Raw genomic sequence first — 144179 nt, forward strand, 5'->3', positions numbered from 1 at the left:
GGGTATGTTTTTCCGTCATTTCACTCATCACTCACCTGCTAAAAAGATCCGAAAAGAAAGAGCAGAAGTTACAGAAATTGTTCCATTCTTGCCTTGTTGTCCATGGTTTCCTGTAGCCTGGGAGGGAACAGTCATGGCCTCTGCCTCATTGGTCAGATCTACTGTGCCAAAACCTAGTTTTTCATCCAAATCCAATGAATCTAGCTTTGATAACCTAGAGATTGAGTGGAAGCAGCTCAGAAAAAATGGAGTCTCAGAACACGTAATCCATACACTGTTGCAGGCAAGGATTGGAAGAAATTTATCACATGGTATGACTCTAAATTTTATCCAGCAACAACAACTATTCCACAGATCCTTAACTTTCTCCAGTATTGTTTCAGCAAAGGTCTTGCTTTATCTACACTCAGGGTACAGGTATCTGCTCTAAGTGTGTTCTTAGACACCAAGTTAGACTCAGAAGATTTGATTATTCACTTCTTCCAAGCAGTGAGAGGATTCATCCCTCCATCTGATCCTTTGTGGCTCAGTGGGAACTTTATTTAGTTTTAAACACTGATGTGTGACCAGGAATACTACTGCAAGAAGATTCATTGAGATAGATAACACTGAAGGTGATTTTCCTGGTGGGAATTACGTCTACCTGCAGAGTTGAAGAATTACAAGCACTATGGTGCAAGAAGCCATTTCTCAAAACATTCCATAATAATCAGGAGTTTGTACTGATATCTTTCTGTCCACAGCCAAAAGAGCAAAAAGGAACATGAAAGAAACTGCATTCTCTGGACTTGATGAGAGCAGATTCCATATATCTGTCCAGAACATGATTCAGAAACACCGAACAACTTCCCTGGTTCCTGCTGATCCTCGGAAGGGTTGGGTCCCTTTAAACAAGCCCTTTCTAGATGGATCAGTGAAGTATAGGGGTACAAGAGTAAGGTGCCAGAGATCCTGAGCGCCCACTCAACATGAGTGTTAGCAACATCTTGGGCAAGCAAGGCTCAGGCTTCTGCAGTAGAGCTTTGCAGAACCTTAGTCATTATCATCTGTATATCTTATCTGCCTTTGAGTCTCCATTTGGGAGCGATGGTCTCCACTCAGTCATTAAATAAATTCTTGAATTAGCAGTATATGTGGCTAGTTTTGCTTTTTTGTGTGTCCCTCTGTACCGTATTCCTTTGAAACATCGCACTGTAATGGCTTCCATTGAGGATGGAAGAATAAAAATGAGAATTATACTTATCTTTAATCCATTTCCTCTGAATATTTTTATTTGTTTCACTCCGCTTCCTTTATCAGTTGGAGTACCACAAGGCCCAGTCCTAGGTCCTCTGCTATTCTCTATCTACACCACTTCTCTACGAAAACTAATAATCTCCTTTTGGATTCCAGTATCGTCTCTATGTGAATGATACACAAATTTATCTATCCTCTCCTGATCTCTCACCATCTGTGTTGTTTCGCGTTACTGACTGTCTTTCTGCCGTTTTATCTTGGATGTCCTCTCGCCAATTCAAACTCATGAAACAGAATTAATAATATTCCTACCAAACAATAGAAGCTTACTGCCTGACATTTCTATTTCTGTTGACAACATGACCATAAATCCCACCCTGCAAGCTCAATGCCTAGGTGTAATCCTTGACTCGCAACTATCCTTTGTTCCCCACATCAACTCTATATTTACATCATGCTGCATACATCTAAAAAACATTTCCAGAGTACGTACATATCTCACAAGACACTGCAAAAACTTTAATTCATGCACTCATCATCTCCCGCATCGACTATTGTATTTCCCTCCTTACTGGTCTTCCCAAAATTAAACTCAAGCCCCTACAATCTGTTTTGCACGCAGTGGCTAGATTGATTTTCCTTGCAAATCGATTTACATCTGCTGAGTCACTCTGTCAGTCTCTACATTGGTTGACTGATTAACAACAAATCCAATATAAAATTCTTCTACTGACATACAAGGCCATCAACAACATTGCACTAACATACATCGCCTCACTTGTCTCAAAATATCTTCCAACTCGACACCTCTGTTCTGCATAAGATCTGCGTCTCTCTTCCACTCTCATCACTTCCTCCCATTCTCATTTACAGGACTTTTTTCGGGCGGCACCCACTTTATGGAATTCCCTCCCTCACACAATAAGACTTTCCTCTAGTCTTCAAAACCTTCAAGCTTTCTCTGAAAACCCACCTCTTCAGACAAGCTTATAATATTTCTCTACCACCCTCTTAATTTTCCTAGGCTACCCTATTACCACCCTCTACACAGCTAACACAAGACAACAACCCTCTGACCAACATAGTTGTGTGACTGAGCATACAGCCCACTAAATACTTTGTAACCTTTGCATTCTAGCTGGACAAATATTCATATGATGTAGCACTTACTCTTGTGTATAAAACCATTGTCCCATAGTTTGTAAGGTTGTGAGCAGGGCCCTCTTACCTCTCTGTCTGTATGTATTACCCAGTATTGTTTTATTACTGTTTGTTCCCAATTGTAAAGCGCTACAGAATCTGCTGGTGCTATATAAATAAATGATGATGATGATGTTTTTCTGAAGAAATCTTGGGAAGTCACTCAAAGATATAGGAGCAGAGTAAGAACTACCTTATAAAGCATCTGGAGGGGTGGTTTATATCTGTCTCTACCTAAACTGTAAAGGGAACCCCCAAATTCCAATGGCTGCCTTGGAGTATTAAGAGGAAAAGGAATCAATGGTAAGCATAGTTCACATTTTTTGTTTAAGAAAAAAATAATTAAATGTTTTAAGAATACAAACTGGTATTTAGTGAGATGGGGAATTGTCCTCCTGTGATCTTAAACTAGCAGCAGAAGACAGACCAAAAGGACGAAATATTGGCAAATGGTTTGTTCTATGATAATTGCAGATACCTGAAAAATCACATAAGAATTGAGAATAGGATCTCGGTGGGTTATCATCAGCAGGGTATTTTTATAGCAGCATAAATTTTCTGGTGAGAAATGTAGTGTGTAGAGGGGGTGGTTCTTTGTCTAATTTTACGTATATTTATGTTACTTGTATCCTTTGTGACCACTGGAAGAGAATGTTTAATGTTATAATTGGTTGATATTGAAAATGTGGGATATGTCTTGTGTCAGAGTCTTTGCTGTCACATCAAACATAGGCAACCGCCACTTTTCCCATTCTGTGTATGAGCGATGTTTTCACATATGTCTAAAAGAGAGGCATCCAACTTATAATAGATGGTGGCTATTTATTGCACTCCTGTTCCCTAAACCAATATTTCTGACTATTCCAGTTGGATCACTCATTTATGACCTTGGCTTCATTTGACTATCTTTCTGACTCTCAGCCCATGGCATAGTCTGACTATCTTTCTGGCTCTCAATGGCCGGCTACATTCCTCACTATTCTTCTGCCTGAACCTCAAACTACCTAGCTTGGAATCTAGCGTTGCTTGCACAGGACTATTTCTTTTGTTTATGATTGTATTTCAATAAATTTTACCTTATGTGACAACTCGTGATTTCATTCTATTTACCATATACATATTTAGATAGCTAGACCAGTAGCGCTGCAAACGTTTTCTTTGGTTCAGGACTATTTCTTTTGTTTTCATTAAATAAAGCTCTAATTTAAAAAATGAATGTACAACATATATTCTTGATTATAGGACTTTAGCTAGTTTTTAATGTTAGCAAGTCTACTTGAAGAGCTCACTATTCAGTAGAAAGGCTTGTGTCTCTTCAATATAAACCCTTTTTCTTGTGGTTGCATATTCTCCCTCCCTGAGACAGCTGTTAATACTCCCGGGGAGCGGTGACATGCCACAAGGGGGCAGGTAAGGAATAAAAGAACAAAGTAGTAGCAGATCCAACCACCTGAGTGTGTTCACAGCCTGCACAGAGGAGGACATAAAACTATGTCTACACTCTGTAAGCCCTGCATCCAGGGCTCACCTGTCCATGAAGGCCAAGTTTCAGGAGTATCCTAAAATGTCAAACAAATGGGGGCGCTTCCATAGTGCATTAACCAGATAAAAAGATTTATTTAAAAACAGAATATATACGTACCAGAAGTATAATTTAGTCAGTCATTAAACGGACAATCAAATGACTCCTACATCGACAGAGCTCCGTAGGCAGCCTGGATCCGAACCACCTCTACCCGTTTCATCTATGCAGACTTCATCAGGAGGGGTAGATCCACACCCAAATAGAATACCTTTTATAGGCTCATACCAAATTAGTCACAGCTGAGTATCCAAAATCACTGAGACATGCCAATGCATAATATAAACATTTAAAAGATGGATAATAGTGCACAAATACAAAATAGTATATCAGTTACATTGAAAACATGATTATTAAGCGGGCTAACAGTATATACCAACAATTTTTACATATCAGCATTTAGAGAATATCGGGCGAACCATAAGTATACAAACTAAAGAAAAGGAGTGATTTCGCAACCCTCATTTAACCCATTCGGGGCAAAGGTATTTAAAGTGTAAATCCAAAATGTCTCTCGTTGAGACAATTTCAGTAATCGATCACCTCCCCTAATGTTCATTTCTATGTGTTCAATTGCTTTAAATCTCAACAATTCAGGGTTAGAGTTTTGACATTTCAAAAAATATTTAGGAACACTATGATTATCACATTTATTACGGATATTCACACATCTTTTAGTTTCACCGATGTATTTCTTCCCACACCCGCATTCTAATAGATAGACAACAAACGTAGTGTTGCAATTCATAAAAGATTGGATGTTCCTTGTTTTTGTTAAAGCTGTGTCTGTGAACGTCTTATTGTCCCTATGTACATATTAGCACACCTTACAATGACTACAAGGAAAAAATCCTTTTACTGGAGACAGCCAATTATTAGATTTAACCACTACCTCCTCCAAATGCGAGGGAGCTAATAATGTTTGCAGTGTTGTAGGCTTTTTAAAAATAACTTGAGGTTTGTCAGAAAGCACTCCTGATAATAAAGGGTCCAATTTCAAAATTGACCAATGCTTTTCCAAGATTCTAACGATCTTATAGCTAGCTGCATTGAAGGTGGTAACAAATGAGCTGTCACTCACCGGACTGTGAGTGCTACTTCTCGTGTGTTTAGGAACCGTGGCCGTCCACCATCCTGAGGGTCTGCGCATGTGCAGCCCTTTCAAACCTTCAGTTCATGTTCCTTTTAGTTAATTGGCTGATCAGGCAACACTCCCTATTTAAAGCACCTGAGGTCAATACCTCGGGGCCTGATCTTGGAGTCTCATTCCCCATGAGCCTCTGAAGGTGTTCCTGTGTTTCCTCGTGTGTTCAGCTCCTGCTGATTCCTGTTGTTCGTTTGTGGTTTCCAGACCACTTCAACTCTCCTGTGTTTCATCGTGACTGTGCCAGCTGATTCCTATCCGCTGCCTCTGTGCTACTACAGTTTCCAGTCCACTTCAACTCTCCCCAGTGTTTCATCGTGACTGTGCCAGCTGATTCCTATCCGCTGCCTCTGTGCTACTACAGTTTCCAGTCCACTTCAACTCTCCCCAGTGTTTCATTGTGACTGCACCAGCTGATTCTTATCCGCTGCCTCCGTGTATCTACAGTATCCTGCTCACCTCAACTCTCCCGTGTTTCATCGTGACTGCACCAGCTGATTCCTATCCGCTGCCTCCGTGTATCTACAGTATCCTGCTCACCTCAACTCTCCCGTGTTTCATCGTGACTGCTCCAGCTGATTCCTATCCGCTGCCTCCGTGTTTCTGCAGTACCCTGCTCATCGCAACCCTCCAGTACTCCTCGTGTCTGCAGCCAGCTGATCCGCTCTCCGTGCTTCTACAGTGTCTCCGCTTGTGTCAACTCGCCTGTCTGCATTGGATCAACGCTCCGCTGCTTCCATCTCGTCTAGTCCATCTCTACTCTTCTGCGCTCTCCAGGTGTCCAGTTCGATATACTACTGCTTCCTGAGTATTGTTTCCATCTCTGCTGGTCTACCTACTTGTGCGCTGCACCTACTTGATTACCGCTTCTACCCTCCTGGGACTTCGTATCCTGCCTACTTCCAGCCGTTCAGGTATCCCTGCACTTCTGTCTGACAGCCTGCTCTCCTGAACCACGGTATGCATACTTCTCATTGACTGTGCTGGTGTATTGCATATCTTGCTGGACTGAGTTGTTCTCCTCTGGAGTTGCCTATCCGCTGAGACTATTACCATCATTTGACTGTGTTACCTTTTTGCCTGGATAGCTCTTGTGACTTTGTATTATTGTGCAGTGCTGTTCAGTTATTACTATTTGTGCATATCATCGTGGGATCAAGTTCAGTGTGCCCGTGTATACTCTGCATTGCATTTATCTCCCCGTGCTCTTCCTCACATATATATATTCAGTGGTACAACTTGCTAGAGGCAGACCACTGTTCCCTGTTTCCTGAGACACCCGTTTCCAGTATCCTTTCACATAGCAGTGGTACAACTTGCTAACGCAGACCACTGACTTCCCGGATACCTTCACCTGGATTCCATTCCCTCACCTAGACAGCGGTACCACTTGCTATACGCAGACCGCTGACTCTCATCACCTCCTCGTTATTTCTGGACATTCCTCCTCACTATAGCAGTGGTACAACTTGCTACCCGCAGACCACTGACTACCCTCACATTTCCTTGTCAATCCAGTTCCTCGTGTCAATTATCTACATATTACCAGTGCTGCTAGTCATAGACTTTCCACGAGCATTCTCTTACCATCTGCTGTCTCCTGTTCCGTGATCACCCCGCTACCAGAGTATCATATTACCATCTATACTGCTCTGGTAAGTCCATCATCTGGTGATACCTGGGTAAAGACTCCTAGTGCCCGTGACATGAACACTTAAAGGAATTTGGTAATTCTTTATCTTTTTTCTTATATGTCAATAAATTAGTCCTATCACAATTTCTAACTTTCTCCAAACAAGTTGACAGTAAACATTCTGGATACCCGTGTTCACGGAACTGGTCATTTAGAGCCGCCGCTTGGATTTCAAAGGTGACTAGATCTTCACAATTGCTTCTAACTCTCATTAATTGAGACATAGGAATGTTATCCTTCCATTTCCTATAATGGCAACTCGTATATTCAATGTAGTTATTACTATCAACTTTCTTAGTATAAGTATAGGTGTTAATAACTTGTTTATCGGAGTAGTGTTCAGCATCCAAAGTCAGATCCAATTTTTTCTTTATCATTCTTGGAAGTGAATTTAAGTTCATATTCATTAGAATTGATTTCTATCATAAATTGATCAAATTCAGATACAGTCCCTTGCCAAATAATTAGTATATCATCTATATACCGCTTAAAAAGGACTATGTTCTCCATATAGCCACTCTTAGAATATATAACTTGATTTTCCCATTGACCCATATATATATTTGCGTAGCTGGATGCGAATGGACTACCCATCGCGGTACCCCGTACCTGATGGTAGTATTGATTGAGGAATACAAAAAAATTATGTTCCAGAATATATTGGGTACATTTTATCACAAATTCTTGAAGTGATATATCAAGTGTTTTGTCACCAGCTAAACACTCTCTAACAGCCTCAACTCCTCTATCATGGGGGATTGCTGTGTAAAGGGACTGTACATCAATCGTACACCAAATGTACTCCACTTCCCATTTAATAGTCTTCACAATTTGAAGTACATGCGTGAAATCTTTCACATGAGATTCCAGGTCTAGAACATATTTTTTCAGGAAATAGTCTGTAAACTCAGAGAGATGAGAGGTTAGAGACTTTATTCCTGACACTATCGGGCGCCCAGGGGGATTTGATAGCTGTTTATGTATTTTTGGCAGATAATAAAATGTTGCCGTTTTAGGATATTGATTAAACACATACTCAAACTCCTTTCTAGTAAGACAACCCGATTCTAGACCATGTAATAACAATTTCTCCAACTCAATAAGATAATCCCTAGTAGGATCCACAGTCAACTCATAAAAAAGAGTGTCATTTACCAGCCTCAATGCTTCTCTAACGTAGTCTTTTCTATTAAGCACTACCAAACCACCACCCTTATCAGCGGGTTTAAAAATCAATTCCTCATCCTTCATTAGTTGTTCTAGAGCTTTTTTCTCATTCCGAGATAAATTAGACTTAATCTGTTGTTTAGTATTAGCGAATATATTCAAATCTCTTTTCACTAAATCTCCGAACATATCCACATACGTGCCCTTCGATTCAATTGGATAAAAGCTAGGTTTCTTTAATCCTGTTTTATTAATATTTGTCTCCTCATTGCTCACTAATTCATTCATGGAGGATTTGTTCTCTTGTCTTAAAAAATGTCTTTTTAAAGTGATATTTCTAATAAATTTATTTAAATCAATAAAAAGTTCAAACCCATTGGGCATACATGTAGGAGCAAATGATAAACCTTTTGAAAGTAATTTTAATTACTGGATCTGACTTTGGATGCTGAACACTACTCTGATAAACAAGTTATTAACACCTATACTTATACTAAGAAAGTTGATAGTAATAACTACATTGAATATACGAGTTGCCATCATAGGAAATGGAAGAATAACATTCCTATGTCTCAATTAATGAGAGTTAGACGCAATTGTAAAGATCTAGTCACCTTTGAAATCCAAGCGGCGGCTCTAAATGACCGGTTCCGTGAACGCGGGTATCCAGAATGTTTACTGTCAACTTGTTTGGAGAAAGTTAGAAATTGTGATAGGACTGATTTATTGACATATAAGAAAAAAGATAAAGAATTAACAAATTCCTTTAAGTGTTCATTTGTTACCACCTTCAATGCAGCTAGCTATAAGATCGTTAGAATCTTGGAAAAGCATTGGTCAATTTTGAAATTGAACCCTTTATTATCAGGAGTGCTTTCTGACTGTCACGGGCACTAGGAGTTCTGCCCAGGATTCACCAGTTGATAATGCTTACCAGAGGGACGGGGTTTACACAGCGGTCCTCTGGGCAGTAGGGTGAATAGTAGAAACGTATATACCAGCAGATGGAGAGAGAATGCCAATGGAATAGATGAGTCAGTGGCTTGCAGCTATACTGGTAGGAGAGTCAGCGACTTGCAGCTGTACTGGTAGGAGAGTAGAGTGGACGTGAACAGGTGAAGGAAGGTAACGGGAGAGTCAGTGGTCTGCGTATAGCAAGTTGTACCACTGCTGTGAAGGGAAGACTTGTCCAGGTTTAGGTAGGTGGAGGAGTGATAAAAGTCTATAACTGTATAAATACAATTGGAGAGCAGAGGAGCTAGTCCGAAACAGATATGCAGCGTCACAGCTAATAGTCTATAGCGGGTAGCGGGTATGGATACCGCTGCTGAGTAGAGAAGCTTGTCCAAAGCCGATATGCAGGATAACAACTGATAGTCAATAACAAGTATGCATTTAGCTGCTGAGTAGAGAAGCTTGTCCAAAGCGGATATGCAGGATAACAGCTGATAGTCAATAACAAGTATGCATACCGCTGCTGAGTAGAGAAGCTTGTCCAACGAGGATATGCAGGCACAGCAGGAGAGCTGAGAGACTGTAGCGGGTATGGGAACCGCAGGAGAGCAGAGCAGGTAATCCAGCAGACAGCTGAAGACACGAGCAGGACACAGGAGTCAGTAGCGGGTATGGGAAGCGCCGATGAGCAGAGCAGGTAATCCAGCAGGAAACTGAAGATACGAGCAGGACACAGGAGACACCTTCAGAGACTCACAGGGAATGAGACTCAAGATCAGGCCACGATACCATGGCCACAGGTGCCTTAAATACGGAGAGGTGATTGATCCACCAATTAGGTATAAAGCAAGGTCATAAGAGTTCATGGATGCTGCGCATGCGCAGTCCATCGAGATGGCGGACGGCCGCGACTCAGGACAGGCGCCGGCAGGAAGGATAGAGAACCACGCACCAGCGCAGAGGCACTCACGGTGCGATGAGTGACAGTACCCCCCCTTTTAAAGGTGGGCACAGAACACTTGGAGCCGGGTTTGCCCGGAAACTTGGAGTAAATTTTTTTTAGAAGAGCTGGAGCGTTGAGATCATCTGCACGGTTCCAAGAACGCTCCTCTGGACCAAAGCCCTTCCAATGCACTAGGAAGCGAAGAACTCCTCGCGAAATTTTGGCATCCAGAATATGAGTAATTTCAAACTCCTCCTCTTGATAAACTTGTACTGGCCGAGGTGCTGAAGGAGGAAGAGAGAAACGGTTGATGATAAGAGGCTTGAGTAATGACACATGGAAGGCGTTGGAGATACGAAGGATCTTAGGTAATAGTAGTTTGAAGCACACCGGATTTATCACCTGAGTGATTTTATATGGACCAATGAAACGGGGAGCGAACTTCATGGACGGAACCTTCAGGCGAATATTTTTGGTAGAAAGCCATACGCGGTCTCCAACTTTAAGTGGTGGAATAGCTCGCCTCTTTTTATCAGCAACACACTTGTATCTGGCAGATGTCTTCTTCAGGGAGGATTTAACCTGAGACCAGATAATTTTGAAACTCTGACATAAACTCTCCACTGCAGGAACTTGGGAGGGAGGGAGGGCAGGAAATTCTGGGAGAGACGGATGGTGGCCGTATACCACAAAGAATGGAGTTTTTGAAGATGACTCGTGATGCATATTGTTATGGGCAAATTCAGCCCATGGAAGCAAATCTACCCAATTGTCTTGGTTGGCTGAGGAGAACATCCTTATGAAAGTCTCAAGATCTTGGTTGACTCTCTCGGTCTGTCCATTTGATTGAGGATGGTAGGAGGATGATAGTGACAATCGGATACCCAAGGTCTTGCAAAGGGCTCGCCAGAATCTGGAGACGAACTGCACTCCTCTATCCGAAACAATCTCAGATGGACATCCATGAATCTGAAAGATCTCCTTGATAAAATGGTCAGCCAGAGTAGATGAGGAAGGTAATCGGGTCAAAGGAACAAAATGTGCCATTTTCGAAAATCTATCCACCACTACCCAGATGGTATTGCAACTTTTGCTAGGAGGAAGATCGGTGACAAAGTCCATACTAATATGGGTCCATGGTTTGGAAGGAATGGGTCGTGGTTGAAGTAATCCCGCCAGTGTTCTGCGGGGGGTTTTAAACAGGGAACAAACCTCACACGCGGCCACAAATTCTTTGACATCTCTCCTCATAGAGGGCCACCAGTAGCTTTGAGAAAGGATTTCTAATGTCTTACGTTCTCCCGAATGTCCAGAAAAACGGGAAGAATGATACCATGATAATATTTTTTTACGTAGAGATGGAGGCACGAGGGTTCTCCCAAATGGTAGCACCTTGGTGGAAGAAGTGGCCAGAGTCACACATTTGGGATCCAATATGGGATGATTAGGACTATCCTCAGTGTCAGAGGACGCCACAAACGCCCGAGATAAGGCATCTGCTTTTCTATTCTTGGAAGCTGGTTTGAAGGTTATGATAAGTTCAAAACGAGAAATGAAAAGTGACCATCTTGCTTGACGAGGATTCAAACACTGACCTGACTGCAGATATAACAGGTTTTTGTGGTCAGTAAAAATAGTTACAGGATGACGAGCCCCCTCCAGCAGATATCTCCACTCCTCTAATGCTGCTTTTATGGCCAACAACTCCTTGTCCCCGATGGTATAGTTTCTCTCCGCAGGTAGAAGACCTCGAGAGTAGAAGGCACAAGGATGGAATTTTTGTTGCTCCGATCTTTGAGATAGAATGGCCCCTAGACCAACATTAGAGGCGTCTACTTCCAGAAAGAAAGGAAGGGTCACGTCAGGCTGTCGAAGAACAGGAGCAGTAGAGAACGCCTTCTTGAGGAAGTGAAAGGCTTGAAGGGCCTCGGAGGACCATTGTTTAGTATTAACGCCCTTACGGGTCAGAGCCGCTATTGGAGAAGCAATGGAGGAAAAACCTTGAATGAAGCGTTCACCTTCTCCAGATCCATCTTTAGACCTACTCCGGACACAATATATCCCAAGAATGGAATCTGGGATAACTCAAAAGAACATTTCTCTAACTTGCAGAATAATGAGTTTCTCCGGAGTCTGGAAAGGACCTCTGCCACATGTTGATTATGAGTGGGCAGATCCTGAGAGAAAATTAATATGTCGTCCAGGTAGACGACGACACAAACATACAACAAGTCCCGGAAGATCTCATTCACGAATCCCTGGAAGACAGCTGGGGTGTTACACAACCTGAAGGGCATAACTAGATATTCATAGTGTCCATCTCTGGTGTTAAAAGCTGTCTTCCATTCGTCTCCGGACTTGATGTGGATTAAGTTATAAGCGCCTCGGAGATCAAGTTTGGTGAATATCCGGGCTCCCTTAATGCGGTCAAAGAGCTCGGTAATTAGCGGAATAGGGTACCGATTTTTAATGGTAATGGCATTGAGTCCACGATAATCTATACAGGGTCATAATGACCCATCTTTCTTCTTAACAAAAAAGAACCCTGCTCCAGCGGGAGAAGTGGAAGGTCGAATAAAACCACGATGGAGATTCTCCTTGATATAATCAGATGTTGCTTGGATCTCTGGTAGCGAGAGAGGATACACACGACCCCTAGGAGGGTTCTTGCCAGGTTGTAAATCAATCGGACAATCCCACGCCCGATGGGGCGGAAGGCGTTCAGACTGGATTTTATCGAACACATCCGCGAAGGAAGCATACTGTGGAGGAAGACCCAGCGGACGGGGTGCAATAGAAGCTTGATTTATTTTGAGTGGAACAACTTGAGACAGACATCTATGACGACAATCCGGACCCCAGGAAGTGACTTGAGGAGTGTTCCAGTCAATCTGAGGAGAATGAAGTTGAAGCCATGGAAGGCCAAGTACAATGGGACTGGTGGTAACAGGAAGGACCAGCAAAGAAATTTTCTCCTGGTGTAAGGCTCCGATTTGAAGGGACAATGGAGTCGTACATTGAGTGATGAGTCCATTAATTATACAAGAACCATCGATAGCGGTGACAGCGATAGCTGCTTTTAAAGGAATCACTGGTAGGGGCCATTGATTCACTAGAGAACTAGAGATAAAGTTTCCAGCAGCTCCAGAGTCTAGAAGCGCTTGAGACATAAATGACTTGGTAGCAAAGGAAACGGTAACATCAAAAGCACAGATTTTAGAATCCATAGAACATGGAGAGGACTCCAGGGACCCTAACCTTACCTCTCCAGAACTGGTTAGGGCCTGGCATTTCCCGACCTTCTAGGGCATGAGTTCAGCATGTGAGTAGAGTCGGTGCAATAGATGCAGAGTCTATTTTTCACTCGTCGCTCCCTCTCTTCAGATGTTAGTTTAGAACGTCCTACCTCCATGGGTTCTACTATAGGTGGAAGATGACGAACTTGAGATGCTGAGCGAACAGGCGCTTTGGAAGAAGTTACTCTTTCGGAATCTCTCTCACGAAACCTCATGTCTACACGGTGGCATAGAAAAATCAAGTCGTCCAAGGAGGAGGGTAACTCTTGTGAGGTCAGTGCGTCTTTGATCTTGTCGGCAAGACCCTGCCAGAAGGCAGCTATCAGCGCCTCAGTGTTCCATTGGAGCTCGGAGGCAAGAATCTGAAATTGGATGACGTACTGGGCTACTGACCGGGATCCTTGGCGTAGTCGGAGAATACTGGAAGCCGCAGAGATAACACGACCAGGTTCGTCAAAAATTCTTCGAAACGTAGAAATAAACATGGCACTATCTTCCAATAAAGGGTCATTTCTTTCCCACAGAGGGGAGGCCCATGCGAGAGCCTGTCCGGAAAACAAAGAGATGAGATAGGCCACTTTAGAACGATGAGTAGAAAAGTTGTGAGGTTGAAGTTCGAAATGAATGGAACATTGGTTAAGAAAACCCCTACAGGTTTTCGGGTCTCCATCATACTTAAAGGGAGTAGGCAGGTGTAGCGTGGAAACGGTAGACACCTGGGATGGCACTGGGGAAGAAGAAGAAGATACTGGAGGATCAACAGTAGCTGCTACATTTTGCGCAGGGATTCCTCGGGAGGCTAGAGCCTGAAAACATTGGAATAACTGTTGCTGTCGAACATCTTGTTGTTCAATCCGAGTAACCAGGTACTGCAGCATCTCTTTAGCTGTTGGTTCCGATCCTGGGTCTGTCATGGCCTGATCTAACTGTCACGGGCACTAGGAGTTCTGCTTAGGATTCACCAGTTGATAATGCTTACCAGAGGGATGGGGTTTACACAGCGGTCCTCTGGGCAGTAGGGTGAATAGTAGGAACGTATATAACAGCAGATGGAGAGAGAATGCTAATGGAATAGATGAGAGTCAGTGACTTGCAGCTATACTGGTAGGAGAGTCAGCGACTTGCAGCTGTACTGGTAGGAGAGTAGAGTGGACGTGAACAGGTGAAGGAAGGTAACTGGAGAGTCAGTGGTCTGCGGATAGCAAGTTGTACCACTGCTGTGAAGGGAAGACTTGTCCAGGTGCAGGTAGGTAGCGGAGGAGTCAGTGGTCTGCGTATAGCAAGTTTTACCACTGCTGTGAAGGGAAGACTTGTCCAGGTGTAGGTAGGTAGCGGGAGAGTCAGTGGTCTGCGTGTAGCAATTTGTACCACTGCTGTGAAGGGAAGACTTGTCCAGGTGTAGGTAGGTGGAGGAGTGATAAGAGTCTATAACTGTATAAGTACAATTGGAGAGCAGAGGAGCTAGTCCCAAACAGATATGCAGCATCACAGCTAATAGTCTATAGCGGGTATGTATACCGCTGCTGAGTAGAGAGGCTTGTCCAAAGCGGATATGCAGGATAACAACTGGTAGTCAATAACAAGTATGCATATCGCTGCTGAGTAGAGAAGCTTGTTCAAACAGATATGCAGCGTAACGGCTAATAGTCTATAGCGGGTATGGATACCGCTGCTGAGTAGAGAAGCTTGTCCAAAGCGGATATGCAGAATAACAGCTGATAGTCAATAACAAGTATGCATACCGCTGCTGAGTTGAGAAGCTTGTCCAACGAGAATATGCAGGCACAGCAGGAGAGCTGAGAGACTGTAGCGGGTATGGGAACCGCAGGAGAGCAGAGCAGGTAATCCAGCAGACAGCTGAAGACACGAGCAGGACACAGGAGTCAGTAGCGAGTATGGGAACCGCCGATGAGCAGAGCAGGTAATCTAGCAGACAGCTGAAGACACGAGCAGGACACAGGAGTCAGTAGCGGGTATGGGAACCGCCGATGAGCAGAGCAGGTAATCCAGCAGGAAACTGAAGATACGAGCAGGACACAGGAGACACCTTCAGAGACTCACAGGGAATGAGACTCAAGATCAGGCCACGATACCATGGCCACAGGTGCCTTAAATAGGGAGAGGTGATTGATCCACCAATTAGGTTAAAAGCAAGGTCATAAGAGTTCATGGATGCTGCGCATGCGCAGTCCATCAAGATGGCGGACGGCCGCGACTCAGGACAGGCGCCGGCAGGAAGGATAGAGAACCACGCACCAGCGCAGAGGCACTCACGGTCCGGTGAGTGACACTGACAAACCTCAAGTTATTTTTAAAAAGCCTACAACACTGCGAACATTATTAGCTTCCTCGCATTTGGAGGAGGTAGTGGTTAAATCTAATAATTGGCTGTCTCCAGTAAAAGGATTTTTTCCTTGTAGTCATTGTAAGGCGTGCAAATATGTACATAGGGACAATAAGACGTTCACAGACACAGCTTTAATAAAAATAAGGAACATCCAATCTTTTATGAATTGCAACACTACGTTTGTTGTCTATCTATTAGAATGCGGGTGTGGGAAGAAATACATAGGTGAAACTAAAAGATGTGTGAAAATACGTATATTTGAACATCTAAAGAATATCCGTAATAAATGTGATAATCATAGTGTTCCTAAATATTTTTTGAAATGTCAAAACTCTAACCCTGAATTGTTGAGATTTAAAGCAATTGAACACATAGAGATGAATATTAGGGGAGTGTCACTCACCGGACTGTGAGTGCTTCTTCCCGGACTATTAGGAACCGTGGACGTCCTCTATCCTGAGGGACTGCGCATGCGCAGCCCTTTCCAAACCTTCAGTGTATGTTCCTTTAACTTAATTGGCAGATCAGGCAACCTCCCTATATTAAGCACCTGTGGTCATCACCACGTTGCCTGATCTTGGAGTCTCATTCCCCATGAGTCTCTGAAGGTGTTCCTGTGTTTCCTCGTTTATTCAGCCCAGCTGATTCCTGTGGTTTCCAAACCACTTCTACCTCTGTGGTTTCCAAACCACTTCTGCTACTGTGGTTCCCATACCACTTCTACCATCTACTGTATCATCGTGACTGTGAGCTGATTCCTATCCGCTGCCTCCGTGCACTACAGTCTTCTAATCACTTCAACTCTACCATGTATCATTGGGACTGTTAGCTGATGCCTATCCGCTGCCTCCGTGCATTACAGGCTTCAACCACATCCACTCACCTGTTCATGATTGTGACTGCCAGCTGATTCCTATCCGCTGCCTCCGTGCACTACAGTCTTCAACCTGCAACTCGTCAGTGTTTCATCATCGTGACTGCTAGCTGATTCCTATCCGCTGCCTCCGTGCACTACAGTCTTCAACCTGCAACCCGTCTGTGTTTCATCGTGACTGTTTAACTGATTCCTATCCGCTGCCTCTGTGCGCTTCAGTCTTCAGTCCTTGTCTACTCTACCGTGTTTCCTTGAGTCTGCTGCCACTATTGCTACCCGCTACTCTCCGTGATCATCTGTTCCAGTTCAACTCTGCTCCGGTGTCCCATCGTTACTGCACCTGCTGGTTGCTATTGGTTACCTCCGTGTTCCCGCAGAGACCCGCTGCTGTTACTTCTCAGCGCTACTCATCCATCTACTGCTGATCCGCTCTCCACGCCTTCCTGTGTTCCCTGCTGGTCTACCTACCTGTGCGCTGCACCTGCTAGACCCCTGCTTCACCCATCCAGGGACTTGTATCCTGCTGGCCTCCTGCCCTTCAGGTATCTCTGCACTCCTGTCTGACTGCCTTCTCCTGAACCACGGTATGCATACTTCCCATTGACTGTGCTGTGTATTGCATACCTTGCTGGACTGTGTTGGTTCTCCTCTGGAGTGTACTATCCGCTGAGTCTATTGCCATCATTGACTGTGTTGGTTCTCCTCTGGAGTGTACTATCTGCTGACTCTACTGCCATCATTGACTGTGTTATCTCATGCCGGATTACTTCAAGAGACTTTCTATATTGGCAGTGTTGTTCAGTCATTTATACATTTATATTGTGCATATTACTGTGGATCAAAGTCAAGGTGCCCGTGTATATATTGTGTTGCAGTCTCTCCCCGTGCACCTCCTCACATATATATTCAGTAGTACAACTTGCTAGTAGCAGACCACTGACTCCTGTTTACAGTTTCACCTGTTCCAGTATCCTCTCTCATAGCAGTGGTACAACTTGCTAACGCAGACCACTGACTCCCCGGATACCTCCACTTGGATTCCATTCCTTCACTCAGACAGCGGTACAACTTGCTATCCGCAGACCGCTGACTCTCATCACCTCCTCGTTTCTGTTGGACATTCCTCCTCACTATAGCAGTGGTACAACTTGCTACCGCAGACCACTGACTACCTCCACGTGTCCTTTGTCCATACAGTTCCTCGTGTATTACTACCTCCATATTGCCAGTGCTGCTAGTCATAGACTTTCCTGAGCATCTCATCATCTGCTATTTCCTGTTCCGTGATCACCCTGCTACCAGAGTACCATATTACCACCTATACTGCTCTGGTAAGCCTATCACCTGGTGATTCCTGGGTAAAGACTCCTAGTGCCCGTGACAGTAAGATCAGGCCATGACAGACCCAGATACGGAACCTACCGCTAAAGAGATGCTGCAGCATCTGGTCAGCCGTGTGGAGCAACAGGATGCTCGCCAACAGCTGTTACTTCAATGTTACCAATCATTAACCTCCCAAGGAACATCTGGACAGACTGTTACAGCTAATATTGAAGCTCCTGTGCTTTCCTCCGTTTCCCCAGTGCCATCCCAGGTGTCTACAGCTCCTACGCTTCACCTGCCTACTCCGTCAAAATATGACGGGGACCCCAAAACTTGTAGAGGTTTCCTTAACCAATGTTCAGTCCATTTTGAACTCCAACCTCAAAATTTTTCTACCCATCGTTCCAGAGTGGCCTATCTTATCTCATTGTTTTCGGGACAAGCCCTGGCTTGGGCCTCCCCCCTGTGGGAAAGAAACGATCCAATTCTACAAGATAGTGCCAAATTCATTTCCACGTTCCGAAGTGTGTTCGATGAACCAGGTCGTGTGACCTCCGCTGCTTCCAGCATTCTTCGTTTGCGACAAGGCTCCCATACAGTAGGACAGTATGTCATTCAATTTAGGATCTTAGCCTCTGAACTTCAGTGGAACACTGAAGCATTAGTTGCCGCCTTCTGGCAGGGGCTCTCTGATAAAATTAAAGATGCACTGACTACCCAAGAGCTTCCTTCGTCACTAGAAGATTTGATCTCTCTTTGCCATCGTGTAGATATGAGATTTCGTGAAAGAGAGTCTGAGAAAACAACAGCTGTCAAAGCACCTCTTCGTTTAAACCCTCAATTTCGTCCAGCTCCATCCTCTGTGATTCCCATGGAGATAGGACGTTCCAAATTATCTTCAGAGGAAAGGAAACGAAGAGTAAAGAATAGACTCTGTATCTATTGTGCTGATTCCACGCATATGCTCAGCTCTTGCCCTAAGAGATCGGGAAATGCCAGGCCCTAACTAGTTCTGGAGAGGTGAAGTTAGGGTCCCTGGAGTCCTCTCCATTGTCTATGAAATCTAAAGTCTGCGCTTTTGATGTTACGATTTCCTTTGCTACCAAATCCTTTGAGTCACAGGCATTGATTGATTCCGGAGCAGCAGGAAATTTCATTTCTAAATCACTAGTGAATCAATGGTCCCTACCAGTGATCACTTTAAAAACACCCATTACTGTGACGGCTATAGATGGATCACGCCTCATCAATGGTCTCATCACCCAGAGTACGTCTCCAGTAACCCTTCAGATTGGTGTACTACACCATGAAGAAATTTCGTTTTTAATTCTTCCAGTTACGACAAGTCCGATTGTCTTAGGCCTTCCATGGCTTCAGTGTCACTCTCCCCAGATTGACTGGCGCACCCCTCAAGTTACGTCTTGGGGGTCTGAATGTCACCATCGTTGTCTCTCTCAAGTTATTCCTCTTAAAGTACAGCGATCTTCCATCTCATCTTCCTCCCCGGGACTCCCTCCTCAGTATGCTTCATTTGCCGATGTGTTTGATAAAGCTCAGTCTGAACGTCTTCCTCCTCATCGTTCTTGGGATTGTCCGATCGACCTTCTACCTGGCAAGACTCCTCCCAGGGGTCGGGTCTATCCTCTCTCGTTACCTGAAACTCAAGCCACATCTGAGTACATACAGGAGAATCTCCAGCGTGGGTTCATTCGACCTTCCACCTCTCCCGCTGGAGCTGGGTTCTTCTTCGTCAAAAAGAAGGATGGATCATTACGCCCTTGTATAGATTTTCGTGGACTCAACGCCATTACTATCAAGAATCGGTATCCCATTCCGCTGATCACTGAGCTATTTGATCGAATCAAGGGAGCTCGGATATTTACTAAGTTGGATCTTCGTGGTGCTTACAATTTAATTAGAATCCGTTCCGGTGACGAATGGAAGACCGCGTTTAACACCAGAGATGGGCATTACGAATATTTAGTAATGCCCTTCGGGCTGTGTAATGCCCCCGCTGTTTTCCAGGGTTTCATCAATGAGATCTTTCGGGACTTATTATATGTATGTGTCGTTGTCTACCTAGACGACATATTGATCTTCTCACAGGACCTGCCTTCTCATCACCAACATGTGGCAGAGGTCCTCTCCAGACTACGGAAAAACTCGTTGTTCTGTAAATTGGAAAAATGTTCATTCGAGTTACCCCAGATTCCATTCTTGGGGTATATAGTTTCCGGAGTTGGCCTGAAGATGGATCCAGACAAAGTAAATGCTGTACTACATTGGCCTCAGCCAACTACTCTTCGTGCCATCCAGCGTTTCTTAGGTTTTGCCAATTACTATAGACGCTTCATTCAAGACTTTTCATCCATTGCATCTCCCATTGTGGCCCTAACTCGGAAAGGGGCTAATACTAAGCAATGGTCATCTGAGGCTCTCCAAGCCTTTCAAATCCTCAAAGAGGCCTTCTCGTCTGCTCCCATTCTGCGACAGCCTGATGTGACACTCCCCTTCTTCCTTGAAGTAGATGCCTCTAATGTGGGCTTAGGAGCTATTCTCTCCCAACGCTCGGAGCAACAAAAATTACATCCTTGTGCCTTCTACTCTCGGGGTCTTCTGCCCGCAGAGAAAAATTATACTATCGGGGACAAGGAGTTGCTGGCCATCAAAGCTGCATTAGAGGAATGGAGATACTTGTTGGAAGGAGCTCGCCATCCGGTGACGATCTTCACGGATCATAAGAACTTGTCATATTTGCAATCTGCTCAATGCTTGAACCCTCGTCAAGCAAGATGGTCTCTTTTCTTTTCCCGTTTTGAATTAATTATAACCTTCAAACCAGCCGCTAAGAACAAGAAAGCTGACGCTCTATCTCGAGCTTTTGTGACGTCCTCTGATGTAGAAGAGGTTCCCAACCATGCTATTCTAGACCCCAAATGTATTTCTCTGGCTGCTTCATCCACCAAAATGCTACCATTTGGGAAGACCCTTGTGCCTCCTACTCTGAGGAGGAAAATCCTTTCGTGGTTCCATGCCTCTCGTTTTTCTGGACACGCCGGTGAACACAAGACCTTTGAGATTCTCTCTCGTAGTTACTGGTGGCCTTCAATGAGGAGAGACGTCAAAGAGTTTATTGCTTCCTGTGATTTATGTTCTCAGTTCAAATCCTCCCGCAGAACTCCAGCAGGGTTGCTGCGACCACTACCCATTCCGTCCAAGCCTTGGACCCATATTAGTATGGATTTCGTTACTGATTTGCCACCAAGTAAGAATCACAATACTATTTGGGTAGTGGTAGACAGATTTTCGAAGATGGCCCATTTCGTCCCTCTGTCCGGTTTACCTTCCTCGTCTACTCTGGCTGAACATTTCATTAAAGAAATCTTCCGCATCCATGGATGTCCGTCTGAGATTGTGTCGGATAGAGGAGTACAATTCGTTTCCAGATTCTGGCGGGCCCTTTGTAAAACCTTGGGCATACGATTAGCACTCTCATCGTCTTACCATCCGCAATCTAACGGACAAACGGAACGAGTCAATCAAGATCTTGAGACTTTTATTAGGATGTTCTCTTCAGCCAACCAAGACAACTGGGTAGAATTGCTCCCTTGGGCTGAATTCGCCCATAACAACATGTACCATGAGTCATCATCCAAAACTCCATTCTTTGTGGTCTACGGTCACCATCCGTCTTTTCCGGAATTTCCTGCCCTCCCGCCCACCCAAGTTCCTGCTGTGGAGACTGCTTGTCAAACCTTCAAAAATATCTGGTCTCAGGTCAAAACCTGTTTAAAGAAAACATCTAATAAATATAAGTCTTTCGCAGATAAGAAGAGGCGGGCTATTCCACCACTAAAAATTGGAGATCGTGTCTGGTTATCTACCAAAAATATTCGTTTGAAGGTTCCATCTATGAAATTCGCCCCTCGTTTTATTGGTCCATATAGGATCATTCAAGTTATCAATCCAGTATGTGTTAAACTTCTTCTTCCTAAGAATCTTCGGATTTCCAATGCCTTCCATGTGTCCTTACTCAAACCTCTTATTATCAATCGTTTCTCGACTCCTCCCTCAGCACCGCAGCCAGTTCAAGTTCATCAGGAGGAGGATTTCGAGATTACTGAGGTATTGGATGCAAAAATTTCGCGAGGAGTCCTCCGTTTCCTCGTTCATTGGAAGGGCTTTGGTCCTGAAGAGCGTTCATGGATCAAAGCTGAAGATCTTAATGCTCCTGCCCTTCTGAAGAAGTTTTATTCCAAAAATCCGGACAAGCCCGGTTCCAGGCGTTCTGTGCCCACCTTTAAAAGGGGGGGTACTGTCACTCACCGGACTGTGAGTGCTTCTTCCCGGACTATTAGGAACCGTGGACGTCCTCTATCCTGAGGGACTGCGCATGCGCAGCCCTTTCCAAACCTTCAGTGTATGTTCCTTTAACTTAATTGGCAGATCAGGCAACCTCCCTATATTAAGCACCTGTGGTCATCACCACGTTGCCTGATCTTGGAGTCTCATTCCCCATGAGTCTCTGAAGGTGTTCCTGTGTTTCCTCGTTTATTCAGCCCAGCTGATTCCTGTGGTTTCCAAACCACTTCTACCTCTGTGGTTTCCAAACCACTTCTGCTACTGTGGTTCCCATACCACTTCTACCATCTACTGTATCATCGTGACTGTGAGCTGATTCCTATCCGCTGCCTCCGTGCACTACAGTCTTCTAATCACTTCAACTCTACCATGTATCATTGGGACTGTTAGCTGATGCCTATCCGCTGCCTCCGTGCATTACAGGCTTCAACCACATCCACTCACCTGTTCATGATTGTGACTGCCAGCTGATTCCTATCCGCTGCCTCCGTGCACTACAGTCTTCAACCTGCAACTCGTCAGTGTTTCATCATCGTGACTGCTAGCTGATTCCTATCCGCTGCCTCCGTGCACTACAGTCTTCAACCTGCAACCCGTCTGTGTTTCATCGTGACTGTTTAACTGATTCCTATCCGCTGCCTCTGTGCGCTTCAGTCTTCAGTCCTTGTCTACTCTACCGTGTTTCCTTGAGTCTGCTGCCACTATTGTTACCCGCTACTCTCCGTGATCATCTGTTCCAGTTCAACTCTGCTCCGGTGTCCCATCGTTACTGCACCTGCTGGTTGCTATTGGTTACCTCCGTGTTCCCGCAGAGACCCGCTGCTGTTACTTCTCAGCGCTACTCATCCATCTACTGCTGATCCGCTCTCCACGCCTTCCTGTGTTCCCTGCTGGTCTACCTACCTGTGCGCTGCACCTGCTAGACCCCTGCTTCACCCATCCAGGGACTTGTATCCTGCTGGCCTCCTGCCCTTCAGGTATCTCTGCACTCCTGTCTGACTGCCTTCTCCTGAACCACGGTATGCATACTTCCCATTGACTGTGCTGTGTATTGCATACCTTGCTGGACTGTGTTGGTTCTCCTCTGGAGTGTACTATCCGCTGAGTCTATTGCCATCATTGACTGTGTTGGTTCTCCTCTGGAGTGTACTATCTGCTGACTCTACTGCCATCATTGACTGTGTTATCTCATGCCGGATTACTTCAAGAGACTTTCTATATTGGCAGTGTTGTTCAGTCATTTATACATTTATATTGTGCATATTACTGTGGATCAAAGTCAAGGTGCCCGTGTATATATTGTGTTGCAGTCTCTCCCCGTGCACCTCCTCACATATATATTCAGTAGTACAACTTGCTAGTAGCAGACCACTGACTCCTGTTTACAGTTTCACCTGTTCCAGTATCCTCTCTCATAGCAGTGGTACAACTTGCTAACGCAGACCACTGACTCCCCGGATACCTCCACTTGGATTCCATTCCTTCACTCAGACAGCGGTACAACTTGCTATCCGCAGACCGCTGACTCTCATCACCTCCTCGTTTCTGTTGGACATTCCTCCTCACTATAGCAGTGGTACAACTTGCTACCGCAGACCACTGACTACCTCCACGTGTCCTTTGTCCATACAGTTCCTCGTGTATTACTACCTCCATATTGCCAGTGCTGCTAGTCATAGACTTTCCTGAGCATCTCATCATCTGCTATTTCCTGTTCCGTGATCACCCTGCTACCAGAGTACCATATTACCACCTATACTGCTCTGGTAAGCCTATCACCTGGTGATTCCTGGGTAAAGACTCCTAGTGCCCGTGACAGGGAGGTGATCGATTACTGAAATTGTCTCAACGAGAGACATTTTGGATTTACACTTTAAATACCTTTGCCCCGTATGGGTTAAATGAGGGTTGCGAAATCACTCCTTTTTTTTAGTTTGTATACTTATGGTTCGCCCGATGTTCTCTAAATGCTGATATGTAAAAATTGTTGATATATACTCTGTTAGCCCGCTTAATAATCATGTTTTCAATGTAACTGATATACTATTTTGTTTTTGTGCACTATTATCCATCTTTTAAATGTTTATATTATGCATTGGCATGTCTCAGTGATTTTGGATACTCAGCTGTGACTAATTTGGTATGAGCCTATAAAAGGTATTCTATTTGGGTGTGGATCTACCCCTCCTGACAAAGTCTGCATAGATGAAACGCGTAGGGGTGGTTCGGATCCAGGCTGCCTACGGAGCTCTGTCGATGTAGGAGTCATTTGATTGTCCGTTTAATGCCTGACTAAATTATACTTCTGGTACGTATATATTCTGTTTTTAAGTAAATCTTTTTATCTGGTTAATGCACTATGGAAGCGCCCCCATTTGTTTGACATTTTAGGATACTTTTTGAACCGTGGAGACCGGGCTAGTAAAGGGGAAGACGCGCAGACAAGTGACTGCTAGTGTGGATATCGTTCGTGGGAGCATCTTTGATGAGAGACTATTAAACACGGACAATATTGAGTTAATTTATGCTCTCTACACCAGTTGGGTGTTTTTAACGGAATTGTGTCTGAGCGCACTGTATATTTCTGTTTTACAAGTTTCAGGAGTGTTGAGACACGAGCGGAGGAACCGCTGGCTGGAGGCTGTCCAACGCTTCATGGGCACTGAAAACTACACATCCCAGCATTCCTGAGGAGCAGCTAGACCAGAAGTAATGTCAGAGTCTGCCACGTGTGCTAGAGATAAATGAGATGTGCAGCCATAGAGAAAGGAGGCATGGCATTGCCATGACTGCAGGCTGATTAAGAGGAGCCGATGGAGAAGGCAAAATAGTGTAGCTGAGTCCACTAAGCGTTCCAGTGAGCACAGAGGCATATGTAAGGGTGAATACTGAGGAGAGAGAAGTGCAGAAAGCCTGAATGCAATAAGGAGAGATGCCAATCCCTTAAAAAGCTGCCACTCTGACAGAGAGTTGCCACTTTTACAGAAAGAGCTGCTAGTTTATTAGAGAGCTGTCAGAAGCACAGATGAAACTGTCAGTATCAACAGAATCTCCATGATTGTGGTTTCTGCCACTTCATTACATTATTATAATGTGTACAAGTAGTGTAATGTGGCTTTCACATGTATGACTAACATTGTCAAGCCACATCTCTGTTCTCCTGATGTAAACCTGGCACATTGCTAGTGTTGTAGAGATGGACACATCGTAAAATGCTTCTGACCGAATATGTGTGTATATCAAGTTTTTCATGTGTGCGTCTTTTCCTGCTAACAATGAACCAAACTCTACATGCGCCCTTAAGTGTGAAACCATTAAATAGGTGTTAGCAAGGGAATGTACATCATAAATTATATATGCCAGTCATGTTAATAGGTTCAATTAAATGTTTTAAGACAATAGAGAGCATGGTTTAAGAAGATGGAACACAGCAGGTGTTACAGGTTACCAACACTGGCTGGATGGTCTAAAACACCATTGCAGCTAACCACTCCAATGCATGCTTTTTATGTACATTCAATTATATTAACATGGCCATCTTTTGTTTACATGTGTTTGTTAGCACAAAAAAGAGAGTATCATTCAATAATCTAAACACTAGGTCAGATAACCTAAATGTAGCTGATCTTTCTTCAAAACATTGAAGCAACATCACTCACCAAGTGGTAAATACATAATTACACATACATCAAAACTTTAAGCTGATTCTATTCTGTGGTGATGTATTATTCAATATATTATATGGAAGATATCTTGTATACATTTCACTAGTGCCAGAAAAATAAATCCAGTTTTCCTCCTGGTGCCTGCATGAGATCATGCAGAGTGAAATTGCCCTACATACCAGGAGGCCTTGCTAATGCTTACAATTGCTGCATTTGGTACGTTGTTGTCCTTAACCACATTCACATTCATTTTGCTCTTGTGGTTGTTAGTACTGAACGGGAAAGCGAAAGTAAAAGAAATGAATCACATTAATGCTGCAGAGGAGAACACTGGTGAAATGAAAGAGAAAGAAATAAATGTTACTAAGAAATAATCTGTTAAACTAGTGTATTAAATTAGGAATAAATTTTCCTTATAGATGGATGAGATATAATTTTTACAAACACATAATTCACAGCTCAGTTCGTAGCTGTGAATCTTGTTGATTGTATGAGGCTCTGGGGCCTATTTACCACAGAAGAGGTTTAAATCCTCCAAAAGCTGCAGTTTTGGGGGAATTGATGCATTTGCAAGTTTCAAGGCTATTTATTAATAGAGGATCTGCTGCAGTCCCAGCCTCTTCACTCGCAAATCCAGTTTACCCTATTTATCAAACTTGACCCCTGTAGTTAACTCCATCTGAACCTATGTGGGAGAGCATTGCGGGAGAGGGATCTTTGGATTGCCCCACCTCCCACAACAGTCCATCGCAAATTTAGCCAGGCCATTATGAAACTGTTTGTAAAGTGATTGGGATTTCTGGCATTTACATAGCCACTGCTCCTGTCTTCCATCATCTCTCCTCTCCACCTTTCACCTCTTACTTCCCATCCACTCTTGTCCTCTCCACCACTCCCCTCCACTCTCCACATGTAATTAGTTAGTTTTCAAGGATCGGTAAGAGTCAAGGTTGGGTATTAATGTTATGTGGGGGCTTGTTTTGCGTGTGGAATTAATGTGTTATGGGGATGGGTTATTAATATTATGTGGTTGCACGTTATGTGTGTGGGATGTAATGTGGGGTTAGTTAGGTTATTAATATATTGTAGGGCCTCTTAATACAATATTGGATCTTTATTAAATGTGTAGCGTTTGAATTCATGTTGGGGTTTATAAATATGGGCTATTTATTAAATGCAAATGCTATTATTTTAATATTGGGCTGGTTGGGGTGAAAGAGGCCTGTTTCTGCAATGTGAGTGCTGTTATCTTAATGTTGGAGATCATTGGGGTGGGAAATAGGCATATTTATTAACAACAACTCTGCCTGCAAGATGAGAGGAGGGGGGAACTACTATGCACGTGTCTGTGTGTGTGATCCTATGCATCTCTACGCGTTTATGTGACCATGTGCGTGTCTGTGTCTGTGACCCTGTGTGTGTACTTGCATTCATATACCTGTGGGGACATTGGCCTGTTTACACACCAACACTGTGAGGACCTTAGTCATAGTGAAGACAAAAAATTAGGTCCCCACATATCTTACCATCGCTAATCAATGCAGGCGGACCTTGTTGATATGCTTGGCATAAAAATCTTGCATGTCCCAGTGAGTCACTTTTGTCAGACCAAAAGTATCCGTGTGTCCGATGTGGAGAGGAGAGTGAATGTGCACGCCAACGCTAGAGGTCAGTCGACCATCCATATGTATGTCTCACTATGAGCAGGAAGAAGAGGAGACTGATACTTTTCTGACCTTTCTACACCAAATGGGCATAACACACGGTCGCATCCATCTGCTGCTGAAAGTAAAGTGGGGATAGTGGAGCATATCAGAGCCCATCAGTGGTTCGGACTATAGCTCAGAGAGCAGTGAAGATGAGTATGCCCATGACACTTCGGAGGAAAACGGTTCAGACACCAGTGATGATGCCCCATAGCCCAGCAGTGGAGCAAAGTGCAGGTTCCCAGAGCGGTGTTCTATGCACGACCATTCTCGAACTTGCTGGCAGCAGTGTTTTAAACACAGAAGGTCAGAAAGCATCCAAACACTTTCCAGAAATAGTGATGGTTCCAGGACATATAACAAAAAACAATACTGTCTGTACTGTGAGAAGCCTTTCTCAAAAATAGCCTGGCATATGGAGCATGTTCACCTCAGTGAGACTGAAGTAGCATGGCCCATGAAATTCCCCAAGTACTCGAAAAACACATCTTCACAATAGGGGCAACTTTGGGCACAGCGCTGAGGACAGGATGCTGTGTTCTGGTCCCTTGCAAACTTTTAGACAAAGAGATGGATGCTAGAGGCTTCATGCACCGTGCAGCCTGCCAAGGCTTGTTTGCAAGAAAATGTCTGTTACAAGCCCGCCGCGATCCTCTACTCACCTGCATCCCGGTCGTCTCCATGACGACCGGGACGTCACTTCCTGCTTTCGTCCCAAAAAAGTTCAGGGACAAACTCACTTTCTCGTGCATTGCAAGGACTATGGGCTCAAAGAACGGTCCCTGGGTTCCACGGAGACGGCTACATGCTAATAAACTCATAAAGGAATTCTTCAAAAAAATTCCTGGGAAACCTGGATTTCGGGATTCCTTGACCCCTCCTCAAGGGGGGGTGTACTGTTACGAGCCGCGGCGGTGCTCAGCCGCCGCGACTCTCTACTCACCTGTGTCCCGGCCTCCTCCATAATGACCGGGACGTCACTTCCTGTTTTCAACCCGGCCGTCGCCTAGGCAATGGCTGGGACACTGTGTAGCTAGCGCCACTTCCTGGCATTAGATGCAGCCGGGCGCGTGCGCAATTCTATTAAAATATTGATTAAGCAGCCCCTGTGGCTGATTACTCTACTTGTGTCCCCTGCTACCATTGGCCAGTGTCTGTATATTAGGCAAGGAGGGCTTAGCTTCCCTGGCGGTTATAGAACCAGTTCCTGTGTCTTAGCCTGCTCCTGTGCTTAATACCTGTGTTGCTATTTGGATTTTCCGTGTATGACCCTTGGCTTTGTTTTATTGGATTTGATTCTTGTCTGTTGCCCTGACCTGGATTCTCCTCGTTTGCTGCCAGCCCTGACACCTTGCCTGACCCTGACCACGATATCTGCTTCGGACCTAGACCTCGGTTTGTTTCCTGACCTTGCTGGACCCTACACCCCGCTACTCTGCGCTACGGTACGTTCATACACCTGTACTACTGTGGGTATAAGACCTGGGGACAGCATAGTACCTGTGAGCATAACAAGCTCTACAGGAAAGGCGGCTGCTATAGGTGAAGATCTCCCCACCTGGTTCTGCAGGTTGATGATAAGACCATTACCCGTAACACTGTGGTGACACACGAAGAGATGTAAGCTAAACCAAAGAGGCAACAGGCCCACACCTGGCAACAACAGTCCAGTCTCTGTGCGTCTTTGCTCAGCCTGTTCCACCTGACATCAGTGGTGGCGTTTTGAAGCTCTTGAGTGACATGACATCGAATGAAATCTTACTTGCAGTCAAAAATGACCATTGCATCATGCAGATGGGGCAGCATCTCTACAACCGGTTAACTTCAGTTGTTGACAGGCACGAGTACATCCGTCTAAAACTTGGAGAAATGGGCAGGCTACTGCTACAGGTTGGAAGAGCTACCCCTTTAGAGAGGATGGAAGATTTTACAATCCCATTGAACTTTCTGCATATACTAGACAATGTGAAGCTGGTAGCTGGCTATGGCAAGGAGACAGGTACATTTAAGACACCCTCGATGGCATTGAAGGTCGGGTATGGCAACAGATAGCAAGCATTGTGTGCTGAGCCATAATAAAGGGATGCACTGCTGTAGTTAAAAATACACGTAATTTCAGGAAGATCTATGAGACAAGATGGAACGAGTTGATCTCATTGGCTGCCTTGAAAACTCTTAAGGAGGCCAAGTGGAACATGCCTCAGCTCTTACCTTTCACGGAAGATGTGAAAAAGATGTACTTGTACCTCGATGAGAAGAAGCAAGCCTACCGTAGCGGTCTATCCAACAAGTCTACGCTTAACAACTGGGCACTACTTGCAAAAGTCACCCTTGCACAGGTGATCTTGTTCAATCAAAGAAAGAAAGGGAAATTTTCCAAGATGATGCTAACTACCTTTTCCTCTAGAGATACTTCAAACCTCTAAGAAGATGTGGCCCTAGCGCTTTCTGAGGTTGAGAGGAAGCTCTGTAGGCACTTCACTCGGATTGAAAAAACGAGGGAGAAAAGTCCCCATCCTGCTGACATTAGCTATGCAAGGCGCAATGGAACTTCTCGCAGAGAAGCATGAAGAATGTGGAGTAGCTACCCAAAATGTCTACATGTTTGCCACACCAGCTGCCTTATCACACTTCAGAGGCTCTGATTGCTCAAAGTGTAAGTTGTGTAAGGACCTGGCAACACGGGACAAGTGCCCAGTCAAAGCTTCCCCAGGCCAGTGTAGAACACACTTTCATTGGGCAAAAGCACTTTGACCTCTATGTATTTCGCACAGTCATAATGGTCGTAATAGACCGCTATACTTCCTTTCAGGTTGTAAAGAAGTGCAGAGAAAAATCTGGGACAGAGAGGAGAGCCAAGCTGTACATGATCAAGTTTATCCATGCTGTGTGCGTGGAAAGCCTGACTGTGTTGCATACCTCATGGCTGAACCATCAACACTCAAAGATCAGAAGTGCTCGGGGGTGAAATTCTACATAAAGAACCACGTGATGGCTTTAAAGAGGGATCAAACCTGTTGAAGCGATACGTAGTACTTGAACAGGACTGTAACCTCCATGGCTAGGTGTCAGTGTATGTGGGTGTGTGGATGTCCTCAGATGGCCAAAATACATGAAACTTCCCCACCATGCAGTCCAGGTCAATACTTTGAACAAAGTCAAATGAAATCTGTAGTGGTAACTCTGGTGAAAAACAGCTACTACACATAACCATATGATTGTTCTGGTAACAGGGCATTAGGAGAGGGGTGTCCTTATGTACCATGATCCAGATATCGGTCCTCACGATGCAGTAAAAACAAGTATGTGTGACCCTGCACGTGTGTCTTTGTGTATATGTGTGACCGTGTGTGTGTGTGTGTGTGTGTATATATATATATATATATATATATATATATATATATATATATATATATATACATACGTGTGTGTGTGTGTGTGTGGCCCTGCGCGTGTCTGTGAGCGGCCCTGCACGTCTGTGTTGTTGTGTGTTTGGGTGTGTGTGACCCTGCGCCAGGGCCAGAGTAAGGGCCACATGGTCCTGGAGATGGAGGTGTGGCCAGATGTGTGTAGGCGTGGCTACCACCGTGGAGGACATAGCTTGCACTTCCCTCCAACCTACATCTCCCTCCCATCTTCCCTTATATAAAGAGTGTACCACTAACTGGTATGTATGTAAAGTGAAGAGTGGAAATACGTCCCAGCTGTCCCTCATGCCGGGAAAAGCATTTAGCTAATCTGGATAGTCTGTTATAACCAGGACGATCCTGATGGAATCGGGACAGTTGAGAGGTAAAGGTATGTTATTTTATTGAACATTGAAGACAAAAATACATTGGTTGATTATTTTTATTTATGAAGTGCTTTAACAGAAACATACATGGAAAATGCTCATTTTCAGGTTTACAACATTGAACGCAGTACAGGGTTCTGAAAACTTAAGAAAGATAAATTAAAAAATAAAACTTGAATCTATGTGTGTATATATATATATATATATATACAAGTTAACCCGTGCATGATACTCATGCATTCTAGTCAAATCAAGCTACTTAAGGTCTTAAAAAGGTTCTTGACATGCATTTGGGCCTAGCCCAGGCCTCCTCAGGGGAAGAGCGTTACTTCCCGACACAAGCGCCCTTTTTAATGTGTGTTCATGAGGTAAAATTACCTCACGAAAATGAGTTTGAGCCCTCAACTCGTAAATTTAGCCTTTACTACCCCTCCCACGGGGAGAAGGGGGGATGATGGAAGTTAACTGACTTCACTATTCTAATTTTTTTGTCAAATAATGTCAGTATACCAAATTTCAGGTCAATTGGATGAGCCCTTTCTGAGAAAGTAGTTTTTTCCACACACACACACACACACACACACTTACAACTCCGCCCAGCAGGTGGCGCTGCAGCTTGTTTTTTTTTTCTTCACACACAGACTAACACACGCCGCCAGGCTTTTATATTATATATATATATATATATATATATATATATATATATATATATATACATACACACACACAGTCAATTGTATGTATCTATATTGATCCTAATTTATACATATTCACTGTCCACTTTATTAGGTATACCTGAACACAGAGGCGGATAGGCCATAGACCTTACTGGGACTTTTCCCGGTAGGCCGATGGTTTCCTGAGGCCGCTTGGAGGCAGTGAGACAGTGACAGCTGCAGCAGACGCAGCTCTGCAGACCTGCAGGTCTTGTAATCAATTGCAGAGCCTCCAGCCATTAATTATTGGTTATGTGCCTGAGGCTGGCTGGCTACTTGCTCCATTTCTCTGGGTTTGACTAGCTATGCCTGGCCAGTCCCTGCCGAGTGACACACAGTCTGAGAGATGAGAGGGACACAGGCTGAGGGAGACATGGGCTGAGATATGAGAGGGACACAGGCTGAGTGAGACACGGGCTGAGAGATGAGAGGGACACAGGCTGAGGGAGACATGGGCTGAGAGATGAGAGGGACACAGGCTGAGTGAGACATGGGCTGAGAGATGAGAGGGACACAGGCTGAGGGAGACATGGGCTGAGAGATGAGAGGGACACAGGCTGAGTGAGACATGGGCTGAGAGATGAGAGGGACACAGGCTGAGTGAGACATGGGCTGAGAGATGAGAGGGACACAGGCTGAGTGAGACATGGGCTGAGAGATGAGAGGGACACAGGCTGAGGGAGACATGGTCTGAGAGATGAGAGGGACACAGGCTGAGGGAGACATGGGCTGAGAGATGAGAGGGACAGAGGCTGAGTGAGACATGGGCTGAGAGATGAGAGGGACACAGGCTGAGGGAGACATGGGCTGAGAGATGAGAGGGACACAGGCTGAGGGAGACATGGGCTGAGAGATGAGAGGAACACAGGCTGAGTGAGACACTGACTGAGAGATGAGAGGGACACAGGCTGAGTGAGACATGGGCTGAGAGATGAGAGGGACACAGGCTGAGTGACACACAGTCTGAGAGATGAGAGGGACACAGGCTGAGGGAGACATGGGCTGAGAGATGAGAGGGACACAGGCTGAGTGAGACACTGACTGAGAGATGAGAGGGACACAGGCTGAGTGAGACACGGGCTGAGAGATGAGAGGGACAGAGGCTGAGGGAGACACGGGCTGAGAGATGAGAGGGACACAGGCTGAGGGAGACATGGGCTGAGAGATGAGAGGGACACAGGCTGAGGGAGACATGGGCTGAGAGATGAGAGGAACACAGGCTGAGTGAGACACTGACTGAGAGATGAGAGGGACACAGGCTGAGGGAGACATGGGCTGAGAGATGAGAGGGACACAGGCTGAGTGACACACAGTCTGAGAGATGAGAGGGACACAGGCTGAGGGAGACATGGGCTGAGAGATGAGAGGGACACAGGCTGAGTGAGACACGGACTGAGAGATGAGAGGGACAGAGGCTGAGTGAGACACGGGCTGAGATGAGAGTGGCACAGGCTGAGGGAGACACGGGCTGAGATGAGAGTGGCACAGGCTGAGTGAGACACGGGCTGAGAGATGAGAGGGACAGAGGCTGAGGGAGACATGGGCTGAGAGATGAGAGGGACACAGGCTGAGGGAGACACGGGCTGAGAGATGAGAGGGACAGAGGCTGAGGGAGACATGGGCTGAGAGATGAGAGGGACAGAGGCTGAGGGAGACATGGGCTGAGAGATGAGAGGGACACAGGCTGAGGGAGACACGGGCTGAGAGATGAGAGGGACACAGGCTGAGGGAGACATGGGCTGAGAGATGAGAGGGACACAGGCTGAGGGAGACATGGGCTGAGAGATGAGAGGGACAGAGGCTGAGGGAGACATGGGCTGAGAGATGAGAGGGACAGAGGCTGAGGGAGACACGGGCTGAGAGATGAGAGGGACAGAGGCTGAGGGAGACATGGGCTGAGAGATGAGAGGGACACAGGCTGAGGGAGACACGGGCTGAGAGATGAGAGGGACAGAGGCTGAGGGAGACATGGGCTGAGAGATGAGAGGGACACAGGCTGAGTGAGACATGGGCTGAGAGATGAGAGGGACACAGGCTGAGGGAGACATGGGCTGAGAGATGAGAGGGACACAGGCTGAGGGAGACACGGGCTGAGAGATGAGAGGGACACAGGCTGAGGGAGACACGGGCTGAGAGATGAGATGGACACAGGCTGAGGGAGACACGGGCTGAGAGATGAGAGGGACACAGGCTGAGGGAGACACGGGCTGAGAGATGAGAGGGACACAGGCTGAGGGAGACATGGGCTGAGAGATGAGAGGGACACAGGCTGAGGGAGACAAGGGCTGAGAGATGAGAGGGACACAGGCTGAGGGAGACACGGGCTGAGAGATGAGAGGGACAGAGGCTGAGTGAGACATGGGCTGAGAGATGAGAGGGACACAGGCTGAGAGACACGGGCTGAGAGATGAGAGGGACACAGGCTGAGGGAGACATGGGCTGAGAGATGAGAGGGACATAGGCTGAAAGAGCGAGGGAGGCTGATAGGCAGCTAAGAGAAAGACAGATTGAGAGCTTAGACAGACAGCTGTGAAAAACAGGTTGATAGAGATAGGATGAGAGAAGCAGCTATGAGAGAGACAGGCGGAGAGGTAAAAGAGACAGACTGAAAGAGACAAATTTAGAGCTTAGAAAGAGACAGCTATAAGAGAAGCAGGCTCAGAGAGAGAGGTTGAGAGCTTAGAGAGACAGCTGTGAAAAAGACATGTTGAGAGAGAGGGAGACCCCTGAGAGAGAAACAGGCTGAGAGACAGAAAAATACCCTACACATTGTATACATTAAAAAATGCTGACATCTTAGTCACTGACTCTTTACCTGGTGTATAAGTAAAGTGTATTTATGGAGGTCACTTGGATGCTCTCTGTATGGTATATCAGTAATTGGGATGCTCTTTGTATTGTAAGGCAATCACTTCGATTTATTAACATTTATTTTATGCTCTCTATTATACGCTGGGTGATTTCTGTATTGTATATGGGTAATTGGGATGCACTCTGTGTTGTATATCGGTCAATGAAATGCTTCCCATATTGTATATAGGTTCCTAAAATGTCTGCCGTTGTTGTGACTCTGCCTACCATTGCGTGTTGCATTGGCCTTGTCTACCACTGATGTGACTAAGGATAATGGTTTGCGAACCATGCCTAATTTTGTATGGGCCCCGCCTACCATTTATTTGGCCCCACCTACATAAAGCCACTTTCAGATTTTTTTCCGGGGCCAATTTAAATTTCCAATCCGCCCCTGCCTGAACACCTGCTGATTAATGCAAACATCTAATCAGCCAATCATGTGGCAGAAACTCAGTGCATAAAAGCATGCAGATATGGTCAAAATTGTCAATTGTAGTTCAGACCAAACCCCAGACAGGAGAAGAAATGTGACCTAAGTGTCTTTTACTGTGGAATTATTCTTGCCTCAGAAACTGCTGATCTCTTGGGATTTTTACACACAACAGTCTCTAGAGTTTACAGAAAATGGTGCTCAAAGCCAGAGCGGCAGTTCTGTGGGTGGAAACATTTTGTTAATCAGAAGAGAATGGCCAGCCTGGTTCCAGCTGACAAAAAGACGGCAGTAACTCAATTAACCATGGGTGGTATGCAGAAGAGCATCTCTGAATTCACAGCAAATCCATCCTTGAAGTGGATATGCTACAGCAGCAGAAGACTACACAGCACCGTAGTGACTGCCACACAATACACAGCACCCTTGTGATGTCAAACAACATACAGCACCCTTGAGACGTCACATAATACATAGCACCTTTGTGATCACCTTACAACACATAGCACCCTTGTCACTGCCACACAATGCAGAGGGCAACCTTGTGACCACCACACAATACAGAGAGCATTGATTTTTCATGATACAAACAAACTGTGCAGTTAATGTGTGAGAACGTAATTATCAGCTGTTGGTCATTTTCATACCCTCTAACACCTCCAATGGCCAAAGGGGAATGTATAACATTTTTTATATATAACTATTATTTCTTCAAGTGTACATACATCTAATCAGAGTTCAAAATACAAAGAGTCAAACACAGTAAACTGTCAGTGGCAACAGGGTATAATCTCCATTGAAAAAGTTGGTAATTTTGTGGTAAGAAATGGAACGAATCCCCATTCTAATACACACCGGCCATTCACACATGCATATTATATTTTCACATATCCCTTGTTGGACCTGTTGTCACATATCCTATGTTGTTACATATCCCCTATTGGGCCTATTGTCACATATCCCCGGTTGTCCCATATCCCCTGTTGTCACATATCCCTTGTTAAAAATAAATTGTTCCTACCTGCTAACCTCCGTCTGAGACTGGGTGGAAGTTCGTACAGCACGAGTCACACATAGCCTCTGTAGGTGCAGTCTCCACCCCACTCAGCAACACGCTGCCTCGCGATTTGTTGCCAGTTGCTCTCCAATGATGGGACCACCCACTGGCAACCAAGGAAGCCACCAGTGGTCCACATCACCACCCTGCACCGCTCATCACCCAACCCCCCCCCCACCCCCTCCCTGCGGCAGGTGCCCTCACAAAAAACAATAAATGTTTTCCCTCCTGGCTGACCTGGGCCTATGTTTATTTCTGTGGAGAGGCATGGGACTGCAGCCCCATCAGCCCATTATTAATCTGGCCCTGCCATGCGTGTCTTTATGTGTGTGACCCTGCGCGTGTATCTGTTTGTGTGTGACCCTGTGCGAGTGGCGGATCCAAGGACGTGCAGACTGTGGCCGTACACTATGTGTAGGTCTGTGTCAGCAGTGACAGGCAGAGAATCCTGTCCGGCTGTTCTGATCATGTTTAAATACAAATAGAGCAGCCGAGCAGACACAGAAGTGCACATAGTGTGCGGCTACTGTCAGAAGTAAAATACAATACAAAAATCTGTGTGTGTGTGTGTGTGTGTGTGTGTGAGAGCCTGAGCGTGTCTCTCTGTATGACTCTGCGTGCGTCTCTGTGTGTCCCTATCTATCTGGGTTTCCCTGTCCACCTACGTGTGTGTGTGTCTGTATATGCTTGGGCAGAAACAAATTGAATGTCCTGGAGTAGAAATGAATTGAGGGGCAGAATTGAATTGGGGCAAGGGGGTTCTGGGGAGATAATTACTTACAGTGGGCCATTAAATGACTGGAGGGGGAGAATAATTGACATCAATTAACTTTAGGACATGAAGTAGGACATTCAGTAGGCATAAATTGATCTGGACTGAGGGCCATGAATTGATGTTGGGGGGGAGGGGGGTGATTTGACTTGAATTGATCCAGTTTATTTATTGATCAAAGAAAGTGGATTTCAGTCAGAAGGGGACAAACATTCACGGGAATCCATTGCCTTACATTCAAGAGATGTTCGGTTATAGAGTGTAGTTCCACTTTAAACTTCAACAGGTTTGTTAATATAGTCCATAATAAATAACCTTTGGCCTTTGCACAATTCATACTAATAAGAGCTGATTTATTGTTGATATTTGTGTCCACACCCAACCATAGACTTCCAAAGAACAGAATTTTCTACAAACAAGTCTTTTGCTTTCACTACATTTCCTGATCACTGAAGGTGGAGTCTCCATGTATCACACACACTGATCCTTAGATACATGTACTGTTAGGGAGTGGAAGCTTTACATTCAGATTTTCTTTTTGCTTTGTTTCTCTATGAACATGTGCTAGATCATGGTTTTTTTTCCATAGTTATTCACTTTTATTACTTATGATTAGAGATGAGTGAAATTTTCAAAACTGTTTCATTGCACAAGATAAGAACTCAATGATTGTATCACCGACATGTCATACCTATGCAAAACAGCCTGTTCTGTTGCGAAATTCACATGAAATCTTATTCTAGCTACACTTATCTCTGCTTATACTGATTGCACTTTCCTTATAAATTTGTATGGTGTAACCTCTATGAAATGGTAGCTCCTGATGCGGACACCTCTTTTTGTTTTGCCTGGGTGGAAGGAAAGGGCCTTTTAAAGGCACATATTGGTCCAGACAGTCACGGATCCAGGGGGGAGTGATCAAGGCAATCTCCCCTCCCCCCCCCCCCCCCCAGCCCCTGGCAGGGAAGGGCTACCTGTGCCTGATGGCTAAGAGGTAGACAGGAAATCCTGCCCGGCCGCTCTGATTGTGTTTAAAACACAATCAAAGTGGCCAAGCAGCATCCTCTGCCACCAAAGACATGTATATAGTGTACTACTGCCAAAAGAGAAAATCGCCCCTCCCCCCTAAAAATTGTAGGTCAGCCCCTAGGTGGTCCAGGGCTGATCACAAAGTCATATTCCCACCATTGTATAGTTGTACTACTTTGTTCCTTAGCAATGCGTTCAATGGCTAGTTGTAGGAGTGCAAGGAAGGGCTGGCAAATCGTAGCACGGGGGGCCAAGACTCGACTCAGCAGCCTAGTAGAAATGTTTTAAAGAAAAAAAAAATGCAGGTGACCCAGCCCAATGTAGCCCACTATGAGACTGGCTCAGGGGGAAGATGCCCCCCTGCCCTGCAGCCTAGCCTGCTCCTGTAGGAGTGTGTTTAGGAGTGTTGTGGACATAGATGTGGGTGGGAAACTGCATCTTTTTCCCACTAAAGTGGCCTTTGGTGGGGGGGGGGGTAATACTAAGATAGTGACTTAAGGACAGTACTTTTTGATTGTATGTTAAATTCGTTAAAAGATATCCTGAAGTGTATGTATTCTGGGACAGATGGTACCCAGAAAATGTATTTAGTGTGTATTATGCAGATGATTATTTTATAAAGAGTTTTGCAACACTCAAACTTGTATATATCTGGTGAGAGCTGTGAATAAAAATGACGTTGGACCATATTAAATAATAAAAATAAAAGATAAAATAGTATACACTGTGAACCTGATTCAGCAAGGAAAGCAAAAAAACTTTGCATTTTGGCAAAACCATGGTGCATTGGAGGGGGAATCAAATTTAAAATGTGGGGACAGATTTATAGTTGGGGGAGGGCATGTCCTAGATCAACTTTAAATTTCAGTGTAAAAATAAATCTATCATCACACTGCGCCTGCCAAACTGCTTTTGCTCCCCCCTTCTCCTGGCCCCCCTTCATCACCCTGTGCCATGCTGCTTTGGCCCCCCCCTTCATGCCCCTGTGCCATGCTGCTTTGGCCCCCCTTCATCCCCCTGTGCCATGCTGCTTTGGCCCCCCTTCATCCCCCTGTGCCATGCTGCTTTGGCCCCCCTTCATCCCCCTGTGCCATGCTGCTTTGGCCCCCCTTCATCCCCCTGTGCCATGCTGCTTTGGCCCCCCTTCATCATCCTGTGACATGCTGCTTTGGACCCCTTTCACACTCTGCCATGCTGCTTTGGACCCCTTTCACACTCTGCCATGCTGCTTTGGCCCCCCCCTTCACACTCTGCCATGTTGCTTTGGCCCCCCTTCACACTCTGCCATGCTGCTTAAGCCCCCCGTCACACACTGCCATGCTGCCTTTGCTCCCCCATTACGTCCATTCCTTCACTTAACTTTTCTATTGGCTTCTTTCTTCTCTTTTCTTCTCTTCTTGTCTTCTGTCTTCTTGCCGACTCCTCTCTGCGTCGCTCCTCACTGAACGTTGGGCGTGATGATGTCTCGCCCGACATTCAGTGTGAATGGAGCAGACAGGAGGTGCCGCGATCACGTGAGGTTTTTTTTTCTTTTCTTTTTTTAAGGTACCCGCTCCCCCCACCAACGAAGATGGAAGCCATCAGGGTCGGGACAACTAGGGGATACCCCGGTGGGCCAGTCCGCTTATATTGCACATACGCTTGTGCATATACTGCAGCCTGTTTTGTCTGTCTACATATGGCAAGTACCATTTAGGCAGCTTACTTAAACTCAGATTCAAATTGAAATGTATCTTGAGTCTTCTTTAATTTGAATACAGTTGGAACTACGCTCGAGTTGCTTTTTTTTTAAAAAGCAACTTGTGTGCAAGTTGCGTTTTAAACATGAATCAGACCACGTATATCAATAAATTAATATAAACAGTGAGATATAATTACGCTCACCTAATCTACAGTGAGAAACAGCCTTAAAAGGATTTCATGCTATAATCTCAATGATGCACCACAAGAAGATAAAATAAATATTGTGCTCACTGTGTAAATGAAAAGGTATATAATTGTTATTAAAAAATAACAGTTGCCCTACATATGAATAGTAAAGTGCTTTTTGAGAGCAGTGAAGAAATGAGGGGACCTTTTTCATTAAGACAATTTTGCAGAATGAGTACAGAATGATACAGCATATGAGAGCATAATATAACATAATATAACAATTCCCATTGTAAGAAGTCAAGGCTTTTGTCAAATGCTTAAAGAATCAAAACATAAATGCATTCATTGCGCAACCATCATTACTCATAAAGACAAAACAGAAGGGGGAGGCTAGGAGGTTGGAGGTGGGGTTCGCTGAGGAATCAGATCGGTAGAGGGCCCACCGGAAACATGTTAGAGAAAACACTTTACATTTTTAGAGCCAGGACAGACTGCTGGCAAAAACAGACGCTGCTGTTTGTGTGGTAGGGAATTTAGCTTAAACTTCAACAGGTAGGAAGTGATGTGAATGATTTGAAAAAAGTTGGTATTTAGCGCTCCTGCTCCAAGATGTTTCAACTCTGCTGAGCCTTTGTCAAGGTGCAACTTTTTTCAATTTTGCGCAAGTTACACTCTACCACTTTACCATCATTGCTGTGAGGAACTTACAGTGACTTGGACTCATTCCAGGGCCAATGTGAATATATCCTTGTACATTGCTATCAACCGCTCCATTTCTGGTAGGAGTACATATGCTGCCTTGATTGTATATCTGCTTTTACTTTTTATGCCTATATGAGTCCATTTAAATGTGATTTTACTTATTTATTTCATTAAACGTTATTACGCTAGATACTCACTTTTCTTTCTTTATATATTGATCTATAGAGATCTTAACGTCAAAACCCCATGGACATGGCATCAGATATCTGAAGGAGCCCAAAGACCTGTCTTTCAAGGCACACACCCCACTTGTGTCTTATGAGTAGCTCGACTTGGGGGGCAAAGAGCTAGGATTTGCCATCTACTTTGCTGGATATTGATTACATCCTTCATTGTTGTTCTTATACAAATAGACTGTACATTGCCCTCTTTGTACATAATTACACTATGGTATATTCTCTTCTCTTTTCTATGTGAATATGATCAAACTGAGTGGCTCCTCAATCAAAGACGTATTGAGACCAGGCATATAAGAAAAATACCAAGCCACAATATAAGTATTCCCTTTCAGGAGATACCATTTGTGCTTAAAGGGGTTTCAAATTTTATTTTACATTTATGTTTTTTTGGTAAATTGGTGTATGTTTATGCTTGAGACCGATTAGGCTGCATTTAGAAGGTGAAGCGCTGTTGAAATATAGATATTTTCCTTATATCTGAGGACTTGGCTGAGCCTCACTGCCCTCCTACTTCTAACAACTCCAGATTTCAAGCGGTCCCGTCTGTCTGTGAGATCCCCCTCTGCCTGTAGCATGCTTTATGTGGCTCCCCTGTAGTGACAAGTGGACAATTGAAACAACACTAAGATTACAGCGCTGTTTACTTGCAGCAAACAGTGAGTACTATGTACCCTTAGCCTCCTGCTGTTATACCCCTTACTCTGCAACCCAGTGACATGTTGTAAGTCGTTAAACAGAGGATATCAGGGTCCAGTGGCATCTGCTTTCTATTTGGCTGGATTAAGTGTTCTCTGTACAAGTTGAGACATCTGCTTCTGTGTCTTAGTGGTGGTAATCTTCTGGGACTGTGGCTCTGATGCTGTAAGTGTGAGACACTTTCATTTGTGTACACAGCATTGGGGTCTGTGAATTGTGGACTTATGTACTTTGTGAAACAGGGGCCTGAAACACAGCAGCTGGGCCGTGGTAGAGGGAGCCCTGACCCTGTAACAGTTCGTCAGTAATTGGCTGAAATGAGCAAGTCGGGACATGAGTTAGCAGTGGAAAATCTGGAAAAATATCCCCACCAGTCTGCCTCTGGACCTGCCCCACGCCTACTTCTTCCCCATCTGTGATGCCTCCACCTACAGGTGACTCATCTGTGGTGACCCTCCCTCCCTCCAACAAGTTCTGCAGGCTATAAGATCCTCTGAACAGAGAGTCATGATTAAGATCGGTGGGGTGCAGGCCGACCTCTCTCTAATCCAGCATGATTTCCAGAAAATGAGGGAGAGAGTGGGAGAGGCTGGACACAGAATATCTACATTGGAAGATCTTGCAGCCCCCTTATGTGGCAATATTGCTGGTTTGGTGTCACAGATTTGCCAGTGTAAAGAGAGAATGACAGACTGAAGGGCAGGCTTCGGAGCAATAATCTTCAATTTGTGGGACTGCTGGAGCGGGCAGAGGGCCCCAATCGTGAAGTGTAAATGGAGGACTGGCTTATCAAAGAATTCAGCCGGGAGGCATTCATTGCTGTGAAAAGGGCTCATCGCTTGCCCCCCCCAGTCTGGTGCCCCTTTGAGATTCACACAGACTTGGTGTTCCTCAATTTTGCAATTGACATTCAGAAGACCAGGGCACAGTTCATCCAGATAAAGAATAAATTGCGGAACTTACAACTTCCGCTTCCGTACACTATGCTGTTTCCGGCCAGATTGCGGGATAGTGGGATGGCAGATCCCACTTCTTTACCACCCCACAGTAGGCGGGGGAATGCCTTGAGAGGCGACGACCGGTTGGTCCTCAGGAGCCCTAAACTCCAGTGATAACTGTGTCTACAGTGTTGGGTTATTCTTTATGGGAGAGTCTGTGCTAGAGGAGTTAGGTTGTCTCTAGTTCCGTCCCCGCCCGTTTCTTTTGTTGGTTTCATTCTTGGTCCACTAGGATTAAGGCGTTACTGATTGGAGCAAAAAAGGGGTCTTTTGTGGTTTTGTGTATTTTGGATATAAAGTGTGTTTTAGTTAGGAAAAGTATGCAGGGAGGGGTGGCAGGGAGCGTACGGGTTAGGAAAAGACATACTGTTTTATACTGTTTATTGCTGTGATGAATGTACTCCTTAGACTTATATCATGCTTTACTGATGTCTTGGCCGTGCAGGGCTGACTGCTGCTTGGGGTCTCCATGCTCCGTCCCCTGGTGCGACTTCTTATGCTCTCTTCCCATCATAGCGCTGATCCTTGATGGCTGACGTAGCTGTGAGTCTACCTGTTCAGGGGGGGAACCCATCTGCTTGCATGCAATGTTAGGGGCCTAAATGACAGAACTAAGCGAGCACTGGTGCTCACCCAGATTCACAAATATACTCCTGATGTGGTCTGCCTACTGGAGACTCATCTCACAGGTAGCAAGGTTCTTTCCCTTAAAAATCATGGGTAGGTTGGGCTTACCATGGTACTCACTCTACATACTCTAGGGGTGTATCCATTCTAGTGTGAAAGCAGCTTAACTTTGTCCTAGACCAGGTGCAGATTGATCCGGATGGTCGCTGTCTTTCTTAGGGCCACTTTTGATTCTACCCCCTAACGCTAATGACTGACTATTATCTCACCCCCCTATGCGAATGACGTCTTAAGAGAGCATGTTTTATGGCCACGTCTCTGGATACTCCGGTGGTCTGTCTTGGGGATTTTAACACAGTGGTGGATTCTGATCTGGATAGATGGCGGGAGGGTCTAGGGCCTCCTACTGCTAGGTTGACACCATTTGACAAAGTTATTAATGACATGGGTCTGGTGGATGTTTGGTTATTCAGGATTTCAGATGCCTAACACTTATCCTGTCACTACTATACCCATCAGTTTCTGTCTCACATTGATATGATTCTTGCCTCCCGTGGGCTGGTTCCTTTTGTGACCTCGGTAAACTATCTTCCCAGGGCCATTTCAGACCATTCTCCGATCATGACAGATGTTGATCTTCTCTCAGGTCGTGATGTACAATTCTGGAAGCTTCATCCCCATTGGTTGACTAGGCTTGGCAAGAGTACCAGTCTGACTTGTCTCTGGGAGGGATACTTCAGTGATAATTCCTTAGATGTCACTCCAGTGGTTTTGTGGGACTCTCAAGACCTATTTAAAAGGCACCTTTATTGAAGAGATAGCAGTGCTTAAAAACCTTTGACAATAGCCAAAAGGAGGGTGAGTTGGAGCAAAATTGCAACAAGCGCAATACCTTAGGTCCTGCTCAGTGAGGGGACTGCATGCCAAATCCAACTAGTCTAATCATTTGGCAGACAAAAAAAAAATCAAAAACTCCTCTTTTCCAGGAATAATCAATACTTCCAAGCTGACATGGAGGTAGCTACTTGGCCTGTTTGTCCGGAAATGAGCTGTCCAATAGGACTATTCCAGCTATTCTTGATACCAATAATACTAACCAATACATGGGCAATAACATTGCTAGGGTGTTTTTTTGATTATTATAAACATTTGTACGCAACTCAGGCCTCCAATACCGCTTCCCAGCTTCTGGACAATTTGGGCACAATTAGACTGCCACGCCTGTCCCTGGAGTCTTTTGAAATGTTGGACTCTGGCATTACGGAATAGGAGATAGATGCAACCATCTCGTCCTTTCCCAATAAACAAAACCCAGAAATTGACGGTATCCCCATAGAGGTGTATAAAAAATGTAGACAATGTTTTGTCCCTAAGCTCCTAGAGACTTATTCCCAACTCCTAGAAAATGGGTCCTTGCCCCCTTCTATGTCGGAGGCTCTCATTGTTCTTATCTTGAAGCCAGTTAAGGATGCTTTGCTCGCTGACTCCTTTCGCCCCTATTTTCCTGATTGCCACTGACTCAAAGATTCTAGCGAAAATCCTGTCTATTTGGCTTCACAGGGTTATCCACGAGCTTGTCCACCCAGATCAGACGTGGTTTATGCCTGGTAAGTCCACTCTTATAAATGTCAGACGGCTGTACAGGCACTTTCAGGTGACCCGAATGGGGAGAGGGAAGTGGCCGTGTCCTTTGATGCGGCCAAGGCCTTTGACTCCGTTGAATGGGAATACTTGTGGCATGTGTTGACCCGCTTTGGTATAGGTACTGGATTCCTACAATTAATTCAGTTACTTTATTCAGCACTGGCTGCCAGGATCTCTGTCAATGGCTATACGTCTGCCCCGTTTGGTCTGGAGAGGGGAACTCGTCAGGGATGCCCATTGCCCCCCGTACTTTTTGCCCTGGCCATTGAGCCATTGGCCTGTCTTAACCGCTCACATGCCGATATTACGATATTAGAGGCCTCAGGATGTGGAGGCTGGCCCATCCGAATCTCAGACTTTATTATTTAGCCTCCCAGCTCACTCAGCTACTTGCTTGGCTGGGGGACTCCCGGGGGCATCCCTTTGGCATTTCCTGGGTGAGCAGACGGACCCTTCTCTGGGGCCCTTGCAGGTTCTCCTTCTTAACACTAGATGACACAGGATGATGCTGACTTTGGGGTGTGTGGGAGTTCTGTGGTTACCCCCCCTTCTCATAATTCCCCTGCCTGCTTCAGAGACATTCTCCAGCCCTGCACAGCAAACTGCTTAGTTGACTAATTGGTATGAGCTACGAGATACCACTTTTGCCTTTTATGGCTGCTGTTCAAGATATTGGTTTGGAATTTCAATCTGATTTAAAATCAATGTACACATGGATTCCTTATTCTATGCTGAATTGGCCTAGGATATAGATACGTTGATTTTGTTTAGTTAGGTACTCTAAGTGTTTGTACGTTTTGTGTCTGTAACAAAAATCAATAAAAATATATAAAAAAAATAAAAAATATATACATGCTTTGGATACTTTTCTGCTTTACGGGAGCTCCCTTGGGCAGCTTAGGAATCTCAAGATAGTAATTTCGAAATCAAATCCTACTTCCATGTTGAAGAATGTCCTTATTTGCCATCTTGAGAAGAAAGAATGTGCATGTTGAATGTACTAAATAATAATGAGCGAAAATGGGTTTGAGTGCAAAGTCCCAAACTTATTGCCATTTATGGTTTTCAGTCCACCCATATAAAATAAGACACATGAAATATCCAGCATGTTGCATGTCTTTATTGCAGTTACTTTAAATGCTTGCAGAATGATTGTACAGTAGTGAATAGAGAAATGCAGCTTGCACCAGAAATTATTAGTGTGCTAGTATGCAGCCTCTGTATCATATCTGTCATATGTTAAAGCAGCAATCCCACATACATTTGTTTTCTTTAAATAGCAAGTACCTTTTAAGTATGGATCATTTTTCTAAGCTATCCTCCTACAAATCATTATCTCCTTTTCAAAGCTCTCTAGTTAGCAGGCAAAAAATGTCTGCTAGACATTGATGGTGCACTGTAAAGACTATTATCATTAAGTGGAGAAAATGTGGCACAGCAGGGAAATTACCAAGATCAGGACATCCCTCCAAAGTTAATAACAGGATAAGGAGAAAACTCATCAGCGAGCCTACCAAGAGGCCTACATAAACATTAAAGGAACTGCTGGAAGTTCTGGAAGGAACTTGTCACTCCCTGCATGTGAATATAATCTCCCGTATTCTGCATAAGTCTGGGCTTTGTGGTAGTACGGCAAGACGCATTCTATTTTGCACAAGATAAGCTCATCTAACAACAATTCTCATCACCCAAAGACCACCATGCCTATCGTGAAGCATGATGCTGGCACCATCATGTTCTGGGGCTGATTCTCTTCAGTTGGAACCTGGGGCACAATGAATAGCTGAAAATATCAATTTATTTTGGCATGAAACCTGCTGCCTCTGTCAGAAAGCTGAAGATGAATTTCAACTTTCAACATTCTAATGATCCAAAGCACACATCCACGTCAACCAAAGAATGGCTTCAGAAAAAGACAATTTTAGGGGGGTATTCAATTGACGGCGGGATCGCGCGCTAAAAATATTACCGTTAATACGGTAATATCTCGCTGGATTTCAGCTCGCAGCTCCCGTATTAACGGTATTTACGCGCAGGATTACCGTATTAACGGTATTTACACGCAGGATTACCGTATTAACGGTAATATTTTTAGAGCGCGGGATTTTCGGCGATCCCGCTGTCAATTGAATACCCCCCTTAGTATTGGAATGGCCCAGTCAGAGCCCAGACCTCAATCCCACTGAAAACTTGTGCAAGAACCTAAAGAGAGCTGTGCATAGATCCACTCACAATGTGATAGAACTTTAACTTTTTTGCACGTTAGAGTGGGATAGAATTGCAAAGTCGATGTGTGCAATGTTGATAGAGACTTTTATGCAAAAAGACTCACTACTATGATAAAAGCAAAAGGAGCTTCTACAAGTATTAGTGTAGGGCTGTGCACACTTATGCAACCAGGGTATTGTAGTATTTTTATATTCACTTCTTTTCCTAGAAAATTGTATATTTGTTTTTCACTTGAGTTTTATTGGTTGTAAAATCGCAATAAAGTTGGAAAAAGGTCAGAAATTATTTCTCTTGATTTCAGGCTTTATATCTCAAACAACTTAAATTTCAATAAGGTGTAGACTTTTTATTTCCACTGAACTTGGATTGTATTATAACATCTGCCACCAAGCAGCGATTAAGAATAAATCTGGAAGCTGGCACTGCCTGGAACTACCTATCCCAGAGTCTCCGGCGGCTGGAAATATTTTGCGCAATCGGACCACAACTGACATGAAAGTGTGTCAAATACAGAGGAGAGAGGAATAAAAGTTTTACTGGACACCAGCGTGAGGAAGAGCGGAAACGGAACTATGTGTGAGGAGAAAACTAATTGAGACAGATCTGTGAGAACACAGATGTAAATTAATGAGATTGATGATGAAGGGGACCCAGTGTGATGACAAGATCACAGTGTGATGGAGGGGGCACAGTGTGATGACGGGGCAGTTTGATAAAGGTAACATAAAGGGGACATAATGTGATGGAGGGAGCACAGTGTCATGGAGGGAGTAGTGTGATGGAGAGGCAAGAGTGTGATGAAAGGGGTAGATTTATAAAGATGGTACAGTGTAATAAAGGGGAAACTGTGATGGAGGAGCAAAAGTGTGATAATGAAGGGGCACATTGTGGTGATGAAGGGGACATAGTGTGATGGAGAGGCAAGAGTGTGATGCAAGGGACAGTTTGATAAAGGTGGCACAGTATAATAAAGATGTAACAGTGTGATGATGAAGGGGCAAAAGTCTGATGAAGGAGGGGGCACAGTGTAATGAAGGGGGTAGAGTGTGATGAAGGAGGGACAAAGTGTGATGATGGTGTGGCACAGTGTGATGAAGGAGGGGCACAGTGTGATGATGGAGGGACACAGTGTGATGATGAAGGAGGGGCACAGTGTGATGATGGAGGGGTACAGTGTGATGAAGGAGGGGCACAGTGTGATGATGGAGGGACACAGTGTGATGAAGGAGGGACACAGTGTGATGATGGAGGGGCACAGTGTGATGAAGGAGGGGCACGGTGTGATGAAGGAGGGACACAGTGTGATGATGAAGGGGGTACAGTGTGATGAAGGAGGGGGCACAGTGTGATGAAGGAGGGGCACAGTGTGATGAAGGAGGTACAGAGTGATGGAGGGGCACAGTGTGATGATGGAGGGGCACAGTGTGATGATGGAGGGGCACAGTGTGATGAAGGGGGCACAGTGTGATGAAGGGAGGACACAGTGTGATGAAGGAGGGGACACAGTGTGATGATGGAGGGGCACAGTGTGATGAAGGAGGGGCAGTGTGATGATGGAGGGGCACAGTGTGATGAAGGAGGGGGCACAGTGCGATGATGGAGGGGCACAGTGTGATGAAGGAGGTACAGAGTGATGGAGGGGCACAGTGTGATGATGGAGGGGCACAGTGTGATGAAGGAGGGGCACAGTGTGATGATGGAGGGGCACAGTGTGATGAAGGGAGTACAGTGTGATGAAGGAGGGACACAGTGTGATGATGAAGGGGGTACAGTGTGATGAAGGAGGGGGCACAGTGTGATGATGGAGGGGCACAGTGTGATGAAGGAGGTACAGTGTGATGAAGGAGGGGCACAGTGTGATGAAGGGGGCACAGTGTGATGAAGGGAGGACACAGTGTGATGAAGGAGGTACAGTGTGATGATGGAGGGGCACAGTGTGATGAAGGAGGGGCACAGTGTGATGAAGGAGGGGCACAGTGTGATGATGGAGGGACACAGTGTGATGAAGGAGGGGCACAGTGTGATGATGGAGGGGCACAGTGTGATGATGGAGGGACACAGTGTGATGAAGGAGGGACACAGTGTGATGAAGGAGGGGCACAGTGTGATGAAGGGGGTACAGTGTGATAAAGGAGGGGCACAGTGTGATGATGGAGGGACACAGTGTGATGAAGGAGGGACACAGTGTGATGAAGGAGGGGCACAGTGTGATGAAGGGGGTACAGTGTGATAAAGGAGGGACACAGTGTGATGATGGAGGGGCACAGTGTGATGATGGAGGGGCAGTGTGATGATGGAGGGGCACAGTGTGATGAAGGAGGGGGCACAGTGTGATGAAGGGAGGACACAGTGTGATGAAGGGGGTACAGTGTGATAAAGGAGGGATTCAGTGTGATAATGGAGGGACACAGTGTGATGATGGAGGGGCACAGTGTGATGAAGGAGGGACACAATGTGATGAAAGGGGTACAGTGTGATGATGGAGGGACACAGTGTGATGAAGGAGGGGGCACAGTGTGATGAAGGGAGGACACAGTGTGATGAAGGAGGGATTCAGTGTGATAATGGAGGGACACAGTGTGATGATGGAGGGGCACAGTGTGATGATGGAGGGGCACAGTGTGATGATGGAGGGGCACAGTGTGATGATGGAGGGGCACAGTGTGATGAAGGAGGGGGCACAGTGTGATGAAGGAGGGACACAATGTGATGAAAGGGGTACAGTGTGATGATGGAGGGAAACAGTGTGATGATGGAGGGGCACAGTGTACTGATGGAGGGGGTACAGTGTGATGATGGAGGGACACAGTGTGATGATGGAGGGGCACAGTGTGATAAAGGAAGGGCAGTTTTCTCTATACTTCTCACCAAACTAATTTGTCAAAAAGATAACATTTTATTACAAAGAATACATATTCTTTATTTATTATTCATATAGCAATAAATGTTTATTTTATGTATTCATTTGTATTAATCTCTTTATTAAATTTTATTATATGATTTGTATTAAAAGGAGAAAAGCATTATTGAATGAACAAATAATCTATAAAAGAGAAGGGGGCGCAAATTATTTTTTTGCAGGGGGGCGCCAGACATGCTAACCCCGGCTCTGATAATGACAACGCCATTCCTTCTAATGCAGGACTCCCAGACAGTCCGTCTGGTACTAATAGAGGCAGTGATCGGCAGAGCGAGCTGCACTTGGCGGCATTGGAGAGGATTGTGGAACAACTTGGTTGAAATCAACAAAAAGAGATGTATAGGAGATTAGGGGGTCAATTTTATCAGCTGCAGGTTTGAAAAAGTGGAGATGTTGCCTATAGCAACCAATCAGATTCTAGTTATCATTTAGTTAGTAAATTCTACAAAATGACAGCTAGAATGGAGAAAAATTAATTACTTTTATAGCACTGATGAATTGATAAGTCTAATAGTTGATAAGGGAGGCATTCCACCAGAGGAAGTGAACAAGAGTTTTTTGAGACAACTATTAAGTGGTGCCCTTACACAGCTGAAAAGTTAAGGTATATTCGTAAAGGTAAGCAAGAAGAACTAATTGTGGAGAACCAGGGAACCGTTGGTAAAGAAGGTGAAGGATGCTCAACCTAAACCTGAAGTTGTTTCAATGGAGGAGGAGTTCCTGAAAGTGATAGCTAAACAAATTGAGCAGATCGAAAAAAAACGTAAAATTTGAGGAAGCTGCCAAAGTCACAGAGAAGAAAGAAGAACTTCCCCTGTCCAGAAGAGAGTAGAATATTGTTCCCGGGGGGTGTTTTTTATGTGGCAAAATTGATCATTTTGCTAGACAATATCCAAACAGATAGATGCCAAAGGGATGAATTGCTCAAGTTCCATGGATATTTGGGGTTCCATGGATATTTGGGAAATGGGAGAGAGGGCCCTGGAAACCCCACCAGGATGCCCCCAAGAATGGAGAATGCAAGGCAAAATTGAAGAAGTCAAGTTCCTGAAGGTTGTCAATAAGAATTTTGCTAAATTTGAAGGCTGAGATTGTTAGCTTAGTCCAACAAGGTTCTATTGAGTCTATGCTTCAAAAGTAAGGTATGACAGATGCAAAAACAAGTAATAGATAAGGGTACAAAATTGACCAAAGATATGTCACCAACAAGTGAATCTGAAATGGAGGAGATGAAAAGAAAACCGAACCAGAATATAATTGGATGATATGTAAACAAGTGTTGGAACTCATCCTGAGATCACACACATAGTGAGTCGAGTGAGTCAATTTGCAATAAGCCCCATAAAACAGCACTGGACAGCTGTTAAGAGAATCATGAGACCCCTAAAAGGTACAAGTTCGCTAAAGTTCTCTAAATCCAAGTCTTCAGAATGGAGATTTTCTGCGATGCAGTTTGGGGAGGAGATGAGGATGATCATTGCTAATATACTGGCTACCTGTTTGGGTTGGCAGGTAAGCTAGGCAAATAGGAAGCAGCCTACAGTAGCTCTATCCAGCACCAAAACTGAGTATATGGCTTTGACAGAAAACAGCTAAAGAAGTCTTATGGATCAAAGAGACTTTGTGTGAACTACACCTTTTAAATGGAGTTGAGACTATCAGCATCAAGTGTGATCATAAAGGAGCCATTGACTTGTCAGCAAGTATGAAGTATTATGGCAGGTCTAAGCATATTGCTATTAGACACCACTCTATATGAGAACTTGTTAACAAAGTCAGTCAGCGTGAGTTACATTACAAGTGAGCTGCATACAGCAGATATGTTCACAAAAGGATTTGCTTCACAAGTTTTAATCACATGTTGTGAAAAATGTGGTCTGAACTGTTAGGACAATTGATGTCTTGTTTTTGCTGACAGTATTTGGTGTGTTAACCCCATGTTCTCAGTTACAGGAGAACTGCATTTATAAATATAGTTTTTTCTTGTAACCGGAGACATCGTTAGGCGAGGGGGAAGGGGTTGAATATAGAAGCTCTATACTCTGTTTCCTATGTCCTGGTGATATGGGGGCATATTTAAGAAAAAACGGTATTGCACTATCGTGCACTTACCGTGTAATTTGGTCCAGAAAGTGTCCAACGCAAATTTATTAAAGTCCCATCGCACTGATGACTGATGAAAATGACTGCTTTTCACTTCAGATCGTTTTTGGGAGCAGTCACCATTCAACAGAATGGTGACTGCTCCTGGCCGCAATCTAACAAACATTTTTTTCGGGAACTTGTCATGTTAATGTACGCCAGCTGCATCCGAATTGAAGAAATCTAATGCTGTCAGCTCTGCTCCGAAGAGCAGAGCTGGACAGCGCATGTGTGGAGGGATCACATGATCCCTCCCTGTCACTCAGCGCGCTCTCTCTGCAACGACAGAGAGGGGATCTGTGTGCGCATGTCCAGTTCTTGGAACTGGACATGCGCAATTGAAGAGTGAAGAGAAGACCCGGAGACAGCGCTTCCGAAGAGGGGGGTAAGTATGATTTTTTTTAATCACTGAAACAGCAGTTTTTTGGAACTGCTGTTTCTGTGCAGGGCTGTACATAAATGTGAGAAATAGTTCAATCCTTTTCACTTTATGTGAATATTGATAAATGTGCCCCCTAGTCCGGTGTAAGAGGGCCACCGCTGGATCCAGCCTCATAGCGCTTCTATGCATGCAGCCTCGATGCCAGTAATCGGCAATGTGCAGTTCCCGGGCTCCCCTAAAAGGAACAAGCAACGTGTAAGCTGCGGTGCGGTGGAGGCGATAATAGCAGAACTTGCACGGAGGTGCAGTATATAACTCCAGGTTGCCCTGCACATGGGTATATATAAATGTACTACATAGCTGTGTAGAACATAGTGCTATGAGACTGCTGGGCTTTTTTTTTTTAGTCATAGAACGCTCAGAACGGCGTTCTGGCACCTTTTTTTCCATGGGTTGTCAAAGTTTAATTTTTTAACTTTTTTTTTTCATTTCTGCGGTGCTGCTACAGTGCAGTACCGCATCTTAGTGTGTGTCTTGCTTCCGGCTCCGGCAGCGTCGTGACGCTGCCAGTGAGGAGCCGCGATCAAGCAGAGAAGCGAGAAAAGACGCATAGAAGAAAAGTACAAACTACAGAAAGCAGAGGATAGGGTGCAGAAAGAGAGGGCTACAGAAAAAATGAGGGGGCAGAAAGAGTGGGTTACAGAAAAACGAGGGGGGCAGAAAGAGAGGTCTACATAAAAATGCGGGGGCAGAATGAGGTGAGTTCCATCACCTTTATTCTTACAAAAAAAGCACTGGATATATCTATATACAAATTGTACCTGTGTTCACCAACTGCAAGTATCCTGTGAATAAACCCAGGTTCCTGGTTAAGATCAGAAACGTGTGGATTCACCTTCTTACATTCCGCTGACACCTCAATACATTTTACAGATAAAAACAGTCCTTTTTCTCCATTTTTTATGGCTGAACATCTGTTTATTAACAGACCCCCTATACAATGACATCTTTCCTCATCTCTTTATTTCACATTGTTTATAAGAACATAGATTTATGCACAGTTCTTAGCATTTTTTCCCACTAACTTCTACAATAGGATTATCTTACTAAAAATGGGAGCTCTTTGCAAATGTAACTTGACCATCTGGATGTGTTTTTTAGTTTGTTATCAACTTTTCCTATTAATAGTAGGCTGGTAACGATTCTACACTGCTAAAATGAAGCTCTTGTTCCTCTTAAGGCCTTCTGTAGCCGCCCCAAGAAGTACTGGTTTCTAGTTTCTAGTGGCTTGTCTGAGGCTGAGCTGCCAGTGACGTGCTGAGCGCATAGGGAAGTGAAAATGAAATTGCCTTTTTCCGAGAATGGTTGAGCAGGGGGGGCGGTCTCACCAATGAGATGGCTGCAGTAAAACCTGTTCCTCCCCTCCCTGTCCTTGTGCTGAGCAAACACGAAACAAACAAATCCAGGGAGGGGGCACTCTGCTGCCTGAGCTCTCTCACTTTCCTCTCCTTGTTTTGCTTTCGATCTGGAGCCGTCACTTTTAGTTTTGATCCCGCGATCATTTACTGCTGGTATGTAACTTGCATTTTAAAGCACCTCGGAACACTGATCAATTGTTGCAACTGGGAGTCCATGGAAATGATATTTTAACCTTGTCATATTTGTTTCTTCTAAAGCTGCTGCTATAGTACACATTTCATACATACACAGGAAGCAGGCAGTTGCGTAATAAATGCAAAAAGAAGAAAAGAAAGAGATAGTGGAATTGTATTAGGGAGCTTTGATTTGGGGCTGTGATAAGGTGAAGTTTTAATTTCGCTTTTGGATTTCGCAGCGCTGATCGTGCCACGGGCTGTTGTCGCTGAGCATCGCGGCAGGTTTAGGCGATATTTACATCATTCCTTCGGGATCGGTGAGGTTTTTAGGAGGACTCGGGAAATGTCATACCTTGTGGATGCAGGGCAGCATATGGAGAAAATGGCCAGGAATGCTGGGCACATTTCTCTGGCAGCAGCACCCAGCTGACAGACTGCTATTTACGGCATGAGGTAAAAGCCTCCAAAATAGCTCTGATCTCAATGTGCAATTACTATGGGAGGTTTGATAACAGAAACAAACCCCCTAATGCGGATGCATCACATGGCCCAAAATGCACCGGATTGTTATTTTGTATATAATTTGCTAGAGTGTGTTTAATGTAACAAATAGCCATTTGTATGCCAAAGGGTGAGCTGTGCTGCTGCATTGTACTGTAATTGTTTAATACATTGGATGTGCTGTCATTTCATCTGTTATGTACTATAAGCACTTCACTGGCCATGTTTTCTGTGCTGTGACAGTGCACTTAAATAAATGTTTGTGATTTCAATCCCCTATAGACTACCCAGCATGGTAGCAGCTTGCATAGTTGGAATTGAACTTGCTGCTTTTTCCTGCTGAGTGTGCTTAAACTTTAATTTGTGCTACATTATATCCTTACTTTTCTCCATCTTTGTGCATATGCGGCATGTGACAGCTCTCCATTGTGTCATTTATCTTCTAATTCCTATAATCTTGCCAAGCCTAGACATGGTTGTTTGTGCCTAATAACAAGCTATAAACATTGTCAAGTCTGTCCTTGTCTGGCTCTGCAGGCCTGTGCTATGAAAGTGCAGCTAGATATTAGCCGTCATCTCCGCATTGTGTTTCAGAACCCCCAGCTTCTTCCCTCATTTTTATTTATATAGCCCTTGTCAGTGTATGGTGCAAAGCTACAAGGTATTGAACTGGTTAAAGAGCTCTAAAGCTTCTTCTCTTTCAGTCAAGTAAGTTTTGTTGATTGATTTCTCAGACAGCCAGTGGGAAAGCTTATCTGACTGAAGATTAGCCAATGGCTGCCCTTATTAACACGTCAGTGTGGAGGAAGGACTCTATTGCTGGCAACTTGTAATGAGCAGCGGGGGAAGGGAAGTGCAGGTTTAGGCTTGTTAAATGTGGCACCATTGCTTCAGTGTGTGCAGAAGCCAGATGCTATTTTCTCAAACTTAAACATTGTTTTAATAGCCAGGAAGGGCAGTAAGCTCATGTTTTGTTTCTTTATGCAAGATTTTATTTCTAAACAAGGCATGCTTAGCAAAAGTTGGGCACCATATAATTGCTGTATTTGGCAATCTTTTATTTTTTGTAATGTTACAGTATGAAACAAGGAAGTTCTACAAGTTAGTATGTCTTGTTGCAAATATGTCAAATGTTAAGCTGGGTACACACTACAGGTTATTCACCTGATTGTCCTGCCAATCGCACAATAAACGACCGTTGGGTCCGATATGGCATTAGTATGTACGCTTCCACAATCAAGTTTTATTGTACCAAAGTACAACATATCGTTTCACTTGATTTTATAACCACACTAAAAATCTTTATAAACAGTGAAACGATGTTGTGCAAATTCTGCAGTGTGTATGCACTCACATCCAGCAGTGTAGGCAGATCTCCATAGTGTTTACAGAGTCACAATCTTTTCAGCAGATGGTCATGACAGATCTGAAGGTAGATCTTGTAATCTTGTAAAACGTGTATAGTGTGTACGGATGAATCGGCATGCTGATTGGGACTTTCAGTCGTTGGTAAAATCGTTAACTATATTGCACCGGGAGAAACTTTCTGTAGTGTGTACCCAGCATCACTTTCTGTATGTGACCCTGTCTCTCAACGAATGCAATCATCATCATCATCATCATCACCATTTATTTATATAGCGCCACTGATTCCGCAGCGCTGTACAGAGAACTCGCCCACATCAGTCCCTGCCCCATTGGAGCTTACAGTCTAAATTCCCTAATATACACACACAGACAGAGAGAGACTAGGGTCAATTTTTGATAGCAGCCAATTAACCGACCACTATGTTTTTTGAGTGTGGGAGGAAACCGGAGCACCCAGAGGAAACCCACGCAAACACAGGGAGAACATACAAACTCCACACCGATAAGGCCATGGTCGGGAATTGAACGCATGACCCCAGCCCTGCGAGGCAGAAGTGCTAACCACTAGGCCACTGTGCTGCCCAATCATAGCTGTCATTTATATCTATGCTTATATTGAATGTATAAAGCGTTATGTTTGGAGAGGGGGGAATCTATGACATCTGGACTACCCAAAGCTGTGTTTCTTTTTTGTGTCATCTCCATTCAAACCCACAGGGTTACGGTTTATGACTCATCATTTTATATATATTTATATATATATATATATATATATATATGTATGGCAATGGAATATATGATATGCTTATGAAAGACACTCTGAATCTTAATGCACTTTCTGATTTTCAAAATTAGAACATGCTCAGTTCTGAAAATTCTGTAGGCCTCATTTTGAGTCAGGAGCAAAGCAAAAAAAAAAAAGGAACATTTTTGCACCTGGACAAACCATGGTTGCAATGCAAGTGTCACAAATGTGAGAGTTAAAAATACTGGACAACTTTGTTTTTAACTGAACTGTGTTGTATGTAATAGCTAACTATAACAGCGCAACTCTGCTGCATTAATATGCTCTATCTTTGGTGATAGAATGGGTGGATATTGCCTTTTTATAGTTTGATTAATAAATGTGATGAAACTTTATGAAATTGTTTATGTCAGAGTGTTAAAGAGACTGACACACCCGTGTCAGCAAGAGCTGAAGTATGTGTGGCTGAATGGGTTACTACTTAATGTTATCTTTGTAAAACAAGTCTGACTACTAGAAACGCTTGAATCTATAATTACAGATAGTTTTTCCACAGCTTTGAAAAACTATTTGTAAAACTGCTCATTCTTTCTGAATTCCGAGGTGCTCAGATATTTGTCCTGATATCTGTCACATATCCAAGTATGCAACAAATAAAGTGAAGGTACAATCCATAGATTGTAAGCTTGCGAGCGGGGCCTTCTCACCTTTGTCTGTTTTACCCAGTTTGTCTATTAGTTTACTATGTTTGTCCCCAATTGTAAAGCGCTACGGAATATGTTGGTGCTATATAAATAAATGATGATGTTGAAGTGTATGAACAGCAATATTTTAATCATCATATTTTAATCATATATAGCACCACTAATTCCCACAGCGCTGCACAGAGAACTCATTCACATCAGTCCCTGCCCCATTGGAGCTTACAATTTAAATACCCTAACATACATACGCACACACAGACCAAGAGAGAATGGTAGTTAGTAAGTACATCCTTTTCTAAATGATAGCAATGTTGATATAGTGGAAGGCAAAACAGTCAAAGTTAACTACATTTATTGTAAGATTGTTGATGAAGCTGGTTGGCTATTATTATTATTTATTATTATTATTATTATTATTATTATTATTATTATTATTATTATTATTATTATCTTTTGTTAGAAAGCCCCACAAGGATACATCACTGCTGTACATAGGGGGTTAGAACATACAACAAGATAACATAAGTGCAGGTTGAATACCAAGTAGGTAGATTGTTCACTTAAAGGTGTTCTTACAAGTGATGCAACATACAAATTTGTTTGGAAAATACAATATAAACTTCTTGCATAGTGGGCTATAAAAATATATTACTACTATATGTGACGTATTGCAGAATTATTAAAATTGGTCCAGTCATGGTGGAGATAAGGCTTATATATTTCCTTATCTAGGCCCAGCATTTTTCCTTTTCCAGATGGCCATTAGTGATCAGCTAATTGGTGACAGAGAAGCCTGGTAATAGATGTGTAGCAATACAGAGTACCTTAGTTTTGCTTTCAACCTTTCGCTACTAGCCTTAGCAACTGTCCTGATGCTTCAATCTCTAGGCTTACGAACTGTAGGATTTTCCCTTCATGAGATTGTAGAAAAGTTTGTTACAGCAAATGTAAGTGTAATAATGACATTATACCTGTTTTGATTTTCTTTCTGTTGTGGATCACAGGCTTAATATCTTAAGAGCAGTAAGGGGCATAGAACCTCCCCATCCAATCCCAGGGGTGCAACTTGCATAGAGGGGTAGAGGGGTCTCTGTATTGTAATGATTAAGCAGTGATGCTAGTTTTGTAATTGGCTAGAAATATGTAGTGTGCTGCAAAATCTAATATGCCTGTGTTCATTCATATGTGTAAGGTAGAATTATAAATCCTATTGCACATTACAACAAGAAATAACCGTGTACAGAACAGTTATCGGGGTATTGACACTGTCCCTTCTCTTAATTCTCCTACTCCATCCATTTGTGGAGCACTGGTCAGTGTGTTAATAATAGTGCCATAGGGGCACATTTATCATTATTCACATAAAGTGAAAAGTAGTTTTCAATCCTTATCGCAATGATAAGGATTGAACTACTTCTCACATTTATGTACAGCCCTGCACAGAAACAGCAGTTCCGAAAAACTGCTGTTTCAGTGATAAAAAAAATCATACTTACCCCCCTCTTCGGAAGCGCTGTCTTCGGGTCTTCTCTTCACTCTTCAATTGCGCATGTCCAGTTCCAAGAACTGGACATGCGCACACAGATCCCCTCTCTGTCTTTGCAATGATAGTTGCAGAGAGAGAGCGCTGATTGACAGGGAGGGATCATGTGATCCCTCCACACATGCGCTGTACAGCTCTGCTCTCCGGAGCAGAGCTGACAGCATTAGATTTCCTAAGTTCGGATGATGTACGCCAGCTTCAGCTGGCGTACATTAACATGTCAAGTTCCCGAAAAAAATGTTCTTTGAATGGTGACTGCTCCCAAAAACGAAGAGGAATGCAAAGCAGCAGATATCCATAATATCTGCTGCGATGCCCTCTTAATAAATTTGCGGAGGACACTTTGGGACCTTAATGACCCGTTAAAAGCACTATTGTGCTTTATTAAATATGCCCCTAAGACTTACCTGTTTCAAACCTCTTTTTCTCTATCATGTAGTCTGCAAAAATGTGCCTCTATTTCCCTAAGAAATTACACAGCATGAATTTCTGAGATATAGAATTTATCTGTTTATCCCGTAATGCTAATGAGATCTTTGTATCTTCTGTGTGTTGGAGAAATTTGGAAATAATAAACCATGTTGATGTGCACATAACGGTGAATTGTGGCCGTTCTCGCACAAGCCCGTAGTGAAATGTAATAATTGTGGTTGATTTGTTTGTTTTTAGGATAGTGTCAGCCTGTACGTATTGGTAAGAATACCTTCATCGACTTCTTTCCTTCCCAGCTTGCAGTATGTTACAAGTACATTATTTTCATCACAGATGAACACCGTTCTATTTTTAGAATGTGAAACAGGAAGTAGAGGAAGTCAGTTGAAAAAGAAAATGTTTCTAACGTGGTTTGAGATAATAAACCTATTTATTAATTTGCCTATAACCAGGAGATACAGTAAATGTATTATTTTAACAATAGTTGACTCGCCCTACCTGAAATCTTTAGAGAATGTTTCACTGCTTTTATTTCTACTGAAATTGCTTGTTCCTAGCCATTGTAATATTGTTTAGTTATTTCTATCTGACAAATGGTGCTGTTCCTGTATAATTCAGTTGGAGCAGGTTAGAATGTCTCAGTGACTTCTAAATTCTACATATTTTATTTTTAATCTTTGGCTGTTTGAGCTGTTTAACATTTCCACCTCTGTAATTTTCCCACCTTGTGTAGCTGCATAAGTCGCATATGACCTGGATGATGATGTATTACAGTGGCTGATCAAAAGCAGGAATTATAATTAATGCAATTAGCAGCACCTATTGGGGGGGATATTGTGACAGCAATGGTTGCCATTTGTAAGTAAAAACATACACTTTTTGCAGATCGCCAAGAAATAAAAGATTGGGAAACATTATGTATGAAAATTCACATGGTTTCCACCTCACTAATGATTTAACACCCATATTTTCATTTCCTCACCCTCTCTCCCTCTAGATACTATTTTCAGTTTTTGTAATATTTTAAAACACTTCTCTCTCTCTCTCACGTAGATACACTGTATGTGCAAATATATGTATGAACCATGTATATGAACACATATGTCAACAGTGTATATATGGACACACATATATGTATTACATATCAGAGATTGTTTATTCACGCACATCAGTCCTTGCAGTAATAGAGCTTACAATCTAATCTCACTGCACAAGGTGGAGAACATACTAACTACATGCAGGAAACACACTGGTATGATTTAAACCCTAGGCCCAACTGTGGTCTTGTTTAAATATTTTTAGAGGCGGTTAATTATTTTAAGTGTTGTGTGTCCCTAATATCGTATACTGAACTGTGATATAAAATCTCAGTATGGAAGTCTTGCCTCGGGAAAAAATAAGCAAATTAAAGCTGTAACTCTATTATAAAAGGGCCACACTTAGCGTTGGGACCTCGAAGGCGCAAATGTGCAGACCGATTTAGAGTTGAGTTGTGAGGAGGCTTGTCCTAGCTCAACTCTACATCGCAGCATAAACATAAAGCTGCCTAGAATTTGTACACTACTTGTAGTATTTTTCTTGTATGCAAAAAATAAAGTAAAATAATGCAATTCCACATCAAAATGGGGTTTGTCCAGGTGACCCTTTATCTGGATTTGTTTCTAACGCTAAGTGAGGCCCTAAGTTGCTATGTTCGGACGTGTTTGAGATCTATATTTAATAATGATGGATGTGGCTGGAGTATGACCATAGTCTAGCTTGAAGGCTGTGACGTGCATCATGAATTCTGATGTTGAGACATATTGTGTTAAATCAGGACATTATATAGATGACATAATGTAGATTTTAATTTTCAACAAACATCTATTCAGTCTGCTGTCGCTTAATTAGTATACCTACCAGACACTAAATCAGCTGGAGATTTTTGGCTGTCATCCCCCTGGATGCTGGCTGTACACTTGCAGACTTTGTTGGCCAATTTGATCATTTGAGGCTTGGTGTGACTGCTTAGATATAATGTGCGGGGACATCTGGTCATCTGATCACATTTATTAGCATGTATGTGAGGTGAACAGGTGGGGCATTTTGAGATACCACAGAATGAGCAGATCTGCCCAATGAGGCCCGCTGTGTGTGATCAGTTTTATGCTAGATGCAGGCTATCGTGACAGACAACTACATTGTATATTGTGTGTGTGTGTGTGTGTGTGTGTGTGTATATATGTGTGTACATCATTGGAGCTCACTGGACTAACCCTCTTAGGCTGGGTACACACTACAGTGGTTTCAACCGATTATTGCAGTATCCATAGATCTCTATGGGGTGTGCAGTGTCACAATATTTTCGGCCAATAGTTGACAGATGAAGAGCACAGATCTGAAGATAAATGTAAAACGCGTAGGCTGACTGGGATTTTTTATATTTTTTTATTGTTGGTAAAATCGTTAACTATATCGGGAGAAGTTTTGTATAGTGTTATCCAGCCTTACTTATGTCTGCAAAGCTCTGTAAAAAGATACTGACATGACACAATCTGCTAGAAATGGTCAAGTGGTTATAATGTAACAGATACAATGTTATTTAATAAAAAGAATAAATATTATATAGCATATGAAGAACTTTTTAGGACTCAAAAATAAGTCAACTTTTTTTGACAGATGTGTGTGGATGAAAATATGCTTATTTTCATATTCAAAGCCTTTGTGAGTGAATATTTTCAGGATTGTTTCACTGACATTTGCCTCGTTCCGCACTTGTCTGCAAAAGTTCATATGTTTCGCTCATGGAATTTGTTCTTAAGTGCTGCCAGTGTTACTGCAACCACAACACACGGTAGAATGAATTGTCCATCATCATCTTGGCTCTATTAATAGACTGTAAATCCAATGAAATGAGAAATTACAATTAGAGCCTGGGATGGCGAAGCAAAAGTGCGACTTGAAGATTGTAACTCCGGGACTTCGCATCTCTGTGAAACCCCCTCTTCGCTCATCTGTACATGGGGCATGACAGGGGTTAATGTAGCAGTTTCGTGTCCTGCCCTGTTAATTTGAGTGTACAGTTAAATGTGTGCTTGCATATTTGCTTTACTGGATGACTGCAAGTCTGAACAGCATTGTGAGAGGTCTGTGTAAAATAAGAGCATTAGTGTGAAGAACTAATCTGTACAGATAGTCGATGTTAAAACAACATCTATGTGTTAAGTTTCAAAATGTTAGCAATTTTCCAGGCTGAGAATGCATTTGAGCTGTGTTGCAGTGCAGATTTTTTACATCTGTTGTTGCTATATTCATGTTATATAGTTATTAAGTTGAAAAACATGTTCAACTGTTCTTTCCCTTGCAAGCCCCAAGATCTAAAGGGTCTAAAAAAATCAATGTAAGCTAAACATGGAAACAACTGAATCCAAAGAGGCAAGTTGACATTGGATCCATTGAATATCCTTGTATCATGTATTTAGCTAACAATACATCCAAATCATTCTTAGGGTTATCTATGGAAACAAGTTGACAAACCTTTTTATATATTGGAGATTAAAGCATTTTTATCTGTCTGTCTTTTTGTGGAGCTCTGTTAAAGTGAATATCTAGTAAGAGATACTTGTGTTTTCCTTGCATATACTTATTAACTAAACAACCCTAACCCTATCACTTATCAAATTGGCTGCTCATATCTGTACTTTATGTGCATTTCAATCGTCTTGAGCACCTTCTTGTTATCGTATGATTTTGTGCCACTTGTTTTAAAGTCAGCGGGAATTGAAAAATTTGTAGACCGTGAGATCATCAGAATGCTCACAGTATTGCAGTAGATGAGAGAGCTGATCTGCGCTGTGCATCTGTGATTGTTAATGCATACAACCTATTTCAGTATTGTGACCTATTTTTATTTTTTTTGTTTTGTCATTTGGTGATCAGAACTGCATTAAAGGGGAACATGCAGTAAATTCTATCCGACACTTCATGAAGCCAGAAGTTGCAGCAAGACAATCGCACTGTGTTCTGTGTGGTGTAAGGGAACAGGTTTATCCTTCTTTCATAGATGTCAATATGGGAAGCAGATTAGATAGAGGAAAAGTCTTATGAAAAGTGAATATCCCCTTGAAATATGCACAAGATAATACTTAAAAACTTGGAAAACTTTCTGTGCCCAGTGCCATTTGCGGGTACATTGAAGAATCCCTCCTGTTTTTCAATGCAGCCTTGGCTGCAGGAGTACCAAGCTCCCAGCTCTGTGAGGGGAGGCTTAGTTCAGTGGAGAACATGGGAAGGGGAATGGTTCCATCTGAGGCTCAATGAGGAGTATGTGCTTTGAGTGGTTTATAATGATGTATTAGTGTTTGGAGGTCTATATAAAGGAGTGTGTATGTTGTGACTAGTTGTCATGGTCTAAGCCTGAATGGCCACAATATTTACTATGGTTTTACTTGTTTTTGCTGACGAAATATTTGGCTATTGTTGGACATTCTGTCAGGTGATAGATTTGGAATGTTTCGGATATCTGTTTTCCCACCCAAGAGCTTTGATCAGCTAGCCGGTTAATGCACAAATCACATGCCAGTGTATGTTTTCTAGGAATTTTCTTAACAAAGGATTCAAACACAAACCTAAGACATTAGTTCAAATGTACAGTGCTGTGAGCCTCTCTCCTACTACATCTTGGCAAGGTCACAAGTGTGAAGCATCGGCAATACTGCTGTGATTTGTAAAATGGTCCGACTGCGTCTAAGAGCATCGGAGTTCTAGACTGTTTGAGTCTTTGGAAGGACTTGCTTTGTTGGGTTAATGACGGGCCAAAAGTAAGTTAAAATGCATTTTTTATTTTATCTTTAACTGCACTAAAATTCTAATTCTTACTGGAGTTATCCTTTATCTCTGTTTTCCTAAAATTGATCTCGGCCTCAACATGATTTCTGATTTGTCACAATACATATTGATTATAAATGTCATGAAAATCCCATTCGCTCCCCATTTCTAGACCCCCGTGACAGCTTCTGATGAGTCCAGGAACCATTCTGTTTGGTGTCTGGCTCCCAGATCTCCATAAACCATGTATAAACATTGTCTAAACTTTGTGTACGTTGTCTGTTTATTGTAATGTGAAATGAGCTCCTATGGACTTAACCAAGAACGTGTTCCTTATAAGGGCTTCCATACATGAACTTTTTTTGATAGCTGCTGTTTTGTATATTATGAAAGAAAATGTCAGAGATCTATGTCAGTTCAAGTTGAATTTTGGCTAGTAATGCTCAAGCCAGTTTGACATTGGATGAAGCAGTTTGGCTTGGTTCGATGACCTTGAACTTTGGTCAAAGCACTGTCAAAAATATCAAAACAAGTTTGCTTTGACCACCATTGTGTATATTTTACAACTCTGTTGACTCGCATTCAAAGTTCAAGGTCAAAGTGCACAGCTCACAGTTAAGATTTTAAAACAAAACATTTTTATAAAATTTAGCATTTTTTCTCTGTTAGAGTTTAAACAGCTAAATTATATAGTATTTCCCCCTATCTAATGCTAATAAACAACTTAATTTTTTGTTACTTTCAAATTTCTGTGAAATGTCGTCTAGAATAAAAAAAAAATATATATTAAATATGCTCGTCTAGATTAAAAATGTAAAAGTTATTTCTGCTCCAGACTTGAAGTGGTTAGCACTAAAACTGAACAGTTGTGGTCTTGCTGATCGAGGTGTATATGACGTACTATAGCAATTCTACCCAATCCTGACCTTTTTCAGTGTTGGACATACTGTACCATGAAGACCACCAAAGCAACTTTAATGTGATTAAAAATTAAATATTTTTGATCTTATGTATTAAGGTGGTCACACATATTTAGATCTCACTTAAGCCTTATCATGACTGGTGGGGTCTCAGTCCAGTATGGCCACACACATATTACAAGGACAGATGTATTAAGAAGCCTTGAATTAGTACTTTGATCTGCTCTTATCTTTAAGGAGGGAGCTATTCACAATAATGCCACTTAAATGTATTATCCCCCATATCTACCCAAAGGATCTATGCTCACCTAAGCATTTTCGCAGCTCTTAGACATGTGAACATATAACTTACATTACATTTTTTGTTCATCCCTCTATGTAGCTTTCACTTGATCCACTTTAATATAGGAAGATATATGCTGTATCATACACTTGCACGCTGAGGTTATTGTCAAGGATTTGTCACTGGTGGTATATCTGACAGCAGCAAGAGAGAAATCGCCCGTATCAAAATTAAACCCAAATTACATTTTTCTAGTTTGTGCTTGCTTGTAACTAATAGTTTAAATTAATGTAATGATTGATCATAAAACAGCATCATAGCAAATATATATGTAAAATATTTTTTATATTATCATTTAGATAGCGACTCCATAAAATGTAGCTTTGTACAATCAGAGAACTTTTATTCATTCTCATCGGTGTAACTTACAACCTAATTATAATATTACTGGCACACAAGTGCAGACCCACTAGGGCCAATGTATGCAGAGCCAATTAACCAACACGTGTTTTTGGGCTATAGGAAAGAACTGAAGCACCCAGAGGAAGTTCACCCAGCGTCCTGGCCCAATCGCTGCAAGACAGCAACACTATGTGCCGATGTGCTACCTGTGTTTAATAAACAATGTTGCCCTGTATTATGGTAATATACCTCACTGGAATGAGCTCATGAGTGTAAGCGTAATGTGGCCAGCAGTCAAATTTGGAACTGGATTTGTATATATGGTGGTTTTGCATGTGTGGTGAAGAACTCACCCTAAAATAAGATTTACATTATTATTTGGTAAAGTACACATTTTAGTTGCAAAATGAAATCCCCATAGAGTGGCTTACTGTTTTGTGTGGTCTGTGTGATGCCACACAAATAAAGAGATGTAGAAAAATACCATCCACGTGCTAGCATTTGTCCTTCTGCACCTTTGAAGTGTTGAGGATGTGAAGATGCAGAATTTTTGACACCTTCCAAATATCTCTTACTGATGAGTATATATGTATATCTGTGTCATGCAGACTTTTTATGGCTCCTTTGGAATGTGCTGTCTCTGATTGACGCCAGCTTGAAGAGACCGATGTTCACTCCATTTCCAAGAATTCTCTGAACTAAATACTGTTAATTTCCCGGTTCTTTGGGACTGATGAAATATTTAACTATTCCTATGTAACAATTTTTCACTATAAAAAGTGGATTCGTGCAGAAAACAGAATTTGATTTGTGCTGTAACACTTTGTTATACTAGAGTAGTTTTGAAATCTTGATTAGTATGTGAGTGCTTGTAACTTAAGCTGGGTACACACTACACGGTTTTCGTCCAATAATCTGCTCAATCAGCCGACACACGACCGCTTGTTCAAAAGTCGGGTCAGTGTGTGTAGTGACACGATGGTCAAAAGTAAGCCCAAATGGACGATTGTCGCCTCATTTGGTTGTACCGTTCAATATTTTTGTTTCAATCTCGTTTCCGTTGTGTAGTGTGTGTAAACTTCCGACCGATGTGTATGAAATTACAGTCATTGCTCACGACAACATGGCTGTAAAAAGTCGCTAATGGGACGTCCGCTCTTCCCTTTATCTTCTAAAACAAGGCTAGTGTGTATGCAGTCCATGGACCGAGCGATCGGATCATCGATCGCATGTAAAATTGATCTGCATAAAAAGTTGGTGGAAAATTCTGTAGTGTGTACCCAGCTTTAGGGGTGCTGCATTTGAACAGTGAGAGAAACTTCAGTAAGAAGTTGTGCCTCTAGTGTTCAGATCATAACTTGTACCTGGTATGTAGAGAAGAGTGAGGTCCCATGGTGTTGTGAGTAGATACTCATTGATGCTCTTCACTTTGTCTCTTTGTCCACCACCACCACCAAAACGGGAGGGGGAGGGGGGGGCTTGGGGCAGACAGGAAAGGTTGTTTCTATTCACCCCACCTTTTTTAATTTATTTTTCTTTACAATATCTCAGCTTTTTTTGTATACCGTGTTGGTCAACATTTATCAATACGGAAAATAAAGTTACAAATAATATCGAGCTTAAGAACAAGCAAGCTTATGTCAAAAATTATTCAATGATATAGCAATGCAAAAAAAAATATATAGATAACATTCTGTTGTTTCTCAATCTGTGGGGTACAAGTGTGTTTTATATTTTTATGTACTTTGATACATTTTTAAGCATTATCAAAATTTGATTTATGCTGTTGGTTTGTCTTTGATTTAATATAAAAAAAAGTCGTCCGCTAATTAACTACATAATAGGACACTATCAATGTTTTGCACTGATACCTGTTTAGAAATCTATGTGTGAGCATAGGTCCCATACATTCCATTATATGAAGTTACATAATTGCATAAGTCATTTGAGTGCAATTTACAACTTTTATATGTTGCATATAGATTCTATATCTTTAGATGCCACACAAATTACAATTCAACTATATATTTAGCTTTGAATTGTACAAAAATTGTAGCTTGTATAAATGACATAAAATAAAATTCAATGAGAAATTGAATAGCATGAAATTGCAAATGGATTATCTTTTTCTCAAGATATGATCACATTGTAATGTTATCACATGTTTCTACACCAAAGACCTTTAAAGTATGTGTTGTGGGTAATCCTATTATGTTTTAGATGCAATCTTCTTACTTTCTGATTGCATAGTGAAAAACAAAAAGTGTGTGCGTGATGACATCATAAAACAATACATACAATCAAAATAAAATGCAGAAGATTGTCCACCTAGTTTCCCTCTAAGGCTAGGTACACACTGCAAAAACTTTCGTCCAAGGATTTTACAAATGACTAAAGTTACAATCAGTCTGCGGATTCATGTGTACTCGCTATACACTATTTACCTTCAGATCTGTGCTCTTCATCTGGTCCAAGAGCAGGTTAGTTGCTCATTCCTGTCACACTGATCATAGCACATGAAATAAACTTGGACTTTTCCACAACTTTATTATAAATTTCATTTGTTTCTGTGACTCTGAAACAAAATATTCAGTCTCAGAAAGAACGGGCAAATTAATTCACCTAGAGCGCACTCTACATTTAACAACCGACACGAAGTGACCGGTTCCTATTCTGTCTCTTGGCAGACAATTGTGTGAGTGCATACACACTGCAGGATCTGAAGGTGGTTGGAACGAGATTTTTAAATGGAACGAGCAATCAAATGAAACCACTATCGGTACTTTGAACGACACTCGTTCATCATGCTAATGCTATATCTGGCTAAACGGTCGTTTATCGGGTGTTTGGCCTGACAATTGGCTGATAAACCAGTGTGTACCCAGCCTAAGTCTTTCTGTAACCAATCATCTGAGAGAACCTCTGTTGTGAATTGTGACATAGTCAGGGAGGACTAAAATAAAATATGATATATATATATATAATTGTTCATACACAGATATAATGGTATTAACATGGAAACTCGCGATGTGTAAATACAGAAGGTGTTAATTAAGCCAGGGTTGTATCCTACTACCTAGCAAGGGGTGTCAGATTTAGCCAGATTTATTTTCTCTAGCACTCAGCATGTCCAGATAAGTATATTATACGCTTTAAATTGGGACTTTAAAAGACAATAGCTGTGATCATTCCAAGTCCTCATGAATCGCATAGGAAATTTATACATCAAAATAATATTCTCTCTAATTGTACCTGAGACGGTCTCTGTATGTATTTATAAAGCCCAAAAATAGACCCATGACATATCTTGATGCTCATAAGAAAAATATAGTAAACCAGTATCTACCTAAATATTATACCTAATATTGGAAGTGTGTGTGTGTAAATAATAATCACATGATAGTTAAGCTTGGTCAAACCTACATGACTAAAATACAGGGAATTGTTTGGTTAACAGGAACTCTGGTTAACTTTAAAAATTGGATTGTATTGGGATATAAGTTAAGGGAGAACCTAAAAACTCCTGCAAAGTGTTAACTTTGCAAATAGCCTTTAATAGTGGCAGTTTTTGGACAAAGAGAGTGTGAAATAGCATTTTGGGATTATTCATTTGTAGGCTAGCCAGGTGGTTTTGTTGTGATTTACCGTTTGTCACATGCAGGCTCAGGGCTGTTCTGTATGTGATAACTATTTTAAATAAAACTATTATTTTTTTATTTTTTTTACATATGTCTTGGCATCTATTTATAAAATCAGGGATTGCCCTGTACTGTGTTCTGCAGTAGTAGAAAGTAGTAGGTTTTGTATCAAAATAGCGATCTATTGATGACTGAGGACTGCACTGTTCACCATAAGCACCTCCCAGAGCTCTCTGGTCATGCTAATGAGGTGTGATAATCTTCATGATGGAGCAGCTTCCAGGTCTTTAGGGGGTAGTGCATCATGTTCCTTGGTGCATAGACTGATCCGGACGGAACCAAAAATAATACAAAAAGCAGTACCTGATGCAATGACACCAGCTTGGGGCAGAATGGACGGGCTCTCCAGACTCCACACCCTCGTTAAATATGTTGAAAGGGTCTACACTGTTGTGAGGGGCTATATAAAACAAATGCAAACCAAATTGCTGGAGACTACTGTCAGTGTTAAGAATATAGTTAATAGGACACAATAGGAACTATATAAGTAAACTCTGCAATATTGCTATGTAATATAATATCTGAATTCTAGGTGAGGCCCATGTAAATCTAACTGTGCTATTCTGCAGGCTTTGGTGGAAAAGGCTTCTTGCTATAATCAATGACTTGCTGTGGAAGAGGTCAAAACACTTTTACACTATGCTTAGAAAAAGCATATTCCCACCATGAGATAACAATAGGTAAAGTTCAATGTCTTGATATTTACATAGGTGTGAATAATAGCATGGATGTATGGGGGAAGGGAATCCAAGAATTGTGGAGTGTACAAAAACATATTTGCCGTGTGGTATCGGCTTCCTTCAAATTATGTGTACTCAAGCTCCAGTTGATACGGTGTTACAGTGTCTGATATTTATTTAACAGTATAAAACCCTCATTTACCCTTCTGTGTCAGAGGTATACACCATGGCTGTGATTCCTCAGTAGGGTCAGGACATGTTTTGTAAGTCTCAGTGATAGGCTAGATGTGCCACAAGAATTTAGGGGTGTTGAGTGAAACGACTTTAAAAATAAATAAATAAATACATAAAAAATGCACATATGCAGTGGGTGATTTATGTTTCTGTTTTCAATGAAAAGTAAAATCATTTATTAGGATTTTCTTGATTTGATATTCATTCTTGCAAAGTTCGTGTTGCGGTCGGGTCTATTAAATTTTTTTTTAAGAAAAAAAAGTGCACTTTTTCTTTAAAGACTATCTCCACTATGTAATATATTTAATATCTTCCACTCCAGTGTTCCTACTAACCTAATGCTTTATTTTATTACAGCCCCTACACCTAACTCCTTTTCAGGAGACAGACTCCAGTAGTATACTTGAACAGTCTAAATCTGGCTACACACTTTGCTGTCTTGCAGGTGATATCTGGCAAATAGTCCAAAAGCATGGTGTGTGCCTCTAAAATGAACGCAATGCCCTGTAATGTGCCGAGCAAACTTTATAGCATTATTATTAATAAGGAAAATGTGTTCGGAAGATGACAGAGATGAGTCTGACTTTTAACATGCTGCAGTGAATCCAGAAGTTATTACATATGTGTGCGGCCAATTTGAACAGTGCTCCTGTTGCTGGATTATTGAGCCAAGCAGCAGGATCGACCCATGTCAATTATCTTCAGGCTTTATGACAACTAGCAAGAAGCTCTTTCCAGAATGGACCCCCCTCCACTACCCTGTGTGCCATTTCCATCACAATGGAATTCAAACTGCCACTGGTAGTCCTATTTAGAATCTCCCTTGAGCAGGTCTCGCTGATCCTCGTGTCCTCTTCCTCGTTTCCTTTGCCTTTGGCTCCCCAGCCTCATTTTTGCACCTTGATTCTCCTCATCTCCCTGGCCTTCGCATCTCCGTCACTGCCCTGGTCCTGTTCCTTGTGCCCACGCTGCAGGACCTAGGTTCTGCTGCCTTGTGTTCACTCCCCACCTCCCTCCATTCCCTCCATCCCTTCACCGTTTTCTCCTTGTTCTAGACCTCACTTCTATCTCTTTGCCCTGTGCACCTGTTCGCAGCTGTGTTTGGGTTTAATTGCACTTTGTTTTTGCACCGCCCTGTATGTCATGTTCTGTTTTGTCCCATGATCTGTGTACGGCACTGCGGGTCCTTTGTGGCGCCTTTATAAATAAAATGTATAATTATTATTATTTGTGCTGACCATGGATAATGCAGTCCGCCATTGTGAATTGAGACGCTGACATTGGGTTTGTCGTGGCAGTGGAGAGAGGCATTTGTGTGAAACTTTTATATTAGAGACGCTGGTTGCTAATGAAGAAAAGCCAGAAAATTGAAATCCTCTACCCATAACCTCTTTATGGGTATCAGAAGGTTAGGTGAGGGAGGAAGGTTGTAAAGCAGGTTGATTAGTGTTTTGTCTACACTTTGATTTTGTTTGTTTGTTCTATAAAATCTCCCTGCCCCTACATTCTTGGTGACAAAGTCTATAAAAGTACATGTTACCGTTATATACAGGTCATCGAAATTTTGTTAATAGGTGGGTCAATGATTTCTAAACATTTATATTTCGGTAATAAAAGCAATTCTGTAATATCGCGCTGTGATCATTGGGCATTTCCTGTGTCTGGTTCATACATTGGTTTGGGGGGCTCTATCCCCCTTCCCTAAAAATGTGTCCTTTAAACTAGACAGATCCCCTTCTCTTGTTATGCCTGCTGCATGCAAAGGTTAATTTTAAAAATAAAGTAATTAAAAAATGTTACATTTATTTCCTGCAGCTCCGTTCTATCAACTTGGTAAAAATGCCAGTGGAAAGGATGCGGATGCGGCCGTGGTTAGAAGAACAGATAAATGCAGATTCTATACCCGGCTTGAAATGGTTAAACAAGGTAATTGCTTTGTCTCCCTTTTACTGACATTTTCAGAACATGTTTACTTATCTCGGTTGTTTTGTGTAATTTATATATAGGGGACATTTTCTATAGGTGACATTTCTGTTCTACAACTAAATGTGATGTCCACAGTAACCAGACAGGTTCTGTCCTAATTTGCAGGATAGTTTAGAGGCTAAAGGCTAAATATCTAGTTACCTTGGGTTTACAGGTTTAACAGGTTTCATCAATCCCCCCTGTGTGTCATAAAGAATGTTTTGTGTCTCCATTGCGAATTGTCCCAGAGAGAATACATTTTACTATTACTGCTTAGGGACCGTTCTAATTCAGAAGATATCTATTGATATCTATAAGATATGCATTGTTATATGGCACCATTCAACCCTGCTTTCTGCTTTCCGTAACACCATTTGGTTGTTTCCATAGTCTCCCTTCACTTAGACTTGTTTTGTTTTATGTTTTTTTTTAAAAAACAGGAATCTGCAAATTAAATTTACAGGGGATTCCCATAGCCGATGAAATGTTATGTAAGAATTTAACTCCCACATCCTGCGAGCCACTTCTAAAATATATCTGGCCACTATCCACAACTAACTCTCGTTTCCTCTGCGAGCAGTTTTGTTCCGACACTGTTGTACAGTCTGCCAGCCCTAACAGCCTTTACATTGGTGCAGTTGTCAGCGTGCTCTTCTTGACAGTTTTATCATTGGCTGGTTGTTGGGGTTCTATTTTTTGTTTGTTTTTTAATAGGAATTCTATTCACAAAAGACTTGTTTATTTCTTTAGGATTATTGGTAAAATGTTATGTCTGCACATTCTAGCAAATTAGTATCAATATGTACATGTTACAAATGTTTTGCAATAGTTGCACAAAATATCCATTTGGTGATGAGATATAAAAAGTCCCAGTTTTGGTAACTGTTGGTGCTGGATCTTTGAAAGATCCCGAAGTTGTAGAGGTAATGACATTACTAGGTGTTGGCAGGGTGGAAGGTGACTCCCTAATATACAGGTACATGGAGTTAGGGGGGGGGGGGGGGGGTTAGACAGCTTTAATCTCATTTGATATTTGAACAAAGTTTTCAATCCCCATGTGAGACTGAGTTTAGTATAGATTGTCTCTTAGATGGAGTTGTGGCAGCACGGTGGCTAATTGGTTAGCACTCCTGCCTTACAGCACTAGGGTCATGAGTTAAATTCCCAACCATGGCCTTATCTGTGAGGAGTTTGTATGTTCTCCCTGTGTTTGCGGTTTCCTCCCACACTTCAAAAACATACTGGTAGGTTAATTGTCTGCTAACAAAATTGACCTTAGTGTGTGTGTGTTAGAGAATTTAGACTGTAAGCCCCAATGGGGCAGGGACTGATGTGAGTGAGCTCTCTGTACAGCGCTGTGGAATTAGTGGCGCTATATAAATAAATGGTAATAATAATAATAATGGAGTAGTGCAATTCTAGAGCAGATGATTAGTTCTGATGTGCAGTACAATGCATATACCTTTTGTATAGGGGAAAAGAGCCTTGCTTTGTAGAGCAGCTTTCTATATAGTATTCTTTCTAAATGTTATTTTAATTTACAGGATCAGGTGGCTCTGAAAATTAAATATACATTTTTCTCAAACTTCAAACATGTTTTCTTTGTAGCATCTGCAAGATGATCTGGTTTACTATTGTGTGAAAACCCAGCTGATTGTCTTCAGTTCTGTCATGGCACCTATAGAATCACAATATACCATGAAATTTCAATGCTATCAGTTCTGGTGTTGGTGTTTCTCAACACTTAACATATAAATGCATTTATTTAGATTTACACATTACTGATTGCAAATTTAATTTTGGGTATGCACACACAAGCTTTAAGATTTAAACACTTTTATCTTTTCAGATCCATTTAGTATATTTGTGGTTTTTTTCCCGTAAATCCTTTTTTTTTTTTTTTTAAAGACTTTATTCAATGTCGTCACAAAAAGTATAGACAACCGACATGGTCAAAGGTTCTTTAAACAAATTATATCTAACAGTAAAGGCAGGATGAGTACCAAGTTTGATTAGAATGATAGCCCAGTATAAACATATGTAATAGGAACAACAACACAAAACTGAAAATAGACCCAGAAAAGGAGTATAACAGTGTGGTGATGTATATAAAGGCAAGGAGAGAGAAGGGGGGGGGGGGGGCTTTAAATAGGGAACCCAAAATCTTTTTTTAATGTTTGCTTTTTTTTCATGTTAAAATGGAGTGAAAACCTATATAAACGTTCCTAGGTCTATCTTCATAGACTTTGTTTAGATCTTACCCCCACTCCTCTGCCCCAGAAAGATGGACAAAAGACGGAAGGGGAAAAACAGTTTGTGTGTTTTGTTACTGCTTTAGTTATAGAATGTTTGTTTGGTGTTTCTTTTGTTTGGTTTGTTAGAGAAAAGAAGGATGAAAGACTCAGGAAAAAGCCATGTGCTCAGTCTTAGTGGTGAAAGTTCACTGGAAATTACACAATATTTTTGTCCTCACTGAAAAGGATCTCATGTCAATAGAATGTGTGGATGCAATATTTCATAACCCAGTTTTATTTGACATATGTAACTAAGGATGAGATGTGAGTTAATAAGTATATTTCCTGGATTGCTGGGTGGCTGATACATCACAATGAGGCAAACAATATAATAATTAACTGCACTTTTCTTAACTCTAGAGTTGTTTGTCAAGTCAAGGCTTGGACTCAGCAGGCTGGGAGAACACTCATGTAGCATTTATGTGTTGTTACATGTAATTCATTGTATTATATAGAGGTCCACAAGCTGTAACATGAAGACACAGGAGATAAAATGGGAAATACTGGGCATAGGGATATGCAGATTTGGATTTGTTCTGACTGATTTTTGTAGATGATCTCCTCTTTGTAAATTTAGAACTCCCAGATTATACCACAATTAGCCGTTGATTGGCATTTAAGTGTTTAATTCCTCGCATTGTGTGGCACTTATTCTACGTTGAAAATATTACCTCAGCTAAGATACCAAAGTTCAGTCCATTTAATTAGTGTAGAGTTCAGCAGTTACTCAGTTATAGCATGTAAATAAATCATTGTCAGCAGGGGTCAAATGGCCATCAAGTTGTTTACATGTCCAGATAGTTCACCAAGAATAAGAGGAGAGGATTATGTGTGTACTAGGAGCGCTCCATCACTTGCAAACTTTCACATTTAAAACCTGCATTGCTGCTTTTTTAGTAGTATACTTTAAAAATAAAATCTGGTCTTGTTAAAGCTTCTAGCAAAATGTGCGTGGAAAGATGCCAATCTTGCTACTTCATTTGTTTATCCCATATGTATATACTTGATCCTCTTGCTGTCTGGTCATAATATATGATCAGAGCAATATTGCTTATACCAACAATGAATGAATGAGAGCTCAAACCAGTATGTGTGTGTCTATATGATATAAAATACGGATAGCAATTATTACCATCCAGCAAACATCTAAGCAGCCAATTGGTCCTTTAGGAACGTATCCCAAGGGGAATATAATATATAGAAACCAATGTGCATTAAGACATCCTAAAAGCTGACAAATGTAGTGAACAGCTATAGGGGTATATTTAACATAGTGTGATGGTGCACTAACGTGCACTTAACATACAATTCATGCCCCGATGTGTCCCCCGCATATTTATTAAAGATGCATCGCATTGCATTCTGCTTCGTTTTGGGGAGCAGTCACCATTCAATAGTATGGTGACTGCTCCCTTTTGCAATCTAACAAGTTCCGAAAAACAGCTGGAGCTGGCGTACATTATCATATATGAGAAATCTCAGTGCTGTCAGCTCTGCTCCAGAGAGCAGAGCTGGACAGCGCATGTGTGGAGGGATCATGTGATCCCTCCCTGTCAATCACAGCTCTCTCTCTGCAACGATAGTTGCAGAGACAGAGAGGGGATCTTTGTGCGCATGTCCAGTTCTTGGAACTGGACATGCGCAATTGAAGAATGAAGAGAAGACCCGGAGACATCGCTTCCGAAGAGTATGATTTTTTACATCACAGAAACAGCAGTTTTTCGGAACTGCTGTTTCTGTGCAGGGTTGTACATAAATGTGAGAAATAGTTCAATCCTTATCATTGCGATAAGGATTGAAAACTATTTTTCACTTTATGTTAATATTGATAAATGTGCCCCATAGTCTGCATCAAGTTAGTGATCCCAAACATTGTATGACAACCGCTTGTTGCTTGGTAACACAGCAACATTGGGGCTGCATGAATATTTAAGTCATTATATTGGACAATCTAACTGGGAAGGTGTAACCATGTAAGACATATCACCCAAGGAAATCTATTGTTAATTAGAATAATAGACATAACAGTATTATGACTCAAAGTGCATTTATTATATGGTCAAGCATAATACCATAATATATGACAGACTTGCAATAAAAGTGTGACAAATTAACAGCTAATGAGAATTACAAGCTAATTATGCATATTACTGGGAGTACAGACGTGGTGTGGCAGCCACAGGCTGCTATTTTATCAGTTTTATATAGATACCTTACAGACATTTTCTACTATACCTACTTTTTAATATTTCTCTAGCTAATGAGATTGTAGATATAAATGACAGCAATCTCTTTATATCTTTTATTTTTAAAGTATACTAATAAAGCAGCAATGCATGTTTTAAATGTGAAAATTTGTAAGCCATGGAGTACCCCTAGTACACACATTTTCTTCTCTCTTTTGGTCATCCTTGCTGCCATCAACAATAAACCAATGGTCTCACTAAAATTGTATTGTATTTTTAATTTTTTTGCATTTTTTGTGTTTGTAGTTTTTCCTCAGTTACAGCTAATACTGATTTGTTTAACGTTTCCTCTACTAATACGATTAAAAGTCTTGTTTAATTATATTTATGTTGCTGTTGGTTGTTAACTTGAATAGTCAACATTTCACTGTAAAGAAGTTAATATGACAATATTAAATAAAAAACAGTGATGAAAGACAACGGCGCTTAGTGCATTAACACAGTCACGTGAATATATTGTGCTTATATATAAAAAAATTCACATACAGTAGGCTGCTTCACTTTTATACATCAATTGCGGATGTGGCACCTATAAATACAAAAAAGGAGCGCCAAACATAGTGTGATAACGTCAATTAGCAACACAGTGACCATATATTCCAAATTGGTCTCGTACCAGAAACAGAGGGTAAAATCGCTTATCTGGATAATAATATCCCTTTGATCTTCTACCAGATTTTTCTTAAATGACCTCAGTCTTCTGCATCCATCCAATACTAGGACTCAATAGGAAATAGCAAATAATAGTGTAGTGTGTTTATAACATGCAGAAATTATCATTCTATATAAAAAATATTTTAATCCAAAAACATGCCATATCCATTCATGACAATAAAATGCCCGTACATTGTATAAAATTTAGTCAAGCTTATCTGTGACAAGGACTCATCCAGAGATCCTTCAGGCCCACAGGTGATGTCAGTTCCTTCCACCAGGGTAGGAGATTACCACGTGAATAGTTCCTAAACTCCTCTGGAAATGGAACTCCTTCGCAATCACCAGCCAGATGGTCAGTACTGACTGACCATCTGGCTGGTGATTGCGAAGGAGTTCCATTTCCAGAGGAGTTTAGGAACTATTCACGTGGTAATCTCCTACCCTGGTGGAAGGAACTGACATCACCTGTGGGCCTGAAGGATCTCTGGATGAGTCCTTGTCACAGATAAGCTTGACTAAATTTTATACAATGTACGGGCATTTTATTGTCATGAATGGATATGGCATGTTTTTGGATTAAAATATTTTTTATATAGAATGATAATTTCTGCATGTTATAAACACACTACACTATTATTTGCTATTTCCTATTGAGTCCTAGTATTGGATGGACGCAGAAGACTGAGGTCATTTAAGAAAAATCTGGTAGAAGATCAAAGGGATATTATTATCCAGATAAGCGATTTTACCCTCTGTTTCTGGTACGAGACCAATTTGGAATATATGGTCACTGTGTTGCTAATTGACGTTATCACACTATGTTTGGCGCTCCTTTTTTGTATTTATATGACAATACTAAAGCAGGAATTATTTGTGTCAGTAGCTGTAGGGATTACATGTGCAAAAATTGTCATGGAATGTACAGAATGTGTTCTAAGCTAATGTGCCGCCTATCAGCCATCAAAAGCCAAGATACATGTCTTCAACTTGTAAGCTATTTATAGCTAGCCATATATATATGTGTACAGAAATAATGGTGCTATAGTTCACATTCCTTCAGCATACCTCTCAATATGGGTCTGTTCCAAAACGGAGGGTGTGGTGCGTGGTCCTGTTCCTGAGAGCGTCTCCCCAAAGCTTTGGATTACCACATGCACTATCATCATCATCATCAGCTATTTATATAGCGCCACTAATTCCACAACGCTGTAGAGAGAACTCACTCACATCAGTCCCTGCCCCATTGAAGCTTCCAGTCTAAATTCTCTAATACGCACGCACGCACGCGCACACACACACAGAGACTAGTATATTGACAGGTGCACTTGGCACCCGCTCACCACAGTCAGCATTGTCAAACCTTCCAACTTCCCTGCAGTTAATATGGTGAGACAGTCCTAAATTCCACTGAAAACAGGAGAATTGGTAGTTATGCTTTAGTATTATGTGCTCTTTGTTAATGGTTAATCTTAACAGTCTGCTGTTCTCCATGTTGTATACATGTTGAAGAAGGATAATTATAGTTTACTTTTTTGTTTTTATTTGGTCATATAGAGTAGTTTATGTATGTAAGCTAGTGCAACATTCACCTTGGAAAACCTTAGTCTTTGCACAGTGATCTCAGATCTTTCCACCTCTAGGCATACGTCTAGTTTGCGGTGGCGTCTCATGAGAGCAGAGCGTAGGTTGTACCTTTTTTAAATGCGCTGGAAAACCAAGGTGTGTTGTTGTGCTTATACCGCGTGTTTCATAAATGAAGGTCCTTGTCTGTAAATTGCAGCAGGTCCCTGATTGGTTGGCTGCATACCCATGTAATCGTGATCCAGCTTTCATCTAGCATTGCCGGATCATTATCTGTGTGGAGTTTGAAATTTCTCCCTGTGTTGGATGATGACAAAATGAACCGTTGGTTCTTTTGAGACAGGGACTATATGAACTTGTAAAGTGCTCTGTAATGTGGTGGAGCTATACAAATAAGGGATATTAATATATTTTATATGAATCTACATAGATTACAATGGGAGGAGGAGTAAAGAAATGTTTTCTTTTATGTTCAAACGCTGGCATTTTGTAATTCATATGATGCTAGTCTTATTTTATAAAAGAAAAAATTGCACCACCTTTATAAATTTGTGCACTAGTCTCTTAAGAAAAAAACATGTCCTGCACCTTCAGGTCGCTCCAGTTATTTGAGTTTCATGCCTTAACAATGTTACAGTCCCAGCCTGTTTTACCTCCAGAACTCTTGTTAAACGCTTCTTAAACGCTTATCTTGGGGTTCCCTCTTACCGTCGGTAATCTGCTCTTACTGACTACTCCTACTGGTAGTACTCAGCCAAACACTGGCTGCACTAGTAGGAGACTAGGGGGTAAATGTATGAACATGCGGGTTCTTCAACACCCGCGTGTTCAGCGTGTTCTGCGATTAAATTTCAAGCAGCGCTGCATTGTAAAGTGAAGTCTCCCTTTACAATGCAGCGCCGCTTGAAATTTAATTGCTGAACATGCGGGTGTTGAAGAACCCGCATGTTCATACATTTACCCCTAGATGTTATATCTGGGTGTTGTGCTCTTTGCTGGTGACTGGCGGGTAGCAGACAGTGTTGACTTACGGAGCTAGCTTCAACACAGGACAGCAAAAAACAACAGAGTTTAGCTCCTATTTGTACATCACAGGAATACAACAGGCAATAAACGTCATGCAGGATCTTCTAAGCAGAATGGTGTTTATTTGCTCAAAAGTAGTCCAACCAAGGACTGTTACACATCACTCTCTGGTAGTGATGATCATTTAAAAAATTTAAAAACACAAGATGCATAGGCAAAACGAGGGGAGGTTTCCTAGTGGCTGGAAACCCCCCTCCAAGCCTGGGGCACTGTATAATTAAGGTGGCTGGACCCTGCCCCCGCTTCACATGGCTCTGCTCGAAAAGAGAGCTGCATCTGCCTAACAGTAGTGCACGTAGCATTGCCCATGTATATTATGATAGGGAGAGTTGGAGAGCAGCCAAGCACTCTCTAAAATTATAGCCACGCCGCCACTAGGTGTAACCAGCATGCACTGGCGGCGTGGTGTGGAAACCCCCCTCTGCAAATCCTGCGTTTGCCCCTGAGATGGTACACATTTACAATACAGTTCTTATACACATGTTGGCAGGGGGTAGTCCACAACCTTTAAAAATGTAGTCTGATTCCCACAGTCTGCTTGTTAACCAACCTGGATTCTTACACCTTTTAACGTTGTCCTCAGTGGTGTGTTCTGCCACCAAGTCTGCCCTAGGAGATTTAGAGGCCTATTTAACAAGCTCTTAACCCCCACAAACTGTCGCTTTTGAGGGACCACTGTAATTTTAAGTATCCCCTCTTTTTATAACTAGGGGATCGCAGCAGATATATGGAGAGATCTGCTGCGGCCCCACTGTTATCGTATCGTTTCGTTAATTAACAAGTTCTGAAAAGCAAAGATTTTTGGAACTTTTGTCCGATGGCTAACACCATCTGTAGCTGGCGTTGGCCATTGAATCCTATGGGAAGAGCATTGCGGTAGAGGGATCATCGGATCCCTCACCGCATCGTACCTGCTCTCCTTTACAATTACTATCACAAAGGTGACCACTTTGCGATAGTGACCATAGAGTAGATAGGATATAGGTACTCTTGTGTATTTGCAAGGATAGCATTGTATTGTGACTGCTGTTCCTACAGAACACTTTAAGTAAATGCTCAAGATCTTTCATTCCTTCGATGAAGATTGAAAACGATTTATGTCAGAAATGTGCTAGTTAATAAAAATCCCCCCTATGCTTACTCTCCAGGGCAGCAGTCCCCTGGCTGCCGGCGGTTCTACTGTTATATCCTCTTCCTGCAGCCCCTTCACTGGGGCTACCAAGGATGGGGACCCCCCCTCACCCCCCAGCGCAACTGTAGTAATGGTAGAACACCGCGAGAGGTGTCCCAATCCCCCTACTGGACCACTTTAGGAAAGTAAAATACATTTACTCTATTAAATATATATACTTAAATGATCACATTTATAATTATATATGCACATTTTATACCCAGTGCATAGTGCCGGACTTTATCCGGAGCTGCAGCTCTGACCATTTTCTACACGTGGGGGAATTGGCCATAGGTGCTATATAACAAAAGGATTGTGTATATGTGACTCAGTAAGCTTGCAGGGGTTATGTTGCAGTATTTCAGTTATGAATAAATTCAAATGTTACAGCTATGGGACTTTCCACTGCTAATGTGCGTTGTTGTAGAACAATCGACAATTAGCTTTGGCTGTCTGGTGCAAGTTAGAAAATTAAAGCAACTGTCTAATTCACTGCCAACGGTTATTACACATTTGCACTTCGTTTGTTAGTTGAATAAGTCACATTAGGCATTGCCTGACTAAGTTAGTAGTATTATTGATGTACAAGGGTAAGTAAATTATCAATTACATACTCTTTATGTTTAACACATGCATGAGGTCTATTATATATACTTGTTTTTCCAGTTGTCATTTACATTTTTGTAATGCTGTTAAGCTGCGAGCCCTTTAATAAATTGTTGCGTGTTAATTCCCACGTTAAGATAGATGTGCATGTGACAATGGAATGGAATGTGAAACACTGAATTTTCAACCTTGTAAAGGTAAGATTTTAGAATTACCATTCTGCATTGTAACAAAATGTGCATTTAGCTGTAAATTAGCATTCTGACACGTCTTCACGTGTATGCACCAGAATTTAGGCTAAATACAATTTTTTTTTTAATAAATGTGTGAATGGTCTCTGGGTAGATACAGTGCATCTCTGTCTCTTGCTTCCTCTGATATCAACTGCTAGATAGTGTTACTGCCTAGCTTGATCAGTTATTTTCTTGTAAAGGATAGGAAGGCTTAGGGATCTTGTATAAGGATACACATTCCCTATTGTTTGTTGTTAACATTTATTGGCAGTCACTAAGAGAAGAGGCGTGTGCAGCGCATGGTGAAGGTATTTTCCCCTAAAAGGAAAAATGTTTTATTGCTATGCAGGAACTATTTTCTTATTTCTATAAATGTTTAATAAACCATTTGGTTGCATTACTTACAGAAAACTTAATTTCTCCTCACAATTTTGTTTAACATGTGGTAGAAGTTCTGCTGCTTGCTCTCCAGTATTAAAATGATCCACAAATTAAAAGCGCATAATGCCATCTATTGGCCAGATTATCATGAAGCCTGGTAGAAAACTTGCTTGACTTTATTATGCAGTCATTTTTGAACAAGACATATGTTCTATGTCAGTGTTGGCTAACCTGTGGCACTCCAGGTGTTGTGGAACTACAAGTCCCAGCATGCTTTGCCAATATATAGCAGCTTATTGCTGGGTATGCTGGGACTTGTAGTTTCACAACACCTGGAGTGTCACAGGTTAGCCAACACTGTTCTATATGGTAGTAACCATGGTACATACTTTAAATGCTGAATACTGACAAGTGCGGTACTCTGTGTTCAATAGATCACTGTTTTTAAGGCCAACCACAGCACAGGGCTACAAAGGCTACCTTAAGTATGAACAATAGATTGTATGCAGGGGCTGAGAAGTTTATATATAAAGATATGGATATATGTCTGTATTTTTGCTGTGCATGTAAATGCTCTTATTGTGCAGGGTCTGAGCAGAACCTAAACAGCAGCATTGTTCTGTTATCAGTTTCAGTTGGCGCAGAGAGGCCGGATGTAAGGTTTTAGTTTCTTATTGCCTGATAAACAAAGTCACCAGAACATAGAGTTTCAGATGTGTATCAGGTTGCTGGTTTCCTTGATGAAAAGAACTGCGTAATAAAATGACCGAGATACAAACATTTACAGGTATAATGGTTTTCTTTGTCCACTGTCCTTTACAGAGAACGTTAAGCATTCGGGAACTGTTTACTAACAAAGTGCACATACACTAAAAGCTTTACAACCAGACATTTGCTCTAATGAGGGTTATGTACTAGCAAAGTCCAAGTTCAGTAATCCATAGCAATTAGCTTTGATCAATCCAGTGCGCGTTAGACAATGAAAGCAAATGTTGGGTTCTGTGCGTAGCTGCACATTAGGACCTTTGCACTTTTTGTTAACTTTAACTCCATTGTTTTGTTTGTAGCACTTTAGTAGTTAGCTGAAAGTTCAGACATTGTGATATCACTAAAGCCTGGCCGTTGTGGCACCTACATTTCATGTTACTGCCAGGACCTCTGTGTTTCATGGTTTTGTTTCTTTATTTTTTGTTTTGTTGTTGTTGTTGTTTTGTTTAACAGCCCGGTTTGTGCACATACCCATGCCCTCACCTATATTAAATAAATAAAATGACCCGGTTATGTTCTAAATAGTTGTTCGTATCCCCCACAATCCATATGTCAGTTTATTTTGTAGTATTTACCTTTCTGATGATCTAAAACTACATCTTACTCCAGGTTTTAGTTTCAGTATCGAAAACCTACTAATAGCAAATTTTAAAATTCCCCTCATGAATGTGCAGTTTCTCTATCAGTATACATCATAGTACAGTGTGGTTACACATAATAATCAGAGTGTTTTTCATATGAAGCAACCGTGGCAAAACTTGTTTTTCAACTTCTGTACAGCCCACAGGATCCTAATCAGTAATGGGCAACAGCCGGCCCTTAGAGCTTATCTATGATTGACACTTTTGAAGGCTAGAGGCCACCTATGTTTTCCCTGAATAGTGCACACATACAATCCCTCTCCTCTCTCCTCTCTCTCAATATAATTTAAATTCAGCAGTTTCATTTGAAAACACTAGGGGGTAAATGTATCAAGCTGAGAATTTTCTGGCTGGTTTGAAAAGCCAATCAGATTCCAGCTATCATTTATTTAGTACATTCTACAAAATGACAGCTAGAATCTGATTGGTTGCTATAGGCAACATCTCCACTTTTCAAACCCGCCGAAAAACTCTCAGCTTGATACATTTACCCCTAGATGTATAACAGAAGATAATGTATATCAGACCACTGTGGTTGCACAGACAACAGTCAGAGCAGAGACCAGTGCCGATGTAACCACTGATGGTGAGATTTGTGCACAAAACACCACTCAGACGTTATCACACAGACCTCTGATGAAAACTGATCTGTTTGTTTTACAGGCATTGTAAGTGCATGTCTATTAATGTGGACCATACCTGATGAATTTTATGCTTGAATTATAGATTATTCATCATAATAGATAATATAATTTTACACTCTCCATATGTCTACTAGCCCTCTATCCAATCCTTCCGTGACTGACGATATCTTGTTTTATGTAAGTGCTGGGCTGGTATGTATATTCTGATACCTACTCAGCAATTTATATTTTATACATGTGCGGTGCCACTTCTCATCCCCCAAAATGCTGCGGTGATGGATCTGTATGCATATATTTTCCATTGTTTCCCACTCTATGTATAGTAAGCTTTTTTTTTTGTTTGTTTTTATGATGATTTTTATCAGATTGTTGAAAGGAGTTCTGGAATAATACGCAGAAAATTTTGCTTCTTTTTTATAACAAGAAACTATTGTTGAGAAAGTAAACTAACTGGAAAAACATGGATGCTCGGCTCGCACACTGCCGGTTATTATGGTAGAGAAATCTCCTCCACTTATTTTTGCTCGCACTTCTATGAGGTTCAAGGAAAAATGAGCGGAGGTTTCAACCTGAACAGCGCCAGGTGTTGCATCATACAACAAGACTCCTACAGGACCTCACATTGAATTGAATACTCCCCATAGAGTTACATAGTGAAAGATCACCCAACAGCATAGAGTAGCAAATTGCAGCTTCTGTTCAACTGATGAAGGAAGCTTGTGATGTCAAACTCCCTCCTATGTGAGTTCATCCGTCCACACTGAAAAATTCCAAAAAGACGCCTTGGAAAACAAACGTTTTTGTACACACTCTTTTGAGCCAAATCCAGTTCATGAGAAATGTTACATTTTGTAATGTTATGTATAATTGTTATCTTTCTCATGTTCAGGAGAAGAAAATATTCCAAATTCCATGGATGCATGCAGCCCGTCATGGGTGGGATGTGGAAAAGGATGCCTCTTTGTTCAGAAACTGGGCCATTCATACAGGTATTGAACAAGATTGTTTCTGTTCATGTAAATAGATTAAATATGCACTGAGCCTAAATTACAAGCTGCTTTCAAATATCAGAAATAGATATCTACAGTGGCTTGGCGGCCATTCGTGTCGGACGTGTATGGAGTGAGCTCCTGCTCCAATACCCAGAAATAGATATGTACAACAAGGTGGTGATCATGTAGTAGCTTTTATACTATGCATACAAAACATCCTGGTTGACACTACATAGAATTTTTCAGAGACTGAAAACCATTCCAGTCGTATGGAAGTTTTTAAAGATATTTTTCCACACCAATTTGTGTTTTAGTTTATAGGCCATTTAAACAAAAAACAAATTTATCCCACTAAGATAGCCTCCCCCAGGTAGAATTTTTTTTTTTTTTTTTGAATCGTTACCTGGCACCCTTTCCATTAGCTCACATGTCACAGGCGCTGGATGGGTGCAACTGGCACGCAAAATTCAAACTGTTGTCTTCAGGGAGTGTGCACTGAATGCGACACATGATCCAATAAGGTGGCGCTCTCAGTCCATGCTCCTGATTATACAACTGAGTGTATATTACCTGGCATAGCCACCTTTCCAGCATCTGATGTGCTCATAAGAAGGCAGCTTATGATGCTATGTAAGCAATGATCACAAGAGAATGGGAATCGGGGATGGGAGCTTGCTGAGGGCCACTTACCTGGAGCAGGCTGGCTTAGCGGACTATGTATAGTGGTAATATGACAGAGGCTGTTACCTGTTGGCGTTCGCTAGCAGGCTAGTGTCTTTTAGTCTGTTAAACAGTACAGTCATGGCCAAAATTTTGGAGAATGACGCACATATTATTTTTCACAAAGTCTGCTGCCTCAGTTTTTATGATGGCAATTTGCATATACTCCAGAATGTCATGAAGAGTGATCAGATGAATTGCAATTAAGTCCCCCTTTGCCATGATAATGAACTTTATCCCAAAAATATTTCCACTGCATTTCATTCCTGATACACAAGGACCAGCTGACATCAGGTCAGTGATACATTCGTTAACACAGGTGAGAGTGTTGACGAGGACAGGGCTGGAGATCACTCTGTCATGCTGATTTGAGTTAGAATAACAGACTGAAAGCTTTAAAATAGGGTGGTGCTTGAAATTATTGTTCTTCCTCTATTAACCATGGTTAGCTGTAAGGAAACATGTGCAGTTAATGTGCATCATTGCTTTGCACAAAAAGGTCTTCACAGGCAAGGATATTGCTACTAGTAAGATTGCACCTAAATCAACCATTTATCGGATCATCAAGAACTTCAAGGAGAGAGGTTCAATAGTTGTAAAGAAGGCTTCAGAGTGCCCAAGAACGTCTCCTAAAGTTGATTCAGCTGCGGGATCAGGGCACCACCAGTAAGGAGCTTGCTCGGGAATGGCAGCAGGCAGGTGTGAGTGCACCTGCACGCACAGTGAGGCGAAGAAGCCATTTCAGGAAAAACATCAGGGACAGACTGATATTCTGCAAAAGGTACAGGGATTGGACTGCTGAGGACTGGGGTAAAGTCATTTTCTTTGATGAAATCCCCTTTCAGATTGTTTGGGGCATCTGGAAAAAATGCTTGTCTGGAGAAGAAAATGTGAGCGCTACCATCAGTCCTGTGTCATGCCAACAGTAAAGCGTCTTGAGACCATTCATGTGTGGGGTTGCTTCTCAGGCAAGGGAGTGGGCTCACTCACAATTTTGCCTAAGAACACAGCCATGAATAAAGAATGTTATCAAAACATCCTCCAAGAGCAACTTCTCCCAACCATCCAAGAACAGTTTGGTGATGAACAATGCCTTTTCCAGCATTATAGAGCACTTTGCCATAAGGCAAAAGTGATATCTAAGTGGCTCAGAGATCAAAACTTCGAAATTTTGGGTACATGGCCAGGAAACTCCCCAGACCTTAATCCCATTGAGAATAAGATCCCTTCAATAAGAAGGGACAACACTGTAAATATTGACTCTTGGCATAAACTTATTGTAATTGTCTATGAAAGCCTTTTGACACTAAAAAACACTGAAGCAGCAAACTTTGTGCAAACCAATACTTGTGTCATTCTCAAAACTTTTGGCCTTGACTGTAGTTTAAACACATGTTTGCTTTCTAATGTTTCATTATTGTTACTTTGTAGGGAAATTTCAACCTGAGGTAGATAAACCAGACCCAAAGACGTGGAAGGCAAACTTTCGATGTGCAATGAACTCATTGCCGGACATAGAGGAAGTAAAAGACAAGAGTATGAAGAAAGGAAATAATGCATTCAGAGTCTACAGGATGATACCAGTAGCAGAAAGACCTTCAAAAAGAGGTGAGTCATGATTTATGTACTCTCAAGGTTTTCCATGTATTTTCTGCCATAGTCAACCAGTCATTTCAGTGGGGCTTTCCTGACTGTCTCTTGTTGGAAGCATTGGGGATCATTTCTAAATATGGTTCGAAGGAACCTGGTGTAGAATCTGATTGGATGCTATCTGGAAACATGCAGAGTGATTTATGAAGTGAAACAAAACATCTGAAAGACGACACCTCCAGCTTCTCTATTATCTTCCTTTAGCTACGTTCCTCTATCATACCTCCCAACATTTAGAATCCAGAAAGTGGGGCAAAATAAGCCCTGCCTAATCTGTCTGTACTATGCCCGCAAATGTACGTATTTTATCAAAACTTCACCCTCTTTCCGGTTAAGCTCCACCCACGTCACAGGCCACAAACTGAGATGTCCAGACAAAATCGAGACATTTGTGAGGTATCGTCTATAGATGGATTGACATGTCAGACGTTCTTGTGCAGACGTTGCTTCCAGAGACAGTTGGAACTTGGTAGTGACTGATTCACCTGTCCCATTCTGTGACCATGTGTGGCCTACTGCCTCGCGGCTACACTGCTATTGCTCCTAGACGTTTCCACTTCACAATAACAGGAGACTAGCATGTGGTCCTGGTGAGATGCCACCTCTGTTCTTCATAGCCCCACTCTTGTCTACTCTCTCACCTGCACTTCCCTCTCTGTGCTACTGGTATGCACACTTACACAGAACACGACTGACTCACTAGAAGTATATTCAATTATCCTCCATATATATTGTAATTGTATGTTAATCAGCAGGATCCCTCAAATAATTACTGTTTAAATGGACATTTATTTTGTAGAGTGCTACACAGTGATGGCTTGTCATTTTGTGTTTTTATGGCTTCCCCTTAAAGTTTCAACTTTTGAAAGAATGGTTTCACAGTCCTCATTTTCATTTCCTTGAATCTTCAGTTATCCTGCCTTCACAGACACCTATGTAAAACAGATTGCCATTGCCAATAGCAATATTGCATTTACCTAGGTGCTTAAGATCTATTCCTACATTAAGAATGCTATTTTCTCGCACAACTGTTGATGGTATTGCTATCTGAATTTGTTGGATCATTCATACGTCATGATTCACAGGATACTTTTCATTTAAAAATACCATTTATTTAATCATTGTAGTTTTGTGTATAATAGCTCAGAAAATAAGCATATATTACATTGTGCTTGGGCCCAAATAAAGCATATTAATGTTTGATTATTTTATGCACTGTGACATCAATGTGTTGCCTGGTTCAAATGCAGGAAACTATATTATTATGCAAAATACAATGCCCTGCTGTATTGCGCGTTCTGTGGAGCTTATCTGCACTTTTTACCATACAACGTTTGGGGGTCATTTAGAGTGAAGAGCAAAGCAAAAAAAAAAGTAGCAAATTTGCTCCTGGACAAACCATGTTGCACAATGCAAGGGGGCCAAATGCATTGTATTTATTTGCATGCGGGGATAATTCTGTCTTTGCATGTAACACATAAATGGTGGGCAGCTTTATTTTTACACTGCCATTTAGTGGGGAACTCAATAGGCCGCGGTACTGTAAAAAGTAACGCGAGCTGCGCACTATTACCGTTATTACAGTAATAGTGTGCTTAAATATTGTTATTACCATAGTTTCAATGCCAGCTTGTGTGCGAGCAATAAGCTGGCGTTGCAAGTAGCATGCTTAACTTTACCGTAATAACGGTAATAGACTTATTGCGGCGCTACTAAATTCTAAATCTGTCCTCGCATTTTAAATTTGCAACCCCCCACCCCCCCCCACCCCACTGCTGCAGGACAACATGATTTTTCCAAGGTGCTAATTTGCTCTGTTTTTGCTTTTCCACAAGCTCTTAAAATGAGTTGGTATCATTCTGTAATTGCCAGCTGGAGTCTATATGTAGACTGGATGATGAGTCTTTACAATATCTTTTACATGTAGAAGTTAAGGGAGTTAATTAGAACTGAAAACACTTCAGACACATTTGTGATCAGAAGTTGGGGGTGGGGGAATTTCTCCTATGTATAGCAGACTTTCTTTCTTTAAGGGAGTGACTCTGACTGAATTACATACTATGGAATTACATTTCAATTCTTAATAGTGTTCAGTCCGTTAACATAATTGCAGAAGTAATTTTCTGTTTTAGACAGTAATTTAGTGCTGGATGTGTCTGGTCCCATGCGTTCACAAAGTTCAAACAAAACCTGACTGTACTTGAGTGTGATATTGCTTAGCCCAGTCAGTGTGTCCTCTCTGGCTGTATGCTCATTCATTTGGCTCATCCTCCGAACAACCAGATCTGTTTGTTCAGATGTGTGTGGAAAAATTGAATGATGCAGAGAGTGTGGTCCTCTCGTCATGTAAACAACTAGCTTCCTGCAAATTTACCGGTTCAATGTGAGTAATGAAGGTTTGTGCAAATTTGCATTCATTTTCTAAGCAATATCTATATAGTATGGCTTGCAAAGGACAAAATGAAAATATAGGTGAATGTTTTTAAATGGTTTATTGTAATTAATCACAAAATAGAGTTTTTAGTTCTGTTTCAATGCTGGCAAAAACTGCAAAATCAGTGTAGGCTAACACAATCTGTACTACACTGAGTTCCACGTCTGGCGGGACGAATTGTGAAAGAGGATTGAGCAACTCTTATTATGGGAAGCACTTAGTCATACTGTACAAACACAAACAGTGATTGCTTACTGCAAAAAAGGTTCCTGCCCAAATCGTCTAGAATATGCTGGTGGTGACTGGAATGTAGAAAATATTATGACATAATTCACAATTTTGCTATAACATCACTGTTTTAAATATATATTTATTCTGCTTTAATTTTAGGAAAACGAACAAAAGCAGAGAAGGAAGACAAAACCAAACAAGAGAAGGTGTGTATTTTTATTGCACTGCTTCATGATGACGAAGGCGTGTATTGTGTCATCACCTCTTATTCATCTTCTAAACATGACTCCTCCGTGTAACACGTTACAGTAAAGAGCATTAATATGTCAAGCCGTTTAGATCTTTATAAAAGGCAGCTGATATTTAGTATTTTTGAGTCCGAGTATTAAGGGATTTTCCACCGTCCGCATGATTTTAAGTTATTGATTTTTACATGGCATCCCTCAACTTTTACTGAATACATTACTTTTATTTTTCTCTTTTTGCTCGTTCTAGCCATGCATTCATCAGATTGAGTTGTTTATATTTGTAGAGATGTTTGTATCGGCTGCATATTGTTTCTGAAACCGGTTTGTCGAATCTGTACAAAAATGTGCGCAAACCAACTCAGACCCAGCTTCCAGCTGAAATTGATCCAAGTTAACATTTTTTAATTCCTATCCTTGAACGTTAGTGGGGAACACAGTACTGTTCTCAGTTCTGACCTTACAAAAACGTTATAATACTTTTAATTATTTAAAAATATTTTAAACCAGAATTTTTAACATGAATTACAAACGTAAGGTATAAATTTTTAACCACAGATTGAAATCGGGGTTGAATAGAAATTGTACTGCAAACATGTTTGCAACATTCAAACTTAATCGAATTTAAAACCAGATCAAAATGTTCACACATCTGTAGGACAAGTGTATCTGGAGAGCCGCTTTGTCCATCCCATGACAACAGAAACAAACGACTCTGCCTGATTAGCATTTGTTTCTCTTAAAAGTGACATTATAATTACAGTCGCATATAATTTTGTATTTACAGTTTTTTACACATTTGGGGCCTGAGTCATTAAGGAAAGTAAGGCAAAAAAAGGAGTAAATGTTCTCCGAGACAAACCATGTTGCAATGCAAGGGGTGCAAATTAGTTTATTTTGCACATAAGTTAAGTACTGGCTGTGGGTTTTTTTTTTTTTTGTTGTTTTGTTTTTTTCCATCTACCACACAAATACTTGATCACTTTCTTTTTACACTGAAATTTAAAGTTGATCTTGGATATGCCCTATCCCAATTATATATCTCTCCCCACATTTTAAATTGACTTCCTCCACCAATGCAACATATTTTTGCCCAGGTGCAAAGTTATTCCTTTTTGATGCTTTGCTCTCTTTTAATGACTCAGGCCTTTAAAAGTGTTTATACGTATGATTTAATTTCTATAGATAGCATTTTGCACAAAAGTCTACATTGTTACTGTAGTATTAATATAATGGTGGATCTAGTAACTGATCACTTTTCAGAGAAACAGAAGGTATCAGTAGTTTCACTAATTAGCTAACAGTCTTGTGTATAGCTCAGTCAGTCCGAGACCATCCCATGCATTTAATACAGCATGAGATACTGAAAGCATGGATTTTGTCCGAACACTTGTATTTCGAACATCAGAATGTTCACAGCAGAACAGAATATATCAGGAGACTAAAGTGCGCTGATCATGTGGGAGGCAGTGATTATGTGATTTACCAGAATTTTTTTTTTATTTTTTTTTTTTTTTTTTTTAAAAGATGTAAGGGAGAGAGCGAAATGCCGCGAAAGAGGAGGGCATAACGCAGGGAGAGAGGAGAAGAGAGACTAGAACAGAGCAGAAAAGGAAAGGAAGAAAGGGGTTCTCAAAAAGAGGACGGATATATGTAGGTGTAGAGTCAAGTGAAAGGGGAGTAAGCCTGAAAAAACGAGAGCCATGGGCTCCATACCTTAGTGAACGATCTTGATGTCCTATTGATGATGCTGGTCATGTATTCCAGGCGCTGAACCTGCCAAACTCTGTTAATAACGGCCTGAAGCGAAGGTGGAGATTGCTGCCTCCAGTCTGCTGCAATTTGGCAGGTAGCTGCCGACAGAATATGCCTAGCCAGCTTATTCTCGTGTCGAGTCGCCGCTGGCGCTCCCAAGGGCAAGAGAAAAAATTTAGGCTCTAATGGTATCGCTATCTGGAGAATCGATTGGATCAGGTGTTTAATCTCGGCCCAAAAGTTTGATAATTTGGGACATGTCCACCATATATGGATAAAGTTACCCTCATGGGAGCACCCGCGCCAACAGCGATCAGAAGAGTCTGGAAGAATTTTATGAATCCGGGAGGGAACGTAGTACCATCGGTACAATACCTTATAGACATTCTTTTATTTTAACGCAGATTGAGCTGGAGGCAGCATTCTCATATATCTCCGACCATTCCTCGCTCAAAAGAGCTTCACCAAGGTCACGTTCCCAGGCCAGTTCATGCAAAACTCTAAGGTCTGAGGAAGGTGGGGCGAGTTCATAGTATAATGTTGAAATAAGGCCTTTCGTGGAGGACTGACGGAGACAAAGATGTTCAAATGTGGTAAGGGGACGGGAGGAGAGGCGAGTTTTGGCAGTATGGTGAAAATGGTGGAGCTGGAGGAATTGGTAGAATAATTTAGTGGGAATATTTATTTGCGATTGGATGTCAGAAAACGAGGGGAACATAGCCGTAGAGGTGAGATCGTTTAAGAAACGGACCCCTTGTGAGGTCCACAAGGAGAATGCTTTAGGAGTAAGGCCTGGAGCGAAGTCTGAGGAGTTAAACAAAGGAATTAGGGGAGAGGGATGGGGGGAGAGGCCAAATTTCTGAGAGCATGAGTCCCAGACCGCCAGGGAATGTGTAATGACCGGATAAAGGGAGACACGTTTTGGTCGACGAGCCCGTGGGAGCCATAGGAGAGTACATAGGGAAAGCATACCCAGACTCTCGGCCTTGATCTCGACCCAGACCCTGGACTACACCACAGAACGCATTGAGCAAGCTGAGCGGAGAGGTAATAGCGTAGAAAATCAGGGATTCCCAGTCCCCCTCCCCGCGGGGCTCTCTGTAAAAGCTTGAAACGGACTCGGGGACGCTTACCCGCCCAGATGAATTTAGATACATGGAAATGGAGAAACTTGAAAACATAGGGGGGGACCCTGGTGGGGAGGGTTTGAAAAAGGTAGAGGAGTCTAGGGAGTATGTTCATCTTGACCGCATTAATACGACCTATCCAGGAGATGTATAATTGCGACCACGAAGCAAGATCCGACTTAATTTGAGCAAGGATGCGAGGGAAGTTGGCCTGAAAAAGCTGGTGAAGTTGCTTAGTCAAGTATACCCCAAGGTACTTGAGTTTTTGAAGACGCCAGTTAAATGGGAAGGAACTTTCTAAAAACACCTTGTCTGCTGAGGAAATATAAAAGTCCTAAGACTTCTGTCTTGTCAGTGTTAACTTTATATCCCGAGAAGTGGCCATAGATATTTAATTCGTCTACAAGAGGAGGAACGGAAAGATTTGGGTTAGCAATAGTTAACAGGACGTCATCCGCATATAATGCTATCTTATGAGAAGAACTACCCACCGGGATGCCTAGTATCTGCTGGTTAGCCCGGATTCTAGCTGCTAATGGCTCTATGATAAGGGCAAAAATGAGCGGGGAGAGGGGGCAGCCCTGCCGTGTGCCATTGGAAATAGTGAAGGGGACCGAGGTCAGACCATTTGCAGAGACTGTGGCCGATGGGGAGCGGTACAAGGCTGAGATAGCAGTCATAAATTTGCCAGAGAAACCTATCGCTCCCAGCACCCCAACCATAAACGACCAGGAGATGCGGTCGAACGCCTTCTCAGTGATTATGTGATTTACATTAGTGAGTAAAGGACAACAATGGGAGCAACAGGAAGCCACAGCCTTGAATCTAAATAGTCGAAGGAGCAGGGTCCTGCAACAGGACAAAACCTAAACAGGAATAGTGTTGTGTCAAATGAAACTGTAGGAAATTACAACTATACATGTTGTGATATTGATTACTGAAGAGGTCATATATGTTGTTAATGATAGTATCCCTTGAAGAGCATTGTGTAAACCCTGTACTAAAGTTTCACTGCGATGAGTAAAGTATTTAAGTGTCATTTATGCATTGTGATTGACTAGGTGACAAGGAGCTTCAAAACTCAGCTGGTTAATTTTGAATTGCGAACATGTTATATTTAACAGTCAGATAAAAATATATTATATTATTATGTGCTTTCAAGGACTAATTGCTAATGGGCCAGTGACCAGTGTCTTTAGCCTAGTGTCACAAAGTATCTTTCACTTACTTTTATTAAATTAGGGAACTCAATGCTTGCAAAATGGTTGGTTCTCATGTGACATGGACTCAATACTACCTATTACTGCATGGAAAGCAAATGAGTGCTGACCTAGGCCAGAATATGTGGGACCCGGGTGCCATTAGTCTGTTTCACACCCTTGATGAAATACCTATAAGCTCTGATTTAGTAGTTTACGTTTTCATCGCCTGCAGATGGGAACACAAAATGAACAATTTACCCAGACCCAGGAATCCCACACAACATTTACGTCTGAATCTAATAAGACACCTTAAATCTTGGGCTTGGTTTTGGCTCACTTTGGGATAAATTCATGTCAGCACTAGGAATAGGTACCTTTAATCCTTTATTTGTGTCTTCAAACAGGATGAGTCAAGCCAGACACCACTGTCATCTGTGAATTGGGCATGTACATATACCTCACAATTAGTCTTGTGTCCGACAGTAAAAGCAGAGGTGGATAGCACTGTAAATATTCTAGGTAAGTAAACACATATGCTGAAATAAAAAATGTGGAACCTGAATAGTATAGTTTAAGTTGAATGGACTAAAGAAAGAAATTAAATGTTTTTTATTTTCCACCAAATCCTATTAACCAAGCTGACCACGCTCCTCGGACAACGTAGGGCTTCCATCTCTGCGGGGCTTTGTTATTTTCCACAAAGAATACAATTTCATATGTCTGACAGAGCCAATTGGCTGCCCTTCTTCTGGTCTACACCACAGGGGGGGAATCGAGTAGCAGGACAGTGGCTCTACAGCACCTCTGCATCTGATTGCACTTGGCTGCAGGACATATGCCCCACACATGGCACATTCTAAGCTTTTCCCCAACACTAGACATAATACAGTTTACCTATATTGCATTACAAGTACTATAGCTTGTATTTTCCAGTCTGTTTGTGATGGGAGCAATAGAGGTAATATTTTCTGTTTTTCTAATGGGCATCATATAACACATGGCATGCCTGCCTCAAAGTTCAGTCCTTCAGCGTGCCCACACCGTCATTTACTAAGTCTGTATTACGAGGCATACAGTAAAAAATATATATATCTTTTTACTTTAGATTGTGTAAATGTTGTTATGACTTTATGCATAGGTTTGTGTTGGGTTTCCCCTTGTAACCACAATGCTTCCTTTTTAAAACAATTTTTTTTTTATATATAATACACTGAGCCAACAATGATGGAAATGATCTCTAGTACACGCAAGCTCAGATACTCTACAGTACTTGGAAATGGATTCCACATCATCCCTTTTTTATATTACTTCTCACAATCTGGAATTTTTTATTTGTTTTATAAGGAAAATTTTTCTTTCTAAGTTAAACCTTCATTTTCACAGTCCCTGCAGAAAAGAAAGATAGTAGTAAGCCATAAAGTGAATGGGGGTTATATTTGCGCATTCTACCTTCCAAACTGGCGCAAGTTGGGGAACGGCATGTGTGAAGTCTTGGTGCAAGTTTTTGGTTAGGTTAAGAAGGTTAGGACTGACTGGGCCCCACAAGGAAATCTATTTTCTTTATTTTACGCCACTCCAGTGTTGATCTTGTGGTGTGCTTTGGATCATTGACCTGATGATTGGACAAATTTTGTTTCACTTGTTTCTAAACGATATAGAAAGTTGGTGTTAAAAATATAGTCTGCATTGTGACAGTGTTTGCAGATGATACACAATGATGTGGTGTGGTCCACCCCAGATATCACAGCCTTACAAGAGGACCTGGGTAAATTGAAAGATTAGACAGAAACCTGGCAGATGAGGTGGGGGATTAAAATGTGCCCATGACTTTGCACCCACCTTAAGTGGAACACTTTTGGGTGAATCTGTTATGGAGAATGATGTAGGTATACTGGCATGCCATAGACTTGGCAGCAGAAGTCTCTCATTGAATTTTCAAGTAATTTTTTGGTGCCAATTCACAAAAAAGAATTTCCTCAAACTGGTGAAAGTAACTAAATTAATAAGTGGTATGGAAGAAACACCGTTTGAGCCACTTGAGTGGAGATATGTATGGGGGATTATGATCATACCTCCCAACATTTGGGTAGGCCGCATCGGGATGGAGTGCATGGCTATGGCACGCTGGGGACCCAGGGGCTGTCCTAGTGCTTTTGAAGTGTGCTAGGCTGCCCCTTCTCTCCTCCCCTCCCCCTCTAAAACCCTATAATGCCGTGTGCATCACCCATTCACCGAATACCCAACTTTCCCACCGATCAGGACAAAGGAATGCAACCCCACTAGAACTGGTCTTGGACTATGCTTCATTGGGTTTTTGCCTGTCTACATCAACTGGGATATTCAGAGGATGAGAGGTTTCACTTGACGGACATGTTTTTTTTTTTTTTGTTTTGTTTTGTTTTTTCCCCCCAACAAAACTACTATGTAAGGATGTTATACAAATGAACACGCTGAAACAATTATCAGGGGATCTTTTTAATGCTTAAGTTTGGAAGTGAGTCACGGTTAATACTACCCCTTTCCACCTCACATTTAACCCAATCCTGAGGTCATATGGTGGAAAATATTTGTCTGTATGTACTGTTTCCATTGCTGTTTTGTATCAGTTGGTCTCATGATAAATGTCAACGGAATATTTTCAAACGTGCTGCCATTTTTCAAAATGTGCTTGACTATCTTCAGAGCATATTTGTAGTATTCCAGTTTGAAGTGGTGTGACACAGAGTTACCTGTAGCCCGTCAGATCTTTAGGATGTTCAGTTCATGCAGATTATTTTAGGAGATGAGTGCTGGTCATGTTAGAGGCCGTGACCTGTTCTCTTGTGTGATTATGTTGGAGAGGATGTGGGGTGAGGAAAGAAGCCACAGACAGAACTAGATAGTGGAAGGGCTCCACAACCGTACAGTACAGTACAATCTCCCCACACCATCACTTAATTGTAATCTTACATTGACTGTTCCACAGTATTGCCATAGCCAGACATTTACTTTAGCTGTTGTGTATAACACATGGATCAAGCACAGGAAGAGGGCTACAGACTTGCATGTATCCTTCCTGTTTGTGCAGTGTAACTTTTAGACAAGACTTGAGAAAATATAGGCGCTAGCTTGGAAACTAGAGGAGTGTGGGCATGGTTTATACATGCATGATTTATGTGTGTGTAGATTTACTCTGGCATATTACATGAAATCACTGGAGTTCACTGGCTGACACTAGAAATGGGAAGAGTATGTGGGTCACAGAATCGAGGCGAGAATCCCGTCTTATACAAGAGCTCTACCCGCCCCCTTTTTCTCAAACACGAGCTGCCGCTCAGACACCTGCCCTGGACCTTTATGCCACCCTGCAACCCATTCTTTTCCTAGCCAGCAGTACTTAACCTGAGCTAGCTTACCGACTGTTCATGTGACAGCACACAGGAGGGTGAAATTGGCAAGAATGATGTATGGAATGTACTGAGCTTACAGGGATGTCACCAAATCTTTTGCGTGGTTTCTGTTCATGTTTCCTAATTTTTCTCACACTTCCTCTGTATAGTATCGTTTTTGCAAGTCTGCATTGGTCATTTTTATTATCACAGTCCCCTTGTCAGATAAAAATGCTTAGTTTTTTTTCTCAGTCCATTTGTCTCTGCTGATTTAAAGATAGATCAAACTATTGTGCAGGAAAAAGATGCTTCTCAGAATCTGCTGCCCTTATGCACAGACCTATTGTACCTAATATTAACTGTGACCCTGCAGCTACAGTAGTGTGTTGTGAGGGAATAGTCCACTTACACTGCAAAATGCTTTGACATTCTTTTATTTTCCTTTTTTTCTGGTGACAGGATCTTCTATGCTAGCACTTTTTATTCAAACCTTGTTGAGATCATGTGTGACAGAGGCCAAAGATCTTTTAATTTGTGATTTAATAACCTACATTGTCCCAATAAATAAATTACTAGATCACAAAATGGTTTATCTGTTATATGACCATATTACTTGATGTGTTAACAATACCAGCACAATGATTAATAATCTACATGTCATGTTATTTAGTCTATAATTTATTTTTGATTGGTCATCATACACTCTTTGCTAATGTGATGGGACATTACAAACATAAACTCATCATTCCACTGATTCCATTTAAAACCAGCCAGTATTGTAATTACCATTTAAAATGGAGTTTATCTTCTACACAAGCCAGGCAGTAATCACCTGTGACCCCCTTTATTGTAGTTGATTGTATAGAAACAGGACCCACCATCTTATGAGTCCTTCAGGTGCTGGAGAGGTGGAGCTACCAGGTAAATTGGAATAGTTATCAAAGGGGAGTGTGCCCCAACAGGAGTGTGCTCTGAAAGCAATTCTCTTCCTGTTGACTTGAATCCTACCCGCCAACTTTGCACTTTGAGGGTCAAAAGATGACCTCTCCTGCTTCTTTTCAAAAGCCTATAGCATGCCTGGCCAACCTGTGGCTCTCAAGGTGTCATGAAACTACAAGTCCCAGCATACCCTGTAAGCTGCCAGCTGGCAGCTCATGCTGGGGCTTGTAGTTTCATGACATCTGGAGAGCCACAGGTTGGCCAGGCCTGGGCTGTAGTAAGGAATTGAACAGGGTCCTGTCAGAATCGGGTGGAAAGCTTGCTTAGGGAGGAAGCATCATTTGATTGCGCAAGAGGTGGTATAGAGTTGCCGTTTCCTCTTTGTTTTTACTGGTCTCTGCCATCTGTCCAATTGTTTGTTTAAACACATTATTAGTTTAGGTAGTGTCCTGTGTGTGAGGCACATTTACTAGGTGCAGTGACTCAAAGGGGATGCCATACAAATGGCTTTATCCAGAATTCCCTTCTCCTTTTGGAGAGTACTGTTTGTGATAACTGTACAAAGATGCAGCTCGATGCTTTTAGAAGTATCCAGGTTTGTATAAACCATTATCCAGAACATTCTCCAGTGGGTCTCCAGCCTAAGTGGGCATTCTACCGTATCACATACAATAAAAACATGGTGACTTTAAAATACAATAACATACTTGCATGGAATAAGCATGTAAATGTTTATGCTACAAGTAATGTTCAGGACAGCAGTGTGCACCTGTACCTAGTTTAATTTTAGACCTTTTATAATCTAGAAGTATATATTACAGTGACAGGCTTCAGTGTGAATTGCACAATAATGACATGTATTTTGTGCAACTTATTTGGCTATGAACTTGGTTTATTTGTGGGTGTTATTTTGGCAGCTGGTTTGCAATACGAAGCTTGCTTATATCTGTGAGAGAGCCTTAATCCACTAGTTACATGTGGGAGTGCCTTTGCTTTGAACAAAACACTGCAACTCATTAAAAAGTATAAGCTCTTTTGGGTCCCTTCAAAAAAATATAAAATGTAGCAAGACTCTGGTACACATTAAGAAGGATAGATACGTTGGCCTTATACATATACAGAAATAGCATTATGTCTAATAGTATGCATAGTCCATGATTGATTAAACTAACAATAGTCTAAGCTGTACAAGATCTGTAGCACTGAACAATTGATTTCACAACTATGTTGTACTTTTTCCCCAAAGTTAGTCGTCATTGCATATTAGGTTGTTTAGCACGACTGCAATGTATTAGCAAATATATTGTTTTGTTTTTTTTGCATAATAGCATTATGTAGTAATAATAATATATTAGTAGCATATTGCAATGATCTGGTTGCTGCCACTGCTTATATTATTCCCTGGGTGTTGTAATCTGTATTTCTTCAATTTACTAGAGGGGAATACATACCAAACTAGTATGGCAGAAGAAATGATTGTAACCAACCCCCCCGACGTTTGCCAAGTTGTTGAAGTAATGACGGAAAGTGATGACCAGCCGTCCTTTCGGGCACAGCATTACCCATTGCAGATCTCGCCAGTCTCTTCATACGCAGGTGAGTGGGAATAATGTTATCATCTGAAGACGTGTCTCCAACTCATGGCAATTTCCTAGGATATACCAGTGTTCATGAGGATGCAGTTTAGTAGGAACAATTCACTAGGCATATTTGTGAGAATGAATTCACAAGGAGCTAGTGACCTCACTGTGACATGACACAAAGTGAATACGACATTCTGTAAATAGGAAGCAGTGTACTAGCCGCTTATTTTCATTGATGGATGTATAAATGTACTATCTTGTTACAAGGCATGTCAGGAACGCACTCCCAGTGTCCGTGACTGTTTTTTGTGTTGACTGCATGGGGTTACACACGATTCTTTCTCTTGCCTATCACACAGGTTATAGATCTGCTGAATCGGCCACAAACAAAGCTCACACACCCAATACACACTTAGGTTCTGCCACCACCTATTGAATAAGGGCAACAGGACCCTAATATACTGTCCCACACTGGCACACAGTGCTCCTTGTTACACACAGGTTAGCAATGCACCCTCCAGCAATCAAAGGATTAACACCTCATAACTCTGTTACACAAATGTACACGTTGCCCCACACTAAGCTTGTTAGTCAAATTACCACACCAGCATTCAAAGGGTTAACATGGTCAAGCAATACTCTTCATAAAAGGCTAATGGATTCCTGAGAGTATCAAGGACAAAACTTATTAAATGTTAGATTTAAGGTACAGGGCATTTGGATATAAAAACAAACAGCTAACAATTGACATACAAATTATTAATGCATAACAGTTATAAAACTAATAGGATGAAATTACAGTGAATAAAATTACCTATATGAATCTGTGTGCAGAAGACATGGTCAGTCCTTCAATTAGATTGAGAACCCAAGAGCTGATCCTTTGCCCCTTCATACAGAGGCATTTTAAGAAAACTGAAATGGGACAGCTTTCAGCGGGGTAGTGTATATGCAAATTGGAGCCAGGAATTGTTCCCTGGGTGTCAACTATGGTTTGCTCAAAAATATTTCAAAACTTTTGACCTTTCTTAACTTTTCTTAGACATATTCTAGGGACATAACTCCTCCTTCAATACACCAGGCTTAACTTCCCGCACATTTACATTCCAAATATGATGGAAGTACAATAATATCAAACAACATCCAAAAGACATGTACCTACTGCGGTTTCCCTGTACAGTTGATATCTATACTTTACAACCCTTGTGTGGTTTTTGCCCTTGAGTTCAGAGCAGCACACTGAGTTACCCAAATTTGAAATATGAAGGCATGTTCTTTGAAGTTGATATTTCTACATAGTTGCCTAGATAGGTTTCATATTTTGCATTTGCCTACAAGGTTCTCACCTCACATATTGCTTTCCATAATTTACACCTTACACATAGTGGTTACTTTGCTTTTACAATACCTATTAAAAAGATGTCTACTCTAAGCAGCAAATGACATGCAGGATCAAGGCAGTGCATGGCTGTTATCTGCATATGTTAAATTAGCTTCCTGGCAGAATGTCTGCTGAACCTAATTACCTGCCACTGGGCTAATTGACCAAATGTTTTTATCTCAGGGGAAATCCTGTACGTTTCTATTAGTGTAATATTTTATTTGGTGATCTGAAATTTAATATTTTATTTAGGACCCCCACCTGACAAGGTACAAATTAGGATTTTGTCAATAAAGTTGTATATGCTTGTGCCATAAATAAAGCATTGCATTAGTACAGATGAGTTGTACGTTCTCCCTGTATTTGCGTGGGTTTCCTCCGGGTGCTCTGGTTTCCTCCCACACTTCAAAAACATACTAGTAGGTTGATTGGCTGCTATCAAATTGACGCTAGTCTCCTAGTATGTTATGAAATTGAGACTGTAAGCTCCAATTGGGCAGGGACTGATGTGAATGAGTTCTCTGTACAGCGCTGCGGAATTAGTGGCGCTATATAAATAAATGATGATGATGAAAGCATGTAAGATCTTCTGGTCATATCAGGTTTTTCAATTCAGTTACTTTGGTTACAATTACAATTGTAGCTATTGGTAGGTATTCACATTCATTGATACAAGCACTGTGATATTTCCTGGCAGTGGCCAGTTGGTGATTACAGGTACTGTGCTGCTGTAGTTCATGGCTCCAGGCAGTTAGTGGATACGGGCACTGTGCTAGTTTCTGACCCTGGGCAGTTGATTGCAGACAATGGAACTACAAAAAAACAATCCTATTACTAACACACATTTATCAATGCAACAAAGCTTGTGGATTAGTGCCGTAAATTTGACATTTGTACTGAGCCACAGTATCTGATGGCAGCCCTGCTTGGGGCCTATGGCTCTTGAACTAAAACCTTATAGTTAAATCAACATGTTTGGAATTGGCATCCAATAAGAGCTGGGGATATGCAAAGAATCTACCCAACATTAAACACTGGTCTATAAGGCCGTGAGTTAAACGGGAGATTATTAGAGACCGGTACAGATTATATTAGTGTCTTGAGGTTTTAACAGAGGATTCAGAAGTGATAGATTTCAAAAAAGTTTGGTAAAGTACAGTTAAGGTTTACTGCCATTCCTGCGGGAGTTCTGGCTGTTTCTACCGCTGATGTGAAGCTCTTGAGATTTATGTCCTTTTCCTAGCTCAGAGTTCCCCACTACTCTCCTGCACCATGGTACATTCATCAGCCCAGCACCTTTCCATGTAAACTAGACCTCTGGGAACACAAACAGATTGTTATCTAAATAATATGTGCAATTGGTGAGTGAGCCTCATTTACGAAGTGAAAAACTGCTGAGACACATTGCAAAATTTCTTTTTTGTTATGGCACACACTTGGGCATCTACTTTTCCGCCAAAGTGCATTGGTATGTGAAGCAGGATGGCATTTGGGGAGTTTGCACTGGCTAAAGCTAGGTACACACCACAGAATTTTCCACCAGCTTTTTATGCCGATTGATTTTACATGTTGTCGTGAGCAATGACTGTAATTTCGTACTCACTGTTGTGGATCGGCTGGAAGTTTATACACACTACACGACGGAAACGAGATTGGAACAAAAATATTAAATGGTACAACCAACCAAATGAGGCGACAATCGTCCATTTGGGCAGACTTTCGACCATCGTGTTACTGCACACACTGACCCGACTTTTGAACGAGCGGTCGTATGTCGGCTGATTTAGCCGATTATTGGACGAAAACTGTGTAGTGTTACCTAGCTTAATAGGAGGATTTGGGAAGACAATGGGTGTTCTATTACTGCTGTAGGCACACCAGGAAGAATTAAACAGAATTTTGCAGAAAACAAGATTTTATATTGCAGAGCAAGATTACAAGGGGCACATTTTGAGGGGTGTCTTTGACTTTGCAGAAAGACGTGCAGCCAATTGCACTCCACAAAAACATTTGAATTTGCACCCGCTCTGTGCTGGCGGAGTTCGTGTGTCTTCCTGTAGTTTGTTGGATGCAGTTTGCATCTTCAGTGGAGAATAACATTTCTTGGCACATTTTGTCCAATGGGAATGCATCGTCAAACACTGGAAATTGCTACATCTAATAAAGGCCCCTAATTTTCATGATTCATTTAATGCGGACAAATTGAGCAGTGTATTAGAAGAAAAATGTAAAAGTTCAATTTAGTTAGTGATTCTAAAATGAAAGGATGTGTGACATATACACTCTTGTATTATGCGTCTCTTGATTTTTATTTTTGCTTACCTTAAAACTTGGCACACTTGTAGCAAAGCGTATACATGCACCTTAAAGTGTGCTGGGTGAACCAATCTTAATTTTAATTGCATTGATCCAGAGGAAGACAAATTCTCAGTGCAACCGTTAAAATTTAACCTTACAGTGGGGAAAAATTCTTTCCTGACACTTATAATGGCATTGTGCAAAACTCCCTGAATTAATCACCCACATAATGTCCTCTCTGAATTTTAGCTATGGATACAATTTTTCATTAAAAAAGGTATTCAATACAGTTTTAAGTTCTGTTAGTGAATTTGCCATTATCAGCTCACGTGGTTTGGAATCCCACATCATTTTTTTTTAAAATTATTTTTATTAAAATTTCTGGTTACAACATAAAAAAAACAAATTAAACATCCCGTCTAACTAACCCCGTTTCCTAACTGTGTCGCTATAAGCATTTTACCATGATATCCTGTGAACTCTTATACCAAGGATATCATCAAAACACTTTGTCAATAATGCATTTACAAGTTAGGAATCCCACATTTTAACTCCCTTTACAGTAAAGAACCCCTCCCTGTGCTGTTGGTGAAACAGTCCTTCTACCATTCACAATCTATTCACTGGTATAAAAAGTTTATTTAAAAAAAAATAATTGTATCCAACTTAGATAGATAGATATTTTTATTAACAAGGAAGGTCACCTCTAAGGCACCCCTCCCCCAAGATAAATAAATTTAGTTTTTCCAACCTGTCTTTATGATTTAAAATCTTCCATTCACTTTAATAAGGAAGTTGCTGCCTCTGAAGTCTCACGAGTTCTCCTATGTCCTTCTTACAGTAAGGTGACCAAAACTGTATGCTATACTAGTGGCTTATATAGTGACAAAATATTTGCAGCATCATCACCATTTATTTATATAGCGCCACTAATGCCGCAGCGCTGTACAGAGAACTCGCTCACATCAGTCCCTGCCCCATTGGAGCTTACAGTCGCACAGACTAGGGTCAATTTGTTAGCAGCCAATTAACCTACTAGTTTGTTCTTGGAGTGTGGGAGGAAACCAGAGCACCCGGAGGAAACCCACGCAAGCACAGGGAGAACATACAAACTCCCCACAGATAAGGCCATGCCCGGGAATTGAACTCATGACCCCAGCCACCATGCTGCCCATCACGTGCATTTATTGTGTCTCTGTATATTAGTCACCTATTTTTGTAGCCACTGTGTAATATAATCAGCATAGTTATTACCATGGCCTAGGTACATAATCCTACACTTATGTAAATTATTTTTCATCTGGCAAACCATGGCCCCGTTTTCTATTTTGTCTGCATTTGTTGTAGCAAGTTACTATACTGCTGTGTTAATAACACTGCTTAGTTTTGTGTCCTCAGCAAATATATACAACTTACATTCTAGCCCATTATAGGGTCCCTGTGGTACAACACTAATAATTTTAGCCCAGTTTGAAATATGTTCTGTTAGTCTTCCATTTTTATATTCTATTTTTCAACCAGTTATTTACCCATGTACATGCTTTTCCACTTAGACAATACTGTTATCTTCTGTACCAGATGATTATGTGGAACTGTATTGAATCTTTTTGTAAAATGTAAATATATTGATGCAATTTCACTTCCAAGTTCCAGTTTGAACTGATCGCCTCATAAAAACAAATCCTATTTCTTAGGCATGACTAGTCCTGCATGAAACCATTCTGGCACTGTGTTAGCAAATTATTTTCTGCTCTATACTTCACAATCACAGCCCTCATAATCCATTTTAATAGTCTACCCACCACTGAAGTCAATCTCACAGGTCTATAAATGGTCGGCTATAATTTCTTGGTTCCAAATTTAAATACTGGTGCCAGTCTTGCAGCACTGATCTGGTTATGAAGAAGTTCATATATATAAGAAATATTGTGATCTATCAGTTACCGAACATAGTTCCTTTAGCACATATCTCTTGCTATCCATTTTTCAGCTTCAGTCTTTGCTAGCATGATTTCCTTTTTACATATTTTGCTTGTATATCCATAATGAATTTTTAGTCCTTTCTAGTTTTAACAAGTGAATGCTCTCTTTCCTCCTAACCACCCCCAATATTTTTTTTATTTGACCACATTGAACGCCTCTTAATTTCTAAAAATGTTGTTGCTATTCAATATGTACTTACAACAGTATTTATTTAAAATGTAGTTTACAGATTTTCCATTTGGTCTTAATTAAGAGTAAAGGTTCCCCGGTCTACAAGCTTCAATGTCTCGCTGAGCTGATCCAACTTAGCCATTGTAAAATAAATTTTGTAACTCTCTTACAAACCGGTTTAATATAACTCCAGTTAAAACGTTCCCATGTTGTGATTACTGTTCCCTAAATGGCCCATCACCTGTACATTAAATTAGGTCTCTTATATTAGACATTACCATGTATAGAAGTGCTCCCTCTAGTGGCTTTTCTACCACTAGAGCAGTGATGGGCAACAGATGACCCATCTCCAAGGCTTCACCTGCGGCTCCCAGATCCTCCCTGCTTTACTGTCAGATTTTTATAGTTATTATAGGTAATGTGCAACCCATTTGAAGGTTAGAGGGCCGCACTATACGGCCCCTGAAGTGAATCGAGTTGCCTAGAAAGAGGTAGCTTTCTAATAGAGAGGTAGTTTTCCTTTTAAAATGGTAAAAATTGGCTTAGCCACATGTTCTGTCCCAATTTACATATGGATAGTTATAAGCGCCCACATTTTTCTTTGCTCCCCTTTCAATTTGTAATAATAGTTCAGTAAAATCGCTTATGTTAGGTGCCGTATATCAAACACCAATCAGTATCTCTCTCCATGTAGTGTTACATTTAGTGCAGTAGAAGTCTATTTGTCTTAATTTCATTTTCACTTTTGTTTGGTTCTCAGAGAGTGAGACGGACAGCGTTCCCAGTGATGAAGAAAGTGTGGTGAGTGTCTCAATTTCGGCTTTATGTATGAATCATATTTGTTTATGCACGTGTAATAGATCTGTGCTGTTTTTTCAATCGGTTGTTCCACAGCATAAGTTCATATTAAAAAGTCTAAGGCTGATAAGCATGTCTAATAACTATATAAACTAAGGTGACATGGGGCTGTTTTGTAGGCCAGGAATCACATAAATGTTGCTGGACTTCTTGTTTCTCCGTAATATAAAGTTATGCACCAGAAAAGTTACTAAGCAGTTTCTCTGTCAGATCTTCACTAAAAGGAACTGACAAATGATTGTAGTGCCTTCTCTATGGTAGGTGCTATCTCTCCCCCGTGTCTCTCTGTCTGTCTACCCCACCCCTTAGATTGTACGCTCCTTTGAGCAGGGTATTCTCTCCTCCTGTCTTCACCACTGTTAACTCTGCTCTCCAGCTACTTAGCCCTCCTCCTTGAGGACCCTCTTTCCCGCGTCCCCTCTCGCTCCCTCCTCTCCCCTTGGGGGTCTCCCTGTCATCCGTGCCTTCCCTCTTGGACTCCGTCGTTGGCGGACCTTCCCCTCTCCCCTCCTCTAGCTGTGCTTTGAGCTCACTGAGTTACTGTGATTATTGTTTACTGTACTGTGCTGTCTCACCTCGTATTGTAATTTCGTTTGTCCCTGTACAGCGCTACGGACACCTAGTGGTGCCCTATAAATAAAAATTAATAATAATAATAATAATAAAAATACTATATGAATTAATGCAGTAATACCCAGCAGCCTATAGTAGTACTATCACCTATTCAGGAAATGTCAATATGACCATTACATTACAGTGGATTTTTGCTATGTTAGGTGTATAATGGCTCCGCTCTTCCTTATTACTGATTCTCCCGGGTCTTTCCTTACAACTCCACATTCCACCGGAATCAGGAGATCTCTGATAGCACACTGGCCACATTAATCATTTACAGAACCAACTCTTGTCTGCCTGATCATCTTGATACATCCCGGGGATTATCTGATAGGGTTGGGTAAAGTTATTTATTAGCAAGGAGAGGGCAGTTTTGAAATTGTTTGTCCAAAACGGTGAGGCGAATGTGAGCTATGAAACATATATTTAATACGTTGAACGGTTAATTATTAAAACTGTTTTAAGGTAGACTTCTCAATAAACCTTTATAGTTATTAGCAGCAAGTGTTCCAGTATGGATCCTCGTTGTACTTTTGAGTAGTGTTCCCAATGTGAAGGGAATTCTACGTTTATGTACGAGTGTAGGCTTCAGCAGGCACTAAATATTTTTTGGCTGGTTACTAGGTTCTGTTTATGGAACTCACAACTACAATTAAACAGAAAATCCACATCAACTTTTCTAGTTACCGATGGATGAGCTTGTCAAGTGCTTTAAACAGCTCTTTCCGCAGCTGTCGCACACACTATAATTCTCAAACCATACCCACCAATATGAACCCCCTTCCACCCGGTACAAAATACTCTGCAGTTACATGTGCTACAATTAGGGATGTGCACCGGCCACTTTTGGTGTCTCGTGTTTTGTGTTTTGGGTTCGGATTTGTTTCGCAAAACACCTGACGAAAGGTTTTGGATTCGGATTTATTTTGAAAAAAACATAAAAAGTGCTAAAAACCAGTTTTGTGGGTTTTTTTTCTTTTCACTCCTACGCTATTATTAACCTCAATAACATTCAATAACAATCATTTCCACTAATTTCCAGTCTATTCTGAACACCTCACAATATTGTTTTTAGGCCAAAAGGTTGCACCGAGGTAGCTTGAGCACATAATGCCAAAAAAAGAGGTACAAGATGGAATTGTTCTGGGCCCTCCCTCCCACCCCTTGCGAGATTCGACGCGAGACTTGGACGACAGAGCCTCGTTTTCAATTTCTTGCCCGCCGGAAATATCCGAACAGTGCTCGGATCTCGTTTGGATCCGCACTGTTCGGGTGGGCTCGGATTAGCAGAATCCGAGCCCGCTCATCTCTGGCTACAATCATTTGTGGATGTTTTAGTAAAAAAAAAAAAAATCCCTTCTTGTCAATTAATTCGCCACAGATAATATGTATGTACAATAGTATGTTAAGTGTGAAGTGCAAGAGCAGAGCATTTTGTACTGGGCGGAAGGGGACATGTTGGAGGATCTGCCGTTATTACTAGTTTTGGGGTGGCACTATCCTTAAAGGGACAATGTTTTCCCACTAACATGATCACCTAAATTTGACTTGATTAATTGTACTTGTTATCGCACAGCAAATTTGAAAGTGCATATCTAATAGAATACAGCAGAACATGTACAAATACAAATTTTAACACTGTGATACAAATTTAAATATATATAGGTTACAAAATCAGGTTTAGTTTATGTGGGTTCTAACTCACTGCAGAAGATTGTTTCATTGTTATGCTGGAGATAAAGTAGTAGTCAGAGGGCTAGATTTACTAAGCTGCGGGTTTGAAAAAGTGGGGATGTTGCCTATGGCAACCAATCAGATTCTAGCTGTCATTTTGTAGAAGGTACTAAATAAATGAAAGCTAGAATCTGATAGGTTGCTATAGGCAACATCCCCACTTTTTCAAACCCGCAGCTTAGTAAATCTAGCCCAGAGTGTGCATGGAGTAGTGATATGCTGCAATACATATGATTTGGAAAGCTATAAATCAATGAAGGTGTGTTGTGGCCTTGGAGGAGTTCATCTTTCATCAAATGTCAGCCGTGTTTTGATTGTTTGCTTTGGGAGGAGCCCTTCCATGAAAGTACGCCACATATCATACCGTGTGACAGCTGCTACACACCTTCTATAATAAACCTTACATTTCATGCATTCCTAGTCAGTATTTCTCCAATAAAAATAACCAAGCTCATTAGGTATCTATGAGGTTAGGAAGAGCATGAGGAAAGATCTGCATAGCCTCATTAAATCAGGAAATTGGACTGTTCAGACTTTTTTTGTGTTACCTTGATTATTGCATTATTTAATCACCAAGTTTAATAGGTCTCCATTATATCCTATATTTTCCAATGAGACTCAAATAGTTTAAGTTTGCCCTGCTGTGCTGGCCTCTGGAATTCATGAGGGGGGTCACGTTTGTTATTGAATAGCCCAGAAGAATTGTCATGGATCAGCTATGTATAATAAAATATAATGTTTCATTACAAGGCTAACTGTGCTGTATATCATACAAGCGTATTGGTCTGTTACATCCTTGTAGGCATGTATCAACCTTGGGCAAATGGCTCCGTCTTTACTGTATATGACTGGCCGGAGTTTCTGAAGTATTGGTACTTTTTGTTCGTTGTTCTGTATGGTTTCACCCTGTATAGTCTACTGTTAGTACTGTGTGCGGCGCTGCGGATACCTTGTGGCGCCTAACAAATAAATGGTAATAATAATAATGGCTCCTATAATATGTCAGTGTGTTCATTTACAGAGGCAAGATTACCAATTGTACAGATATTTTTTTCTGTACATAATTGTGCATTCATTCAGTTATTTACCTTATGTGCAAGTTAAACATGAGCAGTCAGTTACTGTAGTAATGATTAATCCTACAGAGCCAATAGTGGAGCCAATCTTAAGAAAAAATAAAAATAACACAAGACAATGAACATTCACTTTTCTGTTTTAGTAGTATTGTTGTGATGATCTTTTGTTATGTTTCTTGTTCAGTGTAGTTATAGAGACAGTACATGTATAAAACCTTTGCTTTAATGTCATAGCCAGATTGACCAGCAGAAACTATGCTGTACTCCTCTCTTGGAACCTTTTTGATCAAGTGAGACTGTGTTCTGACATAATACATGGACCCACATTTATTTCACATAAGAAAACTGTCCTGATTTTATTAAGGTTCCCAAATCTAAAAGACCCTCCATCTGAATTGAATTGCTGCGCCATATTTTAAAAGGTCACAGTGCTTTGCTACAAAATAGAAACACAACTAGCCCTTACTTTGGTGCTTCTTTTCAATCAAAAAAAGAAGTGTTAAAACAATCCGCTAAATACGTGTGGGCGACACACCGCGCAATTTTGCAGGCAGCACTGAGAAATTGGTACAAATTAATCTTGGCTTAAGTCTGAGTGGAATTTGTCATCTATAGTACCCTGCATCATCATCATTGTAGACTGAGGAAAATAATAATACAATATTGATATATAATTATGAAAATGAGCGCAGTTAAAAGTATTACTAAACTAGACGCATGCAGATAACAAATTTAAAAGACAGCTATGCTATATTTTTCCACTTCCGTTGGGTAAAAATAAAATAAACAAAATGACAGGACTGGCTAATTTGTGTAACACTTTTTGAAAAGAAACAAATACCCGACAGCATCATATCTGTACAAAATGAATAGCCTACAAAAAAAGCCAGTAGATGGAGTAGACTGTCAGTACAATAATTGGTGTTATTTTTGTCTTTTTTTCAGATGTTAATAACAAATGTAATAGAAGCAGTCTAAATGCTAGTTTTTGTTTGTTTTTTTCAAACAAAGCTTACAAAAAAAAATAGCAAGGTATATCAAAAACATACATCAAGCTTTATCGCAGTAACTTGTACAAATATAATTTTTTAATAATTGTAAAAAGAACAAAGGTTAGGTGTAAGATGGAGGAGCACAGAAAGACAGTAGAGGTGGGGGGGTTAAAGATATAGTTAGAGAAGGAAAGAGGTAGGTGAGGAAGGTCATAGGACGGGGGGTTGTTAAAGACTTCACGTTCATTTTTCCTTTGCAAATTTTGTCTGGTTATGTCTGATGTCTATTTTTGTAAATCTCTTTCATGATGAACTAACGCAAGTTTTATATATGTGTTTTTAATTTTTAGAGTCGATTACAGAGTCAAAAGAGCAGTGACGGTAAAGAGTGTGTACGGACAGCAAGCCCAAGAGCCTTCTACAACCTCCCTGGCATGGCGACCTTTGTAACATCCAATAAACCAGACCTCCAGGTCACTATAAAGGAGGAAAAATACCCCATGCCCTATAACAGTTCCTGGCCAGTATTTCCGGAAGGAAACCCTTACTCACAGACAGCCAGCTCCTCCAATTTAAACAACACTCGGAAAGACCATGAAACCAGAGCCACAGTTATTAAGAAAACATCAGATGTCACTCAGCCGAGACTCAAGACATTCTAAGAGGACTTATAATATAATGAATATTTTTTTATCTTTGCTCGGGAGAGGAAAACAAAGAAAACCAATGAATTGTTGTCATCGTATTTAATTCACATTTACCTGCCTTTTGAGGTGCTGTTTAAATGAAAGAAAATCAGCAAGTTGCTGTGGACACCTAGGATTTTCTCAGGATTAAGGCCTACAAAAAAAATCAGGACCAAGACTGTGACTCAATACAATGCCGGCCTTAGTGTGGACTAGATAAATGTGAAATTGGTATAATAATAATATTGTTTTTTAAAAAAAAAATAAGAAAAAAATTAAATATATATTGTAAATATGTACATTTTATACCACAGTTCTAGCACGTTTGCAATCCGCTTGTGCACCTTACAAAACAAGCACTTACACAGGAGACGTGGTTCTGTGGATTGTGCTGATGTCAATTCTGTGTAGGCCACAAACTTCCACAATCCTAGTTGGGAAAACTAAATAGTCATCCACTTCAGGTGCTGATCAAGGCAGGAAAACAAATCACCTCCTGTAAGAGTAATTGGTTTGTATACTGAACATAAAACATATTTACTGTGGATAGTAATTATTTAAAAACAAAACGAGCTTCTATTACTAACTTGCTGAAGCCTGAGGTACAATAGAAATTTAGATATATTCAGAGTTCTTATATATTCCCCTAAAACGGAGCATTTATAATATAAAACTAGGAAGATATGACTAATCTGTCCCAAAGTAAGATTTTTTTTTATTATTATTTTATACAGGGGATATTTAATTTGTGATTAATACAAAATGAATATAATTTGTTTGTTTTTCCTTTTTATACAGCAGGTTTATTTTATGATTCAGTTTCCTGTTTGTTAGCAAAAATGTTAAAAAACCAGTAGCACATTTCCTAATTTTTGTTACCTAACAAGAAACTGATGTATTGCTCTAATCTGTAGAATGCAAATTATCCTGTGGATTGAGAAATAAATATTAATTGCAAATCTATTTGTAAAAAAAAAAAAAAATGATTTTTTTTTTTAATGTTGTTGTTCAGTTTGTTTGTATTGAGTTCTCCGTCTGTGCTCAGTTTGTAATCTAAAGTTGGGTATGGATGCTCATAGACTTGCATCTTATTTTTCTGCAGGCCTAGACCTATTAGAGTTGTGTCCAGGATTATATACAGTATATTTATTTATTCCTAGAGCACCTACATTTTATTAATATTGATTTATATATAGCGCCAGCTTACTCTGTAGCGCTTTACAGTGATAAAACAAGACTGAGGGCTAGATTTACTAAGCTGCGGGTTTGAAAAAGTGGGGATCTTGCCTATAGCAACCAATCAGAGTCTAGCTGTCATTTTGTAGAAGGTACTAATTAAATGAAAGCTAGAATCTGATTGGTTGCTATAGGCAACGTTCCCACTCTTTCAAACCGATAGGTTAGTAAATCTAGCCCTGAGTATTAACAGAGACACAAATCAGTAAGAAGTCCCTGCTTGGGAAATAGGAATTTGATACGTCATCCATCTATTAATATAGCTCCACTAATTCCGCAGTGTTGTACAGAGAACGCACTCACATCAGTCCCTGCCGCATTGGAGCTTACAGTCTAAATTCCCTAACACATACAGACTAGGGTCAATTTGATTGGAGCTAGTATGTTTTTATGTTTTTGTATTGTGAGAGGAAACATGAGTTTAAGTGCTAGTTTATACCATTTTTATACAGCAATAATAGAAGACTAGGGAGTTTAAGAAGGTGGCACAGGCTTCCCTAAAGAGATGAGTTTTCCTGGAATGCTGGAAGGTTTGAAGGCGAGGTTAAAGTCCTGTTGCACGAGGGAAGGAATTCCATAGTGTGGGTGTAGTTTAAAAAAAACAACCCTGTAACAAGGAATGAGAGCAGGTAATCAATCAGTGTGGATGAGGACACAGTTGGGAGATAGTTTGAGACAAGGGAAAAGATGTATGTTTGTGCAGTTTTGTTAATGGCTTTTATATTAGTATAAGTATTTTATATTTCATTCAGTAAGATACAGGCATACAGTGTTGGGTTGACAGATTGGAACACCAGTACACTTAAAATGGGTTGTAAGGGTGAAAGTCTGGCTAGGGTAATACCAGTAAAGAAGGAATTGGGATATGGGAGATTAAGTGCACGTATTAAAGTTTTTGCAGTATCATGTGTATATATGCATATGGAAATGTTTCTTAGGTGTATGTAACAGGACTTGGATACAGACTGAATGTAAGGAACAAAGGACAGTCTGGGTGATATCTAAGCAGCAAACGTGAGGGGTAGAGTTTATTTTCTTATTTTCCACAGATATAGAGATATCATGTACATAGCTTTTTTTAATTTGGGGGAATATTAACTCAGTTTTTAAAATATTTTGAGGTGGCGAGTGGACATTCAAGATGAAATCGCAGAGAAACAATATATAACGCAGGCTGACAAAGACAGTGTGAGATCCGGGGAGGATATATAGATAGATTTGTGTATCCTCCACTTAGATACTGGAATCCAAAGGAGCTTATTAGTTTTCCAATAGAAGTGGTATACAAGTCTAGGGTCTAGCACCGAGCCTTGTGGTACTCCAACTGATAGAGGAAGCAGAGAGAAATAAACACTAAATTAGGTAACTGGGATAGAACAGTGTCTTGAAGGGAATGTAGGATTTGTATGAGAGAAGTTTGGCCAACAGTGTCAAATGCAGCAGAGAGGTCCCAGACAATTAGACGTGAGTAATGTTCTTTAAATTTAACACTGATTAAATCCTTCACCACCCTAGTCAGTCCAGTCTCCGTGGAGTGTTTGCAACGAAAGTCTGACTGGGTCCAATAGGTTTTGTGAGGAAAGGAAGTATTTGAGGAGAGTATAGGCGAGCCTCTCCTGAAACTTGTAGAGGGATGGGAGTTGAGTGATGGAATGATAATCTTCAAGAGAGTCTGGGTCAGAATTTGCAGTCAACTGATTTTTGAGGGCAGAAGGTCAAGTGGACAAGTAGTAGGGTGAAAGGAGAAGAGCGTAGATATTTCTTAATTTTTGGAATTAATGTGCCCGAGGGTGCAGAAAAGGAATTTGGTTGTATCTGGTCCTTTTGAGTAGGAAGCAAGAGCTTGGGCAGTCATGGTTGTTGGTGAGTTTGGAATATAGGGCTCAAAAGAGATTTAAATATGTTAGAGAGGTGTTTGGGTTAGAAGTCTGAGTAGAGATGAGAGTTTGGAAATTTGTTTGTTTTGCAGTGTCCAGAGCGTTCAGACATAAGTGATGAATATGAGTATATTTGATGTCCTAAAATGGAAGAGATTTAAGCCAGTGACCGTTCTACTGTGTGGGAAAGTTTTTGAAGGCATTCGGTTTCCTTAGTGTGCCACAGCTCAGATTGTGGTCAATGTGGGTGGACAGAGTAGCTGGAGCCAATTGATCAAGGGCTGTTGCTAGGGTTGTATTAAGATGTGTGACTGTCAGATCAGGACAGGAGAATGCAGAAATTGAAAGAAAAGTTGTTGCCAGGGGCAGATCTAGAATTTTTTAGGGGAGGTGGTGATGTATTCTACGCCCCCTTTTATGTTTAAAACACAATCAGAGTGGCCGGGCAGGATTCTCTGCTGTGTCACGGACCTGCATATAGTGTGTGGCCGAGGGCATACCCCTGCTCAGGGGAGACGATTACACCAATCGCTTTCCCCTTGGATCTGCCAGTAGTTGTTGCAGACATATGGAAAGTTGTTGAAAGTAATACAGTTCAGATTTTCTGCAGGTATGTGGAGGCTTAGTAGAGTTAGTGGGAAGAATTAAAGGTAGTCATCTTAGAGAGGGAAAAGAGTATTCTAGAAATCGGAGACTGAGAAAACAAGATCAAGGCAATAATATAATTCAAATGGCAGTAGTAAATTCCAACAAACGGATGAAACGCGTAGGGTTGAAGCCCACAAAACTGCACAATTTTTAACCTAGCCGGGATCCGTCCACTTCTGCTTGCGTTCCAAGTGCGGTTCACCGTCGGAGGATGCCGGCTGCAGGGAATGTCTGAACATCGTATTCTATGAAAAGAATAACTTTACATTTCAGCAGTATATAGGATAAAGAATATAGGGACAGCGGTAGGGTAAGACTCCAATCTTTTGATAAGTTTCTTTCTGGGGCTCCATGCCTTCCGATGTCATTATCTCCTTATCTTAACAGAGCTATAACCATTTGCATAATCCCAGTGTGGTTTATCTGCTGCTTGATACATACACCATTTATTAATTTAGTCACATTTGATTACAATCAGTTTTTTTCCCTTTTTCCCCTTTTTGCGCTTCTACTATTTTATTTATTTTATGGGATACATACAGAAGCTGCATTCATATTTACATATATTCATTGTGGAACGCTCACTATTTTTGGTATAAAAAGATCTAGGCAGTGGCTCTCATGATAGAATAGTAGAAGTTAGTCCACTGAGAGGGGCAAAGAGAGGAGGTTAGAAAGGGCAGTTCGACGGCACAAGATAATTCAGTGATGAAATCTCCTAGTATCACCTTGGGGATCTCGGAGGATAAGAAATGAGGGAGCCAGGCAGAGAAGTGTTCAAGAAATTTACGGATTGGTCCAGGGGGTGAGCGATCACGGCAACATGCAGAGTGTTTAAAATCTGGATAGTATGTACTTCAGAAGATGGGAACATACATGGTAGAACTGTAAATGAGCAGTGAGGGGAAAGAAGTAGCCCAACTCCACCTATTGTCTGCTTCTTGGCCTGGAGTAATTGGTGAAGTTGAGATACTATGTGAAAGGGGTCCATGTGAGATGGTGTCTGACCAATATTTCTTTTCTTGCCAGAATGTTAAGGTTATTTGAGAGAAAGAGGTAATGGATGGAGGTTGGTTTTCTACCTATAATGAAAAATATTTCAAAAGTAAAATGTGTCCCTCTAGTGCATATATAGTAATAATAACGGGCTTCATGGCGCTGCTGGCCACATGGTCAGGCCCATATTAGGATCCTCTCCTACAAGATTGAAAAGAGGTGAGACCCAGAAAAGGCCTGCAGGGAACAGGCAGGCATCTCAGGCAAGGAGTTGAGGGAAAAGCCATTGTTGTACAGACAGGAAGCCTTTTTTGTTGATTGTGAGTTGCTGCAGATTCTGTGGCGCTATATAAAGGATGATGATGACTCTGAGGCCAGCATATGTCCTGAGAGGGGCAGGAGACCTAAGAGACCGAAAAGGCTCCTGATGAGAGAGACTGGAAGAGTCCAGGGAATAAATGTATTATGCTGCAATTTTTGCAAGTCGTTGATATTTGACGACTTTGCAGGGCAAATTTAAAACGGCAATGTCTTTAAAGACAAGTTTTAAATTTGCCCTGCAAAGTCGCTGAATGTTGTTGACTTGCAAAAAAAGCAGCTTAATACATTGATATCCAGGAGAAAGAGTGCCAAGCAGATTTGCTAAACTTGTGTTAGTCAGGATTCATGGGGGGGGATTCAATTGCTGCTGATGTGCCAGTCATTACGGTAGGAATATCTGCAAATCTTTCTGTGCACCAATATGGTGTGCAATAAATTTTTTTGCGTAAATTCCTGCCATAACATCGGCGCAATGTTTGTCTATGGATGTTCCAGAGTCACCTCACCAATTTGAATCTCCCCCATGAAGTGAGTTATTGCCCTGTGTGAGGACTAGGGGCTAGATTTACTAAGCTGCGTGTTTGAAAAAGTGTGGATGTTACCTATAGCAACCAATCAGATTCTAGCTTTCATTTATTTAGTACTTTCTACAAAATGACAGCTAGAATCTGATTGGTTGCTATAGGCAACATCCCCACTTTTTCAAACCCGCAGCTTAGTAAATCTAGCCCTAGGTGTTTTTTTAGTTGCTGACATGTAAAACACTTTTATGTTGAAAAGTTTGCTGGCTAGATGGACCAAGCAGGAGATCCAATCTCTGGAGGATACCTGTGGGTATGACTGTGTGTGATGAAATACACAAATAATTGGCTGGTTAGAAGGCTGAACATGATTGCTGCTTGATGACAAGTAGGGTGCCTAATTTGTCAATGCAAATGTTTGATAAACTCTTTACCTCTGGTCAGAGGTTGCGGTTACCGTATAGAAGAAAGCTGCTAAGAAGCGAGTGAAACCAGAGAAAGTCTGTACAAGATAATGAAACAAGAAAGTTTCAGAAGGTGATAGAGAAATTAGGAAGAAAGATAAGGAGCTGTATAAAAATGAATCACTGGTGCGGTGTCAACAAGAAAGAGCAATGGATTGTCAAAATTTTGAGAGAGAGCTTACACCAGCGACATATGTAATGCTTAACAGCCAGATGAAAGATAAAGAAATGTGAAAGATAAAACTACCAGATGAGGAAAGGACCAGCATGACCTTAAAGGTATTTGAAGGTGAAATCATGGAAGAGGGACTTTCATGAGAGATAAATGGCCTCATCCCAAAATCGCTCACCTCAGAGGATGTGTGATAATGGGCTAGGTATTGCTAGCTGGCACCTGTTCAGGCCTGGGAAGATAGGATCCTCCCCCACAAGTATAAAAATGAATGTGACCACACCTATATGTGGCCCAGAAGAGACCTACAAGCAATTCAGGCAAGGAGTTGAGGAGAGGGCTATTGTGGTTTGGGCAGGAGACCTGAGAGAGAAGACTTGAAGGTGGAAAAAGAGGCCTGTGTGGGACCAGTCTGTGTCCTGAGAGACAGGAGAGAGTCCGAGGTAGAGACAAAGTGCCAATATATATATATATATATATATATATATATATATATATATATATATATATATATATATATATATATACACACATCTCTAGATATCTAGAGATAGAGGGTGTGATCAGAATATTTTATACTAGAGTTTATAAAGAGGGAGGAATGTTTCAGCATGATTCATTCTTACAGCAGCCCTGTGTTACTGGACTGTATTCTGTACTTGAACAAATTTATAACACTGTGTGCCTGCTCTGATTACTTGTAGAAATTAATAAAATACTGTACCCTGCCAATCCAACTCATACCCACTATACACCTAATTACCTGACGTTAATTAATTGTCTGGTGTTTAGGAATGATGTCAGATTCTCCTCATAGACTTCATACAGATCCAGCCAACAATTCCACAAACCAGGACACTGTAGGCAGTGTTTTTGTGGTCAGAAAATTAGGACTATTGAGAATTGGGTGCTTAGTTGATTTAACCAGTCATCGTCCATTTTATATGTTTCATACCATTTATAAAGCACTTATTAACATGAAGGCTCATTTACTATCATTTCTTTGAACTACCGTGCCTTACACTTTATTTTATTGCACTGAATAGATAAGGTAAGTGCTGATGGGTTATTGTTGTTGTTGTTGTTGATGTTGGTTAGTGTAAAATCTGTACCTAAATGCAAAACCTAATTTGTGTACTTGACAGCAGATATTGTAGATAATTTAAATCCCAAATGATATATTGAAGCTTTTTACGGTGCAGTCATTTTCTGATGAAGGCCCAGTTTTAATAGTGGTTGTTTCTGTCTATAAGAAATGTAATTACTAAATGCAGAGATACTTCAACACTAATTTGGCAGCTCTTTGGAGATAATTGGGATTATTTAATGACCTGGCACAATGTGCAACATTGGACTGAACGCTTTGAAACCAATCCGTTTCAGCTTTTAGAAATGTAATGTTTTCATATAAATGTATTGGAGTTACTGTTAATGTTTTACATGCAATATTTTATTACATAATCCTATTTAAGCATAATGGTACTTAGTGTGACTGTGCTCATAGCGCTTTTGGATCCCATATCAATAGATTTGCACTTGTTTACTTTGCAGCTCATTGCAAATTGAAGGGTATATAGGCTCAATATTATTCTGTGAGGTTCTAAAGACAACATCAGTGGCTAAATGACCCAGATGTTTCTAATGACAACCTGTGTAAAGCCATTTCCTCTTTAGATTAGCGGAGATGTACACCAAAGAAAATCATTCTCCAAGCATTCCTGGTAATGCTTGTGATCTCAATTATATGCATCCTGTAAATTCTCTCCAGAAACTGTATGAAGAGTATAAAAAAATAATGCAGGAGTGAGCAGTGGGGTCTGTCCTTTCATGTGTGGACACGCTGGACTTGGGCGAAAACTGGAGATATCTGGGAGATGATCCTAGTTTCGAAACCCAACATCACAGGAACCAGAACATATAGAAAAACAAAGGATGACAAAGAAATTCCAGAAAGTTTGAGAGCAATGATACTTCTGCTTCTTGGTCTCTGTAAAATGAAACATGTAACCACCAAGTAAACATTAAACCCCTCCGCCCCATCCCATTCGGAAACCTCTCATAATGCTTGACCATTCTTTTTATTTCCATTTTGTCTGAAAAAAAAATAAAAAAATATCTCTTTAAATACTTTGCAGCTTGGGCTGCCTAACTTGAAGCAGAGGGCATCACAGTATGTCCATCTGCACAACAGCCATCCACACTACAGCAGTAGGTAAAACAGGAAATGAATGATACAAAGCTGGATCCTGTTTGATTATAATATCTATATTACGGTTTTTGTTTCGTCCCATTGTTTGTGTAACTTACTAAACTGTTCTTGACTTAAACTTGTAAAATCTTAATTAGTTTTTTTAAAAAAAGAATGGAAGAGTTAGTAATTTAACACAATATGCATGCAAACACACTTACAATAGAAAAAGCAAGATAAGCATACCAAATCTAAACAGACCTTGGCAATGAGCAGCACTTTTACTCCGAGTCATTTTATGCTGAGTCAAGTATACAAGTGAAGCAATGACGGTTTTTTTTTTAAATTAAATTCTTTGGACTAAATCATCACCAAGTCCTACAAAGAGCATCTTTAATTACCTTAAAAGGAAATCATTTGTAAGAGGGTGTAATTCTGAGAATCTGAGATACCCTTTATTTTATTTAATTGATAACTCCAGCAAAAAACAAACAAAAAAGTGATTTCAGTGGACTTCCATGGAATAATGTAATTTATATTTTACGTTCCTTACACTCTCTGTTCACTGCTTTGCAATTATGAGCGTGTGAGTCTGGTGCATGCACAGTGAAGCCACCATTTGTGCTATAAATAATCTTCAGTGTGTGTAGAATGTCTACTTAACAAGTCGTGCTGAGCCTAGCAAGAATGTCTGGATCAATGCAACAATTGTAGCATATTATATATTATAGCATATTTAGGTTTATATTGACAGTCTGGATCCAGCATTGGGGGCATCTGTGGGAGCTGCAGGCTGCTATCTGTTCCTAAAGTGGTGAGGTTGCACTTTAAGGGTTTGTTCACAAAGGGTTTTCATGCAACAAAAGAAAAATGCTCTGAAAATACTGCAAGCGCTGAGATCATCCACATCATTATCGTCAACATTTATATAATACAATCATATTCCGTAGCACTTTACAATTGGGGCCAGCCACAGTAATAAACAATACTTGGTAATGCAAAGAGGTAAGAGGGCCCGGCTTACAATTTATAGCTCAATTTGAATTGGATATATGAGGCTAAATCTACATATTGCATATTGGTCCAGCCAGATTGCAAAGGTAAAAAGTGATTTGTATGCTATGTGATCCAGTCACACAGTAAAGTTGGTCTGGGATCAGAGGATTGTGTAAAGGGCAGTAATAGGGTAACCCAGGGAGATTAAGAGGGTTGTTGAGGAATATTATAAGCTTGCCTGAAGAGGTGAGTTTTCAGAGAACGCTTGAAAGTTTGTAGACCAGAGGAATGTCTAATTGAGCAAGGGAGGGAATTCCACAGAGTGGGTGCAACTTGAAAAAAGTCCTGTAACCGGGAATGGGAGGATGTAATGAGAGAGGAAGAGAGACACAAATCTTGTGCAGAACGGAATTATTAACTTGGATATTTTGAGACAAGAGCGGAGATGTAAGTAGGTGCAGTTTTGTTGTATGTTAGTAGAAGAATTTTATATTGGATTCTGTAAAAAACAGGCAACCAATATAGAGACTGACAGAGTGGCTAGCAGAGGAAGAACGAGGAAACTAAGTCTGGTTGCTGCATGCAAAATAGATAGTATGGGTTTGAGTGTATAGGGGAAGATCAGTAAGGAGGGATTTCAGGATGAGGACATAAATATGATATGATGAAATAGAATATTAAATGTCAGGGCCCAAATAAAATATTGTCTTGATACATAGAAGTGAACATGATTTTTCCCTCACATAAAAGTTTGTTTCCTTTTTTAAAATATTTGGTCAGTAGGATGTAATTAGGTTGAGCAGACCCTGTATGAGGAGACCTGCTTAAGATATGCAGATCCTAGACATCCATTGTTTTGATCATGTATTCCACTTCCTAATTGTCTTCTTTTCAATAGGTATTGTAAACACAAAATAAACACTAGGTGTAAATCAGAGAGAGCTATATGCCTAGGGAAGCATCTTGGAGACCGAGGTAAAACCTGAAGGCTCTTTCTGCAGGTATATAGAAATTTGAACTTCAAAGAAAATGCTTTCATATTTCATATTTTGGGAAATCCGTGCACCTCTCCATACTGGAGCAAAAACCACACCCGGGTTGTGAATTATACTTACTAGCGGCACCAGCTACAATCACATGTCTTTGGGAAAAGTATGTCAGATTGTTATAATTCCATCATGTTTGGTATTTAAATGTGCAGGAGATTATGACTGGTTTATTGAGGGGGGAGTTATGTCTCTGGGATATATCTGTGTAGCGTTACCAAAGGTCAAAACTTCTGGAATATTTGTGAGCAAATTATAGTGACACCCAGGGGACATTCCTGCCCCCACATTAGCATCAACACTGCCCCTGTGAAGGCCGTCTCATTTCATTTTGCTTAAAAAAACCTGTGTTGTGAAGAGGCAAATTGTCAGTTTCTAGGGGATGAATCTAATTGAAAGACTATCCATCTTTTCTGCCTACCCCCAGGCATACAGATTATTATACGTAATTATGCTCTGTACTTTCATCCCATTTGTTTTTATAACTGTTTGCAATTTTTTTTATTTGTATGTCAAATCTTTATCTAATTGCTTTTTATTATTTGTAAGCATTGTACCTATTGTACATTAAACCTAACAATTTAATAGTTCTTTCCTTGTTCCGCTAAACAAATCCATTGCCTCTGTAGAAGAGAGAGATTGCTTGGCTGGGTTAACTCTTTAGATACCAGAGTGTGAAGGGTTAACTGTTTAACTACCAGAGCACCGAGTAATTGGATAAGTAAGTCATAGGTTTGCTACTGCCTTATACTTAGCTGGTGGCAGTTGCGGAGAGGTGTGGAAGCGGGTGTCTGTGTTGGGAAATGGACCAGTAAATCTGCAGCCTTCGAGAAAGAGGTGAGTGTAAGATTTGGGCTGGAATCCTGTGTGTTCCCTTACAGTAAGCTTCTAAGTCACGAGTGCGCAGAGGATGGTTTGTGACAGATAAAGGGGATCAGGAGCAGTTTCCTGACAAAATAGAGATGATCTATTGTATGACTGTTGGAATATATGATGAGATATCAAATCAGGGAGTGGCCAGTGAGGCCTATCCCTGACAAGGGAATTGCAATAGTCAATGCAGGAGATGATGAGTGCAATAATTAAAGTTTTTTTAATGTCTTGTGTAAGATCTGTGTGTATTCTGGAAATGTTTTTCTAGATGTACAGTATGTAACATGATTTAGCTATAGAATCGATGTGGGGAACAAAGGATAGTTGCGAGTCAAGGATCACACCTAGGCAGTGAGCTTGCTGGGTGGGATTAATGGTCATGTCATGTCATCAACATGTATAAATTGTAACCAAGAGATGTGGAAAAATCACATTCGCTGTCATCAGAATACTATTTAACACTTTAATATTGTTTTTACTATATGCAACAACATACTGTATTTACGAGTTATGCAGGACTGACCAAACACACATGCAATTCATATAAATTATAGAGGTGAACTTACAAAATATGTATGTGCTATTATCCAACCCACTGGTGTACAGGTCTGCCCACAGCCTGGGGGTGGGGCGGTGAAGTGGAGAATCAATTTTTTCAGGGAGTACAGTGACATGGTAGCTGTTACCAGTGATGAGTCATTAACATTCAACAGGGTTTTGCACCTTTATATTACTAATATATACATGCCCTCATGGAAATTTAACTACATGCATTGATTTTTCCTTGTAGATTATCAACTATGTCTTTTCTTGTGCAAATAGAGTTGTTAATTTTTGTTGCAACACAAAGCTACTCTGTAGACCCAACCAGGAGCAAATGCAGAGTTTCTAGAGGGGGGTTTCCAGGCCATACCATCAGAGTGTATGTAAGGGGTGCGGCTATCATCAGAGCCAGTGCTAGGTTGCTCTCTTCCCATCCCCTTCAAAAACATGATAAATGGTAGCTAACTTTCCTGAATCTGGTGGGGCAGTCCCAAATGTGTGTGTCCTCCTTAGTCAGGACTTTGTCCTGACTGCAAGGATAGTTGGGAGTTATATCCTACTTAACACTGTACTGCTTATTAAGGGCAAGCTGCTTGCATCTAACAGTAATGCACACAGCTGGCACGTAACATGCAGTACAGTGTGGAGTTGGATACATCCCAACTATCCTTGCAGTCGGGACAAAGTCCTGACTGAGCGGGACACACAAAATTGGCACAGTCTGACCAGAATCAGGACAGATGACAGACTGTGCTGATCTCTCCTATCTGTTCTTGAGGCTTCCCCTACCTTTTGTTGGCCATGTATTAAGCTGAGTTTCTGTTTGTCTGGATCCTGGAATGTTTGGGTCCTGTTTGCAAAAAAGGGATAGGTACATAAAATATGGAAAGTGTAGCAGTGAGCAAACCATTTGTGCCTCCTTACCCCAATCCAGCCCTAACGTTACATAAACAGCACCTATGTTTAAGTGGGCCTCCCTACCTGGAACCTGTGCCTCCCTACCATCTCTGGCATTAAATTAATAGCATAAATTAATATCCAACCTCCAACCCTATTACAGTAAGAGCCCTCCCTCACACTTACCTTCTACCTTCCTGCTATGTGGATTTCAGAGGCAGACTCTTTTGTCTTTATTTCCACACAGCCATGCAGCCTGCCCCTAGAAGTAAATGTGTAATGGATCTGTGCATCTGCCACAGTGAAGTGGCTGGTCCCAAGGGGAGGCACCTGCCTGTCAATGAGTAATGGAAGGAGAGGGGGTTTCTGGACAAGTGGAAACCCCTCCGTAAGTGTGTTTCTGGTATACCCCTCTCCCCATCCCTCCAACAACCTCTGAAACTGGGCCCCAGACCGAGTGAAGGCCAGTGCAATATTTAGAGAAAAAAAATGTTCTAGGATACCCATTGTAATCTAGGCCCCCTCCTAGGTTGTGTGTCAGGTGATCTAATTTTGAACCCCTGCTGTAGTAGTAATTAGTTTCTACAGACCTATGCATAAACACAGCAAGGACAATCAAAATCTTAAGCTGACAGTCACTTAAGTTTTGGAAACATTTAGTTGCCATGTGATATTTAACACTAGGTTTGATAAGTTTATATCATGTGCCCATTATATTACAGTGAGATGATGGCCAAGAACTTTTTCCTGATGTCACAATTCACCAATGTTGCTTGAGGGTAAATAAGCATGTATTTGGCACTTTGTGGGTTGTCTTAATGAAAGTCCCAAACTGAGGACTATTTAGTGGTCCTTTAAACAAAAGGTAACTTATTAATGTGCAGTTTATTTTTATTATTTTTACTTGGTAATTTTTTATTGAAATTTGTACATAACAAAATGAGAAAAACAAAATACAATCTCGCACAATGGAAGCAAAAAAGTTCACGAGGCTTAAAGAAAAACAAAGAGAAACTAAAACCTTACAAAAGAAGTATAGAGTCTAATACGAAATAGGGTAGGGGGAAAGAAGAGGGGATGGCAAGGGGAGGAGACATGTGGAAAAGGAAATAACATATCAGAGATATACCGGTATTCACAAGTATACTAGTCCAGTGGGACCCAGGGATACCAAACCAGGGTTGGTTGGGAATAAGGGGATTGCCGTTTCATTCGGGTCAGTCTCACGGACTCCTGGGAGAGCTGGTGATTCTCCCACATCTAGCCCATATGCCCACTTCAATAAAATTAGAGCCGGAATGTACGGGCGGAGGGGGCGGGGCTTCACGATTTGCATAATTTTGGCCTCGCCCTCAGTGATGTAATACTTGTTTGGGGTCTTTTTACACTGTAAAAAACCCAAAACAGGCATTACGTCACTGGGGGCGAGGCCAAAATGCAGCGAATCATGAAGCTACGCCTCCTCCCCCCATACACCCCTCCTGCCCTCCAGGATCTCACAGACCCGGCCAACATAAGGTTGGCAAGTATGAGCTACTTTGAGTCTTAGAAATAATTTTAGAAAGAGATGGGAGTGTAGGGGTCTTCCAATTTCGTGCTATTGCCGCCCTAGTGGCGATGAGGAAATGTCCAGTGACATAATGATTGGAGTTGTGGAGGGTAGAGGTGAAGGAGGGCCATGGCAGGGTATGGGGGGAGATTTGTGTTGGTGACCTGCTTGATTAAATGGAACACCTCAACCCATAAAGGATGAAGCCTCGGGCAGGTACAGAATGTATGCATGAATGAGCCAATCTCACCATAGTCCCGCCAGCAGCATTTAGACACTGTGGGCCAGGTCCTGTGCAGTTTGTCTGAGGTGAAGTATAACCTGTCTATAACCTTAACCAGCATCTCTGAATGATTAATACACCTAGACATTTTGTAAACGTTTTGGAAGATTTTTCCCCAAAACCTCTGCAGTTAGAGAAATCTCCAGATCTGATTCCCACCTAGTTTGAATCAGAAGGTCGTGAGACTCAGTGGGGACAAAAGGACCCAATGCCAGGCAGAGATGTGCAGTTTAGTTTTCAATCCATGATCTTTGTAACATGCTTCAGATTCTATCAGCCAAGTACAACTTTGCTAATTTGTAAGTAACTTGAACCCTTTCCCTGCTATTAATCATCAATCTTGGGAAATTCCAAGAATGCATTCCTAGGGCGGGTAATTACACATACAAAAGAAAACGCATATAGCACAAAGGATAAAAATCTTGAACAACAGTTATGTTATAACAACCTTATTATCTCTTTTTTAGAGAGCTTTAAAATCAATATAACAACCAGCTTTGTAATTGTGCTATTTTTATTTAGTTGTCCAAACCTGGCTCATGGAAAAAACAAAGCACAAATTTACCTGCCCACCCAATATGAAACATACAAAGTAGGACAATATTTTTATATTTTATATAGGTTTTTGGGGATTATTATGTTATTGAAGGGGCATTAGCTTCAACATGTTTCTTTGTGTTCATTTACCAAATACATAAAATATGGACCCATACTGCTTTATTTGTGTGAATGTGCCTATTTGTTTGTTATGTGCATTTCAACACACAAGCTCACTTTCCAGTCCTTGGCACTGCCCCCATAAAAGGGGGGTGCGGGCAGTTATGCAGTTCTGCATATTCTCCTGAATGGCAGCACAGCAAGAACATCACTTCAGAGTCCAACTTCTCCTAGATCAATCATGTTAGTGAGGAGACATTGTGACTTTATTAAGAAATTCAAAAGAGGAAGAACAGCGCTTTAAAAGGACTTATCTCACAATAGATAATCTCCATTTATGGCAGAGATCTACATCTCAGAGCTCAGAATCGCTTTTGCTATAAAAATAATTTACTGACAAAACTTTCATCATAAAAAAGCAAAAGTACAAAACACCATGCACCAGTAATGACTCACCGTTAGTAAAACAGCAGTTTACACTATTTCTTATATTCGGATCTGCGGCAGTCACAGTGTACAGCTATACTGAAGCTATACTGAACCAGTGCTATATCATGTAAATATAGTAGCATGAAATAACAAGACTGAATTTGAGCTACACAGATGTATGTAATAAGCCTTACCAAGTTTGTTTATACACAGCCGGCAGCTTGATTGGTTCTCAGTGGTCCCTTTTGCTGCCCACTACTCTACTCCACCATACACATATGGTTAGATGGGGAAGGGGGGGTGAATTTATAGATGTCTTATCTGGATAGATTAAAAGAACAATGATGGTGTTTCAAATGGACTGATCAGCAGCTTTCTAGAACTCCATTGGATAAATCATATTGGAACATTTTAAAAAATGAGATTGTGTCATTTATAGTATTGGCAACAGACTGAAACCAAACAAACTAGTCCAAATTAACTCATCATAATTTTTATCTTGATGGTCATGTTAGATACCTCCCACTGGTAGAAAATTGGTGAGGGCCTCTTCTGGTATTTTCATCATATGTTCAAGTAGCTGGTGAAATTTCGTGCAACATTTATTTTAATTCATATGTATTTTTTATTTGTGTTTGTGGCCTGGATCAATATTACACTCTGATACTAGAACACGCTTGCCCTGATCAATGCACATTCCATCAGTCAGCAGAACAATCCACCAACAGTTCTCTTTAGGGGCAGGTAAGTTAGCAGCAGCCATACAATATTGCACACTGACATGATGGCAGGAGGGTGAGGATTCATCCACATGCCTGCTCTTTGGCATTTAGTAGCAAACGTGATATGCTTGTGTGTGTGCTTAGGGATGTCTGGGATAGGCCTAGGGAACCAGAATTTGTTTAAGGTCTAGTGGGATCTGCAGATTCACACCATTGGTGGTTAGGGAAATAGCTTATTTTCAAAATGACTGAAGCTTAATGCAGTTCCTGCAGCCTAGTTGGAGCACAATATCGCAGGTAGAGTAATTTATAGGCATTCTCTTTGATGCGGACATCAATGATGGATTTTGCAACGCCCTCATATATGTCAGTCAACCCATCTGGGTTTATGGATGCACTAAAATTGGCCTCCTATTTTGTTTGATATAGATCCTTCTCACCATTCGAAATAGGGAGGAGCACATTATATAGTGTGACATTGAGTCCTTTGGAGGAGTGGCTGGGGAGGTAAAGGTTCTTAACGTGGAGAAGAAGGCCTTAACAGAGTGGAGAAGGTATATTATCTGCAGATACTGGTGGAACTGCTATCAGTATCTGCAGATACTTTTGAGAAGAACAAAAGTGCAGAATTTCTACAATGATTGTTGCCACTCATGCTATTATTTGATGGAGACATAGCTAGAACAATCCACAAATTGTTTCACTAATTGCAATTGTCTCTGAACACACAGAAAAGAAAGTGCCAAGAATACCTTAGATGACTACTGGCACTGACCAATGGATAGTACTGGCCTTCACTAATCCAATTATAGAAAAAACATCTAGTGGGTATCTGGCACTGATAAATGAATGATACAGAAAAGAAAGTTGCTCAATCAATTTATAGGTTAACAACAGGTGCTTGAAATAGTAGGGTTATCCTTATCTCTGTTAACCAGTAAAAGAACGGCTATGTCTACTTGTACCAAAAAATGCAGAATTCTCAGTTACATGCATTTACAAATGCATGACAAGCTACCTGTCACGTTATGGCGCTTCTGCTAATAGGGTGGTCCTAATTAATGAGGAAATGACTGGAGGTGAGGTGACAAATGATGAAATGGCTGTGTGTGTGTGTGTGTGTGTGTGTGTGTGGGGGGGGGGGTAATAAAGGGGTCACTGATTAAAATGCTTATGGGGTTAATGAATTGGCTGGGGGTGATAAATGATGAAATGACTGGTGGGGGGGTGACAAATGATGAAATGGCTGGTGTGTGTGTTGATAAATTGCAGTGAATCGATGAGCTGCAGGGAGCAATAGCACTGAGATCCACACAGGTGTATAACTCTGGAACTGGACCGATGATGAGCGATGCTCTGCAGTGAAGCCTCAGGTCTAAACTGTGAGGTGAGCTGAACCAATAAGGTGGTGAAGCAATGAGTTGCACAGGTATAGCTGGAAGCGATGAGCTGCACACGTAACGCTGAGTAGTGGTAAACTGCACAGGTATAGCTGGAAGTGATGAGCTGCACAGGTATAGCTGGAAACGATGAGCTGTGCAGGTATAGCTGGAAGCGATGAGCTGCACCGGTAACGCTGTGTAGTGGTTAGTTGCACAGGTATAGCTGGAAACGATGAGCTGCACAGGTATAGCTGGAAACGATGAGCTGCACAGGTATAGTTGGAAACGATGAGCTGCACAGGTATAGCTGGAAACGATGAGCTGCACAGGTATAGCTGGAAGCGATGAGCTGCACAGGTATAGCTGGAAACGATGAGCTGCACAGGTATAGCTGGAAGCGATGAGCTGCACAGGTATAGCTGGAAGCGATGAGCTGCACAGGTATAGCTGGAAGCGATGAGCTGCACAGGTATAGCTGGAATCGATGAGCTGCACAGGTATAGCTGGAAGCGATGAGCTGCACAGGTATAGCTGGAAGCGATGAGCTGCACAGGTATAGCTGGAAGCGATGAGCTGCACAGGTATAGCTGGAAGCGATGAGCTGCACAGGTATAGCTGGAAGCGATGAGCTGCACAGGTATAGCTGGAAGCGATGAGCTGCACAGGTATAGCTGGAAGCGATGAGCTGCACAGGTATAGCTGGAAACGATGAGCTGCACAGGTATAGCTGGAAACGATGAGCTGCACAGGTATAGCTGGAAACGATGAGCTGCACAGGTATAGCTGGAAGCGATGAGCTGCACAGGTATAGCTGGAATCGATGAGCTGCACAGGTATAGCTGGAAGCGATGAGCTGCACAGGTATAGCTGGAAACGATGAGCTGCACAGGTATAGCTGGAAACGATGAGCTGCACAGGTATAGCTGGAAACGATGAGCTGCACAGGTATAGCTGGAAGCGATGAGCTGCACAGGTATAGCTGGAATCGATGAGCTGCACAGGTATAGCTGGAAGCGATGAGCTGCACAGGTATAGCTGGAAGCGATGAGCTGCACAGGTATAGCTGGAAGCGATGAGCTGCACAGGTATAGCTGGAAGCGATGAGCTGCACAGGTATAGATGGAAACGATGAGCTGCACAGGTATAGCTGGAAGCGATGAGCTGCACAGGTATAGCTGGAAACGATGAGCTGCACCGGTAACGCTGTGTAGTGGTAAGCTGCACAGGTATTGCTGGAAGCGATGAGCTGCACAGGTATTGCTGGAAACGTTGAGCTGCACAGGTACAGCTGGAAACGATGAGCTGCACAGGTATAGCTGGAAGCGATGAGCTGCACAGGTATAGCTGGAAGCGATGAGCTGCACAGGTATAGCTGGAAGCGATGAGCTGCACAGGTATAGCTGGAAACGATGAGCTGCACAGGTATAGCTGGAAGTGAAGAGCTGCACCGGTAATGCTTTGTAGTGGTAAGCAGCACTAGCCACGATTACAGGAACCATGGAGTAGCTGAACAGGAGTCAGAGGAGATGCTTCCAACCAGGTAGGGAGACCTGATGATTTGACATCCATTACACGGAGGATGGTCCTAATAAAGGGAACTAGCTGCAGATGATCCAATCACCGCTGAGCAGAGGTTAGAAAGTTCCCAGGGTAGCGCCTGCGCAGTACACTAAGCAAGATGGCTCCTGATGGGAGCGGAACACTAATCTGGCCAGCCGACAGCGGTAACCAAGGGAAACTAAGAAACACAATGAACCACACGGAACAAAACTGGTGTGAAGCGTGTTAACTACATTGCCACAAGCCCCCTGTCCTCACACAACACATTACATTGCCACAAGCTCCCTGTGCCATCATACACACACACACACACACACACACACACACATACACTACATTGCCACAAGCCCTCTGTCCTCACACAACACATTACATTGCCACAAGCCCCCTGTGCCATTACACAGACACACCACACATTTCCACAAGCCCCCTGTGCCATCAGACACTCTCACACCACACATTACATTGCCACAAGCCCCCTGTGCCATCACACACTCTCACACCACACATTACATTACCACAAGCCCCCTGTGCCATCACACACTCTCACACCACACATTACATTACCACAAGCCCCCTGTGCCATCACACGCACACACCACACATTACATTGCCACAAGCCCCCTGTGTCATCACACATACACACTACATTGCCACAAGCCCCCTATGTCATCACACATACACACTACATTGCCACAAGCCCCCTGTGCTATCACACACTCACACTACATTGCCACAAGCCCCCTGTGCCATCACACACATTATATTACCAAAAGCCCCCTGTGCCATCACACACATATTACTGTGCCCCTTCATCATCACCACACTGTGCCTCCTTATGATCACCACACTGTGCCCCCTTGTGATCACACAGCGTCCTCCTTGCTGCCCCCCTTCACCTGGCCCCCCTACATCACACTGTGCCATGCTGCTTTTGCTTCTTCCATCTCCTGTCCCCCTTCATAACACTGTGCCATGCTGCTTTTGCTCCCCCCTTCTCCTGGGCCCCTTCATCACACTGTGCCATGCTGCTTTTGCTCCCCCCTTTTCCTGCCCCCCCCTTCACCACTCTGTATCATGCCCCCCCTTCATCACTTTGTGCCATGCTGTTTTCCTCTCCTCTTTCATCACTTTGAGCCATGCTGCTTCCCCCCTTCATCACTCTGTGCGATGCTGCTTCTCCCCCTCAACACTCTGTGCCATCCTGTTTTCCTCCCCCCTTCATTATTCTGTGCCATGCTGCCATGCTGCTCCCCCCCTTCATCACTCTGTGCCATGATGCTCCCCCCCTTCATCACTCTGCTTTCCCCCCTTGCCTCCATTCCCTTACTTACCTTTCTATTGGCTTCTTTCATCTCTTTTCTTCTCTTCTTCTCTTCTGGCTTGCTTGCAGACTTCTCTCTCATTCAGTGCAAACAGAGCAGGAAGGAGGGGCGCCGACGCCGCGGTGAGATAAGTATTGTTTTATTTTTTTTTTAAAAAAACCTACCTGCTCCCCCCACCAACTTAAGAGGGCAGAGCCGTCAGACATCGGGGCCCACCGGGGAATGCCCTGGCTCCCCGGCGGGCCAGTCCGACCCTGTGTGTGTAGTTTGTATTTTCTTCCCCGTGTTTGCGTGAGTTTTTCCTAATTTCCTCCAACAGTTCAAAAACATACTGAGAGGTTAATTGGCTCAGGGCCCTCTTAACAACATTTGGGGCCCCCGGGCAAAGCAGTGCACTGGGGCTCCTATATATATAAAAAAAAAAATAATGATTATATATATGGGCCTTGCAGCCCAGGGGGCCCGTCAGAGGCAGCTAAAAAAAAAAAGTTCCTGAAAAAAAGAAGAAAATACTTACCTTGCTCTCAGCTGGCGATCCGGCTCCCTCCCTGGTCTCCTCCTCCGTGCTGCGCTCCGCAATGGATGTCGGGTGGGCGTGATGACGTCACGCCCGACATGCACTGCTAGCGCCGCACGGAGGAGGTGGACCAGGGAGGGAGCCGAATCGCCAGCTGAGAGCAAGGTAAGTATTTTCTTCTTTTTTTCAGGAACTTTTTTTTTTAGCTGCCTCTGACGGGCCCCCTGGGCTGCAGGGCCCCCGGGCACCTGCCCATCATGCCCTATGGAAGAGACGGCCCTGAATTGGCTGCTGACTAAAATGGACCCAAGTGTGTGTATGTGTTAGTGAATTTAGACAGTAAACTACAATGGGAATGAATGACAAATATTCTCAGTAAAGTATGCTGGCACTTAGTGTTAGAATGTGTGTTAACAAACTTTAGTCAGTTGTAGTTTTAATATGTCAACAGCAGAGATTATTCTACTGGGAGTATCACAATGTTGACTGAAATTCATTTTAAGATATAAGAGAATATTTGAACTCCAAAGTAAAAAGAAAACATGAAAGAAAAATGTAGTAAGGATTTAATTTTGACGTATTCCCATGGTAAAGGCTGAAGACAGTGAGTCATCCATGAACAGGCACTCGAGGATAAGGAAGTAGGAGAGACAAGGATGGCGACAGGCCCAGGTGTGACAGCCATTTCCGCGACACACATTTCTAAAAGGCGCATAAAATCAAGTATACAGCCATGTGATTTCCATAGTCAAACATTAGCATTAGAATCGGTTGTATGGAAGAGATTTATGACCTTCATCATGGCACTCTTATAGGGTGCCACCTTTCCAATAAGTCACATCTGCCCTGCTAGAGTTGCTCTAGTCAACTGTAAGTGCTGTTATTGTGAAGTGGAAAAAGTCTATGAGCAGCAACAGCTCAGCCACGAAGTGGTAGGCAACACAAAGTCACAGAACGGGACTATTAGCCCTTGGTTGCATCGCTCACTACTGTGTTCCAAACTGCCACATGTCAGCACAAGAACTGGTCAGCGGGAGCTTCATGGATTGGAATTCCATAACTGAGCACACAAGCTTCATACAATGTGCAATGCCAAACATAGCTATTGGACTCTGGAGCAGTGGAAATGTGTTCTCTAGAGTGACAAATCATTTGATATTCTGAAAGACAAATCTGGGTTTGGTGGATGCCAGGAGAATGCTTCCTACCCAAATGTGTACTGCCAAATGCAAAGTTTGGTGAGGAGGAATAAGTACAAAAGTGGAAGCTGCTCAAATCAATTTATAGGCCATAACAGGTGCTGAAAGGGTGGGGTTATCCTGCAAGGAACATACACACAAACTTTTTTTCCCCCAGCACACTGCAATAGCCAGCAACAGATCTGCCATTTCTACTGTTGATAAAAATGCAAAAGTCTTTGTTGCACACATTTGCAAATGTATGTTTAAGCCATCCGCCACGCCAAGGCGCTTTTGCTAATAGGATGGTCCTACTCTAAACAATGAGAGTCCCATATATTTGGGCCATACATATGTGTTTTTAAATTGAGAGCCAACTTACCAAAGAGGTACCCCAGAAGCCTCCAAACAGCAATTCAGTGCCAGTACCCCCTCTCAGCTACTGACACCAACATGCCTCTCAGACAAATACAAAAGTGGAAGCTGCTCAAATCAAATTATAGGCCATAACAGGTGCTTGAAAGGGTGGGGTTATCCTGCAAGGAACATACACACAAACTTTTTTTCCCCCAGCACACTGCTATAGCCAGCAACAGATCTGCCATTTCTACTGTAGATAAAAATACAAAAGTCTTTGTTGCACACATTTGCAAATGTATGTTTAAGCCATCCTGCCACGCCAAGGCGCTTTTGCTAATAGGATGGTCCTACTCTAAACAATGAGAGTCCCATATATTTGGGCCATACATATGTGTTTTTAAATTGAGAGCCAACTTACCAAAGAGGTACCACAGAAGCCTCCAAACAGCAATTCAGTGCCAGTACCCCCTCTCAGCTACTGACACCAACATGCCTCTCAGACAAATACAGAAGTGGAAGCTGCTCAAATCAAATTATAGGCCATAACAGGTGCTTGAAAGGGTGGGGTTATCCTGCAAGGAACATACACACAAACTTTTTTTCCCCCAGCACACTGCTATAGCCAGCAACAGATCTGCCATTTCTACTGTAGATAAAAATGCAAAAGTCTTTGTTGCACACATTTGCAAATGTATGTTTAAGCCATCCTGCCACGCCAAGGCGCTTTTGCTAATAGGATGGTCCTACTCTAAACAATGAGAGGAATAAGGTCTGGGGCTCATTTTCATGGTTTGGCCTCTGCCCCTTAGTTCAAGTGAAAAGAAATCTTAATGCTGCAGCATGCAATGACATTTTAGAGTATTGTTGTCACTCACCGGACTGTGAGTGCTTCTTCCCGGACATTTAGGAACCGTGGCCGTCCTCCATCCTGAGGGACTGCGCATGCGCAGCCCTTTCTATACCTCCAGTGTATGTTCCTTTAACTTAATTGGCAGATCAGGCAACCTCCCTATATTAAGCACCTGTGGTCATCACCACATGGCCTGATCTTGGAGTCTCATTCCCCATGAGTCTCTGAAGGTGTTCCTGTGTTTCCTCGTTTATTCAGCCCAGCTGATTCCTGTGGTTTCCAAACCACTTCTACCTCTGTGGTTTCCAAACCACTTCTACTACTGTGGTTCCCATACCACTTCTACCATCTACTGTATCATCGTGACTGTGAGCTGATTCCTATCCGCTGCCTCCGTGCACTACAGTCTTCTAACCACTTCAACTCTACCTTGTATCATTGGGACTGTTAGCTGATGCCTATCCGCTGCCTCCGTGCACTACAGTCTTTCATTCACATCCACTCACCTGTTCATGATTGTGACTGCCAGCTGATTCCTATCCGCTGCCTCCGTGCACTACAGGCTTCAACCTGCAACTCGTCTGTGTTTCATCATCGTGACTGCTAGCTGATTCCTATCCGCTGCCTCCGTGCACTACAGTCTTCAACCTGCAACCCGTCTGTGTTTCATCGTGACTGTTTAGCTGATTCCTATCCGCCGCCTCTGTGCGCTTCAGTCTTCAGCCCTTGTCAACTCTCCCGTGTTTCCTTGAGTCTGCTGCCACTATTGCTACCCGCTACTCTCCGTGATCAACTGTTCCAGTTCATCTCTGCTCCGGGGTCCCATCGTTACTGCACCTGCTGGTTGCTATTGGTTACCTCCGTGTTCCCGCAGAGACCCGCTGCTGTTACTTCTCAGCGCTACTCATCCATCTACTGCTGATCCGCTCTCCACGCCTTCCTGTGCTCCCTGCTGGTCTACCTACCTGTGCGCTGCACCTGCTAGACCCCCGCTTCACCCATCCAGGGACTTGTATCCTGCTGGCCTCCTGCCCTTCAGGTATCTCTGCACTCCTGTCTGACTGCCTTCTCCTGAACCACGGTATGCATACTTCCCATTGACTGTGCTGTGTATTGCATACCTTGCTGGACTGTGTTGGTTCTCCTCTGGAGTGTACTATCTGCTGACTCTACTGCCATCATTGACTGTGTTATCTCATGCTGGATTACTTCAAGAGACTTTCTATATTGGCAGTGTTGTTCAGTCATTTATACATTTATATTGTGCATATTACTGTGGATCAAAGTCAAGGTGCCCGTGTATATATTGTGTTGCAGTCTCTCCCCGTGCACCTCCTCACATATATATTCAGTGGTACAACTTGCTAGTGGCAGACCACTGACTCCTGTTTACAGTTTCACCTGTTCCAGTATCCTCTCACATAGCAGTGGTACAACTTGCTAACGCAGACCACTGACTCCCCGGATACCTCCACTTGGATTCCATTCCTTCACTCAGACAGCGGTACAACTTGCTATCCGCAGACCGCTGACTCTCATCACCTCCTCGTTTCTGTTGGACATTCCTCCTCACTATAGCAGTGGTACAACTTGCTACCGCAGACCACTGACTACCTTCACGTGTCCTTTGTCCATACAGTTCCTCGTGTATTACTACCTTCATATTGCCAGTGCTGCTAGTCATAGACTTTCCTGAGCATCTCATCATCTGCTATTTCCTGTTCCGTGATCACCCTGCTACCAGAGTACCATATTACCACCTATACTGCTCTGGTAAGCCTATCACCTGGTGATCCCTGGGTAAAGACTCCTAGTGCCCGTGACAGTAAGATCAGGCCATGACAGACCCAGATACGGAACCTACCGCTAAAGAGATGCTGCAGCATCTGGTCAGCCGTGTGGAGCAACAGGATGCTCGCCAACAGCTGTTACTGCAATGTTACCAATCGTTAACCTCCCAAGGAACATCTGGACAGACTGTTACAGCTAATATTGAAGCTCCTGTGCTTTCCTCCGTTTCCCCAGTGCCATCCCAGGTGTCTACAGTTCCTACGCTTCACCTGCCTACTCCGTCAAAATACGACGGGGACCCCAAAACTTGTAGAGGTTTCCTTAACCAATGTTCAGTCCATTTTGAACTCCAACCTCAAAATTTTTCTACCCATCGTTCCAGAGTGGCCTATCTTATCTCATTGTTTTCTGGACAAGCCCTGGCTTGGGCCTCCCCTCTGTGGGAGAGAAACGATCCAATTCTACAAGATAGTGCCAAATTCATTTCCACGTTCCGAAGTGTGTTCGATGAACCAGGTCGTGTGACCTCCGCTGCTTCCAGCATCCTTCGTTTGCGACAAGGCTCCCATACAGTAGGACAGTATGTCATTCAATTTAGGATCTTAGCCTCTGAACTTCAGTGGAACACTGAAGCATTTGTTGCCGCCTTCTGGCAGGGGCTCTCCGATAAAATTAAAGATGCACTGACTACCCAAGAGCTTCCTTCGTCACTAGAAGATTTGATCTCTCTTTGCCATCGTGTAGATATGAGATTTCGTGAAAGAGAGTCTGAGAAAACAACGGCTGTCAAAGCACCTCTTCGCTTAAACCCTCAATTTCGTCCAGCTCCATCCTCTGTGATTCCCATGGAGATAGGACGTTCCAAATTATCTTCAGAGGAAAGGAAACGAAGAGTAAAGAATAGACTCTGTATCTATTGTGCTGATTCCACGCATATGCTCAGCTCTTGCCCTAAGAGATCGGGAAATGCCAGGCCCTAACTAGTTCTGGAGAGGTGAAGTTAGGGTCCCTGGAGTCCTCTCCATTGTCTATGAAATCTAAAGTCTGCGCTTTCGATGTTACGATTTCCTTTGCTACCAAATCCTTTGAGTCACAGGCATTGATTGATTCCGGAGCAGCAGGAAATTTCATTTCTAAATCACTAGTGAATCAATGGTCCCTACCAGTGATCACTTTAAAAACACCCATTACTGTGACGGCTATAGATGGATCACGTCTCATCAATGGTCTCATCACCCAGAGTACGTCTCCAGTAACCCTTCAGATTGGTGTACTACACCATGAAGAAATTTAGTTTTTAATTCTTCCAGTTACGACAAGTCCGATTGTCTTAGGCCTTCCATGGCTTCAATGTCACTCTCCCCAGATTGACTGGCGCACCCCTCAAGTTACGTCTTGGGGGTCTGAATGTCACCATCGTTGTCTCTCTCAAGTTATTCCTCTTAAAGTACAGCAATCTTCCATCTCATCTTCCTCCCCGGGACTCCCTCCTCAGTATGCTTCATTTGCCGATGTGTTTGATAAAGCTCAGTCTGAACGTCTTCCTCCTCATCGTTCTTGGGATTGTCCGATCGACCTTCTACCTGGCAAGACTCCTCCCAGGGGTCGGGTCTATCCTCTCTCGTTACCTGAAACTCAAGCCACATCTGAGTACATACAGGAGAATCTCCAGCGTGGGTTCATTCGACCTTCCACCTCTCCCGCTGGAGCTGGGTTCTTCTTCGTCAAAAAGAAGGATGGATCATTACGCCCTTGTATAGATTTTCGTGGACTCAACGCCATTACTATCAAGAATCGGTATCCCATTCCGCTGATCACTGAGCTATTTGATCGCATCAAGGGAGCTCGGATATTTACTAAGTTGGATCTTCGTGGTGCCTACAATTTAATTAGAATCCGTTCCGGTGACGAATGGAAGACCGCGTTTAACACCAGAGATGGGCATTACGAATATTTAGTAATGCCCTTCGGGCTGTGTAATGCCCCCGCGGTTTTCCAGGGTTTCATCAATGAGATCTTTCGGGACTTATTATATGTATGTGTCGTTGTCTACCTGGACGACATATTGATCTTCTCACAGGACCTGCCTTCTCATCACCAACATGTGGCAGAGGTCCTCTCCAGACTACGGAAAAACTCGTTGTTCTGTAAATTGGAGAAATGTTCATTCGAGTTACCCCAGATTCCATTCTTGGGGTATATAGTTTCCGGAGTTGGCCTGAAGATGGATCCAGACAAAGTAAATGCTGTACTACATTGGCCTCAGCCAACTACTCTTCGTGCCATCCAGCGTTTTTTAGGTTTTGCCAATTACTATAGACGCTTCATTCAAGACTTCTCATCCATTGCATCTCCCATTGTGGCCTTAACTCGGAAAGGGGCTAATACTAAGCAATGGTCATCTGAGGCTCTCCAAGCCTTTCAAATCCTCAAAGAGTCCTTCTCGTCTGCTCCCATTCTGCGACAACCTGATGTGACACTCCCCTTCTTCCTAGAAGTAGATGCCTCTAATGTGGGCTTAGGAGCTATTCTCTCCCAACGCTCGGAGCAACAAAAATTACATCCTTGTGCCTTCTACTCTCGGGGTCTTCTGCCCGCAGAGAAAAACTATACTATCGGGGACAAGGAGTTGCTGGCCATCAAAGCTGCATTAGAGGAATGGAGATACTTGTTGGAAGGAGCTCGCCATCCGGTGACGATCTTCACGGATCATAAGAACTTGTCATATTTGCAATCTGCTCAATGCTTGAACCCTCGTCAAGCAAGATGGTCTCTTTTCTTTTCCCGTTTTGAATTAATTATAACCTTCAAACCAGCTGCTAAGAACAAGAAAGCTGACGCTCTATCTCGAGCTTTTGTGACGTCCTCTGATGTAGAAGAGGTTCCCAACCATGCTATTCTAGACCCCAAATGTATTTCTCTGGCTGCTTCATCCACCAAAATGCTACCATTTGGGAAGACCCTCGTGCCTCCTACTCTGAGGCGGAAAATCCTTTCGTGGTTCCATGCCTCTCGTTTTTCTGGACACGCCGGTGAACATAAGACCTTTGAGATTCTCTCTCGTAGTTACTGGTGGCCTTCAATGAGGAGAGACGTCAAAGAGTTTATTGCTTCCTGTGATTTATGTTCTCAGTTCAAATCCTCCCGCAGAACTCCAGCAGGGTTGCTGCGACCACTACCCATTCCGTCCAAGCCTTGGACCCATATTAGTATGGATTTCATTACTGATTTGCCACCAAGTAAGAATCACAATACTATTTGGGTAGTGGTAGACAGATTTTCGAAGATGGCTCATTTCGTCCCTCTGTCCGGTTTACCTTCCTCGTCTACTCTGGCTGAACATTTCATTAAAGAAATCTTCCGCATCCATGGATGTCCGTCTGAGATTGTGTCAGATAGAGGAGTACAATTCGTTTCCAGATTCTGGCGGGCCCTTTGTAAAACCTTGGGCATACGATTAGCACTCTCATCGTCTTACCATCCGCAATCTAACGGACAAACGGAACGAGTCAATCAAGATCTTGAGACTTTTATTAGGATGTTCTCTTCAGCCAACCAAGACAACTGGGTAGAATTGCTCCCTTGGGCTGAATTCGCCCATAACAACATGTACCATGAGTCATCATCCAAAACTCCATTCTTTGTGGTCTACGGTCACCATCCGTCTTTTCCGGAATTTCCTGCCCTCCCGCCCACCCAAGTTCCTGCTGTGGAGACTGCTTGTCAAACCTTCAAAAATATCTGGTCTCAGGTCAAAACCTGTTTAAAGAAGACATCTAATAAATATAAGTCTTTCGCAGATAAGAAGAGGCGGGCTATTCCACCACTAAAAATTGGAGATCGTGTCTGGTTATCTACCAAAAATATTCGTTTGAAGGTTCCATCTATGAAATTCGCCCCTCGTTTTATTGGTCCATATAGGATCATTCAAATTATCAATCCAGTATGTGTTAAACTTCTTCTTCCTAAGAATCTTCGGATTTCCAATGCCTTCCATGTGTCCTTGCTCAAACCTCTCATCATCAACCGTTTCTCGACTCCTCCCTCAGCACCGCAGCCAGTTCAAGTTCATCAGGAGGAGGATTTCGAGATTACTGAGGTATTGGATGCAAAAATTTCGCGAGGAGTCCTCCGTTTCCTCGTTCATTGGAAGGGCTTTGGTCCTGAAGAGCGTTCATGGATCAAAGCTGAAGATCTTAATGCTCCTGCCCTTCTGAAGAAGTTTTATTCCAAAAATCCGGACAAGCCCGGTTCCAGGCGTTCTGTGCCCACCTTTAAAAGGGGGGGTACTGTCACTCACCGGACTGTGAGTGCTTCTTCCCGGACATTTAGGAACCGTGGCCGTCCTCCATCCTGAGGGACTGCGCATGCGCAGCCCTTTCTATACCTCCAGTGTATGTTCCTTTAACTTAATTGGCAGATCAGGCAACCTCCCTATATTAAGCACCTGTGGTCATCACCACATGGCCTGATCTTGGAGTCTCATTCCCCATGAGTCTCTGAAGGTGTTCCTGTGTTTCCTCGTTTATTCAGCCCAGCTGATTCCTGTGGTTTCCAAACCACTTCTACCTCTGTGGTTTCCAAACCACTTCTACTACTGTGGTTCCCATACCACTTCTACCATCTACTGTATCATCGTGACTGTGAGCTGATTCCTATCCGCTGCCTCCGTGCACTACAGTCTTCTAACCACTTCAACTCTACCTTGTATCATTGGGACTGTTAGCTGATGCCTATCCGCTGCCTCCGTGCACTACAGTCTTTCATTCACATCCACTCACCTGTTCATGATTGTGACTGCCAGCTGATTCCTATCCGCTGCCTCCGTGCACTACAGGCTTCAACCTGCAACTCGTCTGTGTTTCATCATCGTGACTGCTAGCTGATTCCTATCCGCTGCCTCCGTGCACTACAGTCTTCAACCTGCAACCCGTCTGTGTTTCATCGTGACTGTTTAGCTGATTCCTATCCGCCGCCTCTGTGCGCTTCAGTCTTCAGCCCTTGTCAACTCTCCCGTGTTTCCTTGAGTCTGCTGCCACTATTGCTACCCGCTACTCTCCGTGATCAACTGTTCCAGTTCATCTCTGCTCCGGGGTCCCATCGTTACTGCACCTGCTGGTTGCTATTGGTTACCTCCGTGTTCCCGCAGAGACCCGCTGCTGTTACTTCTCAGCGCTACTCATCCATCTACTGCTGATCCGCTCTCCACGCCTTCCTGTGCTCCCTGCTGGTCTACCTACCTGTGCGCTGCACCTGCTAGACCCCCGCTTCACCCATCCAGGGACTTGTATCCTGCTGGCCTCCTGCCCTTCAGGTATCTCTGCACTCCTGTCTGACTGCCTTCTCCTGAACCACGGTATGCATACTTCCCATTGACTGTGCTGTGTATTGCATACCTTGCTGGACTGTGTTGGTTCTCCTCTGGAGTGTACTATCTGCTGACTCTACTGCCATCATTGACTGTGTTATCTCATGCTGGATTACTTCAAGAGACTTTCTATATTGGCAGTGTTGTTCAGTCATTTATACATTTATATTGTGCATATTACTGTGGATCAAAGTCAAGGTGCCCGTGTATATATTGTGTTGCAGTCTCTCCCCGTGCACCTCCTCACATATATATTCAGTGGTACAACTTGCTAGTGGCAGACCACTGACTCCTGTTTACAGTTTCACCTGTTCCAGTATCCTCTCACATAGCAGTGGTACAACTTGCTAACGCAGACCACTGACTCCCCGGATACCTCCACTTGGATTCCATTCCTTCACTCAGACAGCGGTACAACTTGCTATCCGCAGACCGCTGACTCTCATCACCTCCTCGTTTCTGTTGGACATTCCTCCTCACTATAGCAGTGGTACAACTTGCTACCGCAGACCACTGACTACCTTCACGTGTCCTTTGTCCATACAGTTCCTCGTGTATTACTACCTTCATATTGCCAGTGCTGCTAGTCATAGACTTTCCTGAGCATCTCATC

The 144179-nt window shown here is 42.0% G+C and overlaps 1 protein-coding gene across 2 annotated transcripts; it reads left to right on the forward strand.

Moving 5' to 3' along the window:
• The first annotated feature begins 54027 nt into the window (after positions 1 to 54027).
• IRF2 (interferon regulatory factor 2) lies at positions 54028 to 113780 on the forward strand. Of its 2 annotated transcripts, none has more exons than XM_075197108.1 (9): positions 54028 to 54164; positions 72320 to 72430; positions 85667 to 85766; positions 87921 to 88097; positions 90964 to 91010; positions 95538 to 95652; positions 100878 to 101036; positions 107617 to 107657; positions 112482 to 113780. In XM_075197108.1, the coding sequence occupies exons 2-9, from the start codon at positions 72344 to 72346 to the stop codon at positions 112791 to 112793; spliced, it is 1038 nt and encodes a 345-aa protein (XP_075053209.1). In that variant the 5' UTR covers positions 54028 to 54164; positions 72320 to 72343; the 3' UTR covers positions 112794 to 113780. The 2 variants fall into 2 exon arrangements, with proteins under 2 accessions (XP_075053209.1, XP_075053218.1); XM_075197117.1 differs by lacking the exon at positions 54028 to 54164 and adding an exon at positions 54542 to 54641.
• Positions 113781 to 144179: the final 30399 nt, after the last annotated feature.

Source organism: Mixophyes fleayi, chromosome 1 (genome assembly GCF_038048845.1).
Source record: "Mixophyes fleayi isolate aMixFle1 chromosome 1, aMixFle1.hap1, whole genome shotgun sequence".
Taxonomy (NCBI): domain Eukaryota; kingdom Metazoa; phylum Chordata; class Amphibia; order Anura; family Limnodynastidae; genus Mixophyes; species Mixophyes fleayi.

Bases quoted from the DNA above. Each gene is read 5' to 3' on its own strand.
- IRF2 (XM_075197108.1), top strand. From the start codon at position 72,344: ATGCCAGTGGAAAGGATGCGGATGCGGCCGTGGTTAGAAGAACAGATA. The intron at 88,098-90,963 runs GTGAGTCATGAT...CTTTAATTTTAG, and splicing joins AGAAAGACCTTCAAAAAGAG to GAAAACGAACAAAAGCAGAG. The intron at 95,653-100,877 runs GTAAGTAAACAC...TCAATTTACTAG, and splicing joins TAGCACTGTAAATATTCTAG to AGGGGAATACATACCAAACT.